This window comes from Macrotis lagotis, chromosome 2 (genome assembly GCF_037893015.1).
Source record: "Macrotis lagotis isolate mMagLag1 chromosome 2, bilby.v1.9.chrom.fasta, whole genome shotgun sequence".
In the NCBI taxonomy this organism is placed as follows: Eukaryota; Metazoa; Chordata; class Mammalia; order Peramelemorphia; family Peramelidae; genus Macrotis; species Macrotis lagotis.
Window position 1 is genome coordinate 263765337 of NC_133659.1, and position 144179 is coordinate 263909515.

At 37.7% G+C, this 144179-nt stretch overlaps 4 protein-coding genes and 1 pseudogene across 4 annotated transcripts; 3 read left to right on the forward strand and 2 right to left on the reverse strand.

Moving 5' to 3' along the window:
* The first annotated feature begins 5822 nt into the window (after nucleotides 1-5822).
* NUP107 (nucleoporin 107) lies at nucleotides 5823-72296 on the forward strand. The gene is made up of 28 exons (XM_074226098.1): nucleotides 5823-5933; nucleotides 12053-12144; nucleotides 16160-16246; nucleotides 17117-17232; nucleotides 29747-29891; nucleotides 33413-33516; nucleotides 42390-42517; nucleotides 43996-44044; nucleotides 49130-49201; nucleotides 49780-49868; nucleotides 55193-55271; nucleotides 57045-57158; nucleotides 57568-57658; nucleotides 57792-57868; nucleotides 59812-59871; nucleotides 60439-60584; nucleotides 60695-60743; nucleotides 61756-61825; nucleotides 62183-62301; nucleotides 64493-64531; nucleotides 64769-64919; nucleotides 65313-65425; nucleotides 66262-66364; nucleotides 67217-67377; nucleotides 68193-68318; nucleotides 68710-68823; nucleotides 71376-71543; nucleotides 71988-72296. Exons 1-28 carry the CDS (start codon nucleotides 5923-5925, stop codon nucleotides 72093-72095), a joined length of 2781 nt encoding a protein of 926 aa, XP_074082199.1. The 5' UTR covers nucleotides 5823-5922; the 3' UTR covers nucleotides 72096-72296.
* Nucleotides 8656-9683, forward strand: LOC141514926 (ribulose-phosphate 3-epimerase-like; annotated as a pseudogene).
* Nucleotides 72297-91160: 18864 nt separating the features above from the next.
* SLC35E3 (solute carrier family 35 member E3) lies at nucleotides 91161-113230 on the forward strand. Its single transcript, XM_074226099.1, has 5 exons — nucleotides 91161-91761; nucleotides 92432-92542; nucleotides 97815-97973; nucleotides 102432-102514; nucleotides 106106-113230. The coding sequence occupies exons 1-5, from the start codon at nucleotides 91360-91362 to the stop codon at nucleotides 106290-106292; spliced, it is 942 nt and encodes a 313-aa protein (XP_074082200.1). The 5' UTR covers nucleotides 91161-91359; the 3' UTR covers nucleotides 106293-113230.
* A 17053-nt stretch (nucleotides 113231-130283) lies between these two features.
* Nucleotides 130284-130931, reverse strand: LOC141512216 (E3 ubiquitin-protein ligase TRIM17-like). The gene has a single exon (XM_074221046.1). It carries the CDS (start codon nucleotides 130929-130931, stop codon nucleotides 130284-130286), a length of 648 nt encoding a protein of 215 aa, XP_074077147.1.
* Nucleotides 130932-135306: 4375 nt separating this feature from the next.
* Nucleotides 135307-136765, reverse strand: LOC141511675 (putative E3 ubiquitin-protein ligase TRIML1). Its single transcript, XM_074220774.1, has one exon. It carries the CDS (start codon nucleotides 136763-136765, stop codon nucleotides 135371-135373), a length of 1395 nt encoding a protein of 464 aa, XP_074076875.1. The 3' UTR covers nucleotides 135307-135370.
* Nucleotides 136766-144179: the final 7414 nt, after the last annotated feature.

The following is a 144179-nucleotide window of genomic DNA, read 5'->3' on the forward strand; positions in this document are numbered from 1 at the left end:
GCTCACTTCACTTTGCATCAATTCATAGAAGTCTTCCCAGGTTTTCTGAATCTTGCTAGTCATTTCTTATGGCACAGTAGTAAGGAATTGCCTCTCTAGCAGGGTTAGGATTCAGTCAGTTTCCATCTGTTTAGTAGAACTGATACCTAATTTTATGTCGAGTTTGGTAAAGCAGTGGTTAAAATGTCCCGTGTAATCAGGGTTCTTTCTTTTGCAAGGCAAATGGAGTAAAGTGGCTTGCCCAAGGCCACACAGCTAGTTAATTATTAAGTGTCTGAGACCGGATTTGAACTCAGGTACTCCTGACTCCAGGGCCGGTGCTCTATCCACTACACCACCTAGCCACCCCCATCAGGGTTCTTTTTAAGGAGGGTAGTTGTCCAATGTGGAAATCACAAATTTACATTCCTTTTTTTTTAATGTTCATATGCGCAACAATGTTTTCTAAGTGCCCATAGTAATGTTCATACTATCCTTGGGTGAAAAAAAAAATTGACAAACTATGCTTGTAATATTTATTTATTCATTTCTTATAACTCATTATGATGAAATACTACATTTTAATTCCCTTGTTTTTATTACTTCAGTAAACAAACATATAAAGAGGAAAAAAAAGCCAAACAACCAGGAGGTGATAAGGGTCATTTGTTTCTGCTTTGTGTTACACCCAAAATTCCCAGGAGATATTATGAGAGCTATGGTGTTCCCAGAACAGTGAAATCAGTAGGGGCTGACAATGAACTATAGATTTCAAGGGTTATCTTATCACCCATTTTGGAAGCCTTGGAAGTAGAAGGAAAAAAAAGAGAATAGGTAGAATGAGTTTTGGATCCACATATATTCCAACATTGGTTGTTGTAATCACAGGGCTGCTTTTGTTCCAGAAGGATAAGTTTGCTTACTGTGAGTAATATAACATAATCTAGTTTTTTGAGCACCTTTTATTGGTCTTGAGTGTTAAATGTATGAAATATTAAACCCCCTTTTAGTATAACTTTTGGTATATTTAAAATGGTCTTTAGGAGGGGTGGCTAGGTGGTGCAGGATAGAGCACCGGCCCTAGAGTCAGGAGTACCTGAGTTCAAATCCAGCCTCAGACACTTATTACCTAGCTGTGTGGCCTTGGGCAAGCCACTTAACCCCATTGCCTTACAAAAAAAATGAAAATAAAAAAAATAAAATGGTCTTTAGGACAGAGAAACAGTTAATTTATTTGAATCCCATCACTGCTCTTTAGTATACCCATACTGAACAATTAAAATTGTTATCATGGTTCATTTGTGTCATTCACTCATTTTTCAGTCACGTCTGAGCCAACACTTGGGAGTTTTCTTTGGCAAAGATACTGGAATGGTTTGCCATATCCTTCTCCAGCTCATTTTACAGAGGAGGAGACTGAGGCAAACAGGACTAAATGATTTGCCCAAGGCACACAACTAGTAGGTATCTGAGATTGGATTTGAACTCAGAAGACTCCAAGTCTGGCATTCAATCCACTGAGTCACCTAGCAGCTATCATGACTGGTAGGAAATAGTTAAGGAATAGCAAAGTATATTCTGAAATGGGTAGAGGAAAGGGTGATCCCTCCATGAATCCCCAAGGGAGCATTATAAATATATAGTTGAATTGGGGAGTACAAATCTTTTTCTCTCAGAGTAGGTGCCTAGGAAGTGGGATAGGTTATACTTCTCCATCCCCTTTCGTGGCTGTTGGGAAGCAGCCTATTGGTAATTTAATCACTCAGTCTGATTGTCCCAGAGAAAAAGAGAATTGAAAGGCAAGGGGGAGAAAATGTGAATGCCCCTTCTAAATTCCAAGGCTCAATGTGAAGTTCTGACAAGAATGGGAGACTATCCCATCATCCAAATAGTGCAAAAAAGATAATATTATTATCAATCTACAAAGGAACTTTTGCATGAGTGAGAATGAAGACTGTGGGATCTTCGGTGAACAAAAGATTTAAAAAGAATGGTGGTTCTCTGACCCAGATGTGTGTTTTGAAATGTAAACACTGAGACTGTAAAGTTGTCTTTCCACAGCCTCAACCTCAAGAAAGCTGGTCTTCTGAGAAAGTTGATGGAATCCATCTGCTGAAGAGTGACAGAACAAAGTTGAGTTAGAGGAAGTGGAGAGAACAGCAGGGATGCATGAGACCTTAGCTTCAGTTATTTCATTTATGGTTGGAAAGTATATTCACAAATGTTTTGCATGATTTCACATGTATAATTGATATTATATTGTTTGCCTTCTCAGTGGGTGGGGGAGAAGCTAGGAGGAAAGAATCTAGAATTCAAAATTTTAAAAGAATATTAAAAAGGGTAATTTTTCTTTTTTTAAGGTTTTTGCAAGGCAAACGGGGTTAAGTGGCTTGCCCAAGGCCACACAGCTAGGTAATTATTAAGTGTCTGAGACTGGATTTGAACCCAGGTACTCCTGACTCCAGGGCCGGTGCTTTATCCACTATGCCACCCAGCTGCCCCCTAAAAAGAGTAATTTTTAAAAAAGAATATTCATATACTTGTTTATAATGACTCACAATTATCCTATTTTGTAGATAAAATATCTGATTATGTTCATTTTTGACACATGGGAGGGTGTTACATGTTGTTTGCAGATGGCAAACCTTATTCTGATTTAAATTTGAAAAAAATGGCAAATGTTAGAGAGGTTGTAAGATACTGTGCCCATGCATTCTGTGGACATTTTGGTTGCTGAAAAAAGAACATTATTTGAAAGAACACTAAAAAAATCAGCTTGAGAAGCATAGTACCTCATATAAAGAGGCTTGAGAAATAGGGCAGAGAACCAGTTGTTTATTTATTTGAATCCCACCACTGCTCCATGGACCCAAAAGAAAAGTGGTCCTCAGATAAATGAGAGTCCTGTAATATTGTTTGTCCTTCATTCTCAGGGAGGACCATGACTTCAGGAAGGTGATGCCATGATTTGCAAGTGAACTGTCTGAGGCAGAGCTGAAGAGGGTTGAAGGGCTGTATGGTTCATTAGCTCATTTACTTGAGTATTCTGAGCATTTTGAAGTCTATAGCTGAGAGATTATATAAACAAATAACTATTTGGAGAACTACAGGAATATTATATAAGGTGCTTGGATCAAACATGATGAAAAGGTGCAGTTCTTTTTATTTCTTTAATTTTATTTTTTTTGCAGGACATAATATTTTATTTATTTATGTTTCCAATAACAAGCAATTGTAGTTTTCAACAAACATTTTTTTGCAGTTTTTTTGAGTTTTACATTTCCCCCCTCCCTTCCTCCACCCTTCCTGACAAAAAGGCAATCTAATATAGTCTATTCATGTATAACTATGCTAAACATAGATTCATATTAATCATGTTGTGAAAGAATCTAATCCAAACAGGAAAAAAAAACCCTTAGGGAAAAAAAGTGTACCTAAGTAAACTTTTCAAAATTGAAGATAGTAAGCATTGGTCTGCATTTAAACTCCACAGTTCCTTCTCTAGGTATGGTTAGTATTTTCCATTTTAAGTCTTTTAGAATTGTCTGATTATTGTGCTGCTGAAATAAACAAATCTATCATTGTTGATCATCACCCAACATTGTTGTTATTGGATATAATGTTCTTCTGGTTCTGCTTACTTCACTCAAAATCAGTTCATGATTTTTATAGAAAAGTCGTGTTCCATGACATTCATATACCACAATTTGCTCAGTCATTCCTTCAATTTCCAGTTCTTTGCAGATACAAAAAGCTGCTATAAAAATTTCTGTACATGTGGATTTTTTACCCTTTTTCATGATATCTTTGGGATACAGACCTAGTAGTGGTTTACTGAATCAAATGTACAGTTTTATTCCCTTTGGTTTAATTCCAAATTGCTCTCCAGAAAGGTTGGATCCACCAACATTGCTTCAGTGTCCCAGTTTTCCCAGCTCCCCTCCAACAATGACCAAAACTTTTTGGTCATATCTAATAAGTTTTGTTTTTAATTTGCATTTTGCTTATCAGAATAGGATTTTTTTTTAGGTTTTTGCAAGGCAAATGGGGTTAAGTGGCTTGCCCAAGGTCACACAGCTAGGTAATTATTAAGCGTCCGAGGCTGGATTTGAACTCAGGTACTCCTGACTCCCGGGCCAGTGCTCTATCCACCTAGCTGCCCCTACTTTATTTTTTTAAAGAAAGATTTTATTTACTTTGAATTTTACAATTCCCTCCCCCCCCAATCTTGCTTCCCTCCCTCCACTGCCCCACAGAAGGCAGTGTTCCCTTTATTCCTCTTTTTTTTTTTAAGTTTTTGCAAGGCAAATGGGGTTAAGTAGCTTGCCCAAGGCCACACAGCTAGGTAATTATTAAGTGTCTGAGACCAGATTTGAACTCAGGTACTCCTGACTCCAGGAATGGTGCTTTTATCCACTGCGCCACCTAGCCACCCCTTTCCCTTTACTTTAAAAGATCTTTGATTCCTATTGATTTCATTCCTATCTGGAAGGATAAAATATCTCCATAGACTGTGCATGGGAGTGAAGAGATCAGTAGGAGGAAAACTTTTGTTCTAATTGTAGAGGAAATTTTCATTTACCATCTAATTTAGGCCACAACAGACCTTCAACTTGGATTTCATTGTTATTCTGAGGCTGCCAGGGAGCACAGTCCCTGGAAGGCCACCCAAAAGAGACCCCTCCCCAAAAGACAAAATCTCCAGATGAGAGACCTGGGTCACTCCCAGGTCACCACCCCCTCCCATGAACTGTGGGAGAAACTTTAAGGAGGTCTGAGTGGCAAGGTGACCTCTTGGACCCTCCAGTCTCTGCTGAACCTGGCCTTCGGGCCTGGCCAAATTCAATCAGCAATCCATGTGGTTTTCTCTTAAAACTCTTACTAATTTTTCTATCCCATTCTTAACATGCTGCAACTTCCTTTAAATAAAGCTCTATTCTTTTTTTAGCTTTTTTTTGTTTTTTGTTTTAGTTTTTGCAAGGTTGGGGCGGCTAGGTGGGATAGTGGATAAAGCACCGGCCTTGGAGTCAGGAGTACCTGGGTTCAAATCTAGTCTCAGACACTTAATAATTCCCTAGCTGCGTGGCCTTGGGCAAGCCGCTTAACCCCATTTACCTTGCAAAAACCTAAAAAAAAAAATTATAGTTTTTGGAGGGAATGGGGTTGCATGGCTTTGCCCAAGGCCACGCAGCTAGGGAATTAAGTGTCTGATTTGAAGTCAGGTCCTCCTGACTGCGCCACCTAGCCGCCCCCCAACGCCCCTATTTTTCCATGTGTGTAAAAGGATTGGGGAGTTGGGTGACTTACCGGGGGGCGCCCACAGCGGGTGAAGTATCTGGGACAGAATTAACCCCAGACCTCCCAGTCTCCTTTCGGGGAATAATCACAACCTAATCTTTCTACTTTTACAAAACTTTGGACCATTATTCATAGTTACTATAAGAAATTCCAAGAACTCGGCCGCAACCCCCCAAAACTCTCGCCCCCCGCGAGGAAAACCCCTTAGTTAAATTAAGGTATTCTACCCCAGCCAGCGGAGAGGGTCTCTCTATCCCCATGTGGGCTCTTTCCGCACCGCTCGGCGTTTCTCTGACCCAGCGGGACTCTTTTTTCCCTCGCCAAGCTCGGTCACCTCATGCAGCATCACCTCCTCCAACCAATCGCGTCCCAGCGCTCCGGGCGGAGCGCAACCCTCATCCACGATTCCTCCGCGTCACTCCGCGCAAGCGCAGCTGAAATCCCAATAATTTGCGCACATCAAGTCGGAGGGCCCCCTGCATCTGCGCATGCGCATCCACTCCACTCGCTGACCTTCCTTCTCCTGCTTCCGGCATTGGCGGAGATGCCGTTCCGGGTCGGAGGTTGCACTTCCGGAAGGCGGGAGGCTTAGAACGCGGTTTTCGGATCCTAGAAACATCCTACCTTGAAGGCTCTGCAGTAACCATGGACAACGTGTGAGTGCGGGTGTTTGGGGCGGGGGACCGGGACCTTCCCTTCCTCGGTTAGTGACGTTAGTGACATCTCGGGGGAGGCCTCGTGAGGCGTCTGGACGCTCTGTGGTCAAAGGCTCGTAGATGGAGAGTTCTAGTTCTCCGCCCTCGTTTTACAAGGAAGGAAACTGAGGCCCGGGGAGTTTCCGAGCCATAAACCAGGCCGTGGGAAACCGAGGCCTTTGGCGCCAGATTCAACATTTTCTCTCTTCCTCGCCCCACACTGTCATTCATAATGGTATAAATAAAATTATTTAAATAATTGATTAAATGAGACTGTGCCAATAGAGTCCATGTAGCCAAGGATAGAAGGAAGACGAAGGGGGAGGGGAGGAGAGGGGATTTGGGTCAGTTAATGAGAGGGACGAACTCCATGTTAGTGTCAACTGTGAAAAAAATAATTATTGGTCATTAGAGAAAGGCGAATGAAAGCGCCTCTGAGACATCTCCCCCCATCTGATTGGCCAGAGTGAGAGACGGGGAAGGTGACACGTGTGGAAAGGGGTGGGAAAAAATTTGGGTCCGAATACACTGGATCCAGCAATAGGGAATTATGCCCAAGAGTTATAAAAGTGTGCCTGCCCTTTGACCCAGCGATACCGTTATTAGGTCTGTGATTCAAGATGATGAGAGAAAAAGGGAAAGCACCCGTATGTTCCAAATAGCTGCTCTTGGGCAGCTAGGTTGCGCAGTGGATAGAGCACCAGCCCTGGAGTCAGGAGTACCTGAGTTCAAATCCAATCTCAGACACTTAGTGGCCCTGGGCAAGCTACTTAACCCCATTACCTTGCAAAAACCTAAATACATACATATATAGATATAGATATAGATAGCTGCTCTCTTTGTGATGACAGAGAACTGGAAATTAAAGGTTCGCTCATCAATCGAGGACTAATTGGGTATATGACTGATGTAAGAAATAATGAACTGTTTGATTTCAGAAAAACATGGAAAGACTGGAATGAAACAATTAAGTGAAATGAGCAGAGTCATAATACAGTAACATCAATGTTGTCCAAAGAATAGCATGAACAACTAATTATAATATTACAAATATTCAGATCAACTACAAAAGACCTATGAAGGAAGATGCTATCCACCTCCAGAGAAAGAACCAATAAATAGAAGTACATAGTTTTTAGGTTTTGCTTGTATCAGTGTCACATGATAGCTTTCTCTAGTTCCTCCCTGAGGGCATAAGCAATTTGATATAGGTTATTTGCAATTATGTAAAACGTATTTCCATATTAAGTCATATTATGAAAGAAAACACAGATTCCCTTCCCTCAAAAAACCTGTGAATAAATCGATTGAAATAAAATAAGAAAGTGAAAAGTTGGTGTATTTCAATTACATTCAGATTCCATCAGTTCTTTTTCTAGACATGGATAGCATTTTTCTTCATGAATACTTTGGAACTGTCTTGGATCATTGTATTGCTGAGAAGAGCTAAATCATTCATAGTTGATCATCTTACAATATTGCTTTTACTGTGGACAGGTTTAGAGAAGGCCTCTTGATGGGAATATTAGTAGAAATGGGTAAGATTTCAACTACTTAGCAACTGATATTCTCAAAGCATAGTTATACTTGTTTTCCCTTAAAAAAAATGATTGAATAGGGGTGGCTAGGTGGCTCAGTAGATAGAGCACCAGCCCTGGAGTCAGGAGTACCTGAGTTCAAATCCATCCTCAAACACTTAATAATTACCTAGCTGTGTGGCCTTGGGCAAGCCACTTAGCCCCATTTGCTTTGCAAAAAAAAAAAAACAAACTAAAAAAAAGAATGATTGAATGAACCATTTATTAATCACTTGGACAACAATATAGAAAGTTTCAATGGCAGTTGGTTGTAAAAGTCTTATGTTCCTTTGGTGCAGTTTTTACCATCTTTCTACAGCTGAGATCACATAAGTTTCCATTGTATGACAGTTTGACAGTGCCAAGGATTTTGAGAGCAAGAACTTTTCTTCCTGGGTCTTCAATAGCTTTTTGCAGAAGCGGGCAGTTAGATGGCACAGTGGATAGAGCATTGGCCTTGGAATCAGGAGGACAGGAGTTTGAATCCAGCCTGACACTTCCCACCTGTGTGACCTTGGGGAAGTTACTTAACTCTGATTGCCTCACATCCAGTGCCCTCTCCATTCATACTGATTCCTATTTGGCCACTGGATCTAGATGATTGGAGGAGAAAGTGAGGCTGGTGACTTAGCACAGCACCTCAATCAAGTTCAATTCACGTGCTTGTCATGGCATCGCCTCCCTGATGTTGTGATCTTCTTCAGGAACAAAGGACAAACTTTACATGCAGAAGCAGTTGTACAGTAATATTTTTGCTCTAGGAGTAAAACAAGTGAATGTTCTCTTTTTGCTCTTTTTCTTTAATCTTCTGTTCTTGGAGATTCTACTTATTATCTCCCAGTTGTTGCATAAATCTTTGCACTAAACTGGGCGGAAAGACCTGATGTGAAGATAAATGAATGGTTATCACAGAGTCCTGGTTCCAAGCAAATTGAAGTGAAGAAAGACATATCAGAGCCCCGAATGTTAGGAGTAGAGGCCAGGGTTCCTATGGAAGTTGAGATGGAAATAAAAAAGTAACTTTGGAGAGAAGATCATTGGTGGTGCTTTGAGGATAAATCAAAAGATGCTAGAGGCCGGTCAGGAAGGAGAGGGAGGGAGGGAGCAGACGGGGCATTGTGGCTTTGACAGAATCCACCAGGACACGTGCACCCGCCATGGCATTGGGCTGCAAAATCCTCAACAGCTCCATCCTCAACAGTGACTTGGCCTGCCTGGGGGCCGAGTGCACCCGGATGCTGGATTCCGGGGCCGACTATCTGCATCTGGATGTAATGGATGGGCATTTTGTTCCCAATATCACCTTTGGGCACCCTGTGGTAGAAAGCCTTTGAAAGCGGCTAGGCCAAGACCCTTTCTTTGACATGCACATGATGGTTGCTAGACCAGAACAGTGGGTAAAACCAATGGCTGTAGCAGGAGCAAATCAATATACCTTTCATCTAGAAGCTACTGAGAACCCTGGAGCTCTGATTAAAGATATTTGAGAAAATGGAATGAAAGTTGGTCTTGCTATTAAACCTGGCACAACAGTTGAATATTTGGCACCATGGGCCAATCAGATAGACATGGCTTTAGTCATGACAGTGGAACCTGCGTTTGGAGGTCAGAAGTTCATGGAAGACATGATGCCAAAGGTTCATTGGTTGAGGACCCAGTTCCCTTCTCTGGATGTTGAGGTAGATGGTGGAGTAGGTCCTGACACAATTCACAAATGTGCAGAGGCAGGGGCTAATATGATTGTATGTGGTAGTGCCATCATGAGGAGTGAAGACCCCAGATCTGTCATTAATCTCTTGAGAAATGTTTGCTCAGAAGCTGCTCAGAAATGCTGCCTGGACAGAGGAACTTCCCAGGCAGCTCGACTCCTCATTCCCCTCCTCCTCCTCCACCAGCTGACTCAGCCTCATTTTCACCTGATGCACAAGATCACAAGCTCAAGAATCATGCTATTGCTGTTGCTGCTGTTTCTGCTGCTGCTGCTGCAGAAGTGGCACCACTCTCTTGAGCAGTTTGTCTTCATTTCATTGACTTTGACATGTGCAGATATGTTGAGAATGGAAATAGGTGAATGGAACAACTACTAGGTTTTTAAGAGTTGGGAATTAAATTTTCATGTGGCAAAAAAAAAAAATACACTGATTTTACTGGAAGACTTGATTTTTGTAAATGCCTTTGTCCTGAGTTAAAAAACCAATTTTAATTCAAAGGCAGAAGAAGGAAAAAAACAGCAGCTGCTAACTAAAAAGGACTAACTGGGTAATACTGCTACTCTTAGATGACTCTTTAATATTTGTGCATCATTATAAAAAATTTGCATTTTTTTGTAGCTTTAGAAAAAAGGACAATTGTCCTTTTGTGTCACCAGGTGCTTTTTTTACATCCACAATTTGCGACTGGGATTGGTTTTTTGGGAGAAAAATCCAAGCTCCATACATTTAGTGGAATGAGATGATTCCTTTTAAAGTTTCTTTATCCCTTCCAGTTCCCCCTCCCAGCCATTCCCTTTATGCTTATCTTGGCTATATTTTCATATGACTAAGCATCCTACTTGATGCTTTCCTACTTGACTAAATTACACAAATCATTCCCCTTTGTTTTCTTTCACTTTCTGCAGTAACCTACTTTGGAACTAAACCATAAGAAGACTGAGGAATATACTGTTTATAAGAGTTTATTTTTTATATATTAAAAAATAATTATTTTAGGCTATTTCCTGCCTGTAGCAAAATATGTTCAATACTTGTTGGACAGAAGCAGACTTGTCACTTTCTCCTTATCAGAGGTTCAGAAGTCTGACCTCAGAGGGGCCTTTAGGTGGCTGGGTCCAAAGATACAAGAGCAGGGTATATCATTCTTGAGGACCGTGCCCAGCTAGTCACAAGGAAAAGACTAGTGGGCACTATTCCAAATGACTTTAATCGACCACTTCTTTAGAGTATTTAAAATTTGATTATGCTAGCACCAACTTGAAATGATTTCATTTAGCTATGGACCTAGAGCATCCTTACATCTTACAGAGCACTCAGGTACTTCTTGCATCCTGCATCTGATTTAATTCATCTGACACTCTTAAAAGGAAGCAGAACACTTACTGTTCCCATTTTACAGCTGAGGAAAAGCAGAGAGTGCTAAATGAAGGCAACAGACAGTGGTACCTGTGCAGGGAATTGGGGTCAGCTTATATGACTTGTATGATGTTGACAGGACCTCCCAGGCCTCTTCCAAGGTCTTTCACAGCCCTGAACCAGAGGAGGCCTGAACATGGTTTTGTTCTTTTCTAAAGAAGGTGGTGGGAATGATCACAGGTTAATTTAAAACTACTGTGCTTAATCAAGTATTTAGATAACAGTAACTGTAATGACTACTTCCAGAAAGCAGTACTCGATCCTCAGATTGAGGCGAATTTTTATGTCTTTCATTAAGGTGTATTAACTGTAAACACTTGATTTTATTGATTGAATGAATGAATGAATGAATGATTGAATAGGGTATGGGGCAGGCTTGCAGCATATCACGTATGTAGGGTTTTTTTTTAAATAAGACTTGCTTGCTTTGTGTGTTTTGAGAAACAGGAAAAGGAAAATTATGAAATAATGAAAACAAAACTTCACAAAGCAATCTATTGAAAATTAAATTGTACTACCATGTTATGATCCTTTTTTGAAATTTCTTTCCTTGAACACTTTATATATCTTATGAAAGGGTTATATAGTATGGATTGTTTAGTATTTTAATCACATTCACACTACAAAAGACATATAGAAATAACTTTAATTAAAGAACTTACATAGAAGATCATGGTATCAGACATGACAGCAAGATTCAGGTTTAATTTTCTGGACAAACTTGTGTTTGTGAGGCTTTTGTTTTTGTTTCTCTTTAAAAATAAATGCACAATGAAACCACAAAAAAAAAAAAAGATGCTAGAGCTGAATCTTGAAGATGATTTGGGATTTCAAGGTGTATGGGAGTGCCAGACTGGGCCACAGACTATATAATGTGCCAAGTGTTGAATTATCTGACACCTGTCTTTCATGCAGTAGATACTCAACAAATGTTTGCCAGGAACATCAATGAGTATTGAAGTTGTCAAAGAAAGTTCCATGGAAAGGGGCAGCTAGGTGGTGCAGTGGATAGAGCACCGGCCTTGGAGTCAGGAGTACCTGAGTTCAAATCCGGCCTCAGACACTTAATAATTACCTAGCTGTGTGACCTTGGGCAAGCCATTTAACCCCATTTACCTTGCAAAAAATCTTTTAAAAAAGAAAAGAAAGTTCCATGGAGGAAAGAGTTTTGAATTGAGCTTTAAAGGCTAAATAAATAGACTCTGGATAGGGGAAAGTATTGAAGGGGACCAAAATGAGTTCTCTTTGAATGTTATAGATTTGGAAATGAATTCATATTCCTTGAATGATAAAAAAGAAGATTGGTTCAATTTGAAACAAAGTTTGATGAACACATTGTTTTAATATTCACATTCTCTTAATTATACTATTTCAGGAATGGCTTTTCGGAAATGCCTTCTCCTGTTGTCCGAGATGTGGAGGTAACACGGACTGCTCGAAGACAAAGTGCACACAGAAGAGTGTCTAGTATCCTTTCAATTTTAAATATTGTTATGAAAATGAAAATGAAAAATTGTATTTGTATTCAGGGCAATAAGGTCATCATTGATTTTTTTTTTTAGATTTTTCAAGGCAATGGGGTTAAGTCATTGACTTCTTAATCATCACTCCTAATGACATTCCCTGCCCCTCCAATCCTCTCATCTTTGATTGCTCTAAAGGTCTTGATACTATTTGCGGGGGTTCAGCCTCCAAGGGGTCCTTGGAACCTGACAGGAGGGTTAGAGTCAGTGAAATGAGTTGAGTCAACACAGGGGTTAAAGGCAGGAGCAGGTTGACTGTCAGCTGCTTAGATTTATTTTTATAGTCTCAGAATCATGTATGTATCAAGCAAGCAAGCTAAGATCATTTCCTTGGTTACAAAAGTGTACAATTTTCATCATCAATCATATAATTCATGTGGTTATAAGTTTAATCATGTGATTACAAGTTTAATTATCAATCACATAGTTAATTGATTTTTTTATCCCTACTCAGACCATGACCTCAACCTATCTGTTACCTAGTTTATTACTATATTGTATAATTGTTAATTCATTTAAAGTTATTAATTAAGCAATTCATTTAATGGAAAGTTTTTTGTATTTTCTGTGTAAGTAATTTTCTTTGATACACCCCCTTAATTTATAGTGAGGGTCGTTATGCTTGTCCACACATCTGTTAACTCTTACAATAACAAATTTTCCTTTCAGCCCTTGTTGGTAGAAACCACAGTTTCTGTGACTTTTTTATTCTTTCCCATTAAACTAAGGCTTCTGGAGTTCGCATATCGGTCACCTGTACTAACTATTTTCTCACCATCTTTTTCATATATTCCTAGGGGGCAAAACTATTAATTTCCCTGGAATTCTATCTGATCCATCTTGTATCTGTTTTCCCTGTATATATTGTGACATCTCCTTGGAGTTCCCAGTGTTGAGTTTTCCAGAGATTTCATAATGTCGAAGCCTTTTGTATGCCTCAGGGAGAGGCAGTCCTGTTAAATTTGGACAGAGTTTACAATCTGTTTTATTCAAAGAATTTTTCTGAAATCCTTCCCTTATAGTCATTCCAGTATTAGGATGAATAAATATTGTAATCAATAATAAACCTATAAATATTGGTATGCATGAAATCCCTATATATATTGAAGAAGGAAATGTTGTTCCATCAGGCAGTGTGACTGCCTTGAGTCTTCTTGCTGTAACTGTGTCAAACAGCTTAGAGACCCTGGCTCCCAACATCTATTGACTGTTCCCTTCTTCTTTATATTCTCTCCTTCCTTATTTTTAGAGACTTCATGGTTGGCTGGTTTTCCTATCTCGTCTGTTCCCTTTTAATTCTTCACCTTCTTCCTGACTCCTTAATGAGTCTTCTCAAAGGTTCTATCATTGGCTCTTTTGTCTTTCTCTATACCATCTTTCTTGGTAATCTTAAATCTCAAGACTTCCACTAAAACCTTTATGTGCAATATTGTTCATCAGTTTGTTCCTAACATTTTTATAGCTATTCAATATAATTGGTTTCCTTTGTAATCTGTATTTTTATCATTCTTTATATAATGCATTTGAAAAATTTTACAGAAAGGCTTTATCAGAGTATCAAAATGCTCTATGACACAAAAGTTTAAGAATTTCTGATGTAGGGAATTCTAATATCTGTTTCTCCAACCTTGATGTTTTGCTTTGCTCCAGGCTCATATTTCCAGGGGCTTTAAAGGTCTGTCTGATGTCCTACTAGCACTTCAAATCCAGCATGCCTAACATCACTTTGCGCTAGAAGCTATTGATTTGGTCTCTGACTTCTGGGAGTTTTCACTTTAGTATTTTTTTTTTTGCAAGGCAATGGGGTTAAGTGGCTTGCCCAAGGCCACACAGCTAGGTAATTATTAAGTGTCTGAGGCCACATTTGAACTCAGGTACTCCTGACTCCAGGGCCAGTGCTCTATCCACTGTGCCACCTAGCTGCCCCTATTTTTTTTTTTAAGAGGAGACTGGTATATTCCTCTTATTTTTGTTTTTCTCTCTGGTTCTAAGAGATCTGGGCAGTTTTCATTTATAATTTCTTGAAATTTACAATATTGTTTTGTTTTTAATTTCTTTGTGGGAGGGTATAGATTGTGATTTTCAGGTACTTCAATGATTCTTGTATTATCTTTTTTGACCTATTTTCCACTTCGTTGTTTCTAATATTTTATTCCTTCTGGTTTTTTTTTCAGTTTTTTTATTTTAATTTTTTTTGTGTCTTTGAGTGATTCTTTTCTGTTTGTTCCATTCTCATTTCCAGGACATTCAGTTCTTGGATAGGGTATTTACTTTCTTTGTCATTCTTTCCTCTGTAGCCTTTCCATTTTATTTCTTTTGTTTTATTTCTTCCAAGCACTCATTTAATCTTTATGACCCAAAGATTTTTTTTTTCCGAGATTCTACTTGGACATGTAAAATTATTCTCTTTTAAGTTAATATCTTTGATTTCTCTTGATCCAAAGTGTTCGTTGTGTTTGGCATTTTCTATTACTTACTCCTTTCTGCAGCCTCAGTTTCTCAGTTGGGGACTTGTGTTGGATCAGACTCTATTTGTATTGATCTAGATGCTATGAGCAAGACAGCTTGGTCCTGAGTGCAGTGTCTTAAGAGGAGGCTCTGTCTTTTGTGGGAAACGTCTGGCCCCTACTCCCCCTGTGATCCCGGCCTCGGCTTCCTCAGTGTGGGTTTGCTGCTGCCTTCATGTTACTTTAGACCTGTCTTCTCCTGGGCTAATTTTTTGAGCATTGCTCTGGATCCTTTTCTGCCTCCTCCTCCAGGATCACCCTGATCTTAGCTACTTACATTCTCACACCTGTTTTTCCTGACTTTTAGAACCCCCTTGTGCCTGAAACTGAGGTCCTGACTCTTTTTCTTCCTTACCTCATCTTAACCCTATTGATTCTGCTTCTGCAGTGTCTCCTCTCAATTCTTCCTTGCTTCCACCTTAGTAGAGACCTGATCTCCTGTCAAGACTTCTCCAGGAGCCTTGTTACCTGTCTTCCTGCTGCCATTCTTTCCCTTCCAAATCCTTCATCTCTATTGCTGCCAGAATCTTCATCGTGTCTAGAGGCAGTCTTGCTGCTTGACTACTGAAAGCAGTGAGTATCTATTACCTATTAAATAAAAGTTATGTTTCTTTGCATGATTTTCTAATCTTCTTATAATGCTGAACCCCTTTATTTTCCCAGTCTTGTTTATTATTACTCTCTAGTCACTTAACTACCCTGGGCCTCAATTTCTATATTTTGTAAAATGAGAGGATTGGATTAAATGGCCTTTGATGTCTTTTCTAGCTCCAAATCTCTGATTTTTTTCTTCACCTAAATTTAACTGCTTCTTGCCTCCTGAGCTCCCCACCTCTTGTGCATGCCTATATCTCTTTCCCACTGCATCTGTTGAATTATTCATTTCCCCAAACTCCAATGATAGATCATTTCCTTCATGAAATCTTTCCTGATTGTCTTACTGTCAATAATGAACTTTCTTCTGAGGCATTCAATTTAGGAAAGTGTTGTTACATTCTTTTCTTTGTTACAGTTATCTGCATTTGTGTCTTTTACCTCTGTTGGATTGCGAACTCAGTAAATATGCAGACTAACTTTTATTTTGGTTTATTGAGGGTCTAGGACAGTACTATGTATACAGTAGGTGTTTCAAATTTTTGTTCTTTTTTATTTCTTTTTTGGGGGGTTGTTTTTTTTTTTTTGGCAAGGCACATGGGGTTAAGTGACTTGCCCAAGGCCACACAACTAGGTAATTATTGTGTCTGAGGTCAGATTTGAACTCAGGTACTCCTGACTCCAAGGCCAGTGCTCTATCCACTGCGCCACCTAGCCACCCCTCTTTTTTATTTCTTAACTTAGAATAATCACTTGTCTTTTTTTTTTTCTTCTCTTTTATATAGTACAAACATGCTTAATTGTAACTTGGCTTCTTCCATCCAAAGGAATGGTTTTTCTTGACTAACATACCTACAGTCTTGACTCCTCAACAAGATGCTTTGGCTAACACCACACCTAGAAGCCAAATAATTCCTCGAACTCCTAGCTCATTTCGTCAAACCTGTAAGATTTTTGCTTGTAAAAGTAATTTTCTATTTATATAGGTGCAAAAGTAAAAACACATTACACCATTTTTACTTTTTTTATTCTATAAGCAAGCTTCTCTTTTTAGTAAGACTTCCTGGTGGAGTAATTAATATAGGAAATCAGCTTTCTCCTTTCGTGATAGGTTTAACAAAGGAGTAAACTGAGGCAGATCTCTGCACAAAATATCTAGGGCCGCATTACCTATCAAATAGGTCAGTGATTATCCTCTTTTTAATGTCAAACACCTTGAACAAAAGGATGGTTTCCCAGTGGGTTTGGGGAGTATAAAACAAAGGACAGAAACAGGATAGATGACATGAGATGGAGGGCAACCTGATTGGAAAGCTGGGGCACAAGGGAACAGCATAATTGATTGGGAGTTTGGTAATGTGGACTATCCACTACTCCTTCCTTCTTCTGTCCAGAGACTATAAAGTACTCATTATCTGAGTGCTAGTGTGAGATAGTGGCCCATTAGACCAGAAGTACTTGAAGGATAGCTTGGTGGCGTAAGACTCCACTCCCTTTTTGTTCATACATATTTCCCAAGGGTAGCAAATTCCTTGAGGCAAGGATATTTCAGTGATTAGTAGAAGACCTGGATTTCTAAAATTAATACATTATAGGACAGTAAAATTCTCAACTAAGTTCATAAACAAAGAACTATGACATAAGCAGTTACAGGAAAAAATCAAATATTTGTAAATAGTATCAATAAAAAAGGGACACAATATAATTTTCTCAGTTCTCAAATACTTGGAGGAAAAAAATCAAACTTTATATTCTAACCACAAAAAACTTAATAGAAACTTTAAGTTCTCTTACCACACTCTCTTTCCTCTTCAGTTCCTTCATTGAATCGAAGTTTACTAAGACAACCAGATGTTTCTTCCATTCTTGGAACAGGAATAAAGTTTCCTCGGACTGCTCATACATCAGCCTTGTTGGGAAATCTATCCACGGTATGTGAGAGGCTGGGGTTTGATTAATATTTACATCTCTATGAGTTTCAAATTCGAATGTTGAAGTCTTTAAGAATTATCATTTGCTGTTTCTAAGTTAACTCTATGGTATGTATGTTAGAACACCCATTTGTCCAGAATCAGACATTGAATATTTCAGAGAACTCAGAAATCACAGGTAGAAAGTTGGAGAGAGCCCTTAATTAGCCAGACACTAAGTCAAAGAGTCACTATTATCCAATATTTTGTTCACCACAAGAAAATAAATTGAGGGTGGCATTAAAATCTAACCTCTCAAATATAGAGCATGGAAGCCAAGAGTAAAATTATAGTATCATTGAAAAGAGGTAGCGGAGTACATCAGAGAGAGAAGCTAAATTGGTAAGGAAACTTGAGAAATCTGTGTACATATGGACAAAAGAGGGAGCAAGGTGCTCTGTCTACTCAGCTTGGTACAAGACAGAGTAAACCCACACTGTCTATCTTAAGCTTCTGAATTTCACGTACTGAAAGGAAAAACAATTTGAGACATTTTTGTTAATTTTTTAATGCTTTGAAGAAAGTGTAAGAATATTGAATCAAAAAAAAAGATCTGAGAGACAGCAAAATTGAGCACTTTTTGTGGTAGCAAAGAAAAGAATACAAAGTGAATACCCAAAGATTGGGAAACAACTAAATTATAGCATGTTCATATAATATAATATTACTATGTTGTAAGAAATGATAAATATGATGAATACAGAAAAGGATGAAAAGACTTATATGAACTGATACAAAGGGAAGTAAGCAGAGCCAGAAAAATAGTATGAACAGTGACTATATCAATGTAAATGGAAACATCAACCACGAAACAGTTGGAAATGTGCATTGCAAAATTACAAGAACAACTTCAATCTCAATTAAGAGATGGAGGAAGATATTTCCCCTTACTCTTGAGGAGAGGGGCATAGTCAGTTGCTGTGTGTGTGTGTGTGTGTGTGTGTGTGTGTGTGTGTGTGTATTGTCAGATTTTTCTGGAAATATAATTGGTTTTGCTGTTCCCCCCCCCCTTTTTTTCTTTAAAAATGATATGGGTTTGCTTTCAGTGGGGGAGGAGAAGGAATATTGAGAGAAATCAAAGCAATGAAAAAAAACCAGATATTAATAAAATTTTATTTAAAAAAAAGTTAAAGTTTTTATGGTGTAGTTCAATATCCTATCACATCCCAACCAGTAAAGGACAGTTACTGAGACCTTTTTAATAGTTCTAAGTACAATTGTTGAAAACCTTTATCTCTGTCCATAGATGAATTAAAGGACCTTGATTTTGTTGTATGCAAATTGTTCTCAAAGAAAAGATCTGAGGATACCTATTTCTGGCTTATTATTTGTGGAAGAGACGGAGGCTCTTTTGAACAAATTCAACTGACAGAGGTCTTCGTATTTCCTAAAGAATGGTTTTAATGTTTTTAAGCTAATAAAAAATAATGTTAACCATAGAACTACAAAACAAATTTATGGGTTTTTTTTTTAAACCTAATATCTTCATATGTTCAGGAAGCGCCATGGTGGCAAGAGTCCTTGATTTAGAGTCAGGAAAGACTTGGGTGTAAATCTTCTGATGTTGACTAGCTATATGACCTTGACTAGTCACTTAGTTGCCCATTGCTGAGCCCCAATTTCCTAGTCAGTAAAATAGAGATAATAATACTTGGATTAACTTGCTTGCAGGACTATTGCAGTTCAAAGGAAATAGTGTATGTGAAGTGATTTTACAAACCTTAACTACTGTATCATCCATTATTGTCATTTTTGTGAAATTGTTTTATTTTGGCAAGATCTGTCACATTCTGTTTCAAGAAGTATAGTGAGACAGCTGCTCTTTTGTTTTGCTCTTTTGGTTGAGTATGTGAAAAATTTATTCATGACATATTACTTGTTGATCATTCTTAATGATCATTCATTAACTAGGCAAAAACATTTTTCTTATTGATTCCATTATATTGTTTTACTTCCATTGAAAGTTTATTTTAGAAGAATATCCTTAAAACAGAAAAAATGATTATTCAATTGTTCATAGCTTGCCATGTAGACTCAGCTTCTTATAGTTAGCTGTTCCTTATAGTCAAACTATGCCTCCTTAGGCATAGCTAAACTGGTCCTCAGCACATTGAAGTATATGTGAATATCTTTACAATTTTTCTGCCTGATATAATTTGAAACATACCTGTTATTTCATTGCTTTAAAAAATAGATTTATGACATTGTTCAAATGATAAAATGTTCTTCTGAAATTTCAGAAATTCTGATGGAACTAATCACTGTTTAATATTTTGAATCTTACTATAATGTTAAATGTGGAATATTTTTTACTTAGTAGTATTTTTCCCAATTACATGTAACAATAATTTTCAACATTAATTTTTGTAAGAGTTTGATTTCCAGATTTTTCTCCTTCCCTTCCCAAGATAGCAAGTAATCTGATATAGATTATGCATATTAAATATGTTAAATGTATTTACAGAATATGGAATTTTTAATATTGCTTATGCCTATTACTTAAGTTAAAGCATTAATGAGAATTAAGAGGCATGATGCTCAAGTGACTGGATATCAAACACTGATTTTTAAAAATGTATTTTATTTTCACCTCACAGAAGAAAATAAGTATTTCCATAGCATAATACAATAAAAAATACACATGCACATGAAAATAAAAATCTTACATATATAACTTGCTATTCTTTCCAAATATACAACATACTATTATGTAAATTTTTTCTCTTTTTTGATTCCCTCTTCCCCACCATAGAAATGGTTACCATCTCCTGATTCTGCTCACTTCACTCTTTTCTTTTTTTTTCCCTTTTTTTTTTTTCTTTTTTTTTTTAAGGTTTTTTGCAAGGCAGTGGGATTAAGTGGCTTGCCCAAGGCCACACAGCTAGGTAATTATTGTCTGAGGTTTGATTTTTTGAACTCAGGTCCTCCTGACTCCAAGGCTGGTGCTCTATCTACTGCGCCACCTAGCTGCCCCCCACTTCACTCTTTTCTATTTTATACAAGACTTTCCTTGCCTTTCTAAGATCATTGAGGTCATCATTTTGTGTAGCACAATAGTATTCCATCACAACCATACACCACAACTTGTTTAGCCATTTCCCAGTTGATGGGGATCCCTGCAATTTCCAGTTCTTTGCTATTCAAAACAAACTTCTGTAAACTTCCTATTTACATTCAAAGTACTAATTACTATTTGTAATTTTCTCTCCATCTTATTTTTACTCATTATTTTCTTTCTCAGTCTCTCTTTTTACAGTTAGCTTATCTTCTACTCTTATCCTTCCAACCTCCTTCTTCACAATCCATCCAAGAGTCCCCAGTCTCAATTCACACACCCCTCCAAAATTCCTTCCTATCATCTCTCCTCAGCCTCCCAAATCCCAGTCCACCTACCCCTTTAAAAGTTCCTCCCCAACCTTGTTCCCCAGTTTTCTTTTTTTTAAATTAATTTTAATTAAAGATATTATTTGAGTTTTACAATTCCCCCCCCATCTTGCTTCCCTCCCCGCCGCCGCCAGAGAAAGCACTCTGTCAGTCTTTACTTTGTTTCTATGTTGTACCTTGATCCAAATTAGGTGTGATGAGAGAGAAATCATATCCTTAAAGAAGAGAAGTCTAAGAGGTGACAAGATCAGACAATAAGATATCTGGTTTTTTTTCCTAAATTAAAGGGAATAGTCCTTGAACTTTGTTCAAACTCCACAGCTCCTTATCTGGACATAGATAGCACTCTCCTTTCCAGACAGCCCAAAACTGTTCCACTGATGGAATGAGTGAGTCCTTCAAGGTTGAACATCACTCCCATGTTGCTGTTAGGGTGTACAGTGTTTTTCTGGTAATTGCTCATCTCACTCAACATCAGTTCATGCAAATTCCTCCAGGCTTCGCTGAAATCCCGTCCCTCCTGGTTTCTAATAGAACAATAGTGTTCCATGACATACATATACCACAGTTTGCTAAACCATTCCCCAATTGAAGGACATTTACTTGATTTCCAATTCTTTGCCACCACAAACAGGGCTGCTATAAATATTTTTGTACAAGTAATATTTTTACCCTTTTTCCTCATCTCTTCAGGGTATAGACCCAGTAGTGGTATTGCTGGGTCAAAGGGTATGCACATTTTTGTTGCCCTTTGGGCATAGTTCCAAATAGCTCTCCAGAAGGGTTGGATGAGGTCACAGCTCCATCAACAGTGTAGTACTGTCCCAGATTTCCCACAACCCTTCCAACAATGATCATTATCCTTCCTGGTCATATTGGCCAATCTGAGAGGTGTGAGGTGGTACCTCAGAGAAGCTTTAATTTGCATTTCTCTAATAATTAATGATTTAGAGCATTTTTTCATATGACTATGGATTGCTTTGATCTCCTCATCTGTAAATTGCCTTTGCATATCCTTTGACCATTTGTCAATTGGGGAATGGCTTTTTGTTTTAAAAATATGACTCAACTCTCTGTATATTTTAGAAATGAGTCCTTTGTCAGAATCATTAGTTGTAAAGATTGTTTCCCAATTTACTACATTTCTTTTGATCTTGGTTACATTGGTTTTGTCTGTGCAAAAGCTTTGTAATTTAATGTAATCGAAATCATCTAATTGGTTTTTGGTGATGTTCTCCAACTCTTCCTTAGTCATAAACTGCTCCCCTTGCCATAGATGTGACAGGTAAACTAATCCTTGATCTTCTGATTTGCTTATACTATTGTTTTTTATGTCTAAGTCCTGTAACCATTTGGATCTTATCTTGGTAAAGGGTGTGAGGTGTTGGTCTAATCTAAGTTTCTTCCATACTAACTTCCAATTATCCCCGCAGGTTTTTTTTTTAGTTTTTTGGGTTTTTTTGCAAGGCAGATGGGGTTAAGTGGCTTGCCCAAGGCCACACAGCTAGGTAATTATTAAGTGTCTGAGGCCGTATTTGAACCCAGGTACTCCTGATTCCAAGGCCCAGGTACTCCTGACTCCAAGGCCAGTGCTTTATCCACTATGCCACCTAGCTGCCCCCGCAGTTTTTTTCAAAGAGGGAGTTTTTATCCCAATGGCTGGACTCTTGGGGTTTATCAAACAGCAGATTACTGTAATCATCTCTTGCTTTTACACCTAGTCAATTCCACTGGTCCATCACTCTATTTCTTAGCCAACACCAAACAGTTTTGATGACTGATGCTTTATTTTTTTTTAATTTATTTTTTATTAAAGATATTATTTGAGTTTCACATTTTTCCCCCAATCTTGCTTCCCTCCCCCCCACAGAATGCACTCTGTCAGTCTTTACTTTGTTTCCATGTTGTACCTTGATCCAAATTGGGTGTGATGAAAGAGAAATCATATCCTTAAAGAGAATTCTAAGAGGTAATAAGATCAGACAATAAGCTATCTTTTTTTTTTTTCTAAATTAAAGCGAATAGTCCTTATACTTTGTTCAAATTCCACAGCTCCTTATCTGGATACAGATGGTACTCTTCTTTGCAGATAGCCCAATATTGTTCCCCATTGTTGCACTGATGGAATGAGTGAGTCCTTCAAGTTTGAACATCACTCCCATGTTGCTGTTAGGATGTACAGTGTTTTTCTGGTTCTGCTCATCTCACTCAGCATCAGTTCATGCAAATTCCTCCAGGCTTCGCTGAAATCCCGTCCCTCCTGGTTTCTAATAGAACAATAGTGTTCCATGACATACATATACCACAGTTTGCTAAGGCATTCCCCAATTGAAGGACATTTACTTGATTTCCAATTCTTTTGCCACCACAAACAGGGCTGCTATAAATATTTTTGTACAAGTAATGTTTTTATGCTTTTTCCTCATCTCTTCAGGGTATAGACCCAGTAGTGGTATTGCTGGGTCAAAGGGTATGCACATTTTTGTTGCCCTTTAGGCATAGTTCCAAATAGCTCTCCAGAAGGGTTGGATGAGTTCACAGCTCCACCAACAGTGTAGTAGTGTCCCAGATTTCCCACAACCTTTCCAACAATGATCATTATCCTTCCTAGTCAGATTGGCCAGTCTGAGAGGTGTGAGGTGGTACCTCAGAGAAGCTTTAATTTGCATTTCCCTAATAATTAATGATTTAGAGCATTTTTTCATATGGCTATGGATTGCTTTGATCTCCTCATCTGTAAATTGCCTTTGCATATCCTTTGACCATTTGTCAATTGGGGAATGGCTTTTTGTTTTAAAAATATGACTCAGTTCTCTGTATATTTTAGAAATGAGTCCTTTGTCAGAATCATTAGTTGTAAAGATTGTTTCCCAATTTACTACATTTCTTTTGATCTTGGTTACATTGGTTTTGTCTGTGCAAAAGCTTTTTAATTTAATGTAATCGAAATCATCTAATTGGTTTTTGGTGATGTTCTCCAACTCTTCCTTAGTCATGAACTGCTCCCCTTGCCATAGATGTGACAGGTAAACTAGTCCTTGATCTTCTAATTTGCTTATAGTATTGTTTTTTATGTCTAAGTTCTGTAACCATTTGGATCTTATCTTGGTAAAGGGTGTTAGGTGTTGGTCTAATCTAAGTTTCTTCCATACTAACTTCCAATTATCCCAGCAGTTTTTATCAAAGGAGTTTTTATCCCAATGGCTGGGTTCTTCGGGTTTATCAAACAGCAGCTTATTATAATCATCTCCTGCTTTTACATCTAGTCTATTCCACCGGTCCACCACTCTGTTTCTTAGCCAATACCAAACAGTTTTGATGACTGATGCTTTATAATATAATGTTAGATCAGGTAGGGCTAAGCCACCTTCTTTTGCATTTTTTTTTTCATTAGGTTCCTGGCAATTCTTGACTTTTTATTTCTCCATATGAATGTACTTACAATTTTTTCTAGCTCATTAAAGTAATTTTTTGGAATTTTGATTGGTAGGGCACTAAACAGATAGTTTAGTTTTGGTAGAATTGTCATTTTTATTATATTAGCTCTACCTATCCATGAGCAGTTGATATTTGCCCAGTTGTTTAAATCTGATTTAATTTGTGTGAGAAGTGTTTTATAATTGTTTTCAAAAAGATTGAGTCTGTCTTGGCCAATAGACTCCCAAGTATTTTACACTATCTGAGGTTACTTTGAATGGAATTTCTCTTTCTAACTCTTCCTGCTGTTTCTTGCTAGTCATATATAGGAAGGTTGAGGATTTATGGGGGTTCATTTTATAACCTGCAACTTTGCTAAAATTGCTAATTGTTTTCAGTAGTTTTTTAGATGATTTCTTGGGATTCTCTAGGTAGACCATCATGTCATCTGCAAATAGAGTTTTGTCTCTTCCTTCCCAATTCTAATTCCTTTAATTTCTTTTTCTTCTCTAATTGCTGATGCTAACATTGAGGGTTTATTTTATAACCTGCAACTTTGCTAAAATTGCCAATTGTTTCCAGTAGTTTTTTGGATAATTTCTTGGGATTCTCTAGATAGACCATCATGTCATCTGCAAAGAGTGAGAGTTTTGTCTCTTCCTTCCCAATTCAAATTCCTTCAATTTCTTTTTCCTTCTCTAATTGCTGATGCTAACATTTCTAATACATTATTGAATAGTAGTGGTGATAATAGGCACCCTTGTTTCACCCCTGATCTTATTGGGAATGCCTCTAGCCTCTCCCCATTGAATATAATTCTTGTTGATGGTTTCAGATAGCTACTGCTAATTATTTTAAGGGATAATCCATTTATTCCTTCACTCTCTAGTGTTTTTAATAGGAATGGATGCTGTATTTTGGCAAAAGCTTTTTCAGCATCTATTGATATGATCATATGATTTCTGATGGGTTTGTTGTTTTTATAATTGAGTATACTAACAGTTTTCCTAATATTGAACTAACCCTGCAATCCTGGAATAAATCCTACTTGATCATAATGTATTATCCTAGTGATTACTTGTTGTAATCGTTTTGCTAAGATTTTATTTAAGATTTTCGCATCTATATTCATCAGGGAAATAGGTCTATAATTTTCTTTCTGTTTTAACTCTTCCTGGTTTAGGTAACAACACTATTTTGGTTTCATAGAAAGAGTTAGGCAGAGTTCCATCTTTCCCTATTTTTCCAAAGAGTTTATATAGAATTGGAACCAATTGTCCTTTAAATGTTTGGTAGAATTCACTTGTGAATTCATCAGGCCCTGGAGATTTTTTGTTAGGGAGTTCAATGATGGCTTGTTGAATTTCTTTTTCTGAGATAGGGTTGTTTATGTATTTAATCTCTTCTTCATTTAACCTGGGCAACTTATATTTTTGTAAATATTCATCCATTTCACTTAGATTATCAAATTTATTAGCATAGAGTTGGGCAAAATAATTTCAAATTATTACTTTAATTTCCTCCTCAATGGTGGTGAGTTCACCTTTTTCATTTATGATACTAGCAATTTGGTTTTCTAATTTATTTTTTTAATCAAATTGACCAGAGGTTTATTAGTTTTATTGGTTTTTTCATAATACCAACTTTTGGTTTTATTTATTAATTCAATAGCTTTTTTGCTTTTGCTTTTATTAATTTCTCCTTTAATTTTTAGAATTTCTAATTTGGTGTTTAATTGGGGAGTTTTGATTTGTCCTTTCTCTAATTTTTTTAGTTGCATGTTTAATTCATTGATTTCCTCTTTCTCCAGTTTATTCGTGTAAGCATTTAGAGCTATAATATATCCCCTGAGAGTTGGTTTGAATGAATCCCATATGTTTTGGTATGTTGTTTCCTTATTATTATCTAGGATGAAATGGTTAATTCTTTCTATAATTTGTTTTTTGGTCCACTCATTTTTTAAAATGAGGTTATTCCAATTTGTTCTGGGTCTATATCTCCTCGGCCCTATATTGAATATGGCTTTTATTGCATTGTGATCTGAGAAAGATGTATTCACTATTTCTGCCTTTCTGCAGTTGGTCATTAGGTTTTATGTCCTAGTATATGTTCAGTTTTTGTATAAGTTCCATGTACTGCAGAGAAAAAGGTATATTCCTTTCTATCCCCATTCTGTTTCCTCCCTAAGTCCACCATATCTAATATTTCTAACAATCTATTTTCTTCCTTACCCTCTTTCTTGTTTATTTTATGATTTGATTTATCTAGATCTGAGAGTGGGATGTTGAGGTCTCCTACTAGTAGAGTTTTGCTGTCTATGTCTTCCTGTAGTTCTTTCAGCTTCTCCTCTAAGAATTTGGGTACTGTCCCACTGGGTGCATATATATATTCAATATTGAAATGACTTTATTATCTATGGTACCTTTTAGGAGGATAAAGTTTTCTTCCTTATCTCTTTTAACGCTATCTATTTTTGCTGCTGCTTTGAGATAAGGATTGCTACCCCTGCTTTTTTTACTTCAGATGAAGCAAAATATATTTTGCTCCAACCTTTTACCTTTACTCTATATGTATGTCTCTGCTTCAGATGAGTTTCTTGTAAGCAGCATATTGTAGGATTCTGGTTTTTAATCTACTCTGCTATTCACTTACGTTTTAAGGGAGAGTACATCCCATTCACATTCAAGGTTATGATTACTAATTCTTTATTGCCCTCTGTGCTATCTTCCCTCCATTTGTATTTTTCCCCCTTTCTCCCCCCTTTATCCATATTCCCCAGTATTTTGTTTCTGAATACCACCCCCTTCAGTGTGTTTGCCCTCCTATATCACACCCTCCCCTTTCTTTCCCTTTTCCCTTCCCTTCCTTTTGTTATTTCCCCTTCCCCCCCCACTCCCCTTCCCTTTCTCCATTCCCCCCCCCTCCCCTTTTCCCCTTTTAATACTTGAAAGGTTTGATGTTTTATAAGTTAACTGAGTATGTGTAGGTTGACTTTAAGCTAAGTCTGATGAGAAGAAGATTCAGGTGTTTCTCATCTGCTCCCTTCTTCCCCTCTATTACCATAGGTTTTTTCTTACCTCTTAGTGTAATGAGATTTACCCCATTCAATCCCCTCCCTCCTCCAGTCTCTTTCCTGTCCCCCCTTTTTAAGGAGGTAGTGTTTTTTAGATCATTCTATGTCATAGAAAATTCTGAGTGTCTGTCTCATCTAATTCAGTATATTCTATCAAATAGAGTCAAAATTCCTGAGAGTTATTAGGGTCTTTCTCCCAAGTGGGGTTAAAGCCAGTTACATCTCTTTAGGTAGCTGTCTCATGGATAGGTCATGAATGTCCATCATTTCTGGCTAGGTATATTCTCTCTGTTAGAGTTACAGTTCTCAAGATTTATGAGAATCTCCCCCCCCCCCCCCCACCCATGCTGGAATATAGCCAGTTTCAACTTACTGGATTCCATTTTTTTTTTCATTTTACCACCACCCTTTTTTTTTTTTTTTTTTTTTTTTTTACCTTTTCCTGTATCTCTTGAACCTCCTGTTTGATGTCCAGATTTTCTGTTTAGCTCTGGTCTTTTCATCAGAAATTTTTGGAATTCTTCCATTTCGTTAAATGTCCATCTTTTCCCCTGGAAGATAAGGCTCAGCTTTTGTGGGAAAGTAGATTCTTGGCTGCATTCCAAGCTCCCTTGCTCTTTGAAATATCTCATTCCAGGCCCTGTGATCCCTTAATGTTGATGCAGCCAGGTCCTGCATGATCCTTACTGTGGGTCCTTGATATGTAAATTGTTTCTTTCTGGCTGCTAGCAGGATTTTCTTTTTTATTTGATAGTTCTGGAGATTGGCCACAAAATTCCTTGTTGTTTCATTTTAGGATCTTTTTCTGGTGGGGATCGATGTACTCTTTCAATAACTACTTTGCCCTCTGATTCCATGATATTAGGGCAGTTTTCTATCACTAGATCCTGTAATATTACGTCCAGGCTGTTTTTCTCTTCAATATTTTCAGGACGTCGTATAATTTTCAGGTTGCCCCTCCTTGATCAAGGTCAGTGGTTTAGTTGATGAGGTATTTTACATTTTCTTCTATTTTTTCAATTTTTGATTTTGTTTAATTGACTCTTGCTGTGTCATGGAGTCATTAGTTTCTGTAGACTCCATTCTTTCTTGGGGGAAGGAGTTTTCTTCATTAACCTTTTGCAACTCCTTTTCCAATTGGTCAATTCTACTTCTGAAAGAGCTTTCCATTTGACAAATTGAAGTTCTGAGAGAATTAATTTATTTTGGCATTTGCCTGATTGAGGAGGTGAGAGAATTATTCTCATTTTGTATTTGTCCAATTGTACTTTCTAAGGTTTTGTTTTCTTGTTGCAAGGTATTAATTGTCTCTCCCAAATTTTTAAGCTCCTCCCTTATTTCTTCAAGGAAGTCTTTCTGTGCTGAAGACCAGATTGTATTCTCCTCAGAGGTTCTAGTTCTCTCTGAGTTGGGGTCTTTCCCTTCCAGGAATTTTTCTATGGATCCACCTTTCCGCTGACCCTTCGTCATTATGCTAAGACCTTGAGTGGGGGGGGGGGGGCTGGTTCACCTGGGCTTGGGATTGCTAAAGGCTTTACTGAGTGCAGTTTCTCTGGCTGGCCACTGGTTGCTTTCTCTGGAGTGTCTGTGACCTTGGTTGAGAGGCCTTCTCCCTTTGCTTGAGAGAAGGAATTGGAGCTATTGAATTCTTTTACCTTCAATCAATGGTGGGCTTTACCCTGGCCTGAGGTCATTCCTCAGCTGGGCTGGTTCTTTTGTTCACACACCTGGGCCTGAGGCAGAAGTAGTTTGCAATTGTTCGTTTTGGAGGAGGCCTCAGTGCAGTGTAGGCATGGATTCAGATTTTCTCAGACCTGAGGAGCCCAGCGAAGGTGTCCGCAGCTCTCCTGCACTAGACCTCTCCCCGCAGCCCCTTCCCCAAGCTCCAGGGGGACAGCACCAACAGCAGTGCCTCTGCTTCCCCGTGGACCCAAACCCCTTTCGTCCAGCCCCACCGCTGATCCAGCAGGTCCAGCTCTCAGGCCCTCAGACTCCCAGTTCCAATTCAGCTGTTAATCTGGCTGATCCGGGGCTGATACTCCCTCTGAGCCCAGACTCACCCGCTGGTACTCAGCCAAGGCTGCTGTGGGAGACAAATCCTGAGGTAGATGTTCTTTCTCCTGGCTTTTCTTTCTGGGTTTTGTGGTTTGGATTTCTTTAAGAGGTTTGTTTCATGTGATAGATGGGGAAGAGATCAAGAGACTTTAGAACTGTGCCTGTCTTCTCTCCGCCATCTTGGCCGACCAGTTCCTATAATTTTATAACTGCACATGCACAAGTCATGGAGAGTCTAACTAGATTCATTACCAAATATTTTTTGTGAATTAATCTCATTCACACTTTTTTTTGTTGACAAAGCTACACTATCATGTCATCAGTAAAGACTTTAGGCTCTTCATTTCCATTATTAATCCCTCTAATACTTCTTCCTTGTCTTTCCATTTCTAATTTGTGTTTCTAATATGGTGTCAAATAAAAGTTTTGAAAGTGGGAAATAAAATCCCCAAGTTTATTTTAAGTAATCTTTAGGTCTCAGTTTTAATTCTCTAATCTCTCAACTATGTTATCTTAAATTATTTTCTCTCTCTTTTTTTTTAAAAGGTTAGTAATCTCGATGAGAGTAACTGGACAGCAACATTGTCCCCACAACGCTCAGGCCTCTTCACAAACACAGATCCCTCCAGTATGACAGAAGATGTCACTTTAAGTGCTGTAATGCTACGGGAGGATGATCCTGGAGAAGCTGGTAAAGTGGCTTTGACTTTGATTTGTGATGATGTAGATTTGGTTTTCTTAGGAGTAATTAATGAAGCACACATTTCAGATTTCACAAATTTTATTCCTTCAACAAATTATTTTTTTTTAAGTTTCTACTTTGTGTAGAGCAATATGCTAAGTATTGAAAAAATACCGAGTTTAGATTAAGACAGGGTCCCTGTGCAGACATGGAGTTTAAGGTAGGAGTAGGGATCTTAAGACATAAACAAAACTTCATCATTATGTTTTGTTGATTAAATTAATGAGGATTTTGGAAATGGAGCTTATTCCTGGAAATGGACCATCTGAAGAGGATCACATATAAGCTTTATACTTTGATAGATTGGTGATCCCATCCTTATTCCTTCCAAAAATGCAGATTTGTGAGTCATCTGCACCTGCCCATCATGTCCAGTCATTGCCCTTATATTCTCTTAAATTTTCCACAGGGAGAATTCACTCAACATGCTGAAAGGTTACGCAGATCTTTTAATATTTTATGGATTCCCATGGAGCTCAGAGTCAGTCAGTTCCTTCTAGCTGCCTGGCCAGCACATTGTAGGCAGTTACTTGAGTATTTTCTACCTCTCATATTCAGACTTTTGAGTGTCCATGTGTTGATGTCTAAGGTGCCTGTGCTCATGGCCTGGCTCCATCTCATCACATATCCAGTCTGGCCAGCAGTCTTGTGCTTCAATTTTGTTTGCCTTCTGGGACTACTAGGCCATGTAACCTTTGAGCGGTTCAGCTCTGATTTAAGGTGGTTCTGCAGTGTTTCAGGAGCTTTAGGCCATCAGTACAGTGTCATCCTCAGACAGAACCACCTGGAAAGCCTCACCACTTAAAGCTAAGCTGTCTTCTGTTGTAATTCTGCCCTGGATTTTCTCTTCTTGTAGAATAAGAGGATGAAACATTGGGCACCATATCCTCAGAAAATATCGAGCAACAATAGAGAAAAACAAGGTAGTGGAAAGGAAGAAATTCCCTGAATTAAAGTCAGCCTAGGCTTATTAAATAAAGAAAGCTGGGAGGACAGGAAGCAGAAAGAATCTGGAGATGTATTTGGGAAGATTTTTATAACTTTTTTTTATTACCAATGCCATTGGAGTCACCATTTTTTTTACTTTTAAAAAATAGCACATTTATTAATAATAAAGAATAACAGTACTGTACTAATTACCATCGTGTATCAATTTTAACAAAAGTATTCACAAGAAAAATCTTTCACAACGCCCCCCCATATATTCTTTATGATATCAGTTCCTTTTGGTGGCAGTAGAAGACACCTTTAGTATTTGGTTTTTAGAAATTATGTCCCCAGTAGAATAATAGTCAGAAGATATGAACAGTTTTCAAAGCAATTCCAAATTACTAACAACCATATAAAGTCATTATAAAGTCATTATTTCAATCATAAGCTAATTAATAATAAAAAATGCAAATTGGGCATCTAGGTGGCACAGTGGATAGAGCACCAGCCCTGGAGTCAGGAGTACCTGAGTTCAAATCAGGCCTCAGACACATAATAATTACTTAGTTGTTTGGCTTTGGGCAAGCCACTTGACCCCATTTGCCTTGCAAAAACCTAAAAAAAAATGCAAATTGAAACAGCAAGCAAAGTTCAAAGATCAGTGTGAAAGAGGTGTTGGAAAAAGAGAGGCATATCAGTACATTGTTGAATCTTTCAAACAATCTAGTAAACAATTTGGGCTTAGAGAGAGATGTAGACATTCATGGTCACCGACCTTGAGATTTCATTGCTGAGTATATACATCTCTAGGGTCAGTAACAAAAAGGCCTTGCATACATTAGTAACAATATTTTGTGTTTGCAAATAAGTGCAAATAAAGTCAAAGCCCATTGATTAGGTAACAGTAAAACAGATTGTGGTACATGAATGTAATATTGTGGTGTAAGAAATGAATATAATAAATACAGAGAAGTATGAAAGTGCTTCTATTTGAACTGATACAAGATGAAGTAAACAGAACCAGGAAAACAGTATTTATAATGATTACAACAATGTAAATGAAAAGAACAATAGCAACAGAACAATGAAAAATAGATAACTTCAAAATTCCAGCCCCAAAGGAGAAAGACATTTCTTTTTAAGGGTATGCAATGATAGATGTGGAATAATGCATTTAATACTCTTTTCCCTTATACTTTGGTTAATTTTTATCCTTCCCTTTCATTCTGTAATTATAAAAGATGGCTTTCTGAGAAAGGGGTAGAGAGGGAGTACAGTGGAAATATAGGTGATGCATAATCAAAAAAATCAATGCAAATTTATTTTATAATAATGAGGCATCTTAGAAACTTTTGTTTAGTCATTCAGTTGTGTCAAACTCTTTTAAGTGACTTGCCCAAAGCTACCTAGCTAGTGAGTGTCTTAAGACCACATTTGAATTCAGGATGAATCTTCTGACTCCAAACCCGGCATGCTAACCACTGTGCCACCTAGCTGCCCACCATAGAAATGAATTTCTGTTAATTTTGAAAGTTACTCAGTTTCCCCGTTTATGTTCTATATTATATTATTATAAATATCTTCTTTGCATGAGAGGATGTCCTAGTAGTGACTTTCTTGTCCTTTTTTAGTTTATATTCAATGTTCTAAATTAATTTAGAATCTTTGTAATTAGATTAGGAAGAGATTTTGGAGATCATTTAGGCCTCATTTTATAACTGAGGAAACCAAGGACACAAAGCCATTTCACATCCAAGCCAGGGCTGGAATCTCTGTCTTCTTTGCACCCTGATTCATGGTCTATATAATTCTGCCTCTTCACTAACTTGCTTAGTCTTTATCCTTAAGGACTTAACATTTCATACTCTATAGACTCCAAGTTAACTGTCATTTTCCTTGGGAGGAAATAAATTTTTCTTTGCTCTTTATGTTTTAATGAATTATTGGTTTTTCTTCTTCACATACTTACTATCTAAAATCTTAATTTAAAAGTCTCATTTTTATGAGACATTAATGACCTGGTGACAGGTATGAAAATGCTATCTGAGGTTTTCATAATAACCATTTTCCCCCTCAGACAGCTGAACTTACCTATCTTATCTTTCACTGCCTATGTATTCTAAAAGGACATAGAGTTTTCTCAGATTTCTGATTTGAAAAGGTTGAAATAAAGTATAATTTATTTTTTAAAATTTGGCCCTACATTTTCTTGACAAGTCAAATAGAAAAGAAAAATGTCAGATTATTTAATGTTATACTAGGATAAGTAATTAATTGGTTTTTTAAAAATTTTTATTTATTTAAGGCAATGGGGTTAAGTGACCTGCTCAAGATCACACATCTAGGCAATTACTAAGTGTCTGAGGCTGGATTTGAATTCAGGTTCTCCCAACTCCAGGGCCAGTGCTCTATCCACTGTGCCACCTAGCTGCTCCTAAGTAATTAATTGTTACCAAAAAGTTTCCATGTTATTAAATCAAATTGCTGCAATGCATTCCACTCAGCACTATTTTCTTCCTTTTCTTTTTGATATATTTTAGCAACAATGAGTATGTATTCTGACTTCCTGCATACTTTTCTGAAGCATACTTCAACTACAGTTTTTGAGCTTGTAGAAGAATATGAAAATATTTGTGATAGTCAGGTAAGTGGTTCTATTCTTATGTTGCCTAAGTCATGTACTTTTGTTATTTAAAACATTGGAGTAATATTTCACTTAATCTTAGAAGCACATTATGAATAAAGTTATTGTGCAATTACCTTTCCATTAGATAAGGAAATCATTCTCCTTCCCCAGTCATCAGGATAAATCATAGAAAGAGTTAGAGATGAAGCTTAGAAAAGCCTTAAAAAATTGATGTAAGGTGATTTGATTCAGGTTGACTTGAAAATAGAGATTAATCAGTGACTTATAATAATTATCTATTAGTTGATTTTTTTAAAGCAAATTTCCAAAGTAGTTACTTTGAGGATTCCCTGGGATTCATATCTGAAACACCTAACAGTTTACCCTCACAATCTTTTTTATGACTGTATGAATAAAATAGATAAAATAGATAAAATTTTTATCAATGAACTTGCAAGATTAAGAATGTTATGGGGGTGGAGCCAAGATGGTAACAAGAACTGATTGTGTCTTAGGCACTCTCTCATAAAACTCATAAGCTAAGGACTCCAACTAAATTTTTGAGAGACAGAACCCACAGAGGGACCCAGTGCGGCAGTTCTCCTACTCAAGGTAACCTGGAAAAGAGCAGAAAATCTCTGCTCCCTGGGGTTGAAGGGGCAGCTTGTCAGAGCCAAAGAACTTCAGCCTCCCGGAGGCAGCCCCAGGGCACTGGGAGCCACGGCTCACAGCAGCAGGGGAGTTTCCTGAGCTACACCCCAGGGAGCACCAGGCACAAATTGGGGGAACAGCAGGGGACCCCTGCCAGAGCGAGCACATGAAGCCCAGCCCTCAGGGCACACAGAGCAGCATGTCCAGCATAGCCAAGTTCCAGGAACAGAAGCAGGCTGGGCATGAGCCGATTGAACATAGGGAAGGGAGGGAAGAGAGACTGCTGAGCTCTGTCCTCTGCCCCTGGAACAGTACTCTGGGGTTCTGACCACAATCAGATCCTGATTGTAGTCTAGGCCCCCCCCCAATAGAACAGCAGGGCCCACCCACCTCAGCCCCGTGGCAGAGGGGTGCGCATATGATCATTCACAGACCAGGAGAGAGGACAGAGCCTCACACACTGAGACCCTTGTAGGAGTGTCCCAAAAGCTCAGGAAGCACCCCAAAACCAGGTTTAGGCTGGGGGAAAATGAGCAAGCAAAGAAAAAAGAGAAACACCATTGAGAAATATTTTGTATATGAGCCCAAGAAGGATCAAAATAGTCTGAAGATGAGGTAGCACAAGTTCCTGCATCTAAAGACTCCAAGAAAAACAGAAATTGGGCTCAGACTATGATAGAGCTCAAAAAAGACTTTGAAAATCAAATGAGGGAGTTGGAAGAAAAACTGGGAAAAGAAATGAGAGAGATGCAGGAAAAACATGAAAATGAAGTCAGCAGCCTAGTCAAGGAAATCCAAAAAAATGCTGAAAAAAATAGCATGCTAAAAACCAGCTTAGGTCAAATGGATAAAACAGTTCAAAAAGTTATTGAGGAGAAGAATGCTTTACAAAGCAAAATTGGCCAGATGGAAAAAGAGATAAGAACACTCTTGAGGAGAACAAATCCTTCAAACAAAGAATAGAGTTCAGGGAGATTGATGAATTTACCAGAAATCAGGAATCAATACTTCAAAACCAAAAAAATGAAAAATTAGAAGAAAATGTGAAATATCTCATTGAAAAAACAACTGATATGGAAAACAGACTTAGGAAAAATAATTTAAAAATTATTGGAATACCTGAAAGTCATGATCAGGAAAAGAGCCTTGACATCATTTTCAAAAAATTACTACAGGAAAATTGCCCTGATATTCTAGAAGCAGAGGGCAAAATAGAAATGGAGAGGAATCTATTGATCTACCTGAGAAAGAGATCCCAAAAAACCAGCCCCTAGGAATATTATAGCCAAGTTCCAGAACTCCCAAGTCAAAGAGAAAATATTACAAGCAGCCAGAAGGACACAGTTCAAATATCGTGGAGCTGCAGTCAGGATCACACAGGACTTAGCAGCAACTACATTGGAAGCTCGTAGGGCTTGGAATATAATATACCGGAAGAGCTTAGAATGCAGCCAAGAATCAACTTCCCAGCAAGGCTGAATGTCCTCTTTCAGGGAAAAAGATGGACTTTCAATGAGCCAGGGGAATTTCAAATGTTCCTGTTGGAATGGCCAGAGCTGAACAGAAGGTTTGATCTTCAGATACAGGACTCAGGTGAAGCATGGAGATTGGAGGAGAGGGGGAAAATATGAGGGACTTAATGAGGATGAACTGCATGTATTCCTACATAGAAAAATGACACTGATAATACTCATATGAACCTTGTCAGTTAACAGAGCAGGTAGAGGGAGCTTTTATAGTTGAAGCACAGGAGAAAGCTGAATTTGAAAATAAAATATGGTATAATGGAGTCAATAGAAAAAAGGGAAATGTAATGGGTGAAAGAAAAAGGAGAGGGGGAATAGGCCAAGATATTTCATATAATAAAATTTTTCTTTATTACAATGAGCTATTGCAATGATATGGAAGGGGGGGGAAGACAAGGGGGAATGAGGGAATCTTTGCTCTCATCAGAGGTGGCTAGGAGAGGAAACAGCATATATACTCAATGGGGTATAGGCATCTGGAGTAATAAGGAGGTGGGGACAGGGGGAAGAGGGGGATGTGAGTGATGGAGGAGAGGATGGACCATGGGGGGAGAGTGGTCAAATATAACACATTTTCTTTTTTACTTCTTGCAAGGGGCTGGGATTGGATGGTCTGTCCAGGACCATAGGGCCAGGTGGATGCTGGGCCTAAGGGGTGGTAGTGGGGCTCAGGGCCTCTTGGCCCCAGAGCCAGGGATCTGTCTGCTGTGCCACTCAGCTACCCTACAGCAGAGTCAGAGTGAAAGGAGAGAGGAAATATAGTACATGGTAGTGGAGAAATACAAAAGAAGGGAGGTGCGATCAGCAATGGCAATGGTGGAAAAATATGGAAGTAACTTTTGTGATGGACTTACCATAAAGAATGTGATCCACCCGTGATAGAGTTGTTGGTGTTGGAACACAGACTGAAGCACATTTATTATTATTATTCTGGGGGGGAGGGTGCAAGGCAAATGGGGCTGGGTAGCCTGCCTGGGGCCGCATAGCAGGGTGATTGTTGGGTGTCTGAGGCCGGATTTGGACCCGGGTGCTCCTGGCTCAAGGGCCAATGCTTTGTCCACTACCCAGCCACCCCTACTATTATTACTATCTTATTTTATTTTGGGTCTTTTCCTTTTCCTTTTTTGGGGGGGGGGGTTTGCAGCGCAGTGGGGTTGGGGTGGCTTGCATGTCACATGGCTGGGTGATTGTTGTGTGTACGGGGCTGGATGTGGGCTTGGGTGCTCATGGCTCCAGGGCCGGTGCTCCGTCCATTGCACTACCTGGCCATACCTACAATTATTACTGTTATTTTTTTTTAATTTTTATTTTTTTCTCTCCCCTTTACTTTATCGCTCAAGCAAGTCTATATTTATGGGGGGAGGGGGTATTTCATTTACTCTTAAACAAGAATATTTTATTAATGTAAAAAAACATTTGTACAAAATGAGAATAAATATTAAATAAAAAAAAGAATGTTAGCAAATTAAGACTTGTAGAAGGAAAATTTACTTTCACCAACTGAGATGAACACATTCATTAATCTCTTTGTGAGAGACATTGTTTTCACAAAAAGTAATAAAACATAGTCTTTGCCCTTAACATTTTATAATGACATGAATACTTTCGAGTTGTGGAAAAAATCACTTCATAATTTATTAAGTAGGATGAAATTGTTCTTTATAATACAGTAAAACAAGGAATTTTAGCTAGTGAAATCAATCAGTTTGGATAAGAGAATTTTTCAGAACTAACTTTTGAGAATGTATAGAAAGGCAGCAAGCTATTGTGAATAGAGGGTCAACTTAACAGACAGGAAGATCTGGCCATTGCTCACTGGTTGGGTCAGCAAATCATTCAACCCAAATCTGACTTGTCTTGCTCTCTCTGCTTGTGCAGTGGTGGGCTGCTCACTTAATCTCCTTGGGTCTCAGTTTCCTAATTTTTTAAATGAGATTAGACTGGATGGCTTCTGTGTTTCCCTTCCAGCTCTAAATTGCTGATCATCAGACCTCTCAGTGCCTCTGGGTTCTTTGTAGGACTAAGTTGCAGAATCATTTCTGTCTGCAATTGGTTGGAGAGTTTCCTATATTGACGAAGTCACAGGTCTAGAAACTTTCTCCCCCTGCCTCTTGCCTCCCCCCCCCCCAAATAAAAAGGAAATGGAAAGGAAGGAAAAGCATTTATATTTTCAGGTTTTTAATGAATAATAAAAACCTCCAACCATTTGTTTAACTTGGTTTATATTCTTAAATATGCTTTGCATATCTAGTCTACACCCTTTCCAGAAAAGGCCACTATTCTATCTCACTTCTTTAGATTATTTTTTAAGTAGCACAGTCATATTTTTCCTTAAAATTTTTTCTTTCAAAAATGGGCTAAATTGGGGGCATCTAGGTGGTTCAGTGGATAGAGCACCAGCCCTAGAGTCAGGAGTACCAGAGTTCAAATCTGGCCTCTGACACTTAATAATTACCTAGCTGTGTGGCCTTAGGCAGGCCACTTAACCCCATTTGCCTTGCAAAAACCTAAAAAAAAAATTGGGCTGAATTTTCCATTTCATCTCAGTTGCTCAATAATTTTATATTCTTACAGTGATAGTTACCTCTCCTGAGAGAACCTTAAAAAGTAGTACTGGGTGTCTATTGATACCAGATAACATGTCCTAAGCATTTGCTATTTGCCATAAACTATGCTGAGATATTCAATTTATCAGGTCTTGTTTAGATATAGTTATGGAGGCGGAGCCAGCCTCCTCCCCCTCCCCCCCAAAAAGGTCCTAGTGACTTGTTGAGCTCAAGTTAACATAGGAAGAGAGAACTACAGAAACTGAGGACAGGGAGCACACAACATGCAGCACTGTACTGCTCAGTAGAAACTTGCATCAATGCAAGAGGAGGTCCCAAACTGCACCAAAAGGGTGCCAATTGGCCATGTCTTTGCTGATTATCCAATTGCTTGCATTAGATCCATGTAAGATTGAGGAGGGGACCTGTTAACTCTCACATCCAAACTAAAACCAGGGAGGGGCAGCAATCAGAGAACCTTTCCCTGGATTAGACTGGGAGCTTTGATAGTTTGCAGATCCCCACACTAAGGCATCCCTGGGGTGCTAGAAAAATAGAATATTCATTACCCTTCAAAAACAGTAGCAGAATCACCTCAGACCTTTTCTTCAGTCATGTACAAAACCTGATCCTGACATCAGGATTGAGGTCAAGAAGTTGATTGGAAGAACGAACAAACAAAAGAAAGAATTCCTACTATTATGATGACCGGGGCACTTTGAGACTCAGATGCAGAAGAGTGTCTTCAAAATAACTACAAATAAAACCTCAAAGAAAAGCACAACTTGTGCACAAATTCAACTAGAATTATTGTCTGCAGATGAAGCAAGAGCCTTTTTGTTGTTTTAAAAAAATTTTAATCAATGAGATGAGGTCATTTGAGGAAAAAGAAAAAAATGAGAGCTGTAGAAGAAAGAATTAGAAATGTAATTAATAGCCTGAATCAAGAGATACAAAACCTGGCCTAAGCAAGAAAATCCCTGATTATTATAAAGGACCAAATAGAAGACTTCATGCAACAAAAAGAAATATTAAAACAAAATAGATTAAAAAAATTAGTAGCAAATGTAAGATATCTCATAGCAAAAACAACTTCCTTGGAAAATACAGCAAGGAAAAAAAATTTAAGAATCAAGAACTACCTGAATACCATGATCAAAAAAGTCTTAAGTGGGCAGTTAGGCGGTGCAGTGGATAGAGCACTGGCCCTGGAGTCAGGAGTTGCCTTGCAAAAAAAAAAACTACTAAAAAAAAAGCCTTAAAAGAAAAAGGCCCAGATATCCTAGAACCAGAGGGTAAAATAGAATATACTTAACTCCTGAAAGAAACCCCAACATGAAAACTGCCAGGAATAATAGAACCAAAGTCTAAAGTTTCTAAGTCAAAGAAAAAATACTGCAAGCATCCAGAAAGAAAGAATTCAAATATGGGGAACCACAGTTAGAATCACACATGATTTAGAAGCCAGCTCTGTAAAGTAGTGGAGAGCTTGGACATGGACTTACAAATGATCAAACAGACCTCAGTTTTCTTAGAGGCCTATGACCTGTTTGGAATTGGGGTACCTTCCTGTGCCTCAGTTTCTTCAGCTGAAAAAGGACAACAATACTGGAACTGCCTACCCAATGGGGTGGTTGTGAGGAGTTATTGTTATTGCTATAGAATTATGTGATAATTCTATAATATATAAATAATGGAATATTTTATATTTTTATAAATAATAGAATTGTTGAAGAATACTTGTTAGCATGTATATAATGCTGAGCAATTTGGGATTACACTCAAAGGACAACAGTATGCATACCCTTTGATCCAGCAATACCACTGCTGGGTCTATACCCTGAAGAGATTATGAAAAAGGGTAAAAACATCACTTGTATAAAAAATATTCATAACAGCCTTGTTTGTGGTGGCAAAGAATTGGAAATTAAGTGAATGTCCTTCAAATGAGGAATTGTTTAACAAATTGTGGTGTATGCATGTGATGGAACACTATTGTTCTATTAGAAACCAGGAAGGATGGGAATTCATGGAATCCTGGAAGGATTTGCATAAACTGATGCTGAACAAGATGAGCAGAACCAGAAGAACATTGTATACCCTAACAGCAACATGGGGGTGATGATCAAACATGATGGACTTGCTCGTTCCATTCAGTGCAACAACCAGGGACAATTTTGTCTATCTGCGATAGAGAATACCATCTGTATCCAGAGAGAAAATTGTGGAGTTTGAATGAAGACCAAAGACTATTTATTACCTACCTTTAATTTAAAAAAAATTATCTTATGTAATTTTACTATCCCTTAAACTTTATGTTTCTTCCTTGAGGATATGATTTCTCTCTCATCACATTCAACTCAGATCAACATATACCATGGAAACAATGTAGACTAACAGACTGCCTTCTGTGGGGGGTGGGGGGAGGGAAGCAAGAATGGGGGGGAAATTGTAAAATTCTAAATAAATAATATCCTTTTTTTTTAAGGTTTTTGCAAGGCAAATGGGGTTAAGTGGCTTGCCAAAGGCCACACAGCTAGGTAATTATTAAGTGTCTGAGACTGGATTTGAACCCAGGTACTCCTGACTCCAGGGCCGGTGCTTTATCCACTGCATCACCTAGCTGCCCCAATAAATAATATCTTTAAAAAAATAATTGGAATCTGAGGAGTGCTCAACAATTGGAGAGTGGCTGAATAGATTGCAGTATATAGAAATCCTAGAATTCTGGTGTGCCAAAAGAAATAAAAAAGATATGGATGGTTTCTGAGAAATATGGAGAGACTTATATGAATTGATGTAGAGTGAGTAGAAACAATTTATGCAATGGCAGCAATATAGTAAAGATAGACATGAAAGACTTTAGGAACTCTCATCAGAGAAATGATCAACCATGAATCCAGAGGACTAAGAATGAAATAGGCTACTTCTGATTGAGCAGTGACACAACTGCAGATTGAGACGCATACTTAGACTACATTATAATACATTTCATACATGTATGTATGCATAATTACATACTTGTCTTTTAGACAATTCATGCAGGGATTTGTTGATTATAAATTTGTAACAATTTCATTTTTCTTTCATTCTTGATTAGGAGAGAGTGATGGTTGGGGCAGCTAGGTGGCACAGTGGATAAAGCACCGGCCCTGGAGTCAGGAGTACCTGGGTTCAAATCCAGTCTCAGACACTTAATAATTACCTAGCTGTGTGGCCTTTGGCAAGCCACTAAACCCCATTTGCCTTACAAAATCCTTTTAAAAAAGAGAGAGTGACAGAACATTTTTACTCATTAAAAGCAATATACAATTTTTTTAGAAAGTTTTTACTTATTTTGAGTTTTATAATTTTCTCCTTACTCTTACTTCCCTCCCCCACCCCCCCACAGAAGGCATTCTGTTTGTCTTTACATTGTTACCATAGAATACATTGATCTGAGCTGAATAAGAGATAACAAAATTACATAATAAGATACTTTTTTTTTTCTAAATTGAAGGTAATGATAGTCTTTGGTCTTTGTTCAAACTCCATAATTCTTTCTCTGGATACAGATGGTATTCTCCATCACAGATAGCCCAAAATTGTCCCTGGTTGTTGCATTAATGGAATGTTCTAGTCCATCAAGGTTTGCCATCACCCCCCCCCCATGTTGCTGTTATGTTTTTCTGGTTCTGCTCATCTCGCTCAGCATCAGTTCATGCAAATCCTTCCGGGCTTCCCTGAATTCCCATCCCTCCTGGTTTCTAATAGAACAATAGTGTTCCATGACATACATATACCACACTGTGTTAAGCCATTCCCCAATTGGAAGGACATTCACTTAATTTCCAATTCTTTGCCACCACAAACAGGGCTGCTATGAATATTTTAATATACACTTTTTTAATGAAAAAAATGGAATCTTTATGTATTTTGAACATATATTATTAGGCATATTTGGTAAAGAAAGCCTTTGTCCCAGACTGGTACTGTCTCATTCTAATTTATGCAATGCATTTAAGGGAAGTTCAATATAAGTTTAAGGTGAATGTTTATGAAACCTACACTTGTGTCATTAGGCCAATTAGTAATGTAATAATATTTGTGAGCTCATGGATTAATAGAAAATTCTTAGTCATTCTGGCAGAAGATGGTATAATCTTGGTATGCAACTGTTTCCTTTCAGGTGAATATATTAGGTAAAATAGTGAGCAGAGCAACACCTGGGCTACAGAAGTTTTCAAAAACAGCCAGTGTGCTTTGGCTTCTTCAGCAGGAGATGGTAACATGGAGACTGTTATCATCTCTTTACAGGTAAAGTTCCATGGATATAGATAGACAAGATTAGAATAAATAGCAAATCATATTTGGATTTAAAATGAGTAGGGATGGACAGAGCACCAGCCCTGGAGACAAGAGGAACTGAGTTCAAAGCAGATCCCAGGCACTAGACCTACTGGCTGTGTGACCCTGGCAAATTGCCTCACAAAAAACAAAAACCAAAACCAAAAAAGTCCAGAAATGGAGTTGGGAATGAAGAAGCTTTGCTATTAATTTTCATTTTGTTTATTTTTATTGCTAGCTTTTTTTACATCTGCTACATTTCCCACTTTAACCCTCCAGCTCACCCTTCCCACAAAGCTATCCCTTATAATAAAGTTTTTTGCTTTTTGTTTTTTCAGAGGAAGATAGAAAAAAAAATCAGGAAAATCAGTCAGTACATTAAAAAATTCTGGCATTTTATACAGTGTTCGACACTGGTGAAGCACCTCCCTTTCCCCTACCAAGGAGAAGTGTCATATCTCTTTTCTTTAGAGCCAACTCTTGTCATTATAATTTGACAACATCAAATGGTTTGGGGAGGCTAGGTGGCGCAGTGGATAAAGCACTGGCCCTGGAGTCAGGAGTACCTGGGTTCAAAGTCTCAGACACTTAATAATTACCTAGCCATGTGGCCTTGGGCAAGCCACTTAACCCCATTTGCCTTGCAAAAACCTAAAACAAAAAACCCCCCAAAAACAAAAACATCAAATGGTTTGTGGGGTTTTTTTTTTTGCATTGTTACAGTCATTGCATTTATTGTTATTTTGACTCTGACATTGCATGAATTCATGTAAGTCTTTCCAAATGGCTCCATATTTATTTAATTTTTCACTTCTTACTCTTACATACAACCATTACGCCATTGCTTTGCATCCAAAACCATATAAAATATACAACACATAAGTGTAGTTTTTAAATCTGAAAGTTTACGTTAGAGTACTAGTTCTCAATCTTTTTTTTTTTTGCTTGTAGTACAATACTCACCATGAAAAATCACAGCACACTAAATGTTTAAGTTGACAGCATAGAAGGGTTCTTGGCCTGTTGAGCCTCCAGATGTATAAACTAGGCCTCAGGATCTCTCTACCTCTTTCTCTACCAAGCAAAAGCTCAGGACTATGGAAGACTCAGATGTGGTTATAAATTTTTGGTAGCGCACTAATTGTGTTATGGCACCTGTTTCTTGAACATTGGAGGATAAAATAATATCAAATCAAGAATCTTATTAGCAGTAAAAACATACTAGTTTTAATTTTTAATAAAATATCAGTTGTCTTGTTCTTAGGCATCAGTATGTATTAGGTTAGACCAGATATTCACTATATTATTGCATAATGTATTTAACATATAGTTGAATCATTTGAACATCTAATGATCTGAACAAGTATTAGAGTTTCTCTTGTATGTTTTAAGAATTAGGTAAGTAAATATGAATTATAAACTTTCTTTTTTATGCATATTTTTTGTAGGGACAGAATACAATCTGTACTAGAGGAAGAAAATGCATTTGAAATTGCTGTAAGTCTTAAGATGTTGTGATTAGTGTTAAATAATGAATGATGCTAATTTTTTTTTGCTGAAGATTTCCTCAGAATGGGGGAAGTAGGGGCAGCTAGGTGGCGTAGTGGATAAAGCATCGGCCCTAGAGTCAGGACTTGGGTTCAAATCCAGTCTCAGACACTTAATAATTACCTAGCTGTGTGGCCTTGGGCAAGCCACTTAACCCTGTTTGCCTTGCAAAAAAAAAAAAAGAATTGGGGAAGTATTTCTCAGTGATGTTGGGATTTTAAATTCTTTTTTGGGGGGCGTGGAGGGGATTTAAATTCTGTTTTCTATATCTTGAAAGAAGCCCACAGGAACCCTGGAGTTTGAGGACCTGGGTTCCATTTTTACTTCTAATTATGAATACCCATTTAGCTTTGGGATCATAATTTAGCCTCCCTGGTTTTTAATTTTCTCATTTGTAAAATGAGGGGATTGGAATCTGAAGTCCTATCTGTCACTATGATCTTAAAAAATTCAATAAAGTCAGTTAAGAATATTTGATCTTTTCTGTCATAAAATGCCATCTGTTGCAAAGTTTAATATTTGGAAAGGGGAATGACAATAAAAGATCATCAGTGTAAAGATATTTGCTTTTAATTTTCTCATATGTATTAGAGCTGCATACAGTTCTGGTATAGAATTTTTTTCTTTAAACAAAAATTAATTCTGGGGGAAAGTCTTAAAAATAAGGACATAATTCAAGAAAAATCCAGTCTTTCTTTCCCTGTTGTCTTCCATTGGTTTAATTTTTATCTCTATAAATGACATTTTTATATGTATCTGTTATATCTATTCATTTTATTTTATTCTGTGTCTTTCACTCATAACTATGAGAGAACTCTAGGTTCCCTTCCTTAGCTCTAGTTGTACATCTCTGATTATTCAAATTGAATGTCATTTACCATGTCTGAAAGTTCATCTTTCTTCCCAAACTCATTCATTTTCTGAACTCTTGTTTTTTTACCAAAGGCACTGTCATTCTTTTCATTACTTGCATTCACAACTTGGTTTTATCTTCAACTCTTTCTCCCTCATTCCATGTATTCAATTAGTTGTGAAAACTTGTCATCAATCTTCTTTCTGCTCACACAGCCATTATTCTAGTTCAGCTCCCTGTCACCTCTCTCCTAGGCCTTTGCAATAACTTCCTGTTTGTTTCCTTCTCAAGTCTCTCCATTCTTTAATATAATTGCTAAACTAATTTTCTAAAAGATCAGGTCTGACCAGGTTACTTCCCTACTTAGTAACCAGTGACTCTCTGTGCCCGTTACAGATCAGTGAGCAAATTGGTTGGTGCCCTTCACAACATGGCCTCAATCTACGCAAACATCATTCCCCTTCCCATACTCTATGGTTCGGTCACAACCACATTAGCCTTTCACTCTTTTTCTTCAAGCACAGTACTCATCTCTTAGCACCATGTCTTTGTGTCTTATTTCCAGTCTCACTGACCTGATAGAATTTTGTGTTTCCTGCAGAAGTGGACTCAGGTGTCACCTTCTTCATGAAGGTGATTTCCAGCCTATTCCCCCAGCTTTTAGTACTCCCCTTCCCATTACCTTGTGGTTTAGGTATTCTGTTCATACATATCTGTCATATTTATCACCTTTGATAGAATGTAAGCTCCTTTAAGCAGGATCTATTTAATTTTTTAAACTTTTTATACCCAGTGCTTAGCCATACAAAGTAGGTAATTAATAAATATTTATAAATATTTATTGAGTAGGTACAAGTGAATTTAATAGTGAGATGTATTCCTAACATTTTTTTTTACTGTGCCCAGTATCTTTATTTTTTTTATTTTAAATTTTTTGCAATTTTTCCCCAATCTTGCTTCCCTCCCCCCACAGAAGGCAGTCTGTTAGTCTTTACATTGTTTTTATGGTATACAGTGATCTAAATTGAATGTGATGAGAGAGAAATCATATCCTTAAGGAAGAAAAATAAAATATTGTGTCTGATTGTTGTACTAATGGAATGAGCAAGTCCATCAAGGTTGGTCATCAGCCCCATGTTGCTGCTAGGGTGCACAATGTTCCTCTGGTTCTGCTCATCTTGCTCTCTCAGCATCCATACAAATCTTTCTGGGCTTCCCTGAATTCCCATCCCTCCTGGCTTCTAATAGAACAATAGTGTTCAATGACATACATATATCACATTTTGCTAAGATATTCCCCAATTGAAGGACCTTTACTTAATTTCCATTTCTTTGCCACCATGAACAGAGCTGCTATGGATATTTTTGTACAAGTGATTTTTTTATACATTACTAAAATATTCTTGTTTAAGAGTAAACATAATACCCCCTTCTGCCAAGAAATGTAGACCCTGATGAGAAATAAAGAGAAAAAATGTGTTTCAGTTTGTGTTCTGATACCATCAGCTCTGTCTCAGGTGTATCATATTCTTTATGATAAGTCCATCATGAAAGTTACTTCCATATTTTTCCACTGTTACTGATTGTAATTCCCTTTGTCCTTTCCTCCCCACTACTATATATTATATTTTCTCTCTCCTTTTACTCTCCCTCTTCTAAAATGTGCTGTAGGGTAACTGAGTAGCACAGCAGACTGATCACTGGTCCTGGGGCCAAGAGGCCCCAAGCTCACATACCACCCCTGAGACCTGGCAACCACCTGCCCCATGGTCCTAGACAGGCCACCCAATCCCAGCCCCTTGTAAGATATAAAAAAGAAAATGTGTTATATCTGACTATTCTTTCCTATGATCTACCCTTTCCTCTATCACCCATATCCCCTCCTTTTTACTTTAGATGTCTATACCCTATTGAGTGTGTATGCTGTTTCCTCTCTGAGCCATTTCTGATAAGCATGAAGGTTCCCTCATTCCCCCTCACCTTCCCCCCTTCCATATCGTTGCAAAAACTCATTGTAAACAAAAAATCTTTTATACAAAATATCTTAGCCTATTCCATTTCTCGTTCTCTTGCTCCCAATGCACTTCCCTTTTAACCATTGACTCCATCCTTACAATATATTATATCTTCAAATTCATCTCTCTCCTGTGCTTAATCTATAAAATCTCCTTCTACCTGCTTTATTAAATGAGAAGTTTCATATTATCAGTATCATTTTTCTATGCAGAAATACATGCAGTTCATTATCGTTAAGTCTCTCATATTTTACCCTTCTCCTCTGTTCTTTATGCTTCACCTGAGTCCTGTATTTGAAAGTTAGACTTTCTGTTCAGCTCTGGTTGTTTCAACAGGATTTGAAATTCCTCTGGTTCATTGAAAAGCCCATCTTTTCCCCTGGAAGAGGATGTTCAATTTTGCTAGGTAGTTGATTCTCAGTTGCATTCTAAGCTCTTCTGCCTTCTGGAATATTATATTCCAAGCCCTATGAGCCCTTAATGTATTTGCTGCTAAGTCCTGTGTGATCCTGACTGCAGCTCCACGATATTTGAATTGTGTCCTTCTGGCTGCTTGTAATATTTTCTCTTTGACTTGGGAGTTCTGTAACTTGGCTATAATATTCCTGGGGGTTGTTGTTTTTGGATCTCTTTCTGGGGGAGATCGGTGGATTCTCTCAATTTCTATTTTGCCCTCTGCTTCTAGGATATCAGGGCAATTTTCCTGGAGTAATTCTTTGAAAATGATGTCAAGGCTCTTTTCCTTATCATGACTTTTAGATATTCCTATAATTTTTAAATTTTCTTTCCTGAATCTTTTTTCCAGATCAGTTATTTTTTTCAATGAGATGTTTCACATTTTCTTCTAATTTTTCATTCTTTTGGTGTTGAAGTATTGTGTCTTAACTTTTTCTAAATTCATCAGCTTCCTTTAGCTCCATTCTACATCTGAAGGATTTGTTTTCCTCAGAGAGCTTGCTTATCTCCTTTTCCATCTGGCCAATTCTGCTTTAAAGCATTCTTCTCCTCAATAAATTTTCTGTTTTATCCATTTGACCTATGCTGGTTTTTAACATGTTATTTTCTTTAGCATTTTTTTGGATCTCCTTAACTAAGCTGCTGACTTCTTTTTCATGTTTTTCCTGCATTTCTCTCATTTCTTCTCCCAGTTTTTCTTCTATCTCCCTTACTTGATTTTCAAAATCTTTTTTGAGCTCTGTCGTAGCCTGAGCCTAACTTCTGTTTTCCTTGGAGTCTTTAGATGCAGGAGCTTGTTCTTCCTCATCTTCAGATTGATTATTTTGATCCTTCTTGGGATCGTAGACAAAGAATTTCTCATTGGTGTTCCTCCTCTTTCTCTGTTTACTCATTTCTCTAACCTGTGTCTGGTTTTGGGGTGCTTCCTGAGTTTTTGAGTATTATTGGGACACCCGCTTTGGGAGTTTTTTTGGGCCACCCCTCTGGGACCTTTATTCCTCCAAGGTCTTATGCTCTCTTGCCTGTGCTTTTGATATGTAGATGACCACAGCACTCCCCTCTGCCCTGTAGCTGTGGGGAGGGTCCCTGCTATCTTAGTGTGGCAGGCCAAATTGCAACCTGGATCTGAGTGTGGGCCAACAGCAGAGTCTTGCCCCAGGGAAAGCAGAGAGATTTCTGCAGTCTCCCCTGACCCCCTTATTGTCTGTGGGCTGTGCTCTGGAGGTGCAGGCTAGTTTCCCCCAGATTCCTGCAGCAGGTCCTTGCCGCAGGGCTGCTCTGAGGCAGGTGCTCCTCACTCCACACTCATTCTGGTGCAGTAGAGTAGAGTTCTCTCACCTGTCCTTATTCCTACCATTTTTCCTTTTTTTTTCCCAGGTATTTTTAGCAAGGCAAATGGGGTTAAGTGGCTTGCCCAAGGCCACACAGCTAGGTAATTAAGTGTCTGAGGACAGATTTGAACTCAGGTACTCCTGACTCCCGGGCCGGTGCTCTATCCACTGCACCACCTAGCCACCCCTTTCCTACCATTTTTACAAGAAGAAACTACAAACATGAATTTGTCATTTTATGAAATGTTTAGGTCTCCCTATAGAGGAAATTATTGAAGATGCTTCTTCCCTACTCACAAATTTTCTTTGTTGTTTATTCTTCTTTCTGGTTGTTTTTGTTTTTGTTTTTATTTTAATGTAAATGTTTGTTTTTAAATAGTCTCTAAATGCCAGTGAAAAGACTGTTGTGGATACACTATTTCAGCAAGATTCACTCATTCGACAAAGCCAGGTATGAGATGTGACTTTAATCTTTTAAAATATAGGAAAGAATTCTTTTAAAATAGTTTGCAAATAAATAACCTAGCAGTGTGGCCTTGGGCAAGCCACTTAACCCCATTTGCCTTGCAAAAAAAAATAAAATAAAGTAGTTTGCAGTTCCTTTACTTTCACAAACAACATGTATAAGGTTAAAGTTTTTACACTGTATTCTTCCTCTGGATACATTTAATTGATTTTATTGAAGTTATGAGAAATAACCTAGTTTGCTCCGTGTTTGTAATATGATCTCCCAGGTTTCTTAATGTGGTAGAGGCGAAAGGTCTTGTTTCTTCCAGAAGTCCTTCTAGAAATTAAATTAATTAAATTGAATTTAAGTCCTTTAAAAATCCATTATAATTTATATTATTGAAGAGTATACACTTTTCTGCTGGCATAGCCAAAGACAAATACTTGAGAAAACCACCCATGGTCATTTGACATGTCTAGATAAATTGGAAGGAAATTAAAATGTTTTTACCATATTTTTGTTAGAAAGCCTACTTCACAAAGCACAGAAATTGTGATTAATAGGATAATTTACTTTTCCAGTTGGTGGTAGATTGGTTAGAGAGTATTGCCAAGGATGACATTGGAGATTTCTCAGAAAACATCGAGTTTTATGCAAAATCAGTCTATTGGTAAGTCACTTAACATTTCATTCAATATTTACTAAGTACCTTCTACATGTGTAGTATTATGCAGGGTGCTGGAGGAAATACAGAGATTTGTCAGATCCCCCAGGGAGCTTTACAATCCAGTCTTGTGATAGTTTTCATTCATGTCTGACTCTGATTTTCTTGACAGAAATACCACAGTTGTTTGCCATTTCCTCTTCCATCTCTTTTATAGATGAGTAATTAAGGCCAGTAGGGATAAGTCCCAGGTTCACATAGCTCGTAAGTGTGTGGGGAAGTTGAGTCTTTCTGACTCTAAGTCTAGAACCCTATCCACTCAACCATTTATTTTTTCATCTTGAGCAGTGCTTGAAAACCTCCTACTGAGAGATGGAGGTCTGCTTTAGCAGATGGAGTACCTATATGGAAGAAACCAGAAATCCTTCATTTATTGAAGAAGGATACACAACTGCTTAGCTTAAGCAAATTACCTTCATATGTGGGCCCCCTTTTCCAGACTAACCCCAGCTGAGAGGGAGGGAGGGAGGGAGGGAGGGAGGGGGGAGAGAGAGAGAGAGAGAGAGAGAGAGAGAGAGAGAGAGAGAGAGAGAGAGAGAGCAAGAGCACACTTTTTAGTGAATCTCTCGAGATTTCACTGATTGGTCCTCCGGAGCTCTTAGTTGAAACCTGTCTATCTTTATAGTGTAGGACTTGCCAGAGCTTACAGTCAGCTGGTTTAGTTTCAAGGACCTTATTTCTTGGTAAGGCATCAGAATAAAACTGTTGTGGAAGGAGCAAGATATTTAACATTATTGTTATTAACTTAATAATAATTGCTATTTTGAGATTATTTAGCATGGCCATTGCCCAGGTGTCTAGAACCATGATATTTGTTAAATATTTTTGAAAAGACTATTTGTTAATATACCATAAAAAATTAAGTTCTGTATGGGATTCTATAAAAGTCCAATTAATAAAAATTGCTTAAGTTTTTTCTGACTGTTTTTCCCCCTTATAAACTTTGTAAGTGAAATAACCTCTTCGAATGAAGGCCACTTTTTTTAATTAAAAATTTTTTTCAATTGAGCATTTTCTCCTTTCCACTTCTTCTACAATGTATTGTATATGGGGAGAGAGGGGAACAACAGGGAGCAATCAAATATGCATAGTCAAGCAAGACAAATTCCTACATTGCCTATGTCAAGAAATATCTCATTCTGATTATTTAGTCTATCACCTTTCTGACAGTAGGTGGAGAACATTCTTTTATCATCTTCCTATTTTTAATATAATGGTAATAACCACTTTCCTAAGGATAGCAAGTACAATATACCATGTAGTGGTCTTCTTCCTTTGCTCTTCTTTCTCAATAGTTTATATTTTAGCTTTCTGGTAAAGTCCCTCCAGCACATCTCCAATGATTTGTCACATTTGACTACTTTTTCTCACATTCTTGAGCCCTAATACCTGTTAATATACCATAAGCCAAGGAGCTCTTGAATAAAAGATGACTTGATTTTTTAAAAAAAGACAAAAAGTTTAAAAATCAGGTTGCCTTTGATTTTTATAGAATTCAGAGGTTGCTTTGGTAGTTCATTTTCTGGGTTTTTAAGACTTCATTCATGAAAAATAAAGTCTGTAACTTTGCAGTTTTGTCTGACCTATTCCTAATTAGGACATTACTTCTATAAATTTGCATTCTTTAGTGACTTGTAGGACATTAATGAGCATCTCTTTAATAAATACTTGCTTATGTATTTTTATTTTATTGAAGTGGTCAAATTTATTATTATTCCGAGAAATCAGCTTTATTGACTGGAGGTTCTTTGCCTCAAGGTTCTGAGTAGTTGCCTCTCCTTGCATCAGTTTTTTTTTTAATGTTATCAACAAAGGAGTATCTCATAATTCTTTGTGCCTTTCAAAACATATAGGGCTGCTGAACTCAATCTTGTTCTTTATTTTTTATTTTTTTGCAAGACAGTGGGGTTAAGTTGCCCATGGTCAGTGGCTGAGGTCAGATTTGAACTCAGGTCCTCCTGACTCCAGGGCCTGTGCTCTATCCACTGCACCACCTAGCCACCCCTCAATCCTGTTTTTTAAACATTGCCATCAAATAGTAGGCCAGTTTCTCATTGGTACATTACTTGTGGTCCTCTTACTTCTCATCCCTGAATTATTCAGAAGTGGGCAAGATACCTACTTGAGACTAAAAGCAAAGCTGACTAATAGAATAAGACTTGGTGACATGAGGAGAAAGCTGTTTTCTGCCCCTTTTGTAAATCATAATTGAAAGACTAAAACATTTTTAATTATCCTGCATGGTTTTCTTTTGAAGATTGGTGTAAGGATTTTGACTTTAAAATAAAAAAATCAGAATTAAGATTAATTTAAAAAACAGGACTGAAGATTTGGATTGCAGTGGAATACTATTTGTGAAAGCCTACCTTTTCTCATTTTCATCACAGATATGCTAAATTGTTTTAGAGTAGTTATTGAGGTCTTAATCATCTTCCTTTTAGAGTAATGACATATGTAACTATTTTTCCATTTGTTGAATATCTTTTCCCCTTTCAGATAGCTTAAGAATGAATCCTTCTATAACCTCAAATTGTGTAATCTCTAGCACAGATCTCCTCTTCATCTGTTCATTTCAGGAGCCAATCGCTTTTTCTATCTTTACTTACCTTGCTATTTCTGCTTCCTTTTAAGTGCAATGGGGACTGATATTATACTTTATAAGGGATGGCTCCACTGCCATTGATAGAGAAAAACAGGTTTTTTTATATAATCTTGGCAAACTTTTCCTTTTTTTGTTTGTTTTCTTCCAATTTCAGTTTTAAATTCTTTTGAGATAAATTTAGGGTTAGTTGTTTGAAGGTTAGGATTAGAATTTCAGACAGAGGAGAAGGCTAGGATTAGAATCTTAAGACTCAGAGTTGGGGGACCAGGTTGGGGTCAGAAATGAATTTAGGTTTAGAATTAGAGGATCTGGCACATTTAGTAGATCTTATTTAAACCTTTCTGCAAACTTATTTTCTCCTGACCTATTTTTTTGCCTTTTTATGGGATGATTCTGTTTGTAATCTTTGTTTATCCTACTCCACAAGGCTCCATAAATTGAGTTTATTGGTTGCCATTTTTCTGCTTAGCAAAGAGATGAAGGTTTTGGGACTGAGGCAGTTTTAGGCTCTTTTGGTCTCCTTTTTTTTTTTTGACTTGCTTTGCATTAGATGCGTTTCTGTAGCAGTGTCCCTTCTTGCTTCTCAAAGCTTATCTTTATTTTTTCTGATGTCCTGGTTTTACTCTAATAAGTTAGTGGCTTGACTAAAGACAACCGAGATGGAAATCCAGTATGGTGTTTGTCCTTTTTTTTGTTTGTTTGTTTTGCAAGACAGTGGGGTTAAATGACTTGCTGAAGGTCATACAACTAGGTAATAATTTCAGATTTGAACTCAGGTCCTCAATTTTCCCCATTCACATCTTGACATTGATGGCACCAATTGTTAAAGTTTATATTAATTCTTACTAGAGGATTGTATCAGGTTCTTTTTAGAATTTCTCTACCTTGGGGTGGCTAGGTGGCAGTGGATAGAGCACCGGCCTTGGAGTCAGGAGTACCTGGGTTCAAATCCGGTCTCAGACACTTAATAATTACCTAGCTGTGTGGCCTTGGGCAAGCCACTTAACCCCATTTGCCTTGCAAAAACCTAAAAAAAAAAAGAATTTCTCTACCTCTTCATTCTTTGCAATTGACATTGATGCACAAAAGCTGTAGTTTGTGTTGTTTTTTGCTAGAAAGCAAATAAAGCTTATCATGCAAGGGAACAAAAACTGAAGTGTTCCATGAAATATTTTTTGTTGCTTTTAGGTACATAATGAAACAAATTTTGTTAACTTTATCACTCCAGGGAGACTCTGAGCCTTCCTTCTACTTAATTGCAATTTGTTTGTTTGTTTGTTTTAGGTTTTTGCAAGGCAAATGGTGTTAAGTGGCTTGCCGAAGGCCACATAGCTAGGTAATTATTAAGTGTCTGAAGTCAGATTTGAACTCAGGTACTCCTGACTCCAGGGTTGGTGCTCTATCCACTGCGCCACCTAGCCGCCCCTTAACTGCAATTTCTGAATAAATTTGTAGCAAGATTTTCAAGATTAATATGATTCCCTTGTCCTAATGGTTTGACCATTTGTTGGTAATTGCAAAGGGATCATTTGCCTATAGTGTCAGCTGCTCTAGATTGTCTAAAATCTGTGATTCTTAGCACTCCTGTGCTCCCTTTTCTACCATCTGCCACTATCTCTACAAACAATGGAAGTTTACTAGACAGTATGGAAACCCATTTTGTATTTTTTTATAAACTTATTTATTTTTTCCAACTGCATGCAAAGATACATTTCAACCTTCGTTTATTTTTTTTTGAAAGATTTTGAGTTCCACATTTTTCTCTTTCCTCTCCCCTCCCCTTGACAGAAAGTAATCTGATAATAGGTTAAATATATTTCCATATTGGTCATGTTGTGAAAGAAAAGCCAGAACAAAAAAGGAAAAAATCAAAACATAAAACAAATTTTAAAATGGAAACTAGTATACTTTTGGTCAGTATCCATACTCCACAATTCTTTCTCTGATGTGGATGGTGCTCTCCATCCTTGATCACTGTACTGCTGTGGAGAAATCAAGTTATCATGGTTGACCATCACACAGTGTTGATGTTAATGTTAAGTCCAAGGTTCTTCCTGGTTCTGCTCACTTCACTCTGCAGCAGTTTATAGTCTTTCCATACTTTTCTGAAGTTTGCTTGTTAATGATTTCCTATAGAACAATAGTATGTCACCACATTGATATACCTCAATTTGTTTAGCCATTTCTCAATCCATGGATATTCCCCCAATTTCCAATTCTTTGTCACTCTTTTTGTATTTTTTTTTCCTTTTGGATCCTGGGTTGGTCTGGCAAAAAAATTGATAAACTAGTGACTGTCCCTTTGGTGATCAGTTTTCCATATTCTGCTCGGCTGGCACGCAGGCAGCAGGCACAGTCCATTGCCAGGACTCTGTGTCAAGCCTGTCTTTCATGGCCTAAAACCCCTGAACCCGTGGTCATCTCCACAATATGATAGTCCCTTAGAGTGGAACTTTCATGGAGCACCTTTATGTATAAATGTGAAAGGTAAAGCACATGATTTACAGATGTTAAGAATTTAATTCACATTTTCAACAAAATATTGATAAAAGGTAAAATAACTTTTTAGTTCAAGGTTTTTGAAAGTTTATAGTGACATGGTACTTCAACATTACAAAAAATTAGATATCTAAAAAAGATTTAAAGTGTGACATGCTTTTACTTTCAGGGAAAACACTCTGCATATCTTAAAACAGCGGCAATCAATGGTATATATTGGAAGTGGTCGTCCTCTCGTTACTGAATTAGTAAGTGTTGCCTGAAAGAAAGACTGCTATAAAAATAAATTTGATAGATGTTTTGGGGATTGATAGTGTTTTTCCCAGCTCTGTAGATTCCTTGAATTTAGTTTGCTTTTTAATTTGAGCATAATAAAAAATGATAGCTTCTTAATTTGATTTTGTACTATACATTGCAAGAATTGTAAAACATTTCTTGTTTAAATAGAGTTTTAAACATTTCAGAGAGGAGTAAGTAGCAAGGTTAGTATTTGGGAAGAATAGGACCTTAATTATACTTTCTTCTTTTTTTTTGCAAGGCAATGGGGTTAAGTGGCTTGCCCAAGGCCACACAGCTAGGTAATTATCAAGTGTCTTGAGACTGGATTTGAACCCAGGTACTCCTGACTCCAGGGCCGGTGCTCTATCCACTGCGCCACCTAGCCACCCCTGACCTTAATTATAACAAAAGGAAAAAGAGCCATTGTTTATGGAGAAAAGAAGGCATCCCATGTTAATATATGTTCATTTTCGTCTTCTCTTGCTCATTTACTTCTTTTGTCTTATAGAACTAATTGAAAACCGTGCTTTCTCCTTTTCTGTTACTATCTTTTCTTTCCCTCATGACCATACTGTAGATTCTTTTATAGATAGCATTCTATTTCAACTCAGCCAACTCAGATTAAGATTGTACCCTTGGTGTTAGCTGACAAACTGAAAATTGTTCCCTTTCTTTTGTAATTTCTACTGTAATTTTTTCAGTTGTAAATTAGCACACAGATCGCATACTGTACTGTAGCTTCTCTAGCCTCAAAATCAGAAACATTTAAATATGTGGTCCTAGATCCAGGGAAGGATTCTGATGAAGAACAGTAATACAGTTTTAAAAATTTATTGGGTTGGTGACATCTTTCATTATGCAGTTTTTTAAAATAAATACTTAACAATGGGGAAATTATGTTCTGGCATGTAGCTAAATATCTTTGGAAGAAAAATTACTGAGAATTTGCCCATAACCGGGTCTGAGCTGTGTGACTGCCACATCAGAATAGGCCTTGCTCCCCTCACCTTTTCCAACCTACTCTTGTGGTCATTGACAGCTCAACCACTAGAGTCCCCTCCCTGCCCGAATTCTTGGCCTGCCCCTCAGGGAACCTCTTGGACAGTGACAGCTGTGTCACCATCACACCCTGATTAAGGAGGATTGTGTGTCTCCTCACTGGGATATAGCAGAAAGAGCACTGAACCTATATTTTGGTTCTAACTCTGCAGTTATAGTTGTAGACTAACTATTTAACCTTTTTGAACTTTTTTTTTATTGTTATTGTTCTGACATTCAGAAGAGTCTAACTTTTTGTGACCCCATGGACTTTCTCTTCTCTACTATCTTTCAAAGTCTGTCCAGTTTGACTTTCATTGTCTCCATGACTTTATCTATCTCATCCTCTGCTGTCCCCTTTCTTTCAATCTTTCCCATCATCAGTCTTTTCCAGTGAGTCCTGTCTTTTCATATGTGGCCAGAGTAGGTAAGTTTCAGCTTCAGTATTTGACCTTTCAGTGGTAAAAATAGAAATAGCAATTCCTTCATTATCTACCTCATTGGATTGTTGTGAGAAAAGTTCTTTATAAAGGACTTGGTCACTGTGGGCTATTGATTTACTTCCTCTCTTCCCTCACCCCTCTTTTCAAACAGTATTATGAAAAGTTGTTTTTATTTAGATGCTTCTAGAATAGCTTCTGCCACCATTGTTATAAAGATGAATTGACTGTGATGAATTTTCACTAGCTTAAATTTTGTTACAGGACCCTGATGCACCTATAAGACAGAAATTGCCACTTGATGATTTGGATCGGGAAGATGATAACAGATTACTCAAATACCTTTTCACTCTTATCCGTTCTGGGATGACAGAAGAGGTGAACCAGAGAAAACCCTTCACTTGTCCACTATTTCCTTCCTTTTTTTATGCTCTGCCTTGTGATTTTTAAGATTATTTAGATAGGATATTAATTATGTATTGGGTTAGGTGGCATATCTGATGACTGTTTAAATCTTGGACTGAGCCTCTGGTGACTGATTCCACTGATGGCTCTCCCAGGAAGAGGGAAAAAAGTCTAGTCTAGGAGCCTCAAATGTCACCCTGAAGCTTCACTATTGTTGTATGGTTTTTCCTTTTTTGTGTTCTTTGAATAGATACCTGTAATTGTGGCATGTTACATAACATATTGTATAATGATTATTGCTAACTTTTTTTTATACCTTTTTAAATACTTAAAAGAAAAAGAATCCTTTTCTTTTTACTGGCTATTTTTCTTGTTTTTAAAGGCACAGCGTCTTTGTAAACGTTGTGGTCAAGCATGGAGAGCTGCAACACTTGAAGGGTGGAAATTATATCACGACCCTAACATCAATGGAGGTATTGTCAAGGATTTCACAAGGGTCTATGTCTAAGAGATGTAGCTTTTGTGTAAGCTGCTGGTGGTGTCTGAGGGAAAGATTTAGTATTATAAATTATATTCCAGTTGTCTTGCCTTTCTGTTTTGTTCTAGGAACAGAAATAGAACCAGTGGAAGGGAATCCATATAGATGCATTTGGAAAATAAGCTGTTGGAGAATGGCAGAAGATGTAAGATATAATCAGACTACTTGTAATTATTGCAGCTTTTTAAATACTGTGCCCTGCTTCTCTTGTCATATTGTTAATAAGGTTTTTTTGGGAGATGTTAAAAATGTAATCAATGGATGTTCATGGAATACATACTGTGTGGAAGTGTTACACTTTCACTTTTTCCTGTTTTTTTCACCATTCATAGTTTCCCATGTTTTAGAACTAGAAGTATGTCTAATTCTTCATTTCTCGTAGTCGGTCAGTTGCCAAGCTCTATCAGTATTATCCTTTCTACTGCCTTCTTCATATTTGTCATTTCTCTGGTCCATTGCCATCATTGTAGAACAGGCCCTCACCACTTACATGAACTGTTCAACAGTCTTATCATTAAACTTTTTGCCTCCAATCTGCTTCCTTAATTATATCATTGCTAAAAGAGTATTTTTACTATGAATAGTTAATATTAAATATGAATGGTATTTTTTGCTATATAGTTCTACTCTTGTCATTCCTCTACTCACATATCTTAAGAGGTTCCTTATTGCCCATAGAGGCAAGTTCATTTCCTTTACCTGGTGTTCTTTGACCCTCATTAGCCAAGTAAACTTCCCCTTTTCAAGCCTTATTTCATATATTTCCCCTCCCCTCCTTGTATGCACTTGTGTTTCTGATGCCTTCTCTTCCTTTCTTCACCTATTGAATTCTTGTTCATTCAAATGCCACCAGCCACCAGCTCCATGGAGTTTTCCCTAATATCTGGGCAGGAAAAGGAGATGGAGACAAAGTATAAACTAGTTGGAGAGTTAAAACTCAATACAAAATTACCATGAAAAAGACTGATTTCATCCAAAAGATAAAATTTTGATACTTTAAAGGTTCTGTTATGTACAAGGTGTTGTGTTCAGTACAGTGGGAAATATAGAAAAAATAAAATGTTTCTTACCCTAATGGACTTTTTAATCTAGTAGATGAAACCAGGATAGTGCACAATGAATTTCTAAATGTGTTGTAAAAAATAAATCTGCCATGAGTTTAGAAGAAAGAGCAAATATTGCTAACTTGAGTATATGCCAAAGAAGGCCTTTTAAAGAACAACAGACTTGAACTGGGTCTTAATAGTATTTGGATAGGCCAGAGGAATGAAGGAAAGCATTCCAGGCAGGAAGAGCACCAGAAACATAGAAGGAGATTAGGAGCATGCAAAGCATTTTTACCTTAAGAAGAAACTTAAATGTGTAAGGGAAGAAGACTGGAAAGGTCAGGATGCCTGGAAATGAGCTGTGTAAACTATGTCGTAAGTTTGGGTTTCAGTGAGGAGGGTACTAAAATGCAAGGATTTTAAGATTAATCTAGAGAATTGAGGGAAAAAGATTAGAAGTAATTGGTAATTCAATAAGAGACTTTGGTAGGGAAGGATTGACAGGACTTAGTAATTGACTTGAGAGGCATATAGGACAGATTTCAAATCTGGATGTCTAGGAGAATGATGCTTCCCTTCTTAGAAATGGGAAAGTAGGGGCAGAGAATAAAGGCTGGGAATTGGGGAAAAGAATGTGTTAGTTTTATGACACATAAGATTAGATGCCAAGTAAGAAGTCTTTAATATGTCACTCTTGTTTCATGTTTCAAAAAAATATAGCCCAGTGTTGAGGTTATGTTTAATACATTTCTACAGAAATTCATATTTTATATTTAAATGTTAATAATTTTGTGTACAGAATTTTGAGTGATAATCTGAATAAATGATTCACAAATCACTACCTTGCTTTCAAATTTAGATTTTATGTTTACTCGAATTTCCAATGTTGGTTTTTCCACCAGACAATTACTCTGATAGAAATGCTATTTGGAAACTATTAAATAAAGATCAGTGTCAGAAAATATATAAAATTCTAGTTTGGTCCTAAGGAAACAAATTAGTAGAAATTGACTCATTTAAATTTGTGTTCATTATGTTTTAGGAGATGTTTAATAAATATGAGAGAGCAATCTATGCTGCCTTAAGTGGGAATCTCAAGCAAGTATGTAAGACTTTTTAGTTATTAATTTGCATTGTTTTTCCATTGATCAAATTTGTGTAAATAAGATTCTCTTGTAATCCATACATAATTCATCTTATAAATTTAGACTATATTATAAATGAGTGGAAAAATAAGGGATATAAGTAGACTACTCTGGTATCTTACTGGTTATCTTATCACAGTCATATAATAAGCAATTCCCCTGTTTGATTGTATTACTGAAGAGTAATACCAGATTGTTTACTATTACCAATAATTAATATTCAGAAACTAAATGCATGGTGCCTATTTAGATTTTATGTATTTTTTCCTATCTTAGGAGTTATTAAATTAGCTATTTGAAGTGATATATAAAGGATATTAAGTTATGAAATCAGTAAAGAAATTTCTTAGCATGGTAGACCCTTTTTAGAAGATGATTTTTATAATATGGAAAAACTAGGTTTTCCATGACATTGTATAAAAAATCATATTTTTGATGACAGAAATTTTGTTTTAGGCAAATTATATTCCAGATGACTTTTTGTGTATTTTTGTAATTATTTTCTTTTTGGGTTGGGGATAAAGCTTCTACCTGTCTGTGAAACCTGGGAAGATACAGTGTGGGCCTACTTTAGGGTGATGGTGGACAATTTGGTGGAACAGGAAGTTCGGACTTCAGTTGTATCATTGGATGAAACTGAAGAGCTGCCTCGAGAATATTTGGAAGCAAAGTAAGTTTTTTCAGTAGCTACAATAAATTTTGTTTCCTAAAGTATATTTTATGGTCTTCTTCAAGTTTATTATCATTTTCTCCCTGTCTCCATTTTTCTTTTTTTCAAAGTTGGACTTTAGAAAAAGTTTTTGAAGAACTCCAAGCTACAGATAAAAAGGTAAATATTTAAATTGACTTTTCTTAGACTATACCTTGGGATTAAAAAAAACAAAACAAATTAAAAACTAATGCTGATAGATACTCTGGGGAAGGGAAGAAATCAGAAATTCAGTTTTTCTCCCATCCTCATTTTCATGTCACTACTTTCAAAAACATGAATATTTAACAGCTCTCCAGGCTCCTTCACTTCTTGCTTTAAGCTCTCCTGACCCAATCTCCAGCCTAGATTTAGTGGAATTGTAATTAATCTTTATCCTGTTCCTTTACTTTATTCCCATTGAAATCTCAGAATAAATAATGGGAAGTCCTTCAAAAGAATCTTTGTTGTGTGTATACTGTACTCCAAAGTTTGCAGAATTCTTTTATAGAAATAGTTTCATTTGATTTCTTATTTTATAGATAAGGAAACTGAGATTGCAAGTGAAGCAGTTTGCCCAGGGCCATGCATTTAGAGTCACATATGAGGCATGATTTTTCTGACTCTCAAAGTAGTGCTCCATCAATTATATCACTACCTAGTTGCCAGAGAAAATTATCTAGTTTAATCCAAATGTCAGTTCTAGACATCTACTTTTAAGATTTGTGATGGATCAGTTGTGTCTATGTGTTTTTTTAACTGAATTTTTAACTTTGTGTATTCCCTGTTTTAATAGTCCTCTGATTTTCATTTTTAAGTTATCTGATGATCCTTGTCATTCAGCTTGCTTTTGATCTAGGTTGTTACAGAAATCAGTGGAGATAACCTTGAAAAAAATTCACATTCTGCATAAACCATTCACTCATCTAGAATATCTGTTCAGCAATGTAATTAATTCATTGATTGAGTACACATACATAAAACCTATATCAAATTGCTAGCCTTTCCAAGGGGTGGTGAGGGTGGGAGAAAGGAAGAAGGAGAATTTGAAATTTAGAAGTTTTTAAATGAATGTTAAAAAATTGTTTTTGCATGAATGAGTGTTTTAAAAAATAAATTTTTCAAAAAAAGGAAAATGTGAATTATTTTTCAGAGAGTTTTGGAAGAGAATCAAGAACACTATCATATCATTCAAAAATTCCTTATCTTGGGTGACATTGATGGTAAGCTTTTTATTGTATTTTTCATAATATTCTTTATTATGAGTAGAAAACTGTCTAGATGACTCAACAAATCATTTAAACTTTGTAAAATCAACCTAGTTGGTTCCCAGTGTTCTAGTCCTATGTGCAACTTCTATATCTAAAGGGTTCAGGAAAATATACAACTATGTGGAATTAAGATTTAAAGACTTAAGACATATCTTTAGCAATATATCAAAAGATGAATAAGGTGTTAATTGTATAAGTAAATTATTGGAGCAGTCAGGAATGAGACAGCATTTGACAGTTCTTGGTGATGACTATGACCTTTCTCTTAGTTTTACCACTAACGTTGAATATTTGGTTAATTTGTTGTAGGTTTGATGGATGAATTTAATAAATGGCTCTTCAAAGAAAGAAACATTCTCCCAGGACACCTTCTCCGCTTCATGACCCATCTCATTTTGTTTTTTCGAACTCTGGGAATTCAGAGTAAAGTAAACAGAAATGACTAGTCCCTCTTTCTTATTCATTCAGTAAAGATGCTCTGTGTCTCCTAAGTAGAGAAGGGGTGGTAGGGCACCAGAGGAGGGGCAAGTTCAGGAAGAAGCAGTCCTTGCCTTCATGAGGCTTTTAGGGTAGGAGGTTAGACTCAGACATAGATGAGATACCAAATACTCTATAAGAAGTTGCTTTAAAAAGGTGAAAAAACAAAGCTTTGTGTGTATAAGAATGCTAATAATAATAGTAGTGATGGGCAGTTTTAATACATTTCAAAGTACTTTACATTTAAAGTTCCATGAAAGAAACCTCAATTGAGGTAAGAATTTACTAGTCGAGGTGTGGAGGAGCCAACCTAAGCCAAGACACAGAACTGGGAGAATAAGAGGTGACAAGAGAGTAAACAATTCTATTGAACAAGAGTGGGGAAAGTAACAGGAAAAGAGGTGGAAATATATATGGCTCCAGAAGATTGAGGTCTGTCCATGCCAGGCAAGGAGTGTGTAGTGAACTCAGGAGGCAGAAGCTCTTGGGGACTGACCATGTCTGTGAATAAGAAATTATGGCAGCTGGGATGGGAGGATAGAGCTAGCAGAGATGATTGCAGTGCTCTAGGTTTGTGATAAGGGGAGCTTTACAAAAGTGGAAGCAGAAGAGAAGGAATGAGTGTTGGAGAACCAGGTGAGACTTGGAGGAAAGTCTGATGTGGAACTAAAGAAGATTGGGACCACAGGCAGAAATAATTAACTAAAAAGGAGTAGAAAAAATTTTAGGGAAATGAAGTCATAGGATCACAGATCTAGAGCTGGATGGAACCTTAAAGGTCACCTTATCTAATCCTCCCATTTTAAAAATGAGGGAAGTGAGGACCAGAATGGCCTATTGATATGCCTCCCTGGTAAGTGATTGAGCTGGATATCAAATTCAGGTCCTATACTCATGCTCATGTTCATGTTCAGGGCTCTTTGTACAACACCTGGTGAATTGAATGATGAACATGATGAGTGTGAGGTATAGGTGGATGAAAGAAGAGGGCAGGCTCAAAGAGAACTTGGAGCTTGTGAAAGTGGTTAGATATTTAAAATGAGAACTAGGAAAGAGTGATGTCTTCAAGAGAAGTGGAGAATTGAGGGAGACAGGTTGGTCAATGGCATCAAATGCTGAATATGGTTCAAGGGAGAGAAGATCTCATTTAGGATCTGTAGTGTCACTGACCTGTTTTACAGTAGGAGAGGAGGAAGGTGGGTAAAGTACAGGCGTGACGTGGGCAGTGGCAGGCATGGAAAATATATGTCAGTTGCCAGATGAAGTATTTTTTTTTAGATTTTTTTCAAGGCAGTTGTGTTAAGTGGCTTGCCCAAGGCCACACGGCTAAGTAATTGTTAAGTGTCTGAGGTCAGATTTGAAACCAGGTACTCCTGACTCCAAGGCCAGTGCTCTATTCACTGCACCACCTAGCCACCACCAGATAAAGTATTGAAGGGAAGGCCTGGGCTTATGTGTAGTTAGGTAGCAAAGAGCCATTGGAAAGAGAGATAGATGATCCATGGGGTCTTGTAGGAAATGAGAGTGAATGTATGAAGGAAAGAAATTAAGAGATTAAACCTGAGACTGTACTTTTGGGACCCAAGTGGGAAGAGTGATCTTGGGAATGGTAGAGAATGGGACTTAAAGGTGATCACAGCTGGCAGATGACCAGTGCTATTTCCATGAAGTCAGAAGGCTATGGTATCTGCCCTCAGGAGGCCTGGGAGACAAGGAGAAAAAAAAGTTTGAGATGTTACAGTGATGCATACTGTAGGTCATCAATGGTAGGGCATGCTTTGAGATTTATCTGTCAGTAATGACAAGTTACAAGGGACATCTGCACATTTTTGCAGCATCACTGGAGTTGAATGACCTCTAGCAAGAGAAGAAAATAAACTTCCAATTCCTGACCTTGAGCCTGACCAGAGTGAATTTGATTTTATGGCAGTGATTAGACTAGTAAAGCCCAGTGACTTAAATAACTAATGTATGGGACTTAAATTGTATTACATATTTGTTTTTAATTTATGTGTAGTATCCATGTAAGAATCTCAGGATCCTTGTTCACTATTAGAATTTCTGTTATGTTACTGGGGTCTATTAGCAGTTTTGTGTTTTTAATCACTGAATGTGCATTCTTATTTTTTTTTCCCCAAAAAGGAAGATGTGTCTGTGGAAGTTCTGAAGGCCTACATTCAGGTAAGTGGCAAGATTTGCACATTTGAAACTTGATGAATGAAAATAAAATTAAAAGCAATATTTAACTTATTTTAGATAAAAGTTACCAAAGTCATGCCTATGAACCAGGGAAGATCATTCAGTTGTCATTAAATGCATTTTAAAGTTCAAAGTCAGTGACTATTTAGCACTTTAATGTCAGTTTGGTTTATTCTGTTTATTTCTATGGTATTTGTTGACCATATTTCTATTTTGCAGCTTTTAATATGTGAGAAACATATCAGCCTCATAGCATTTTATACTTGCCATTTGCCTCAAGATCTAGCCGTTGCTCAATATGCAGCATTTTTGGAAGGTGTTACAGAATTTGAACCACGTCATCACTGTTTGGAGCTGGCTAAAGAAGCAGGTGAGAAAGGTGGCCCATTTTTCTTAGAAGTAGCCTATAGGTTGTTTGACTGTCCTGCTTGATTGTAACATCTATCTCACCAGTGACAAAAGTAATAAAATGTTTCTTTTGAGAGAAACACTTATCTCTCCTGTAGCTGTGTAGTTTAAGACTGGGATAAAGGTATATGACCCTGTTGTTGGTATCTGTCATTTACTTTCATCACCTCTAAGCCATTGAGTTGCCAACATCATGCTGTGACAGCTGCTCCTGGAGCCTGCCCAGGATAAGTGTCAATGGGGATTTTTATTCACCTCATTTTATCTAATTTTATAAGATGACAGTATACAGATTCCATAAACTCTTCCTCTGACCCTGAGTTGTTCATAAGTGTTTTTTTTCCCCATTCTCTAGGACTGGATGTTGCAACAATAACAAAAACTGTAGTTGAGAACATTCGAAAGAAAGATACCGGTGACTTTAGTCATCATGATATGGCACCTTCTCTAGATACCATCACTACAGAGGTAAGTATTGGCAGGAAAAAACCAGAAATACTCCACAGACAATTTTCCCAGATTTTAAGCATGAGAACCCCTTTATAAGATCGAAAACTTTCCTCCAGCAGGATTATATTGTTCTGGTTCCAGTATCCATAATATAATCAAAAGGTATTATGAATTCTGTAACACTTAAATGATTTTTTAAATTTAAATTAGCAACATTTGAGAAAACCTTTATTCTCACTGTATATTTTGTTGTTCAAATATATAAAGAATTGAGGACAATATTTGGTGCATATATGGATTTGCGAAAACCTTGGAATAACTTATATGACTCTTAGCTTGGGAACTTTCTGACACATAAGTCAGTGAATTAGCCAGAACCTTTTATATGTCAGATTGAGTTCACCAGTAGCATTGTCCTAATGGAGTTATTCTTAAATTCTGATGTTCTATTCTTCACAATCATTCCCTTCTTTTATCATGAAACTGGGAAACATTTAGATGTTAGAAAATATATAGTGAACAACCACCAAAGCTATGATAGCACCACCAAGCTATCTTAAAAAGGGTGGGGGGCAAGATGGAGATCAGGTGGCAGGACGGTAGAGAATCCATGTTTTCATATTTCTAGTTTAATAGAGAGCTGTTGAATCTAGAAGGAACAAAAAAGAAACCTGGCCACCTTTTAGAGTCTGGGAGCAATCATTGAGGTTGAAGACAGAAATAATAACAATCTGAGGCTAATTTCCAAATTTTCAAAATATTTTGAGTCCATGACCCGAGTCATGGAATATATTATCTTTTTGAGAAGTACTTGAACTTTAAAATGAATCTCTCCCTTTTTCTTTCTTTTTAAGGAGGACCGTTTAAAGATTGATGTGATCGACTGGTTGGTATTTGATCCTGCACAAAGGGCTGAGGCACTAAAGCAAGGCAATGCTATCATGAGAAAGTTCTTGGGTACAGTATATTCTCTTTTAAGGTTTTGTTGTTTTTTTTGTACTTCATACTGATGGATCATCTATCTCTAAGCTTCTTTTCAAGATAATGTTCCCTGAACTAAAAAGAAAATTTTAAATTGAGTATATCTCTTTATTTGCTAAGCCATCTCAATAGAATTTTTTGAATTTTCTATGGAGGTCAATAGGCAGATCTGGTGCTCAGTTTTTTTGTTTTTTGCAAAGCAAATGGGGTTAAGTGACTTAGCCAAGGTCACACAACCAAGTAATTATTAGGTGTCTGAGGCCAAATTTGAACCCAGGTCCTTCCGTCTCCAGGGCCAGTGTTCTATCCACTGCATCCCTAGCTGCTCAGTTGATGTTAACTAGACTTAATCATTTGAGGGTATTTAATGTTTCCTCTCTTAAGAAAAATAAAAGTTATCGGCAGTGATTTCAATTAATAAGTAGCCTCCCTCATCTCAGCAGGAAGTAGAGATCTGTAGTTGAAGAAACTAGACATTTGTTTGCAGACATGACAGCTATGAGTTTGAGTTCTGTTTTTTTTTGTATGACTGCTTATTTATTCATGACAAGGAGGCACTGTATGAGGACACAAGGAACATTGGGATGTGATAGTCACGTTTGGAAAAAAAAAGAAAATTTGAGAAGAAAGGAAAATGAGTCTCCTCAAGAGTTCAGCAGGGACTTAACTCTAGGTTTTCTGGGACCTAAAACAAAATCAGGTTTCTTATTTTCCGATAAAAAAAAATACCTAATGAACAGATTCTTACAGCCTTAACTTATTAGTGAACTTTATGCTGAAAAGACTAGCTAAATATTGAAATGCTCTGCACCTTTGTTCTGTACATAGCATCAAAAAAACATGAAGCTGCGAAAGAAGTATTTGTGAAAATTCCCCAAGATTCAATAGCAGAAATTTACAATCAGTGGGAAGAACAAGGGATGGAAAGCCCACTTCTGGCTGAAGATGACAACGCTATCAGAGAACACTTATGCATTAGAGCTTATTTGGTGAGAATTTGAAAGGAGACTAAAGCCACAAATGTCCTGTGCTTCTTAGATGTGACACTACTGATTCACTCTTAAACTTTTTCCAGGAACAATGGCAAATTCATGTTTTCTTACCGATTTTCTCTTCTGCTTTTGTAACTAGAATTAGGAATGTTGCCTCTGGCTGTGGACCCAACCCACCCAGGGACTGACTCCATGACTGTGGCCTTATCAACATGATGCCATCTTAGACTGGGTGGTCAAAGCCAGAACTTGGTGTCCAGTGCAACTCAGAAAAACATTTATTAAGTGACTGCTGTGTGCAGAGCACCGTGCTTGGGTTCTGGGAGACTGACAGGTTAAATGAAGCACAGTCCTCATTCGCATGGAGTTGTAATCTAGTTAGGAATATGACACTCAATTCATATAGCATAGAATGTAATGGATGCATAAAAGATACAAAGGGCCCAGTCACAACCAAGGAAGACATAATCAAGGTTCATTTCTCTGAAGTAAGAAGTAAGAAGGAGCTGAGAGTGTTAGAAATGCTCATGATTTTGCATTAATCTTAGCTTGATATTTGTGCTTTTGATCTGATAAGTAGAACACTTTTGGATTTCAGGTTTTCAGTGTTTGGTATGCCTTGAAAAATAATAGCACCTGGAAAACACTCCATATTTTTTTTGATGATAATCATCACTAACACATTTGTCAAAGTAATTCCTTAATAATAGAAATACTGAGCTTTTTTTTTATTTGGGCCCTACAAGAATGTGTCAAAATTGCTAATTCTTAAAACCAATAAAAGTCTCTGAAAGCCTTTTCTTGACTTTTAGGAAGCTCATGAAACCTTTAATGAGTGGTTCAAGCATATGAATTCAGCTCCACAAAAGCCTACTTTGATTCCTCAAGCTTCTTTCACTGAGAAAGTAGCTCATGAGCACAAAGAAAAGAAATATGAAGTAAGTTAAATGTGGGTTTGTATTTTAATGAGATACAACTTTCTGATTAAATTTATGTATTTTTTAAAAGGTTATATATTGATAGGTGTGCTACCATTAGAACAAGTTAATAGAAGTACCCTGATCTTTTTGTTAATTATGCTATCATCTGTTTAACTCCCCCCCCCAAAAAAAATTAAACAGAATAGAAAAATCTTCAGTGGGTAAAAAACATTGATTAATAAAGTTAGGAGTCTAAAAACTTATTTAATCTGCAAATTTTTGATATTGATGTCACCAGATGATTTAGTTAGATGTTTTTTAGGATTATTGTCTCCCACACCATATCTTGCTCTGTCCTCTAGAAATTTTTTATGCTTGATTTTAATCATTTGCCATGTTTCTTCTGCAGATGGACTATGGCATATGGAAAGGTCATTTGGATGCCCTAACTGCTGAAGTAAAAGAGAAAATGTACAATGTCTTACTGTTTGTTGATGGAGGGTGGATGGTAGATGTCAGAGAGGTAAGTTGTGTAACTTGTCCATAAATAAAACAAAAACATTTCTATTTCTTAACAGAAAGATTAATAATCTTTCACAACCTTTATAATGTCAAGTAAATCTCATTGTTTGACCTTAAACTGAAAATACTAGCTAGTTAACTGACAGAATTAGAACAGGACTTTGGTCATCCAAGGAAATTGAATGGGAGTCATGGTAGTTCAGTCCAGCCTACTTTTCTCAAGTATCTACTATATGCAGCATCTTTTGATATTCCCTGCGGATTACAAAGTTGAAAAAAGATAATATTTGCTTCATGGAGCTTAAATTTTATTGGGGCACACAAAAGAATAAGGAAAGAGTGCTACAGGAAAATTTGAGAAAGGAGAGAATATTTTCAGCTGGAAAGGGTCAGAATGAGGTGGCACCTGAACTGAGACCTAAAGAAGTTTAATGAATAATAAAGAGAGGATGACTATATTCTAGACCCAGGGCATACACAGCTCAAATTATAGGGAACTAGGAGATAGAAGATTGAGTTAAGGTAATGTCTAGTAGTGTTGGAGTGTAGAGTACATGGAAAGTAATGGGAAATGGACTAGAAAAATAGATTGAAGTCAGATTTTCAGGAGCCTAAAATGCTAAGTACAAGTAATTTAGCTTATAAGTTAATAAGACCTACTGAATTTTTTGAGCAAGAGTTGAAAATTATTAAAACTCTGTAAAGGATGAACCAAAGGAAAACCATTTATTATAGTTTTTAGAGAAATACCTAAACCAGACTCATAATGAATGAAGAAAAGGTGGTACTTGCAAAGAATGTTGTAGAAATAAAATGAGTAGACCTTGCTAATTCTTGAATGCAAGGGCAAGGAAATGGTGAAAATAGATTCCAAAGTTTTGAGCCAGGATGCTTGGATGGATACTAATGGTATCAATGGCTGTAGGGGAGTTGGGAGGGATGGTAATGAGTTTCATTTTGGACAGGTTGACTCTGAGGTTCCAGAAGGACATCCAAGTGGAACCATTAGAGGTTTGTGGACAGTTGGAGATGCTGACTAGAGAGATTAGTTCCTGAGTCATCTGCCTTGAGATGATGGAATGTTTGGCTGAGATCACTAACAGAGTGTTTTCAAGAGAAAGGTGCCCACAACATGCTCAATGAATAGGATTTAGTTAAAAATCCAACAAAGAAACCTGAGAAAGAACAGTCAGACAGGTAGGAGAACCAGGAAGAAACTCATAGAAGTGGAGAGACACAAGAATGTTCAGGAGGAAGGAGTGAGTGGCACTGTCAGAAGTCCCAAAAATGTCAAGCAGAAAGACCAAAGAAAGACCATTAGATTGAGCAGTTTAGAGCTCATTGTATTATAACTGTGGGGAGAGAAGTTTCAGTGGAGTGGTGGGAGTGGGAATCTAGATTTAAAGAGATGGAGAAGAGGCAGTTGAAGAAATGGAGGTGACAAAACTGCTAGGGGTTTGACCCTGTCCAAAAAATAGATTTCAAGTACCTTCCATTTTTGCTCAGGTATTAATTCTGTAGTAGATACAAAGGTAAGATGACTCAATCTTCATGGATTATAGTTCAAAGTACTATAGTAGTTGATAGGAAGGGAGCTTACTTCTTATTTGAGGTATCAGGGAAAGCATGGAAGAAAAGGACCTTTTTTGTTTTTTCAGGGTTTGTTGCCTTTATTTTTTTATACTCTGGTGATATCACCCCCTCAGTTTCCTCTTCACTACTCTAACCACTAAATCCATCCTATTATTAAACACATTTAAACAAAACCAGCCTTTACATCCAACTGCAGTGTCTTCCCCCCCCCACACACACACACACACACTATATAGAGAGAGAAACTAGGTTTCTTTATCAAGAGATAACATTTGAGCTGCCCCTTATTGCAGGGTGGGAGTGGAGCAAGGTAGAAGACAAGGAGGGCATTCCTTTTTATGGCAGAGAGGACAGACAGAATTTAGAAGATCCAAGGAGCAGCAGGTATTCAATGTGGCCCAGGTATAGGCTGTTTAGAGAAGGTCATAGGAAGGTCAAAGTTAGAAAGAAGGAGGGAATCAAATTATGAAGAGCTGTGATTCTCAGACCAGAGTATGGACTATTCATTTTCAAAAGGAAAAGTTCACTATTTCTATTTTCTGAGCCAAGGGGTGACATGATCAAAACTGTCCTTGAAGAATAGTAACATCAGTGTGTGGGATAAAGCAGAAGAGAAAGGAACTGAAGACTGGAAGACCAGGTTATCATGATCCAGACTAGGGTAGTCAGAAGTGGAAATTTGAAGATAGGGTAAAACTTAGGAACCTGCCAAACTTGGCTACTGCTTGGATATTGGCATATGAGAGATGGTTCAGCTAGTGGGAACCATTGGGATTGTCTCACATTTTGGTAGACTTGGAAATTAGACCTGACTCATTTTACAGATGAGGAGACAAAGTTGTCCAAAGACTTAAGTGGTTTATTTGAGGTCATATGGGAAGCAGAGGCAGGGTCCAGGCTGAGCCCCCCTACCAGGGGCCAATCTTTAAGTTGATCTCTGCTTTCCTTCTGTGTGTGGAGGATGCTGAAGAAGACCATGAAAGAGCCCATCAGATGGTTTTGCTGAGGAGGCTCTGCCTGCCAATGATGTGCTTCCTGCTTCACACCATTTTGCATAGCACCGGCCAGTACCAGGAGTGCCTACAGCTTGCTGACATGGTTTCTTCAGAGCGCCACAAGCTTTATACGGTGAGTTGGAGAACAACCAGAAGGGAAACCTCTGAACCAGTCATTGGATAGTTTTCTACTTTGTTAGTCAGGAGTCCATATGAAATATGGTATCACTTTGTGATTGTTAAAACAAATTCCTTTAAAAAAAATTTTTTCTGTTTCATAATGACCTTGAGGACTTTAACAAAATATTCTAACTTTGGAACTAAGAACACTTCCCCCCCAATTTAGAAAATCTGTGTTATAGCAATGATCTGGTTAGACATTTACAGAAAGAGCTATCTTGAATTCTGTAAAATAGTTTTTTTTTTCCTTTATAGTTTAAATCCAGGAAAACCTAAGCTGGTCAGATTTATTAGCTAAACTATGAGTTTGCAGTTTGTGGTGACTTTGGGGTATTTTTGTTTTGGTTTGGGTTTTTTTAAGGCAAATTTTCTAATTTATATATCTGTTTCTCATCAGGTATTTTCTAAGGAAGAACTAAGGAAGTTGTTACAGAAACTGAGAGAAACATCATTAATGCTTTTAGACCAGGGACTTGATCCATTGGGATATGAGAGTCAATCTTAATTTTCTATTTTGTATAATTCCATTAATTTCCTAATGGCACTGTGATACAAATTTCACTAAATATGCACAACTGTGGTTTTTGTTGTCATTGTTGTTATTTTTAGGAAAACATGTTGTAAAATTTAACACTTGAATTTTTTTGTACTTTTAATAAAAATTATGGCAAGAGTCTTGCTAGTAATCATAGACAGTATTTCTTGAATTGTGTTTATTAATAAAGTTCTGTCTAAATTTAGAATTTTTTTCTTCATATTCCTACAGTGAAAATCTGGGACAGCTAGCTGGCACAGTTTTTGGAGTGATAGACCTGGAGTCAGGAAGACTCATCTTCTTAAATTCAAATTTGACCTCAGATATTTCCTAGTTGTATGACCCTGGACAAATTACTTAACCACTCCAGTATCTCTGCCAAAAAAAACCCAAAATGGGATCACAGAAAGATGGACATGACCGAACCATCAACTGTCAAATTAAAGTCGAAGAACCTGTTCTTTTTTGTATATTGAAGACAGGAGCTTCATGTTAATTTGTCCTCTCCCTCCCCTATTTTATAGCTATAAAAATATTAGTATTTCTGTAGTTAGTTCAAAAGACTTGGAAAAGAGGATCGCCATGTTTAGGACCAAAAACTCTCAATCATGTTAAGCTATCCATAGTCATAAGGAAAAATTGCTCTAAATCATTACTGATTGGAGAAATGCAAATTAAAGCATGTCTGAGGTACCACCTCATACCTCTGAGATTGGCTAATATGACCAGAAAGAACAATGAGCAATGTTGGAAGGAATGTGGGAAATCTGGGACACTAATATATTGTGGGTGGAGCTGTGAACTAATCCAACTTTCTGGAGAACAATCTGGAATTATGACTCCCAAAGAGCAATTAAAAATATGCATACCCTTTGATCCAGCAATACCACTTCTGGGTCTATACCCTGAAGAGATCATGAAAAAGGGTAAAAACATCGCTTGTGTAAAAATATTCAGAGCAGACCTGTTTGTGGAGGCAAAAAAATTGGAAATTGAGTGCATGTCCATCAATTAGGAAATGGTTGAACAAATTGTGGTATATGTATGACATGGAACACTATTGTTCTATTAGAAACCAGGAAGGATGGGAATTCAGAGAAGCCTGGAAAGATTTGCATGAACTGAAGCTGAGTGAGATGAGCAGAACCAGAAGAACATTGTACACCCTAATAGCAACATGGGAGTGATGGATCAATTTTAATGGACATGCTCACTCCATCAGTGCAATGATCAGGGACAATTTTAGGGTACCTGTGATGGAGAATACCATCTGTATCCAGGGAAAGAATTGTGGAGTTTGAATAAAGACCAAGGACTATTACCTTCCATTTTCTAAAAAAAAAAAAAAAGTTGTCTTATGCACTTCATAATTTTGCTATCTCTAATATTTTTGCCTCAAGGACATGATTTTTCTCTCAACACATTCAATTTCGATCAGTGTATAGCATGGAAACAATGTAAAGATTATCAAGCTGCCTTGGGAGGGGAGGGGGAAGGAGAGGGGAAATGTGTAAAATTCAAAACCTTACTAAAAAAAATGATAGGTAGAAACTACTATAATTGGAAAACAAAATATAATTAAAAAAACTATCATGTTTTTCCCATTTCCATTAATGCTTAGGACAATTATTGTAAAGTGGATATGGAATGATTTTTCTCCAGTAGTACCCATAGCTTCTATATTCTTATCCTAAATGTGATCAAAAATGAGACCTAGGGACGGCTAGGTGGAGCAGTGGATAGAGCACCGGCCCTGGAGTCAGAAGTACCTGAATTCAAATCCACCTCAGACACTTAATAATTACCTAGCTGTGTGGTCTTGGGCAAGCCACTTAACCCCATTTGCCCTTCAAAAACCTTAAAAAAAATGAATGTTAAAAATGAGGCCTAAAACTGGAAAACTGTTCTGAAAGAGGAAGCTCTGCCATGTTCAACCAAACCGAGCATTGCCATGCCAAAGGACTGAGGCTGCTTCCAGAGACAAGTCAAGTATTCAAAGGCTCATCATTAATAGGATAGCCACTTGGTCATGCAGTGTTTGACCATGGAAACCCATGAACTGAAAAAAATGCAAAGGTGTTCAGTGCTGTCTCATCCCTTCTACTTGAGTGACAGAGTGGAGATGATAAAGAGATAGTAAATGCCAAGAAGCCCATGGTTAGACAATCTACAAGCTTGCATATATGTTCCCTAGCTGTTGCCAACTACCAGTATCCTGCTGGAGGAGCTTAATTGATATCAATCATAATTTTTCTTTCCACTATAAATAAAACCAAAAGAAAGGAAGTTGTGGCTAAGTGAAAGGATGGATGGCTTCTTATTCCTTGGAGAACTAAAGTTGTTGTCTGACTCATGGGTTGATTTTATCATGTACTCAAAAAGCAATAAGTACCTCAGGATATTTCATTATTTCATATTGCAAACATTTTCAAATAGGCCACTGTGAAAGTGATTGTAGCTTATATATCAACATTGGCTAAAAAAGTTGGAGAAATCCTATGAAGAATTTGACAAAACTTGCCAAGAAGCCAATATACATTTTGCTACTTGGTGACTTCAATGAAAGGTAGAAATGTTTTGCAAAGAAGGACTAGGACCAAAAACTTATAAACCGCAAAAAAAAGTCTCACTTTTATGTCATACTTTGAGAAATTAATTGGATAGCTCAAGGTAAGCACTATATAACTTCACCTTCACTACCACTGCTAAAGAAATTCTATTTTGACAGGAAAAAAATTAATTATTAATTGGAGAATCTATGAATCAGTTCTGGGTATGGTGAAGCCATTGATTTGTTAAAGCAAAGATCAGAATCTATTTTTCAATCATGTCTGACTCTTCATGACCCCATTTGGGTTTGTTTTGTGCAAGGAAATGGGGTGAAGTGACTTGCCCAAGGTAACACACCTAAGTAATTATTAAGTATTGGAGGCCAGATTTGGACTCAGGTCCTCCTGACTCCAGGGCCGGTGCTCTAGGTGCACCACCTAGCTGCCCCCCAATTAAATATTAAAACCAGTTTCAATATCACCTAGGAAAACATTAGATTTGCTTCAGTGGCAACCCATTAGTTTATAGGACTCATGGCCAGCATGGAGGTCAGGGAACTGCACTCAATTAAATCTATGATTCTATTCTAGCTGAATATCCTTTCTCTGCTACAGCTAAACAAACTTCCTTTTATTAAATGTTAGATCATTTCAAAATGTCTCTTCATTCTAGTTCTAAACTTGCTGTAGTAGACCGGTCTGAGTCAGGACTGGCCTAAAGTATCAGCTCCAGAGTTTGGCACCCAGGATAGGAAACTGGCTAGATCTGTGGTTTCTGGTTTCTGCAGTTTAGTAGCTTCTAGGTAACAGACTTGAGAGCTACCGGGAGCCCTGAGGTCACAGTCTTAACTACCTCTATCCCTTGCCAAATCCCAGCCCTGGATTATTCTCAGTCCATCTCCTGGGCTCCTATTTATGTGCTAATGCATAGATCTGGAAGAAGCTTCAATATTGTCTATGGGTTCCATTACAGATTTAAGCTATTAATCTGCCACCATTATCTCATTATAGTAGGGAATTCCTCTATTACCTCCTGATGTCTTCCCTCTCTCATTCCTCACAAAACCTTGTTTGACCCCTCTCAAGTCTCACACCACCTCCTTCAACTAAGGTGAGGACCTCACTGCCTACTTTACAGAAAAAATTTGAGGCTATTGTCCTAAGCTCTCTCCCTCTCAAGACCCCTTGAACCTTATTCATTCTCGTGCCTCCTTTCCTCCAATTTCTGATTAAACAGGATCTTTCTCTTTGACCTTCTACATATGTTCTTGACCACCCCCTTCTGCCTTCTCAATCATTCTTGGTCTTTGTTCAAACTCCACAATTTTTCTCTGGATACAAATGGTATTCTCCATCACAGGTACCCTAAAATTGTCCCTGATTATTGCACTGATGGAATGAGCAAGTCCATCAAGGTTGAACATCACCCCCATGCTGCTGTTAGGGCGTACAATGTTCTTCTGATTCTGCTCATCTCACTCAGCATCAGTTCATGCAAATCTTTACAGGCTTCTCTGAATTTCCCTCCCTCCTGGTTTCTTTTTTTTTTCTTTTTTTCTTTTAGGTTTTTGCAAGGCAATGGGGTTAAGTGGCTTGCCCAAGGCCACACAGCTAGATAATTATTAAGTGTCTGAGGCCGGATTTGAACTCAGGTATTCCTGACTCCAGGGCCGGTGCTCTAACCACTGCACCACCTAGCTGCCCCTCCCTCCTGGTTTCTAATAGAACAATAGTGTTCCATGACATACATATACCACAATTTGTTCAATAATGTCCCAAGAGGTATTCAACCTCTTCCTATTTACTGATTCTTTCTCTACTGCCTTCAAACATTGTTGAAAAATCTTCACTCATCGCCATCATCCCTCTCCCCCCTTTCTCAGCCAAACTGCTAGACATAACAATTGATGCAGTCTGACTTCTAGTCTCATTATTCAACCAAAACCTCAACTGGCTAGTTACCAGTAACTCTATTAATTGACAAATTTGCTTTCTTTTCCAATCCCATCTTTATTGATCTTTTTGTTCCATTTGTCACAGTTGACTTCCTTTTCCTCCTGGATAAATATAGATATAGCTGTAGATATATCTATATAGAAATCTACAGCTATATCTAAAGATAGACAAACACTATTCTCTCCAGATCTTCTTTGCTGGGTCATCACCTGCATTTTATTTCCCTATGGCTGTTTCCCAAGGCTGTGCTGGGCTTTCTTTTCTATGTACTCTAAGTGACCTCATCAACTGAGATATTGGATTTAATTATCTCTATGCAGAATATGATGATGGCATTGCTTAGTTGGATTTCTTAGCAGATGTTCTGAAAATTGGTTTCACCCTTCACTGATTCTAATCAACCATTATCTTTCCTCAAAAGATTTTACAAGTGAATTTATATCTACTGGTTTAGTATTCCCTTTGGCTATCCATAAATCAATTACTTGTTTTAATAGTTTGATTAATATTGTAATAGTAGTATCTTTTTCTCATAATATTTTAGTTAATTCTTTAGGAAGACAGCTAGGAAGCAAAGTGGATAGGGTTCTGGACCTGGAGTCAGGAAGACTTATCTCCTTAAATTCAAACTTAGCTATGTGACCCTGGGCAAATCCCTTCACCCTGTTTGACTCAGCTTCTCATCTGTAAAATGAGCTGGAGAAGGAAATGGCAAACTACTCCAGTATCTTTACTAAGAAAAATCCAAGTGTGGGCAGCTAGGTGGTACAGTGGCTAGAGCACTGGCCCTGGAGTCAGGAGTACCTGTGTTCAAATCCGGCCTCAGACACTTAATAATTACTTAACTGTACAACCTTGGGCAAGTCACTTAACCCCATTTCCTGCAAAAAAAGGGGGGGGGGATTTTATTGGTCTAAGAGACTAACAGATCAAACTTTTTCTTTGAAGGAAAAAACTAGCCTTGCCTGTATGGGGTAGGGTCTTAGATATTGTTCCTTGTAATACAATTTTAAAAGTGACATAGTCCCTGCTCTCAAAGATCTCACATTCTAACACACAAGAGATTTCAGCTTCAGGGTTAATTCATGGAAAGGTTCTGTGGTCCTTGTTTAGGGGCAAAGCTTGGGGGTCCTTGAGGTGAAGTAGCATATGTTGATGCCCAATCACCCTTAGGTCCTTAGGGGCAAGGCAAATGATAATAATATACAGGAAAAGCCTGGAAATGTGAATCTCTGATTTGAAGAAAGGAAAAAAGCTAAAAATACAGATATTAGAATAATCTTAGTTCATGGGGACATTTAGTATACAAATGTTTGTATTTAAATTATAAGGAAAGAATAAGACTACTCCCTCAAATTACTTTACAAAATTATCCACACGTTTACTAATCTTTTATTATTTTGCAAGCCATCAGAGAGTTGTCCAAAAAAAAGTATGACATCATTCCTGCCCTGCAGGACTGATAATTAAGAAACAAATTCATGTTGTTGTTCACTTGTTTCAGTCACATCTAACTTTCAGTGACCCCATTTGGCATTTTCTTGGAAAAGATATTGAAGTGGTTTCTCCTTTTATTCCCTAACTCATTTTTCAAATGAAGAAATTAAAACAAACAGGATTAAAGTGACTTGCCCAGGGTCACTAATAATAAGTATCTGAGATTATATTTGAACCTGGGTCTTCCTGACTTTGGATAGACAGTGATAATCAAAAGTGCTAATAGGGTGAAGGGTGTTCCATTTGAAGTCATAGTTCCTTGGTTAAAATTATCAACTTTGCCACTTCTAGATGTATTTCCCTGAACAAGACATGTAACTTTTCTCGGTCTCAATTTCATCTTTACAATATGGATAAACACTTGTATTTCCTCAGATTCACAGGGCTGTTATGAGAATCAAATTGGATAATGTCTGTAAAATACTTTGTAAACTTTGTGACAGTCTACAGATAGCAATTATTATTTTATTACTAGATCCTAGAGAAGATTCAGAGATAATTTATTGAACTGTCTTCATGGAACTTAGAATCTGAAAGACATAAGTGTGCATGGTTTGTTGTTTTGTTGGGTTTTTTTATTCTGCTTTAAAGGCTCATTCTCAAATTCTGCCTCCTCCAAGAAGGCTTCTCTATTCTGGCTCAAGGGAGCCTTTTTCTCTCAAGACTACTTATTTTTTTTTTAAGATTTTTCAAGGTAATGGGGTTAAGTGGCTTGCCCAAGGCCACACAGCTAGGTAATTATGAAGTGTCTGAGGCTGTATTTGAACTCAGGTACTCCTGACTCCAGGGCCAGTGCTCTATCCACTGTGCCACTTAGCTGCTCCTTCTCAAGATGCCTTATAACATTTAACTGTACATTCGGTCACTGGATTTTATATAGGCAAATCCTAAAATATGATGATTTACCCTTTTGGAGAAGAGGTGCAAGTAGGTGTCATAGTGGATAGTGCATACTCAGGAAGACCTGAGTTCAAGTCCAAACTCAGACGTTTAACTACCTATGTGATCTTGGTAAAGTCACTTAATTTCTGCTTCAGTTTTCTCATTTGTAAATAAAGATAATAGCACTTAATTCCCAGGGGAGGGTTCAAATGAGATAATGATTTTTAGGCACTTATTTTAGTCCCTAATATATAAATGTTAGCTATTACTAGGGGAGGGGGAGCAGAGAGGCAGCTAGGTATTAGAGTGGATAGATTATCAGGACCCAGAGCAGGTAGGCTCATCTTTCTTCATTTGAATCTGACCTCAGATACTTACTAGCTGTAAGACCCTCGGCAACCTGTTTGCTTCAGTTTCCTCTACTGTAAAATGACCTGGAGAAGGAATGGCAAACTATTCCAGTATCGTAGCCAAGAAAATACTAAATGGATGACTGAAATGACTCAACAAGAATAACACCATTATTGGGTGGGGGCCTATGGGTAAGGAATGGCCTATATCACAAATGTTCTGTATCTCCAGAAGGATAATTTTCTTCCCCATTGCCAGAGCCCTTCCTTCACGCGATCCTGATCTTTTGTTGCCACAGCAACAGTCTTGTTCAGCTCCCTCAGATCATTATCAGAATTGCTAAATTCAGAATTTCCTTTCCCAGACCCTGATTCTAGAGACTTCTTGCCACAATGATGTGACTCTGAGCAAACCACTTCATATCCCTGGGTCTCAGTTTCTTCATCAAGAAAATGAGGGGGCATTGAATTAAATGAATTTTAAACTCTAGCTCTAAATCTTAGACCTATAATTGCTCCCTCCTGTATTCCCACCCCTCACCAGCCTCTGCCCAGTTGAAAGCTTTCTTTCCTCTCTTCCAAGCCCAATGGGATTTAGGATGCAAAAAGATTCGGGGGGTGAGGAGGACTGGAGACTCAAGACTACTATTTTAATTTCAGTTATGTTACAACTAAAGGGGCTTTTGTGGAAAATCAAATTTTTTGTTTGTTTCAATGAGAAAATGATCCTAAGTCCAATCAAAAGAATTACAAATAGATTTGAGGGCTGATTTCTAGCTCCTATACTACTCTCTCCTCAGACATATTTAAAAAAATTTTGGAACACAACACAACCACTTGTTCAGACTGCCTTTGAAGGTTGCTTCAGTAATGATCTCTAAATTTGTCAATGCCATTATCTTATTTCATGTTTGGTGAAACTAGGTACATCTTCCAGGACTCGGTTATCTATCTCTATGCCATAATGAAATATGAGATAGGAATTTGTTAGGAGATTCAAAGTTTATATCTGTAGTACTGTGTTGTAGGCTGAGAGATTTGGTACAGAAGATAATACAATTACTCCCTTCTTTGCAGAGATGAAGGATGATAGGTGATACTGTGAGACATTGTTGGTTAGTTGTTTTTTTTTTTTTTGCTCTTTGTTACAACATTTACTCTCTGGGTGGTACCATCACCAATTGCCTTTTTTTTTTAAGTTTTTGCAAGGCAATGGGGTTAAGTGGCTTGCCCAAGGCCACACAGCTAGGTAATTATTAAGTGTCTGAGGTCAGATTTGAACTCAGGTACTCCTGACTCCAAGGCCTGTGCTTTATCCACTATGCCACCTAGCCGCCCCCATTCTTTTTTTTAAAGAAAGGTGTTACTTATTTTGAATTTTACAATTTTTCCCTCAATCTTGCTTCCCCCCCACACCCCACCCCCACAGAAGGCAGTCTATTAGTCTTTACATTTTTTCATGGTATGCATTGATCTAAGTTGAATATGATGAGAGAGAAATCATATCCTTAAAGGAAGAAACATAAAGTATAAGAGATAGCAAAATTACATAAGATAACGGTTTTGTTTTTTTTTTATTAAAGGTAATAGTTTTTGGTCTTTGTTCAAACTCCACAATTCTTTCTCTGGATACAGATAGTATTCTCCATTGCAGATAGCCCAGAATTGTGCCCAATTGTTGTACTGATGGAATGATCTAGTCCATTAAGTCCTCATCTACATGTTGCTTTTAGGGTGTACAATGTTCTGGTTCTGCTCATCTCTAAGCATCAGTTCATGCAAATCCCTTCAGGCTTCCCTGAATTCCCATCCCTCCTGGTTTCTAATAGAACAATAGTGTTCCATGACATACATATACCACAGTTTGCTAAGCCATTTCCCAATTGAAGGACATTTACTTAATTTCCAATTTGTTGCCACCACAAACAGGGGCTGCTATGAATATTTTTGTACAAGTGATTTTTACCCTTTTTCATAATCTCTTCAGGGTAGAGACCAGTAGTGGTATTACTGGATCAAAGTGTATGCACATTTTTATTGCCCTTTGGGGGCAATTCCAAATTGCTCTCCAGAAAGTTTGGAACAGTTCACAGCTCCACCAACAATACATTAGTGTCCCAAATTCCCACATCCCTTCCAATATTGATCATTGTCCTTTCTGGTCATATTGGCCAGTCTGAGAAGTGTGAGGTACCTCAGAGATGCTTTAATTTGCATTTCTCTAATAATTAGTGATTTAGAGTAATTTTTCATATGACTATGGATCACTTTGATTTCCTCATCTGTAAATTGCCTTTGCATATATATCCTTTGACCATTTGTCAGTTGGGGAATGGCTTGTCCTTTTTTTTAATTTATTTTTTTTATTCTCATTTTGTACAAATGTTTTTTTTTACATTAATAAAATATTCTTGTTTACTAGTAAACTAGTAAACAAAATACCCCTCCTCCCCCATGAATATAGATAGACTTGCTTGGGCAAAAAAAGTAAAGGGGAGAGAAAAAAATTAAAATAAAAAAATAATAGTAATAATTGTAGGTATGGCCAGGTGGCGCAATGGATGAAGCACCAGCCCTGGAGCTATGAGCACCTGAGTCCATATCCAGCCTCATAAACCCAACAATCACCCAGCCGTGTGACATGCAAGCCACCCGATCCCCACTGCCCTGCAAAAACCAAAAAAAGAAAAAAAGAAAAAAAGACCCAAAATAAAATAAAATAGTAATAATAGTAGGGGTGGCTGGGTGGCAGACAGAGCATTGGCCCTTGAGCCAGGAGCACCTGGGTCCAAATCCAGCCCCAGACACCCAAAGATCACCTTGCCATGTGGCCCCAGGCAGGCCACCCAGCCCCACTTGCCCTGCACCCTCCCCCCAAATAATAACAAAAAAATGTGTTTCAGTCTTTGTTCCAACACCATCAACTCTGTCGTGAGTGGATCACATTCTTTATGATAAGTCCATCACAAAAGTTACTTTCATATTTTTCCAACGTTGCCATTGCTGACTCTGCTGTAGGGTTGCTGAGTGGCGCAGCAGACAGTTCCCTGGTCCTGGGGCCAAGAAGCCCTGAGCCCCCATACCACCCCTTAGGCCCAGAATCCACCTGGCCCTATGGTCCTGGGCAGGCCATCCAATCCCAGCCCTTTGCAAGAAGTAAAAAAAGAAAATGTGTTATATCTGACCACTGTCCCCCCGTGGTCCATCCTCTCCTCCTTTATTCACATCCCCACCCCTTCCCCCTGCTCCCCCCTCCTTCTTACTCCAGTTGTCTATACCCCATTGAGTATATTTGCTGTTTCCTCTCCTAGCCATCTCTGATGAGAGCAAAGGTTCCCTCATTCCCCCTTGCCTCCCCCCCTTCCATATCATTGCAATAGCTCACTGTAATAAAAAAAAATCTTATTATGTGAAATAGCTTGGACTATTCCCCCTCTCCTTTTTCTTTCTCCCATTCCATTTCCCTTTTTTTCTTATTGACTCCATTTTTACACCATATTTTATCTTCGAATTCAGCTTTCTCCTGTGCTTCAACTATAAAAGCTCTCTCTACCTGCTCTATTAACTGAGATGGTTCATATGAATATTATCAGTATCATTTTTCTATACATGCAGTTCATCCTCATTAAGTCCCTCATATTTCCCCCCTCTCCTCCAATCTCCATGCTTCACCTGAGTCCTGTATCTGAAAATCAAACCTTCTGTTCAGCTCTGGCCATTCAAAAAGGAACATTTGGAATTCCCCTGGTTCATTGAAAGTTCATCTTTTTCCCTGGAAGAGGACATTCAGCCTTGCTGGGTAGTTCATTCTTGGCTGTATTCTAAGCTCTTTTGCCTTCCGGTATATTGTATTCCAAGCCCTACGAGCTTCCAATGTAGTTGCTGCTAAATCCTGTGTGATCCTGACTGCAGCTCCACGATATTTGAACTGTGTCCTTCTGGCTGCTTGTAACATTTTCTCTTTGACTTGGGAGTTCTGGAACTTGGCTATAATATTCCTAGGGGTTGGATTTTTGGGATCTCTTTCTCTGGGGGATCGCTGGATTCTCTCCATTTCTATTTTGCCCTCTGCTTCTAGAATATCAGTGCAATTTTCCTGTAGTAATTCTTTGAAAATGATGTCAAGGCTCTTTTCCTGACCATGACTTACAGGTATTCCAATAATTTTTAAATTATCTTTCCTAAGTCTGTTTTCCATATCAGTTGTTTTTTCTTTTTTTTTTTTAGGTTTTTTTTTGCAAGGCAAATGGGGTTAAGTGGCTTGCCCAAGGCCACACAGCTAGGTAATTATTAAGTGTCTGAGACCAGATTTGAACCCAGGTACTCCTGACTCCAAGGCCAGTGCTTTATCCACTACGCTACCTAGCTGCCCCAATCAGTTGTTTTTTCAATGAGATATTTCACATTTTCTTCTAATTTTTCATTTTTTTTTGTTTTGAAGTATTGATTCCTGATTCATCAATCTCCCTGAATTCTATTCTTTGTCTGAAGGATTTGTTCTCCTCAGAGAGTTTTCTTATCTCTTTTTCCATCTGGCCAATTTTGCTTTTTAAAGCATTCTTCTCCTCAATAACTTTTTTGAACTGTTTTGTCCATTTGACCTAAGCTGGTTTTTAGCATGCTATTTTCTTCAGCATTTTTTTGGATTTCCTTGACTAAGCTGCTGACTTCATTTTCATGTTTTTCCTGCATCTCTCTCCTTTCTTTTCCCAGTTTTTCTTCCAACTCCCTCATTTGATTTTCAAAGTCTTTTTTGAGCTCTATCATAGCCTGAGCCCAATTTCTGTTTTTCTTGGAGTCTTTAGATGCAGGAGCTTGTGCCTCCTCATCTTCAGACTGAGTATTTTGATCCTTCTTGGGCTCATTTGCAAAATATTTCTCAATAGTCTTCTTTTTGTTTCTCTGCTTGCTCATTTTCCCAGCCTGGGCCTGGTTTGGGGTGCTTCCTGAGCTTTTGGGGCACTCCCACAAGGGTCTCAGTGTGTGAGGCTCTGTCCTCCCTCCTGCTCTGTGAATGACCATAAGCACCCCTCTCTGCCACGGGGCTGAGGTGGGGGGGCCCTGCTGTTCTATGGGAGGGCCTAGACTGCAATCAGATTCTGAATGTGGTCACAGCCCCAGAGTCCTGTTCCAGGGGCAGAGGACTGAGCAGTTTCTCTTCACTCCCCTCCCTAGTTTCAATGGGCTCATGCCCTGGTGGCTCCTGCTTCCGGGCTGCCTGCTTCTGTTTCCTGGTCTGGGCTGCAGAAAGACCAAGCTGCTCCCTGTGTGCCCCAAGGGCTGGGTTCCAGGTGCTTGCTCTGGCAGAGGTCCCCCCCCCCCCGCTGTTCCCCCACTTTGTGCCCGGTGCTCCTCGGGGTGCAACTCAGGAGACTCCCCCACTGCTGTGAGCCACGGCTCCCAGCACCCTGGGACTGCCTCAGGGAGGCTGAAGTTCTTTCACTCTGTTGGGCCACCCCTCTGGCAGGCCGCCCCTCCGACCCCGTGGAGCAGAGCCTTTCTGCTCTTTTCCAGGTTACCTTGAGTAGGAGAACTGCCTCACTGGGTCCCTTTGTGGGTTCTGTCTCTCAAAAGTTTAGTTAGAGTCCTTAGCTGATGAGTTTTATCAGAGAGCTAAGACTAGATCCCTTCTTGTCGCCATCTTGGCTCCGCCCCCCCCCCCCCCCCCCCCCGCTTGTCTTTTTAAATATTTGACTCAGTTCTCTGTATATTTTAGAAATGAGTCCTTTGTCAGAAACACTAATTGTAAAAATTGAAGAATTGTTAATCTAAAGAGACTATTTAGCCCTTGGGGAAAAAAATCAGTTTAGGGAGGATATGATAGATGTCCCAAGAATTTGAAGAGTTGATATTTGGAAGACAAATTAGTCTCAGAAGGCAAAACAAGGAACAATCAATGGACATTTCAAAATGGCAGATTTAGGTTTGAGGTCCGGGAGACTTCCAAACATCTAACTAGAGCTGTTCAAAAGTAGCATAGGCTACCTTGAGGTGGGGGAACCCCTCTTCCTTAGAGGGGTTATTAGAAGGTATTCCTTTTTTTTTTTTTGGTAAGAATTAGACTAGATGGCCACTAAGGCTCCTTCAAGATATGAAATGCAAGTCTTTGACCTTCAGATATGTATGATTTTCTAATTTTTAAAATGATGGGGTTGATTACTATATCTATATCCCAAAGAGATCATAAAAAAGGGAAAACCTCCATGTACAACAATATTTTTAGCAGCTCATTTTGTGGTGGTAAAGAATTGAAATTGAGAGGATGTCAATCAGTTGGGGATGAACAAATAGTGTTATATGAATGTAGTAGTGCTGTACTATAAGAAATGAAAATGTGGATTTTAGAAAAACCTGGAAAGATTTATATGTACTAATGTAAAGTGAAATGAACAGAACCAGGATACCATTGAAAAAAATAACAATAACATTATGTGCTGATCAACTATAATTTACTTAGCTCTTCTCAGCAATACATGATCCAAGACATGTCCACAAAAAGTCATAATGGAAAATGTTATCTACACCCAGAGAAAGAACTAATGGAGTCTGAGTGCATATTAAAGCATACTATTTTCACTTTCTTTAGCTGCTTTCTCCCCCCCCACCACTTTCCTTTTATTGTATTCCTTCTTTTACAATATGACTAATCTGGAAATATGTTTTACTTGAGTGCACAAAAAAAATAACCTTTTATCAAATTGCATGTAAACTTAGAGAAGGAAAGAAAGGAGAAAATTCAGAACTCAAAATTTTATATAAAAATGATTGTTTTGTAAATATAAAACAGATTGCCTTCTGATGGGGGAAGGTGGGAAGGAAGGAAGGAAGGGAGGGAAAAGGTAAAACTCAACCAAAAAACTCTTAGTAGAAACTACCATTATATTTAATTGGAAAACAAATAAAATATTTATATAATAAAAATAAAAAAGAACTTGAAAAAATGAATGTTAAAAATTTTTTTGACATGTAATTGGAAGCAAAATACTATTTAAAGACAAAATAAAATGATGAGGTTGCTAATGTTTCTTCTAATAACCTATGAAAAATGCTTTATATGAGGTAACAGGAAATATAGACATGAAACTGCTAAATGCCATTACAAAGCAGTATATTGAGTTCCAAGATAGGTAGAAAGGCTAGGAGTTCAGAAAACAAGAGATCAAATGTGAGCTGAGACCAGCTGCTAAATTTTCAGAAATTGGCAAATACTACAGATCAGGGCTTAATTTATTATTTTATTCATTTGCTAGAGTTAAGAAGGTGACAGAGAAAATGCAGATTAAACTTTTAAATGTATTGTACAAATGATCTTTCCTTTCATTGAGATGGTTATTCAAAATTTATCAGCACACTCCTGGTTGAGGAACTTAGAGAAGGACCCCTGGGTTGTGGAGGAAGGAGGAGATTTGGACAGATAGATAAAATAGGGAAAGAAATTCTTGACCACAGAGAAGTCTTGAAGGCAGAGTTATAAGTCTGATATTTGAAGAGGAAGAAGAAAAGGAGGAAGGCTTTAACTGGCTAGAGCAGATGGCTCACACAACACATTAATGGGAAAGGATTAGCCATCAATCAGCAAATATTGAAAAGAATGAGTTAAATTTATGTAGTCCAAATGAATTAGAAAAGGTAGAAATTCCTTTTCATTCAACAAAACAGTCCACTGTAAAACATTCTGGACAAGCTTATAAAACACACAGAATTAAAGTTAGGTAATTTCAAGACTAATGATGAAAAGCCTTAAATATAAGACTGAGAATGAATTTTCACATTTTATATTTAGACAAGGCAGAATAGTGAGTCCTGTATTGCCCTTTGAGGCGTTGGTGGGTGAGACAGATTGAGATTACTAGCTGAATGATGTTAGCCAAGTCATTTCCCTCTCTTGGTCTGTTTTCTCATCAGGAAAATGACTAGATGGTCTCTTCCATTTCTTCTGGCTCCTTTATTCCAATTATTCCTATCCACTGGCAAGAAAGCATTCCCATTGAGAAGCAGTGTGTTGTATTCAGAGGCAGAGGAAATGAGTCAAATTCTGACTCTGCTGCATAATCCCTTGAAGAAATCCCTTCCCTTCCCTTCCCTTCCCTTTGGGCTTCGGACTCCTTATCTATAAAATCAGAGTCTAACTAACCAGTTTCCAAGTTCCTTGCCAGCTCTCAACCCTTCTAGGCCTAATTTTTCTTGACCTGGTCCTCCCAGAGCACATTGTCCTACCAGGCTCTTGAAACCGTTCCTTGTCCAGCCTTGTGGCTCTCTGGGTCTGACTCTAGGTCACCCAAAGTCCTATTCAGAAGATGGAGGCAGATGAAATCTGAGCATAAATCATATTCTTCCTTCAATTCAGTCCTCTTCAGTCTGTCTTCCACACAGTAAACTGTCAAACTATTCAGTAAAGTCCAATAGCTCCCTATTACCTCTATGATCAAATTCTTCTATTTGGCATTTACTGCTTTTTACAACCTGACTCCTTCCTGCCTTTTTTTATCTTTTATAGAAACTAGCTTTCTTTCTGTTCCTTACATGACAGCATCTCCCAGATTTTCATAGACTATTCCCTCATACCTAGAATTCACTCCTTGGAATCCCTGGTTTCTTTCAAGATGATAGAGAACTGTGAACTGATCTGACTTCTCTGGAAAGAAATTTGGAATTATGTCCAAAGGGCAATCAAACTGTGCCTGCCCTTTGATCCAGCAAGACCACTACTAGGTTTGAATCCCAAAGAGATCATGAAAAAGGTAAAAAACTCACATGTACAAAAATATTCATAGTAGTTCTTTTTGTAGGGGCAAAGAATGGGAAATTGAGGGGATGCCCAATAATTAGGGAATGGCTGAAGAAATTGTGGTATATGAATTTGATGGAACACTATTGTTCTAATGGAAACCAGGAGGGTGGAAATTCAGGGAAGCTTGGAGGGATTTGCACGAACTGATGCTGAGTGAGATGAGCAGAGCCAGAGAAAGACTGTACACCCTAACAGCAACATGGGGGCAATGATCAACCTTGATGGACTCACTCATTCCATCAGTGTCCATCAGGGACAATTTGGGGCTCTCTGCAATGGAGAATACCATCTGCATCCAGATAAAGAGCCGTGGAATTTGAACAGAGTTTAAGGACTATTCCCTTTAATTTAGAAAAAAAAATTGATATCTTATTGTCTGATCTTGCTATCTCTTATACTTTATATTTCTTCCTTAAGGATATGATTTCTCTCTCATCACATTCAATTTGGATCAATGTATACCATGGAAACAATGTAAAGACTGGCAAATTGCCTTCTGTGAGGGGTGGGGGGAGGGAAGTAAGATTAGGGGAAAAATTGTAAAACTCAAAATAAAGAAAATCTTTAATTAAAAAAAAAAGTCATGAGGGACCTGACTTCAGAATAGTCTGGAAAGAATTGCATGAACTGATGCTGAGTGAAGTGAGCAGAACCAGAAGAACACTGTACACATTAACAGTAACATTGTGCAAAGAAAAACTAAGATTGGCCTCACTTTTCTCAGCAATGCCGTGATCAAAGATAATTCTAAAAGACTTGTGATGGAAAATGCCAACCATATCCAGAGAAGGAACTGTGGAGTTTAAATGCAGATCAAGGTTTACTATCTTCAATTTTTAAAAGTTGTCTTATGTATTGTCTTTTTTCTATTTTCTTTTTTTCCATTTTGATTTGATTCTTCTTTCACAATAGAATTACTATGGATCTTTGATTGATGGATGCAACTCCTCTCAGCAGTTCAGAAAGCTAGGACAACCCTGGGAGATGTATATAATATTCTGCCTCAGATACCTACTGGCTCCATATTTTATGTGTCGACAATGCTATCCCCATCCAGAGCAAATAAAACCAAACCAAACCAAAAAAAACCAAAACAAACAAAACCCTAGAGAGTGAGCACTACATTCACTTTTTAAAAATTTCACTTGTTTTTCCTTCCTATCTCATGATTTTCTTTCTTTTTCCTTTAGTCTTAATTCCTCATACAGAAAATGACTAATCTGCAAAATATTAAACTCAAAATGTATGGGCATAATGTTCACCAAACTGTTCTCTGCTGAGGGGAGGAGGAGTGGGAAGGGAAGGTGGAAGGAAATTATGTAACTTGTAAATATGTATATGCATGTGGATGAATGTTGAAAAACATATATAACATGTAACTAGAAATATAAAATATCAATTAGAAAAAATTAATGTGGATATATGTTTTAGCTTGGTTATACAGGTAGTACTTTCTTTTACATTTTTTACTGTAGGGGAGGTGGGAAAGAAAAAAATGTAAAACTCAAAACTTTGGCAAAAAAGTGATTTTTCCCCCTGTAGTTGAAAAAATAAATATTTACTTTTTAAAAAAATGGTAGGAAACCAACTTTTGCTCCAGGCTCTTCCTGATCCCCTATTGCTAGCACCTTTCTTCCTACCAGGGTTAATTTATATCTGTTTTGTCTCTACCTAATATGTATATATATATATAAAATTTGTATGTGTTTTGTCCCTACATATATATATATATATATATATATATATTTGGTATCTATTTTATGTATATATATAAAATTTGTGTGTGTTTTGTCCCTACCTATATATAGTTTATATCTATTATATATATAATTTGTATCTGTTTTGTCTCTACACATATATATATAGTTTGTCTCTATTTCTTATATATATATATATATATATATATATATATAATTTGTATGTTTTGTCCCTACCTATATATAGTTTGTATTTATTATACATATAATTTGTATCTGTTTGGTCCCTACATATATATATATATATAGTTTATATTATATATATATATATATATAATTTGTATGTTTTGTCCCTACCTATATATAGTTTGTATCTGTTATATATATATAATTTGTATCTGTTTTGTCCCTATATATATAGTTTGTATCTATTATATATATGTAATTTGTATCTGTTTTGTCCCTACCTATATATAGTTTGTATCTATTATATATATATATGTAATTTGTATCTGTTTTGTCCCTACCTATATATAGTTTGTATCTATTATATATATATATATAATTTGTATCTGTTTTGTCCCTATATATATAGTTTGTATCTATTATATATATGTAATTTGTATCTGTTTTGTCCCTACCTATATATAGTTTGTATCTATTATATATATATATATAATTTGTATCTGTTTTGTCCCTACATATATAGTTTCTATTTTATATATTATGTTTAATTTGTATCTGTTTTGTCACTGCCTATATATGTACATGTTGCCTTTCCCCCCTTAAAATAGAAGTTCCTTGAGGACAGGGACAGCTTTGATTTTATTTGTCTCCCAGCACCTAGCACAATGCTTGTAATGTAGTATATGGTAGTAAGGGCTTAATAATTGCTTGTTTGGTTAATGGATTGGACTTTGTAACATAAAAGTTTGGCAGCAGAGACACAGCAGGTGCCTAATAAGTGCTTCTTTTGTCTTGATTTCTCGAAGGAATTTTTTAAATTCATAAATAAAGCGCATAGGTAATTATCCCGAGGGAATCCAAAGACCTGGGGCTGTAACTAACTTCCGATTGCCGAGGGCGCGCAGGTTGGGAGCTTTGCAGGAATGGCCGGTCGGGGCTGTGATCCCTCCCAGGACACGACGGCCACGCAACGACGCCGTCCGTCCCGGCAGAAGGAGCGGCGTGCAACTTAGTAAGCGGAAGCGGCGGCGCCCGAGTCACGTGGGGGCAGGAGCAGGAACGTGGCAGAGGGCGGGCCGGAGGCCGCACGCGCGGCGTCTCGGGCTCTGCTGAATGGGCGGCCGCGGCGGCGGCGGCGGCGGTAGGAGTACGCCGCGGCGCTTCACCAGTGCTTGCATCTCCCGGGTAGTACGCGGGGCTGCTGGGCGGTGAGGAAGGCGGCTGCAAGGAGCAGCAGCGGCGGCGGCAGCAGCAGAAGGAAAGCGGCCAAGAGGTGGCCAGCGCCGCGCTGCCCTTGGGCCAGACACTCCTGAGACCGGGGGAATCATGGCATCTCTGGTCCAAACAGTCCGGAAGAATGGGCGCATAGCTGCTGGGCTCCTGCTCAACCTGCTGGTCTCCATCTGCATTGTTTTCCTTAACAAATGGATCTATGTGCACTACGGCTTCCCCAATATGAGTCTGACCCTGGTGCACTTCGTGGTGACTGGGCTGGGCTTGTACATCTGTCAGAAATTGGACATTTTTGCCCCTAAAAGTCTGCAGCCTTCCAAGCTGCTGCTCCTGGCCCTCAGCTTCTGTGGGTTTGTGGTCTTCACCAACCTCTCTCTCCAAAACAACACGATAGGCACCTATCAGTTGGCCAAGGCCATGACCACCCCCGTGATCATAGTCATCCAGACCCTGTTCTACAAGAAAACCTTCTCTGCCAAAATACAACTCACTCTGGTGAGTAGCTCCAGCTCCAGCTCATGGTGGCTGGAGTGACTCTCCCAGCCACACTTTATTATCTTCCTTAAAATTGGCTCCCTTGGAAACTGAAAAATTCATATTTTTAAACTTACGTCAGTTTATGTGTCTTCCCTTTGCCAGGACTCCCGAGGCAGTGGCAGGGACCTGAGCTGCTCATTAGGGAAGAACCTATTTGGGCTTCCCAGAGCTTTCGATAACAGAAATATTCCCTACAAGAATCAACGTATATCATTATGATGGGTGGGACCTTTCCTTGATGACATACTATTAGAGTCCCTGAACCTTGGAAACCATTGAGACTAAATGAAATACCTCAGACTTTGGAAATTTGCAGAATTATCTGTGTGTGTCTTCTATTGGCCACTCTCTTTGGCCATTCAAAATGTGCTTTTTTTTTTTGTAAAGCGTTTTTCACAATGCCTTGTCTATCTAATTTATGTTAAATAAATGATGGTAGCATATTTTACTCTGAAGTGGGATGATCAATATGGCTGTTTTAAAAAGTCTGAATTATTTAAAGAGGTTCTAAATTTTTGGTATATGAATATTAATATACATGCCTTTAAAATCTCATTAGGCTTTAAAAAAACTAAACTTGAATCTCTTTGCTTTTGTCTAATTAATATTTATATCTTTTCCTTTGCAGATTCCCATAACTTTAGGTGTCATCCTAAATTCTTATTATGATGTGAAGTTTAATTTTCTTGGAATGGTGTTTGCTGCCCTCGGGGTGGTAGTTACATCCCTTTATCAAGTGGTTGGTAATTTTTTTTATCTTTTTTACTCTTTTAACAAACTACTTTTTGAAGCTATAAGCTTCAAGGATAAGACACAGATTAGACTATTGGAAAGAAAATGTAATTGTAAATTTTGTTAGATACAAAATGAAAAACAGAAAAGAGAGAAACATGAGCAGGAAGTTTTCATAGCTAGAAATGCTGCTTCAATTCTAACATTATTAAGAAGGAGCATGCTTTTGCATGTATCATGAAGTGTAGAGAAATTTCAACTTATAGACTAACTTTGCATAATAATTAACATATATTAATAAAAATTCTATAAGTAAAAATTTACTTTTTATTTGCCTGACATACTGTATAGTAATGGTAGACATACAGTAAATATTGTCTCTTGATACATTTTGGACAGGTGAGTATCCTGTGAAATAGAAGTCTTTTTGTACTAAAAACTCAGAATTTCTGAGAGTGAGGCAGCTACCTGGCTCAGTAGATAGAGTACTTGTCCTGGAGTCAGGAGAACCTGAGTTCAAATCTGGTCTCGGACACTCAGACACCCATGTGTGTGACCTTGGGCAAGTTACTTAGCCCCATTGTCTTGTAAAAACAACAAAAAAAGAAATTTCTTATTGCAGACCTATGAGATCAGATTTAAAATGTATAACATGTAAATTAATGTTTCAAGCCTTATTTCTGAAAAAAGACTTACAAATTTAAAATGAATGCATTATCTATTTTGTGAGAGGCAGACAGCATGTAGTAGTGTATAGTGAACTGCCCGCACAGGTAGAAAACCTTGGGCTCAAGTGTTCTAGTCAACTTTAAAATTCCATGGCAGAGAAGATATAAACCAACATGGTTTTGGGAGTTTCTTTGCAAGTGAAATTATCTGCTTAGCACTCTGCCTATCATTTTGTATGGTTGAGATTTCATTGTTATCATCCTGAAATGATGCACTTTTTGATGAATATAATTTCTGAGGCATTGCTAATACTGTGTAACACCTATATCATTAAAAGTCTGGTACATTTTAAAAATAGGGGACAGAGTGAACAGTACAATTCAGAAATCTTTGTATTAATTGATCCACACTTTTACTAATTGACTCCCTATAAGCTTTACATATGAACATCAATTATACCCCAATATCTTTTCCTAAAGAGAATGGCCAGAGATGCTTAGTTTTGTCATTTAAAAACAGTAATATTTTGAGTGGTGCTAAGACATTGTGTTCTTTAAGTAAAGTGAATTAAATTAGGGATTCAATTCTCTTGTATTTTTAAAAAGTTAAATGTTTCCTACTGTCTGCTAAAAACATTGAATTATTGATTAATTTTTTCATTGTTCTTCAACAGAAAATGCAGTCCAACTTCCAAGCATTCTCTTCCAAGTCAGTCTCATAATGATCATTCTGCTCATGACATTTAGAATTACCATGGGTCACAATTAAATTCTATAAAAGGGAGTCTGTGGAGGGAAGTCTGCTTATCAAGGCCCCAGGGGCTAAAACACTAGTTAGAAATTTTGAGATAAGATTGAGAAAGGGCTAATCCTTAGACAGTTTACTGGGGAAAAGTTAATTTCTCCCAGTGAAATTGTTTTCTTTACAAAATAATTGTGATCCTGCAAAGCTTACTGTAAATCAGATCACACAGTCTAATTGGATCTCACTGTGATTTCTGAGATGTGTTCCTACTTGTGTTGATGAAAATGAAAGGAGGGTAGACTGGGAGATTTGGGTATCAGCATTAAACTGCAGTGAGAGACTGCTGACCTGAGCAGCAAACTATAGACTTCGAAATAGGAGCTGGAGATTGATTATGACATAATCTTATGTGGTATTTGGCAAACAACTGAGAAATTAATCTTTATATTGTACTGTTCATTACTTTAGGTCTTCTGAGATCATATTTCAGATTTGTTTCCTACCTTTCTATTTTTCATATTTTATATTTCTGTAACTAAACAATTCCTTTAATGGAGGCACACCTCAATTAAAAAAAAAATTCACTGGAGGACTCCCAGCATTTGCTAGAATTTATTTAAGAGTCATTAAACATTAAAACTTGATGAGCTATAGGTGATTAGCTTATTTATATAATTACAGTAGTTTTTTCCCTCTACTCAGATTCTCCTCTCATGCCTAATTGTGACATGAATGGAATTGGTTTCACTAGAGTCAGTACCAATGATGCACAAACTCAAGTTGGGCCTATCTAACTGGATATGCTTTGTGTCTGAGGCAGCCAGGTGGCTCAGTGGATAGGACCTGGAGTCAGGAAACCTTAGTTTAAATTCTGCCTCAGATACCTACTGGCTCTAAGACCTTGAATATTTAATTTATCATCATCTGATGTCTTAGGAAGTTACATACTGAAAGGACAGGGTAGTAGCTATCACTAGTAAAGGAAATTGTTTCCATAATATACTGATTTCCTTTAACTAATCAGTGCATTGAGAAGTTCGTCATTGCCTACACTAAGAGATCCAAGAGAAGTGAATTCACTGTCATACCCTCTCTAGCCTGCCTTCTGTCCAATGCCATTTTTAGACAGAAATGAAGAGTCACAATTCTGCCATCTTCTGAGTATCTCTTTTCATGAATTCCAATGTTCATTGGTCCCAACATTGTTCCTTCAGGTATTTTTGGCATTTGAGGGAGCTCAATCAACCTTTTTTTTTAAAGATTTATTTTGAGTTTTACAATTTTCCCCCCTAATCTTACTTCCCTCCCCCCACCCAGAAGGCAATTTGCCGGTCTTTATTACATTGTTTCCATGGTATCCATTGATCCAAATTAAGTATCATGAGAGAGAAATCATATCCTTAAGGAAGAAACATAAAGTTTAAGAGATAGTAGGACCAGACAATAAGATATCATTTCTTTCTTTGTTTGTTTGTTTTAGGTTTTTGCAAGGTAGTGGGTTAAGTGGCTTGCTCAGGGCTACACAGCTAGGTAATAAGTGCCTGAGACCAGATTTGAACCCAGGTACTCCTGACTCCAGGGCTGGTGCTTTATCCACTGCACCACCTAGCTGCCCCCATAAGATACCATTTCTTTTTCTAAATTAAAGTTAATAGTCCTTGGTCTTTGTTCAAATTCTACAGTTGTTTCTCTGGGTACAGATGATATTCTCCATTACAGAGAGCCCCAAATTGTCCCTGAATGTTACACCGATGGAATGAGCGAATCCATCAAGGTTGATCATTGCCTCCATGTTGCTGTTAGGGTGTACAGTGTTTTTCTGGTTCTGCTCATCTCGCTCAGCATCAGGTCATGCAAATCCCTCCAGGCTTGCCTGAATTCCCATTCTTCCTGGTTTCTGATAGAACAATAGTGTTCCATGACATACATATACCACAGTTTGCTACCCATTCCCCAATTGAAAGACATTTACTTAATTTCCAATTCTTTGCCACCACAAACAGGGATGCTCTGAATATTTTTGTACAAGTGATGTTTTTACCCTTTTTCATCATCTCTTCAGGGTATAGACCCAGTAGTGGTATTGCTGTATCAAAGGGAATGCACATTTTTGTTGCCCTTTGGGCATAGTTCCAAATTGCTCTCCAGAAAGGTCAGATGAGTTCACAGCTCCACCAACAGTGTAATAGTGTCCCAGATTTCCCACAACCCTTCTAACAATGATCATTATCCTTTCTGGTCATATTGGCCAGTCTAAGAGGTGTGAGGTGGTACCTCAGAGAAGCTTTAATTTGCATTTCTCTAATAATTAATGTTTTAAAGCGATTTTTGATATGACTATGGATTGCTTTGATCTCCTCATCTATAAATTGCCTTTGTATATCCTTTGACCATTTGTCAATTGGGGAATGGCTTTTTTTTAAAAAAAATTTGACTCATTTCTCTGTATATTTTAGAAATGAGTTCTTTGTCAGAAACATTAGTTGTAAAGATTGCTTCCCAATTTCCTCTATTTCTTTTTATCTTGGTTACAGTGGTTTTGTCTGTGCAAAAGCTTTTTAATTTAATGTAATTGAAATCACCTAGTTTGTTTTTAGTGATGTTCTCCATCTCTTCCTTAGTCATAAACTCCTTCCCTTTCCATAGATCTGACAGGTAAACTAGTCCTTGATCTTCTAATTTGCTTATAGTATTGTTTTTTATGTCTATATCCTGTAACTATTTGGATCTTATCTTGGTAAAGGGTGTGAGGTGTTGGTCTAATCTAAGTTTCTTCCATACTAACTTCCAATTATCCCAGCAGTTTTTATCAAAGAGGGAGTTTTTATCCCAATAGCTGGAATCTTTGGGTTTATCAAACAGCAGATTACTATAATTGTTTCCTGCTATTGCACCTAGTCTATTTCACTGATCCACTACTCTGTTTCTTAACCAATACCAGATAGTTTTAATTTTTTTAATTTTTAGATTTTTCAAGGCAATGGGGCTAAGTGGCTTGCCCAAGGCCACATGGCTAGGTAATTTGTGTCTGAGGTCAGATTTGAACCCAGGTACTCCTGACTCCAAGGCCAGTGCTCTATCACTGTAGCTAGCCGCCCCCAATACCAGATAGTTTTGATGACTGATGCTTTATAATATAATCTTAGATCAGGTAGGGCTAAGCTACCTTCTTTTGCACTTTTTTCCATTAAATCCCTGGAAATTCTTGACTTTTTATTTCTCCACATGAATTTACTTACAACTTTTTCTAACCCATTAAAGTAAGTTTTTGATTGGAATTTTGATTGGTAGTTTAGTAGGTAGGTAGTTTAGTTTTGGTAGAATTGTCATTTTTATTATATTAGCTCATGAGCAGTTGATGTTTTTCTAGTTATTTAAATCTGATTTAATTTGTGTGTGTTGTAATTGTTTTCAAAAAGTTTCTGAGTCTGCCATGGCAAATAGACTCCTAGGTATTTTATTTTGTCTGAGGTTACTTTGAATAGGATTTCTCTAATTCTTCCTGCTGTATCTTGCTAGTCATATATAGAAAAGTTGAGGATTTGTGAGGATTTTCTATCAACTTTTGAATCAGATGCATATATTTTTTTAAAAGTATTTTTTTTTATCCCTTGCCTACTAAAAACAATTAATTGGATGAGTCTTAGATGGCTTCCTTTCTCCAAAAGACTTATTGTACTTTCATATATTTTATGAATCTTCATTATTTTATGAGATAACTAGGTATAATGTGTATATGTAGATATAATGGTGTATATAAAGTTATAATGGTAGCCTGCTTCCATCTTTGTAGTCCATTTTGCATTGTTGAGTAGTGAGAGATGTCTTATTTTCAAGTTAAAACTATTTTATCTGTTGATTTTTAGTGGGTAGGAGCCAAACAGCATGAACTGCAGGTGAATTCTATGCAGTTGCTATACTACCAAGCACCAATGTCCTCTGCCATGTTATTAATGGTTGTACCCTTCTTTGAACCTGTATTTGGGAAAGGAGGAATCTTTGGACCCTGGTCATTCTCTGCCCTGGTAAGTCATTTGTTTATTTTTGAGAAGCATTTATATTTCCCAAGAAAATATGCAACTTATAAACATTTTAAAATGTTTTTCTTACTGAAGATACATCTCTAAATTAGAAAATGCCATTTCCTTGTCTTCATCATCCCTTTCAACTCCAAAATTGTACTAGTCTGTATCAAGAGTCCAAATATAGGTATGATTATTTTGGAAAACCAGTATCCATAAATATTCATTTTGGAGATGACCAGAATAGTAATTCGTTTTGGATGTATATACATATTTAGTGGTTTTAAAATTGATTTTATTTTTAATTTTGAAATAAAATATGAATTTTCATGACATAATAAAATAGATGATTATACATGAAGCTACAGATCTATTATATATATATATAATATATAAAACTTGCTATTTCTTTTAAATATATAATAAAGATCACACAAATTAAAAAGAAAGAAAATGATGGTAGCCTTAATCACCTAAAGTAGACTACAAGTAAAAACCAGAAGGATCATCACTGAGGTTGTATACCTAGTCTATGGGAGAAGCCTTCAAGGCCTCATTCAGAATCTACTTGTTCATCTTTAGCAGATAGTTCTAATGGTATAATAGTGCCAGATTTCTCAGCGTCCAGTGTAGTTAAAGTAGAAAGTTATAGGGAAACGAATGGATTTAAGATTATTATTATAGATACAGCTTAGTGTTGAAGTGAATAGAGTGCTGGGTTTGAAGTTAGGGGAACTGAGTTGAAATTCTGTCTCAGATGCTTAATAAACTGGATGACTCTTGGCACACCACTGCTGTCTTCCTCAGTTTCCTCATCTGTACTAGGAGGATAATAATAGTACCTACCTCCCAGGGTTATGTAAAGATCAAATGAAATAATATACATACAGAGCTTTGCAAACTTCAAAGTGTTGCAAGACTCTATATATTATTGTAGGGACAGGCAACCATATAGTCATCAATACTCCTAGAAGGTATCCTTCCATTATAGAAAGTAGTTCTTTTATTTTATCTTTTTTTAAAAATTTTTTTTTCTAGCAAGGCAACAGGGTTAAATGGCTTGCCCAAAGCCACACAGCTAGGTAATTATTAAGTGTCTGAGGCCAGATTTGAACTCAGGTACTCCTGACTCCAGGGCCCATGCCCTATCACTGTACCACCTAACCACCCCTCAAATTATCTTAATAGTTTTTTTCAGTTACATGTAAAAATAAGTTTTCAGCATTTATTTTTGTAAAATTTTGAGTTCCTAAATTTTCTCCCCTCCCTCTCTTCCCTTCCCCCCTTCCAAGAAAGCAAGTTTTGTGGTAAAAGAAGAATCAGAACAAAAGGGAAAAACCAAAAAAAAAATAATTAAAAAATGAAAATAGTATGCTTGGAGCTGCAGTCAGATTCCATAGTTCTTTCTCTGGATGTGGCTGGCATTTTCCTTTTTTTTTTTTTAGATTTTTTTTTCAAGGCAATGGGGTTAAGTGGCTTGCCCAAGGCCACACAGCTAGGTAATTATTAAGTGTCTGAGGTCGGATTTGAACCCAGGTACTCCTGACTCCAAGTTCGGTGCTCTATTCACTGTCCCACCTAGCCACCCTCACTGTGCCACCCAGCCACCCAGTTGGCATTTTCCATCACAGATCTATTAGAATTAGAATTTAGAATCTGATCACTGTATTGCTGAGAAAAGTTAAGACTCTCATAGGTGATCATCATATAGTGTTGCTGTTACTGTGTATAATGTTCTTCTTGTTCTGCTCACTTCACTCAGCATCAGTTTATATAAGTCCAGGTTTTTCTGAAATTCACCTCATCATTTTTTTATTAATATTTTATTTGTTTTCCAATTATATACGATAGTAGTTTCCACCTATCTTTTTCTGTAATGTTTTGAATTTTACAATTTTTCCCCCAGCTTCCCTTCCCTCCCCCACCTCCCCCCACAGAAGGCAGTCTGATAATCTTTACATTGTTTCCATGCTATACATTGGTTGAAATTGAATGTGTTGGACTTCTCACCATTTCATATAGAACATGTATTCCATTACATTCATATACAACAACTTGTTCAGCCAATCCCCAATTAATTATAGGGCTATTATATGCCAAGGATCAGTCAGCTACTAAGTGTCTGAGATGAAACTTGAATTCAAAAATAGTCAAGTCTAATGAATCAAGATGGGTGCTTGAAGCTTCTGTCAGACAGGATACAGTTTTGATTTTGATTCTTAAGAGCATGGGTAGTATTTGTGGACTCCACTAGGTAGGATAACATACTCATCCTATGTTTTCTCCTCATCCAATTGTGACTTTGAAGATGATAAGCAGATTAACTGAGTAAACCTATATGAAATAGAAATGATAAGCATTTGGGGCTATGTCACTTGGAATTTAATTTCTCAGTGGTTTAAACAATAGCTAATATTTTCATTCCAGCACTGTCATTTCCCCTGTTGAAGAATTTGCCCTTCTTAGGTTACCTTCCATCTACTCTTCTACTGAGTTTTTTCTATGTTATTTCTCTCACTAGAGGGAAAATGTCTTGAGGACAGGGAATATTTTTGAGTTCAAGTCCATCTTACATACTTAATAGCTAGCTGACCCTTAGCATATTACTTTTTTTTTTAGGTTTTTGCAAGGCAGATGGGGTTAAGTGGCTTGCCCAAGGCCACACAGATAGGTAATTATTAAGTGTCTGAGACTGGATTTGAACCCAGGTACTCCTGACTCCAGGGCCGGTGCTTTATCCACTGTGCCACCTAGCCGCCCCTTGGCATATTACTTTTATCACTCTGCCTTAGTTTCCTTATCTGTAAAATGGGAATAATAATACTATAATTAATTAAATTAAATAATTAATAAAATCATTTTTGCACCCCTACACAGTGTCTAGCACATAATATGTAATAAATGTTAACTGACTAATCTCAAAAATCTGAAACAATTATACCAAACTTGTATGATAAGAAATTAGACTAATTTGTTTTTTTGATTAGGGGAGCCTGGTTAATTTACTTTTCTAAGCTGCATCTCCTATATTTCCTTCGGAAGCTTCCAGCCCTACTCATTTTTTATTGCCTTCCAAATACCATTTGTACTTTCTCAATTTTGTCCTTTTATTCTTTTTTTTTTTTGCAAGGCAATGGGGTTAAGTGGCTTGCCCAAGGCCACACAGCTAGGTAATTATTAAGTGTCTGAGGCTGGATTTGAACTCAGGTACTCCTGACTCCAGGGCCGGTGCTGTATCCACTGCGCCACCTAGCCACCCCTTGTCTTTTTATTCTTATAGATTTCATTACCTGGAATGTTATTTCCTTTCTCTTTGCCAATCTAATTTTTATCCATTCTTCAAAATCCAGATCAAAGCCCACCTCCTTCAAAAAACTTTCCCTATCTCCATTAGTCTGAAATGAGCTCTCCCTATCATGAACACTTAGAGCATTTATTGTTTATACTGTTCACTTATCTATAGTGCTCCTGTGTGACAGCTCTTTTGTCATTTATTTAACTGTTATTTAAATTTCATTTTGATTTTAAAGTTTTATGTCTATCCTACTAAATTATAACTTTTTTGAGGGTAGGAATAATGTCATATTTTCTTGTTCCCCATATCACCTTGCTTGATTTAGTTGGTATTCAATGAATATTTTGTTGATTTAATTTAAAGAGAGAGATGAGATTCTGTGATCAGGATTTTCATTTAATAAATATTTTGATTTGAACTTTCTAAGTAATGCAGAGGAAATCATTTATTGGAAAATATATTTTCCAATTGGATATTTTCCAATAAATAATTTTCACTCTGTTGCTTCATTAAGGCTTGTTGGGAGATCATGGATTCTCAGATGCTGTTACAGTAAAGTTGATGGCACCCAGGTTCTTCCAACTGGAAAGACTTTGACCTTGGGTTCAATAAATGGACTATGAGTGTGTTATCCAAGGATTGCCTAGCCAAGTCAGGGCAGGCAAGGGGGTGGAATTATGAGGATTATCAACCAGAAAGGTTGGCACAGTATCTTTTAAAGATGTTTCCCAAGGTGTGCTGAGAATGTGATCTTGACTGTTGGAGGGAGAACCAATGAGAGAGATCACAGATCTCTGAGAGTATTGGAGTATTTTATAATAGACATTGTTCATTTTTCCTTTTTATCCCTTAGTGATCATTCAACTATACCTGGACCAAACTCAATTTCTTTTTTTATCTTGGGGTTATATTTGAAAATAATCAAGAAGGGGTGGCTAGGTGGCACAGTGGATAAAGCACCAGCCTTGGAGTCAGGAGTACCTGGGTTCAAATCTGGTCTCAGACACTTAATAATTACCTAGCTGTGTGGCCTAGGGCAAGCCATTTAACCTCATCTACCTTGCAAAAAAAAAATCTAAAAAAAATAAAATAAAAAGATGAGTCAAATATGTTTGTAGTAGCATTATGGCTGTACTATATTAATAATGGTCTCTTTGTTTTCCCAGCTTATGGTGCTGCTGTCTGGTATAATAGCCTTTATGGTAAATTTATCTATATACTGGATCATTGGAAATACTTCACCAGTCACGTATCCTTTTCAGTAATGATAATAGCAATTTTTCAACTTTGTATAGCAGATTGGGATTTTTTAAAGCATGTTTCATATTTATTATCTTATTTGCTCTTCATTATTATCCTGAAAACTAGGAAAAGTAGTACTATTGCCCCTTTTTCACAGATGGAAAAACCACTGAGAGGTTAAGCAGTATGAAGTCACATAGCAAATTGTTGATGTTGATGGCATTCCTGATTCATAGTAACAATAATAATAAAATTAAAATACATAATCAAGTGATTATTATAATAACATTAGTTATGTCCTTTTAAGGCATTTGATCCTCACACCAACCTTATGAGGTTGGGTTATTATAGAAGAGGAAACTGAGGCATATGGAAGTTCATTGTCTTGCCCAGAGTCACAGAGATAGTAAAGATCAGAAGTATATTTTGAACTCAAGTCTCACTGAGTTCTAATCTAGCTCTTATCTATTCTATGAAATAGCTGCTTCATACAGATTTCCAAGTACATGTCTTTAGATATATTTATGTTTTCATTAGAAAAGAGTCAAAAAGTCTCCCTAGAAAAATGGACCAATAAGTGTCAATTATATGGTGAATGATAATCAAAAAATGCTACTTGGTAGGTATTTCATATTTTTCAAACTTATTCAATTACCCTAAATGGTCCACCAATTTTTCAGTGTGTGAATATATTGAATATGAATATATAAGTATAGTTCTGAATTCTCCACACTAAAAGAGTGAGGTGTGGTTGATCCAAGCAAATGGCTTCTAAACCATTTCTCTTCCACTTTGGAATGAGGTTTTATGCTTGTGTTTTAAAGATATGAGTGTGATGTTTTCACTTCAAACCAAATAATGCAGTCGTGGGATATTGGGGAGCTATCTAGGAATTCACCCAATTTCTCCATCTTATTCTTTGTTCATCTCCTTACAACATCCTACAAGAGACAGCCTAATGTCTCACAGTGATTCACAGTGTAAACTTAAACCAAACTACTGACTATTCCCTGAGGAAGGAATTTGGTAATTAGTTGTCAAAAGTTTATTCTCATACAAATTAAATAAAAGTGAATCCTGAAGTATTAAAGCAAGTTAGGGCCAGTATCTTACTTTTTATGACCCAGCATTTAAACTTAATCCTTTACTTAAAGGAAGTTGCTTAATAAATGTTTGTTGAATGGAATAGTAAATAATGATAATATAGCTAACATTTATATTGTTCTTTAAAGTTTGCAATGCTTTTTGCATGTATTATGCTATTTGATTCTCTCAACCCTGGAAATAGGTGCTATTATTATTTCCATTTAGTAAGAGACTGAGAGGTCTAGTTGACTTGCCCAGAATCACATATCTACTAAATGTCTGAGGTGGAATTCAAATTCAAGTCTTCCTGTCTCCAAATCCAATGCTCTTTCCAATCTATGATTTACTTTTAAAAATAATAAGAAAAGAATTCAGTTAATTAGTAGTATAATATCTAATCACTATTATCTGTTGATAGGTAACAATGAGAATCTAAATAAGTACAGTGCTGGAAAAAGTAGACAGAGCACCACAGCTCACCAAAGTTTCTATTGGTGAACTCATGGTTACTGTCCATAAATTATGGTTTTTCTGGTCCTAAAGACTCTATACTATTCTTGTTAGCATCAGGGCTAGAAAAGGAGCAATAAATATGTCTGTTTGGGTCACATCCCAAATTCAACATATCCAAGACAGAACTCATCATTTCCCCCATTATCTAAGAGTCACCCTGAAATTACCACTTTTGCTCATCCTTCATATCCAATCAGTTGTCAAGATTTAATGAATCTGTTGCCAAAATATCTCTCACACCCATTCCCTTTTCTCTCCTCTCATGAGCACTGCCCTTGTTGAAAGCCCTCATTTCCTTTTATTTGGTTTGGTGCAGTTGTCTCATAATTTGTCTTCCTGCTTTCAGTTCCCTTTCTCTTCAATCCATCCTCCACCCAGTTGCCAAATTCATATTCCTGAAGCATAAATTTAACCATATCACTTCTCTGCTCAAAAAACTCTATTGGTTCCCTCTTGCCTTTAAGGATAAAATACTACTCTATTTGGCTTTTGAAACATTTCAAAGTCATACTCTAACCTGTTTTCCAAGACTTAGTATACATTATTCTCCTTCACACCCTCTGTGTTCTGTTCCAGAGGTGTGCTTATTTTTATTTTTATTTTTATGTTATCTTTCTTCAAAAAACAGAAGTTTATATTCTGACCTTCCCATCTCTTCACAGATTGGGGGAGGCAGAATAGAAGAAAAAAATCCTTATAACCAATATTTATAACCAAGCAAAACTAATTCCTAGATTAGCCATGTCCAGAAAAAGCCTCAGTCTACATCCTCTGTCATCATCTCTTGATCAAGAGATAGATTCCTTTGGAATCATAGTTGATCAGAATTCTTAATTTTTTAAAGTTATTTTTCTTTATTATATTATCAAATAAGTTGGTTCTACTCACTTCTCTTTGCATCATTTCACTCAAGTCTTTTCAGATTTCTCTGAAACTATCTTCTCCATGATTTCTTATAGCACAATAGTATTCCTTTACATCCAGATACTATAATAGCCATATTCCAATTGATAGGCATCCTCTTAGTGTCTAGTTCCTTGGCACCACAAAAAGAGCTGCTATAAATATTCTTGAACATATGGGTACTTTTCCTATTTCTTTGAAAACAGAGAAATTGAAACCTATCAACCTTTTCTTAGAATGTCTTAAAATAAAAGTTATAAAGAAAGCTAATTATATTGAAATAAAGATATAATTTTTTTCCCATCCAAGTTCACAGAACTTCTGTTCTAACTAACCTGACTTTCTAGTCCCCATTTAGGACATTCCATCTTGAATATGCAGAAACTATCCTTGTATCTGAAATTCATTCGCTCACTTCCACTTAGAATTTTTTAATTTCCTTCATAGCTCAGATCAGCCATCTTTGATAAAAAGGCTGCCTTGATTTTGTCACTTGTTAGTACATACTCCTTTTCACTTGTTAGTACATACCTTCTTCTTTTTTTTTTTGCAAGGCAAACGGGGTTAAGTGGCTTGCCCAAGGCCACACAGCTAGGTAATTATTAAGTGTCTGAGACCGGATTTGAACCCAGGTACTCCTGACTCCAAGTCCATTGCTTTATCCACTATGCCACCTAGCCGCCCCAGTACATACCTTCTTGACCCCTAACTCCCCCCCCCCAAAAAAAAAATTGTCTCCATTTTGTATTTTTTGTGGTTACTTCTCTGGGGATGTGTTGTTTGTCCAGAATAGAAAGACATCCATAAGGCACTGCTTTTGTCTTTGTATCACTAATGCCTGCTGATGGGTGCTTCATTAATAATGCTTGTTAGATGAACTTGTTAAATCATCAAGGAGAATTCACCTTTCCCCTGTCAATGTAGATGGATAACAACTTTACTCAGAAGTCCTTCTGGCTTCATAAACATTGGGAAATGATGTGCTGTATAGATTTCTGTAATTGTTGTAATATCAATTTGAGTACTTCTTTTTGGTATAAATGAATTCATTTAAATGTGTCAGAAATTTTCATGTCATCCTTAACCAAAATTACAGCTATAACATGTTTGGACACTTCAAATTCTGTATTACCTTATTTGGAGGATATGTTTTATTTAAGGATCCACTGTCAATTAATCAGGGTCTTGGCATTTTATGCACATTATTTGGTATTCTAGCCTATACTCATTTTAAACTTAGTGAGCAGGAAGGCAACAGGAGCAAATTGGTTCAGCGTCCTTAAGTGAGTTTTCACAGAGAAACTTATAATTGCCTCAGGCAGTTGAAAAATATTGCCACATGTGCACTGATTTTTTTTAATAATAAGCAAAAAATTAATTTCAAAATCCACCACAATAAATTCTATTACTAGGATATAAAAATAAAGCATATTTTTACATGTTAAAACTGATTTAGAATTTTTAAATGATAGTTTTCTCAAAACAAAGGTGACCCACATTATATTTTAGAAATCATCTTTTTGACTATAAAAGAGAATGACTTCATCCAAATAAGTACATCAATATTAAAACTGCTATAGTAATGCTGAAGGTATTCTTGCCAGTACCATATCCCAATTATGATTGGGGTTTTTTGTGTTTATATGCACACACTAAGAAACATTGATGGCATAGGACTGTTTTCTAGAATGTAAGTTTTTATTTAATATAGAATATGTATTATCACTGATAATTTCTTATATACATAGTCATATATATATATATGTATATGAAATAACTCTAGACAAAATCTTAAAATCCAATAGAATTTAAAATTCCACTGGATTTGGTTAAACTTCAAAATGTTTCATTTGGAGAATTCAAATTAAGAATGGAATAGAAAATATGGCTAAGACAAAGTTCAGTTCCAATTAATTATTTTTTTTGGGGGGAAAGTTATTGCAGAAGGAGGTAAATTGTTAAGAAATTGAAGCTTTAATATATCAAGTCTTTGTACCTTATTAATCGTACATTTGGTCCAGTGAAACAAACATACTTTTTAGACTCACAGAAAAGTGCCACCCAGGCTCTAAATGGAAATGAGCCAAGTGAATAATGGAAATAACTATAATAATGATGATGACTATAATGATAGCAGACAGATTTTATAGTATTTTCCAATCCTCTTTGGCGAGCTAAATAGCAAGCATTTCAGAGCTGTAACTTTTGAAGCAACAGATAGGAATTGCCTAGGCTGTAATAATGCCCCCTGCGCCCTTTGGCATGAAAGATCAGTGTGAACTATGTCCAGCCCATCAAAAGTGACAGAAAGAATTCAAAGCAGTGGATTGAGACAGCAACTGTTCAAAATCTCAGGAATATCTAGGGAGAAATTAGAACAAAAAATTAAAAAGAGATTAAGTTGATTGGGAGAATCATTTGCATTATAATTCTTTTCCATGTCAGCTTGTGATGGATTTCTTTTTAAGCTTAAACACAAAATTGTATCTTCTGAGAGGAAAAAATGGTCAGTAGAAAGAATTATTGTTATATAATAAGGGAGCAAATATTGTGCCATATACTAAGAATACTTATTATCGATCTTGCTTGAAGTCAGAGCTTATATAGGGTGTTTTAAGCTATTTAAGCTATTTAAGCTTAAAACATCACCAAGACTTTTAAGACACCTTCTATAAGGTGAATGAATGACAATAACTGTCTCATGATCAAGGGAACTGGATAGTTACTTTTTTTTCCTGTAAGAATTATTTTCCTAAGCATTGTTACTTTTTTCTATTTTTTTAATTACATGTAAAAATAATTTTTAACATTTATTTTTTTAAAGTTTTGAGCTCCAAATTCTCTCCTTCCCCTCTCCCTTCCCTAATACACCAAGTAATGTGTTGGAGATTCTCCATATTAAACAGTGTTATTTGTGAAAGGCATTGTGCCATTGTGGATGGAGGACATTGCCTTGGAGGCAGAAAAGACTTGGTCAGATAACCTACTTCTGTGTCTTGCCAGCTGAGGGCAGGTCACACAACCTGTTGGTGCCCAAGGCAACACTTGGATTCTGGATCTACTTCTGAAGAAGGAAACTGTGCCAGATATTCTCTGCACTGATGAAATTGAAAAAAAAATTTGTTTATATTTTGAGCAGCAGCAGCTTTGTAGGACTATAGGTTAACTGAAGTTATAGTCTGTGTTGGACCAATTTAATTGTGCGACCTCTCTTCAGATGTATTTGGATAGTATTTTAGTTTTTTTTTTTCTGCAAGGCAAATGGGGTTAAGTGGCTTGCCCAAGGCCACACAGCTAGGTAATTATTAAGTGTCTGAGAACAGATTTGAACCCAGGTACTCCTGACTCCAAGGCCAGTGCTTTATCTACTACTAGCCGCCCCTTGGATAGTATTTTAGCTGCAAGTCCATTATGGTGTTTATTTTTTAAAACATTCTTTGGTTTTCCCCAATTTATAGATTATTTAAATGTATTAAGAATTATAAAGCAATTTATACAGATCTTTATTCTGCATAAATTTTATTTTTTAACCTACAGCAGGTTAAAATAAAGATAAGCTACTGGTGAACATTTTCAGAGCAATGATGATGAACCATAAAGTCTACATTAAAATATGCACTGATTTGTGCTTTGCACAAACTCTTTATTATAAATAAGACAGGGGAGCATTTTTAGGATTAAGAAATATGACTGATGCCAAAGCAGAATGGGTTGGGGGGGACATGCTATCTGTAAATATACACATGAGATGCAGATAATGTAATCTCTAAGAACCACAGTAAAATGTTTTCTGCACAGAAGATAATCTAAGTGGCATGAAGATGGGAAAAAAAATGCCCTTGAAATCCAAGATTGAAATCAAGCTAGAAGGGCAGTATGTTTGAAGACACAATGGATAGAATTCTTAACTTACAGACAAGAAGATCTGCATTCAAATCCTGCCTCAAAAATCAGTTGAGTGAAACTAAACAAATCTCAGGAATATCTAGAGAGAAAGTAGAAAGAAAATAAGGTTGATTGGGAGAAATTAACCTTTCTGAACCTGTTTTCTCACCTGGAAAATGAATATGACTATATCAATCTTACAAGATTGTTGTGAGGGTCAGATGAGATAATGTAGGCAAAAGGCTCTGCAAACCTCAAAGATTTATACCAATGTGAACTATTTTTTGAAGAAAACAAATTAGGCTTTTGGTTACTAAAATGACTAGAGCTGTCTTTAGTCTCAAGATAAGCAGGCATTTACTTTAATTTATAGAAATTAAATGATCCTCAAGACCTCTTGCAATTTGAAAATCTGCTGTAATGCTCAAAGGAAATGCATGTGTGTAATTGTTGCCTGGTTTCCAAATATGTCTACAGTCAAAAACAATTATTGTCTTCCTATATAAATAGTATTTCAGGGAAAGAAAATATATTCATATGTCAAAAAAAGTATATTCTTCGTTTTCATTGAAATTTTTGTTAAGAGTTGCCTAAGTTTGATACCTTGATGTCATCAAATTTCAGTCACTTTTTTGGAAGCCCAATCTTCCTCACAAATAGGTCCTGGCTGACAGTCCTGCATTATGGTTATCAGACTCACTATGTCTCTCTTTAAACCCATATTCCCAAAATTACAGCAGTTTGTATTCATGGCATCATTTTGAGCAATGACACTGTTATTTTAACTGCTTAAATAAAAAGAGAACCCCCTTTTCAAAGAAAAGTCTTTGTTTTTGTGATTTTTCTTTTTAACTGTAGTCAGCTAAAAATTAGTTGAAACCATGAGAGAATCTGAGTTTTAAAACTGATATGATCAAGAACACCAATTCTGGTTATAAGTGGCAAAGTGGATAGAGAGTGTGGGTCCAGTTAGGAAAACTCCTTTTCCTGAGTTCAAATCCACCCTCGGATATTTTACTAGATGGGTGACCCTGGGCAAATCACTTAATCCTGTTTGCCTCAGTTTCCTTATCTACAAAATGATCTGGAGAAGGAAATGGCAAACCACTCCAGTATCTTTGCCAAAATTGTTTGTCTAATTGGTATTCACTCATTTTTCAGGTGAAACTATGACCCATTTGAGATTTTTCTTGTCAAAATACCAGTGATTTGCTTCTTTTTTCAGTTCAAATTACAGATGGAGAAACTGAGGCAAACAGGGTTAAGTAATTTGTCCAAGGTCACACGACTAGTGTCTGTGTTCATAAAGATGAGTTTTCTGATTCCAGGCCCAGCACTCTTTTATCTATTGTGCCACCTGGATGCCAATTTGAGGGTAGACAGAGTGCCATCTTGTGGCCATGCTTCAGTATATGTTTTTAGCTGCCTATAAAAGGCATAGAATTAATTTAGTCTGATAATTTTAATGATAGACCCTCTGAACTTTCAGTTAGCATTTCCATGTACTCTTCAAATGTCTCAAAACCACCCTCCTTTCCCCCCATATTCTTTTTTTTGGATATCATCACTTGTCACTCTTTTCCTCCCTAGACAATATTTCCCCCCAATATTTTATTTTATTTTTTTGTTTTTGCTAGGCAATGGGGTTAAGTGACTTGCCCAGGGTCATACAGCTAGGTAATTATTAAGTGTCTGAGGCCAGATTTGAACTCAGGTTCTCTTGATTTTAGGACCAGTGCTCTATCCACTGTGTCACCTAGCTGTCCCCTTCCCCCAGTATTTGAAACCTTGTGACAATAAGAATAACAGACAAATAATTCTTAAAAAGAAAAGGCAGCTGGTGGCTCTGGGACAGATCTCTGGACCTGAAGTCAAAAAGAATAAGTTCAGATTTGGCCTCAGAGTCTTGTGACCCTGGGCTAGTCACTAAATGGTTCCCTCAGTTTTTTCAACTGTAAAATGAAGATAATAAAATGACTTATCTAGAAGGGTTATTGTGAGATATTTTTAAAACGCATGACACATAGATACTTTAGAAATTCTTCTCTCTCCTCACTTCTTTCTTTGAAACATTTGGGAGAAGAAAATGGGTTTCTGAAAATATTATAAAAAGCTTTGAGGTATAAAAGGGAACTGGTAAAATAATCTGATTTTTTTTGTTTGTTTTAGGTTTTTGCAAGGCAAATAGGGTTAAGTGGCTTGCCCAAGGCCACACAGCTAGGTGATTATTAAGTGTTTAAGACTGGATTTGAACCCAGGTACTCCTGACTCCAGGGCCGGTGCTTTATCCACTGTGCCACCTAGCCGCCCCCTAATTTTTTTTATTTATTAAAATTTTATTTAATTTTTCCAGTTACTTGTAAAGTTAACTTACAACATTCATTTTCAAGTTTATGAGTTCCACATTTTTCTACACCCTTTCTACTCTCCCCTCTTCTCAAGCTGGTAAAAGTTATATATGTATACATGTTTAACATATTTCCATATTAGTCATATTATGAAAAATGAATTAGAACTAAAGGGAGGAAAAAGCCATGAGAGAAAAAGGAAAATCACAAAAGAAATTTTAAAAAGTGAGCATAATATGCTTTGTCCTGCATTCAGACTCCAGTTTTTTATCTGAATGTTTAATGGCATTTTCCATAATCTCTCAGGATTGTCTTTGATCACTGAACTGCCAAGAGGATCATCTCACAATGTTGTTTGTTAATGTGTATTGTTCTCTTGGTTTTGCTCCCTTTACTCAGTGCATTCAAGTCTTTCTAGGCTTCTCTAAAGTCCAGTTGCTCATGATTTTTTTTGTAAATTTTTTAAATTTTATATTATAACAATAATCTTGTGAGAGTAATCATAAACCCCTTTCCCCCCAAAAGTATGGGAAACCTCAAAAATAGTGAGAGAGAAAAATAATGTATTTCAGGTCTGTGTTCAGATTCCAACAGCTCTGTCTCTGGGATGAGTTGCTTTCTTTGTCATAAGTCCACCGAAGAAGTTGCTTCAATATTTTTCCCACAGTTGCTATCACTAGCTGTATTTCCCTCCACTCTATTCCTCCTACTCTCATCTATTTCATTCTCTCTCCCCTTTCACCCTGTCCCTGCTCAGAAGTGTGTTGTATCTGAGTACCCTCTCCTATGATCTTCCCTCTCTTCTATCACCTCTTCCCCCTTCCCTCCCTTCTTCCCCCTTATCCCATCCCTTTCCTGTCAATTTTCTCTAGAGTAAGATAGATTTCTATACCCTATTAAGTATGTATGTTATTTCCTCTCTGAGCCATTTCTGATGAGAATGAAGGCTCACTCATTCCCCTTTGCCTTCCCCTTTTCTACTCCATTGAAAAAGCTTCCTCTTGACTCCTATGTGAAATATCTTAGCCCCTTCTTCCTCTCCTTTCCCTTCCTCCCAGTACTTTACTTTATCATCATTGACTATCTTTTTACTTTATTATACCATCATATTCAACTCCTTCTTGTGCCTTGTCTATGTATGCTCCTTCTAACTGCTCTTATGAATGAGAAATTCCATGAATTATCAGTATCTTCTTCCCATGCAGGAATACAAACAGTTCAGCATCATTAAGTTCCTCATAGTTAGTCCTTCTCATACACCAACTCCGTAATTCACCAGAGTCCTGTACTTGGACATCAAATTTTCTGTTTAGCTCTGTTTGTTTCAATAGGAAAGTCTGAAAGTCCACTGTTTCATTGAAAGTCCATTCCCCCCACCCCCGAAAGAGGATGTTCAGTTTTGCTGGATAGTTAATTCTCAGTTGTAAACCATGGGCTTTTGTCTTCTGGAATATCATATCCTAAGCCTCTTGAGCCCTCAATGTAGATACTGCCAGATCCTGTGTAATCCTGACTATAGAGCCACAGTAGTTGAATTGCTTGTTTCTGGCAACTTTTAGTATTTTTTTCTTTGACTTGGGAGTTCTGGAATTTGACTATAATATTCCTGGAAGTTTTTCTTTTGGGATCTCTTTCAGGAGGTGACTGGTGAATTCCCTCAATTTCTATTTTACCCTCTGCTTCTAGGATCTCAGGGCAATTTTGCTGTATTATTTCTTGAAAAATGAAGTCTAGGCTCTTTTTCTAGTCATGACTTTCAGGTAACCCAATGAGTTTTAAATAATCTTTTCTGGATCTGTTTTTAAAGGTCAGTTGTTTTTCCAATGAGATATTTCACATTTTCTTATAATTTTTGGCTTTTTTTTGGAAGAGTTTTATTTCTTCCTGATTTCTTCTAAAGTCATCAGCTTCCTTTAGTTCCACTCTGCATTTGAAGGAGTTATTTTCTTCAGAGAGCTTTTTATCTCCTTTTCCAGCTGGCCAATTCTGCTTTTTAAGGCATTCTTTTTCCTCATTTGCCTTTTGTGTTGCTTTTTCCATTTGGTCTAAACTGTTTTTTAACATACTTTTTCTTCAGTATTTTTTTTGTATTTTTTTCACCAAGCTGCTGACTTAGTTTTCATGATTTATCAGCATTGCTCTCAATTTTTTTCCAATGTTTTTTTCTACTTCCCCTAATTGCTTTTCAAAGTTTTTTTTTTTTTTTGAGCTCATCCATAGCCTGAGCTCAGTTTCTATTTCTCTTAGAGGTTTTGGATACAGAAGCTTAGATTTTGTCATCTTCTGAGTATGTATTTTGGTCTTCCGTTGGACCAAAGTAATTTTCTATGGTCCAATTCTTCTTGTTCTGTTGCTTGCCTATTTCCTCAGCCTATGACTGATTTGCCACACTTCCAAGGCTTTGGGTATTTTTGGGGACAATCCACAGGGATCTTAATTCCTCCAAGGTCTTATGAGAAGCTTCAGGTACTCCCCTCTGTCTTTGGAGCTGTGAGGATGGGCCCTGCTCAGTTATGGTAGTGTGGAAGCCCAAACTGCAATCTGGATCTTAGTGTGGGCAAACAGCTGAGTCCTGCTCCAGGGAGAGCAGAAAGACTTCTGCAGTCTCCTTCAACCCCCTTACCATCTATGGGCTGAGAGCTCTGGATGTACTGGGTGGCTATGCTGATTCCTGCTCTAAGTTTTCACTGCAAGGCAACTCTGAGGCTGGAGCTCTGCTCTGCACTGACTCTGGTGAGCAGAGTTCTCTTACCACCCCTTCCAGCTGTTCTCAATGATTAAACTGCCCTCTCTACCATGACCCAGGCATCTAGCCTGGCTGTGCTGCGCTGCAGCTGTGGCTGTGTTGTGGTTTTTTCCAACCCCCGGTCCTGGTGGAACAGACCTGTCCTGGAGATCTCCTAAGTTGTCTTAGACTGGGAAATTGTATTACTAAGTCTTTCTGTGGGTTCTGCCCCTCTAGAGTTTATTGGGAACTGAGTTTCTGGGAATTTTTGCCTTCATGCTGCCATCTTGGCTTCTTACAGAACAATAGTATTTCATGCTATTCAGATACCATAACTTGTTCAATCATTCCCCAATTTATGGACATGCCCTCAATTTCCCATACTTTGCTATTACAAAAAGAGCAGCTATGAATATTTTTGAACATGTGGAACTTTTCCTGATTTTTATGACCCCTATGGGATACAGATCTAGCAGTGGTATTGTTGGATCAAAGGATGTACACATGGAATGACTTTTGGGATCTGATGCTATGCAAAGGGAGTAGAACCAAGAGAACTATGTACACATCAACAACAATATTATGTGATGAACAATCTTGATTAAGCTCCTCTTGGCAGTCCAGAGAGCTAGGACAACTGTATTAGACTGGCTATGGACTAAATTATTCCCATCAAAAGGAAGAAAAATAAAACAAAACAAAACACACACACAAACAACCCTTCAGAATCTGATGAACACTATAAAAATTATCTCTTATGTTTCTCTTTCCCTTAATCCTAATTCCTCATCCCAAAAATTACTAATCTGTATAAACATGTTTATTAAAATATGTATGTATAATGCTAACTTGACTATTTGCCACTGGGAGGAGGCGGGGTGGGAAGGGGATGGAAGGAAATTTTGTAACTTAAAAATATACATGTGCATATGGATGAAAATAAATTAATTTAAAAAAAGAAAAGGACTAGCCTCTCCTTGGGCTCTCTCTCTCTCTCCTAGTCTCTACCTCTGCATTGTAAAGATGGATATGTATCTTTCTCTTTCTTAGACCATATTTCTCCTGGTTTAGGCCCTGCTGGAGCACCATAGGCTCTGATGCTATGTGGCCGTACTAAGTCAGCCTTATAGCTGTCTGTCCTTTCTCTCTCTCTCTCTCTCTCTCTCTCTCCCTCTCTCTCTCTCTCTCTCTCTTTCACCTTGTCTTGCCTATCCTCAAAGTTCTTCCTGTTTTTCTAGGAGGAGAAAAGTTTTTAATCTATGCACTTTGTAAGCCTTCTATAATAAATCTTGAGCAGTTTAAGGGGGATAAAAGGGTATGCACAGTTTTATTGCCCTTTGGATAAAGTTCCAAATTTCTTTCCAAAATGACTGGATCAGTTCACAACTCCACCAATAATGCATTAGTGTCCCAATTTTCCCACATCCTCTCCAATACTGATGATCTGATATTTTCAATGAAGTAGGTTATGGGCTGTGAAAAGGATTTGAGAAAGAAAAAGTAAAGAAATAGATAATCACTGAGCAATGGTTGACAGGACTACTTAGCTTGTATGTTAGGACAAAAAGACCTCCAGGCTTCCAAAGCTTAGTTAAGATTTCAAGAGTTTTAAGACTTAGGCTATGAGCATAGCTGAAAAGATTATTCCCCTGAAGCAAAGCAAGAAAAAAAAATGTCATATTCCTTAAAAACTTTACCTAATCTGTCATTATCAAAGAATCAGATTCAGAGATGAAAAGTACCTTGGAGGTCACTCAATCCATGCCTCTCATTTAACAGAGGAAGAAACAAAGATGCTAAGTGGCAGGACCCTGGGTTTTTTTTATCTTTTTGTATTTGTGAGGTTAAGTGACTTGCCCAAGGTCACACAGCTAATAAGTATCAAGTATCTGAGACTGAATTTGAACTCAGGCCCTCCCGATTCTAGGGGTGCTGCTCTATCCACTGCACCACCTAGCTGTCCTTGAGCGTACTATGTCCTCTGATGGTAAACTTGGTAGCCTCTACTGGGCCATGCTGCTTCCTTAAAGTGATCTATCAATCCAAGATCTTATAAGTAAATAAGTGCTAAAGTCTAACCCTCTTGTAGAGGTTGAATCTCAATTTTCTTCACAAGAGTCCTCAACACTAAGTAACTGATGTTTCTGTAATATTTATGGAATGTGGCATGTCTGTTATGGTCAATTCATCTGACAGGAGGCTCCTCCAGGGGCATTGAGAGCATGTCTTGATTCCCTGGTCTGCAGCCCCTTGGGTCCCTTCCACTTACTTGAATTTCTAAAATTGACCAGACTGAGCTGATCACTCTGTTACTTTCTTATGAATCTGCTGTGTTCAGCAGTGAAGATCCCCGTTTAATCACAATTAAGATACCATGAATTGAACTGGTGAGAGGGGAAGGAAAGTCCTTCCTCTTACCCTGCTCCTCCTCTTTCCCTGCCTCTGAGAAGTAGGTCTAGGGATATTTGTTTCTTTTCTGCATGGTTGCTTTCCTTGGTTTTAGTAACTGAAGGGGATCCCCACTGCCTGGCAACTCAAGCCATGGTGCTAGGGTTATAGAGCTAGCCAACCCAGCATGTCAGCCCTGAGAAGCCAGGGTGCCTGTGATTCAAGGCTGAGGAGGATTTGAGACTTGGAACTGGGATTGTGCTTTTATGGAAACTGACCTAAGCCATGGACCTAATCTCCGTCCCCTACCCAGGGAACTGAAGTGGTTCAGGAGGGGAGGAGATCATGTCTCCCATTGGCTGGATGGCGGTTGTAGGGGCATTAAGTTTGTATATTTGTGATTATACCTAACAGAGAATGACCTGTTACATTTATTTGACCTTGAACCTTTTTTTTTAGGTTTTTGCAAGGCAATGGGGTTAATGGCTTGTCCAAGGCCACACAGCTAGGTAATTATTAAGTGTCTGAGGTCAAATTTGAACTCAGATCCTCCTGACTCCAGGGCCGGTGCTCTATCCACTGAGCCACCTAGCTGCCCCGACCTTGAACCTTCTTGATAGGGACCAACTAGAGCAGTGATCCACAGAATTTGTGAACATCAGGTTGAATCTAGCTTAACATATCCAGAATAGCTCCATTCCCTGATGATGATTGCATAGTTATTATATCTCCCCATTCATAGCTTGACATTTATGGAGACTATACTATGGTCACAGAAACTATACCAAGTACATTGAAGAAGACTGAAAAGAAATAGAAGATGTGATTTTGGAACTTAGATGATGAGGGCATGAGGAGGCAGAGATTGTCACAACAAAACCCATGTGAACAGATTCATGAATGATTACACAACATAAACAAGGACAAATTAATATCATTCAAGCTACAGAGTAAAATGGAAGAGAAATTGAGAGGAATAGAAGGACTTAATTAAATTTCTTGGGCAAGATGACGTAGTAGAATGTGCTCTGCACTTGGAATAGAGAAGACTTGGATTTGAATCCTACCTCTGAGATTTATTTCCAATATGATCATGGGTAACATACAAGTCCACTAAGACTCAATTTCTTCACCTGTAAAATAAGGACCATTATACTTATGATTCCCACCTGTCATAAGGAGCACTCTTGATATAAGGACTCTATCTTGAATTCAGGACAAAGGGCGGCTAGGTGGCGCAGTGGATAGAACACCGGCCCTGGAGTCAGGAGTACCTGAGTTCAAATCTGGTCTCAGACACTTAATAATCACTTAGCTGTGTGGCCTTGAGCAAGCCACTTAACCCCATTTGCCTTGCAAAAACCTAAATAAATAAATAAAAGAATTAAGAACAGGCAATCTAATAAGTAGAAAAAATATTTGTGTAATTTGTGTGTCACTATAACTATATGTTATTTATAATAGGATGATCATCAACTTCTATGCTAAGGGATGTTTATCAGATATGTGGTAACCAGAAATGTTTGTCGCAAGTTGTTGCCTTGGGGTGATAGCATCAATAAATTAGCAAATTGCCACAATTAATCTTGGTCATTGATCATATATTGATTATGTCAGCTGATGTAAAGGTCTTTATGTTAAAGCCTGATGTAAAAAACATGTTATTTTGAGCCCAGTTTGACATCCCTGAATGAGATGGACAAGCCAGGAAGCCTATATTGAGGACGTAGTTCCTGCAAAAGAATCAGGAAAGCCCCGGAGAAAGAAACATAAGAGGAAGCTTACTGTGGTTTTCCAAGGGCCACAAGGTATCACTTCTGGAGACTAAAGAGAAGAAACCATTACCTCACAGAATAGACCAGGTGCTTTCCACAGCTATTGCTACCCATAGACTGGGCTTTACAGCTAAGATAAGTGATCTTGTTCCTAAAAATTCAAGATTTCTGCTCCTCAATCATTATCTTCTCCATTCTGGGGTGGGGGGCAAAATTGTATTTTAGCTGATATAAATTGTGTTTGACTAATGATTCCCACAAAAGTATTAGGAAATAAAGGGTATTTTGTGTATTGTGAAGATGTGCATACTAATCATGTATATTTGAATATAAATGTATGTAAATAAGTGATAAAGTGAAATAATTCAACAGTAAATAACTTGTAAATGGATATTCACTAGAAGTATAGTGAATAAATCATGTTAAAATCAAATTATAGGTGGTTTTATGTTTCCTTGGATCCATGTAATTTTTTAAGGTAGGCCTCATTTTAAAAATATATATGTATAAATATATATTAAAAATTCCAAACCTTTCAAAAGTATTTTGTTTGTCTGTGCTTCCTTCTGAATTTCCTTCTGTTCTCTTCTGTGTATCAAAAAAAAAAAGTGTTTCCCAGGCCCTCTTCATTTTAACATCACTATTGCTAAGCCTCCATTCTCCTTGAAAACTCCTCTCCCCAATTAAGTTAGAAACAAAAAAGGAGAAAAATTCTTTGTAACAAATGAGCATAAACAAGCACAATAAATCCAAACAGTGGTTATGTCAAGAAAATGTGTGTCCCTGTAACTTTGTGTCTATTATCTCTGTCAGGACATGCTGAAGATATGGTTGGTCTTTGCTTTGATCAGTTGTTATATTTTTCAAAATTATTTTTCTTTACAGTGCTAGCCTTGTCTAAATTGTTCTACTTTTATTTGCTTCACTCCATATTATCTAGATTCTCTGAAATCATCTTCATTATTTCTCATGGAGCAATAAATTATATTTGTATAAAAAATTTGTTCTGCCATTTTTCCAGTTATTTAGATACAATCTATGCCTTATATTCTACTTTTCCTTTTCTTCCCCCCCACCTTCAATCCCCTTTTTAAGAAGCAATTTTGCTTCCTGCTATTCTCTCCCCAGGATCACCCTCCCCCCCTAACTGAGGCTTCCTTTTCAATTATTTCCATGTTGAGTTTAATGTACTTTTACATCAAATTGTGTGTGTGTCAATTTTCCTTTGTCTTTTTGATAAAAATGAGGTTCATAATGATCATTGTTGGAAGGGATGTGGGAAATCTGGGACACTATTACACTGTTGGTGGAGCTGTGAACTCATCCAACCCTTCTGGAGAGCTATTTGGAACTATGCCTACCTAAAGGGCAACAAAAATGTGCATATCCTTTGACCCAGCAATACCACTACTGGGTCTATACCCTGAAGAGATGAGGAAAAAGGGTAAAAACATTACTTGTACAAAAATATTTATAGCAGCCCTGTTTGTGGTGGCAAAGAATTGGAAATCCAGTAAATGTCCTTCAATTGGGGAATGGTTTAGCAAACTGGTATATGTATGTCATGGAACACTATTGTTCTATTAGAAACCAGGAAGGACAGGATTTCAGGGAAACCTGGAGGGATTTGCATGAACTGATGCTGAGTGAGATGAGCAGAACCAGAAAAACACTGTACACCATAAGAGCAACATGGGAGTGATGTTCAACCTTGAAGGACTTGCTCATTCCATCAGCGCAACAATTGGGAACAATTTTAGGCTGTTTACAAAGGAGAGTACCATCTGTATCCAGATAAGGAGCTGTGGAGTTTGAACAAAGCACAAGGACTATTCCCTTTAATTCGGAAACCCAGATGTCTTATTGTTTGATCTGGTTACCTCTGAGAATTCTGTTCTCTTTAAGGATATGATTTCTCTCTCATCACACCCAATTTGGATCAAGGTACAACATGGAAACAAAGTAAAGACTGACGGAGTGCTATCTGTGGGGTGGGGGTGGGGGGAGGGAAGCAAGATTGGGGGAAAATTGTGAAACTCAAATAATATCTTTAATAAAAATGAAAAAAAAGGAAAAAAATGAGGTTCATCTGATGCCCACTCCCCAGACCCTCTCCTTCATATTCAGAGATTTTTTACAACTTTGAGACAGTACTTTAACAACTGAGTTTCTAACCCCACAGAATCCAAATTATAAGTGGTCATTTTTTTCTATGTTGGTATTACCAGGTTTCACAATATAAGCATGTAATTAATTTTATATTAATAATGCTAGGAAATATATATACACTCTATTAGTTAGATTTACAACTGTTATTTTTTTTTGTTTTGGAGGCAGCTAGGTTGCACAGTGAATAGAGAACCAAGCCTGGAGTCAGAAAGATCTGAGTTCCCATTCAGACAGTTATTAGTTGTGTGACCCTATGCAAATCTCTCTAGGATCTTTGCCAAGAAAAATCCTAAATGGAGTAATAAAGAGTTTGTTATGACTTAAAAATGACTGTAACATAATAGTCATAATTAAAACAGAATGGAAGACTGAAGAAAATCACAATATCCAACATTTACATAGAGTTTGATGTATAATAAGGACAAGACCAGATGCTGAGTCTCTTACATGTTTGTATACTCTTCTTACATGACACAGTTATGAGAAATAGTAAGTTCCTCTTCCTCTTTTTCCTTTCTCTGTTAACATATTCCTCTTTTTAAAAATTGTTTATATACTTTATTTTTCCTAGGTTACATGTAAAAACAAGTTTTAACACTCATTTTTAAAACTTTGAGTTTCAAATTCTCTCCCTTCTTCCTACCTTACTTCTCATTAAGAAAGGAAATTATTTGATATAGGTTAAAAAAAGGGAGTCATGCAAAACATTACCATAATAGTCATGTTGTGAAAGTAAACATAGACCTACCCCCCCAAAAAAAGAGAAATCTCAAGAAAAATAAAGTTTAAAAAAAAGTATGTGTTGGGAGCCAGGGTCTCTAAGCTGTTTGACACAGTCACAGCAAGAAGACTCAAGGCAATCACATTGCCTGATGGAACAACATTTCCTTCTTCAATATATATATATATATATAGGGATTTCATGCATACCAATATTTATAGGTTTAGTATTGATTGCAGTATTTACTCATCCTAATACTGGAATGACTATAAAGGAAAGGTTTCAGAAAAATTCCTTGAATAAAACAGATTGTAAACTCTGTCCAAATTTAACAGGACTGCCTCTCCCTGAGGTGTACAAAAAGCTTCAACATTATGAAATCTCTGGAAAACCCAGCACTGGGAATTCCAAGTAGATACCAGAATATATACAGGGAAAACAGATACAAGATGGGTCAGATAGAATTCCAGGGAAATTAATAGTTTTGCCCCTCTTACCATACACAGGAATATATGAAAAAGATGGTGAGAAAATAGTTAGTACAGGTGACCGATATGCGAACTCCAGCAGCCTTAGTTTCATGGGAAAGAATAAAAAAGTCACAGAAACTGTGGTTTCTACCAACAAGGCCTGAAAGAAAAATTGGTTATTGTAAGAGTTAACGGATGGGTGGACAAGCATAAAGACCCTCACTATAGATTGTTAAGGGAATGTATCGAAAAACATTACACAAAAATTATAAAAAAAACTTTCCATTAAAAGAACTGCTTAATTAATAACTTTAAATGAATTAACAATTATACAATGTAGTAATAAATAAGGTAACAGACAGGGTAAGGTCATCATGGTCTGAGTAGGAATAAGAAATCAATTAACTATTTGATTATTACTTAAACTTGTAATCACATGATTAAAACTTGTAACCATATGAACTATATGATTGATGAGGAAAATTGTACACTCTTGTAACCAAGGAAATGATCTCAGCTTGCTTGCTTGCTTGAAACATACATGATTCTGAGACTATAAAAATAAATCCAAGTAGCTGACAGTCAGTCAACCTGCTCCTGACTCAACTCATTTAGCCAGCTCTTTCCCTCCTGTCAGGTTCCAAGGACCCGGCAGAGGCTGGACCCCGGCAAGTATGATTCAATTTGTATTCAGCTCTGTTGCTGGGGATGGATAGTATTCTGTTTCATAAGTTCTTCAAACTTATCATTGGTTACAACATTGCTGAGAAAAGATAAGTCATTCACAGCTGCTCATCCTATAATATTGCTGTTACTTTGTATATAATACAAATGTGTTTCAGTCTGTTTTCTGATACCATCAACTCTGTCTCAGGTGGATCACATTCTTTATGATAAATCCATCATAAAAGTTACTTTCATATATTTCCACTGTTGCTGTTGTTGATTGTAATTCCCTCCATCCATACCTCCCTACTACCATATATTATATTTTCTCTCTCCTTTCACTCTGTCCCTCTTTTAAAATGTGCTGTAGGGTAGCTGAGTGGCACAGTGGACTGATCGCCAGCCCTGGGGCCAAGAGGCCCTGAGCCCACATACCATCCTTGAGACCCAGCAACCACCCAGCCCCATGGTCCTGGACAGGCCACCTAATCCCAGCCCCTTGCTAGAAGTAAAAAAGAAAATGTGTTATATCTGACTATTCTCTCCTATGATCTACCCTTTCCTCTATCACCCACATCCCCCCCCTTCCCTCTCCCCTCTGTTTTTTTAATTTATTTTTTATTCTCATTTTGTACAAATGTTTTTCTTTACATTAATAAAATATACTTGTTTACAAGTAAACAAAATACCCCTCCCCCCCATGAATATAGATAGACTTCCTTGGGCAAAAAAGTAAAGGGGGGAGAAAAAAAATTAAAATTAAAAAAATAATAGTAATAATTGTAGCTATGGCCAGGTGGCGCAATGGACGAAGCACCAGCCCTGGAGCCACCAGCACCCGAGTCCATATCCAGCCTCGTAAACCCAATAATCACCCAGCCATGTGACATGCAAGCCACCCGGTCCCCACTGCCCTGCAAAAACCAAAAAGAAGAAAAAAAAAGACCCAAAATAAAATAAAATAGTAATAATAGTAGAGGTGGCTGGGTGGTAGACAGAGCATTGGCCCTTGAGCCAGGAGCACCTGGGTCCAAATCTGGCCCCAGACACCCAATGATCACCCTGCTATGTGGCCCCAGGCAGGCCACCCAGTCCCACTTGCCCTGCACCCTCCCCCAAATAATAATAACAAAAAATGTGTTTCAGTCTTTGTTCCAACACCATCAACTCTGTCGTGAGTGGATCACATTCTTTATGATAAGTCCATCACAAAAGTTACTTCCATATTTTTCCAACGTTGCCATTGCTGATCGCAACTCCCTCCTTTCTTATTTCTCCACTACCATTTACTCTATTTTCTCTCTCCTTTCACTCTGACTCTGCTGTAGGGTCACTGAGTGGCGCAGCAGACAGATCCCCAGTCCTGGGGCCAAGAAGCCCTGAGCCCCCATACCACTCATTAGGCCCAGAATCCACCCAGGCCCTTGCAAGAAGTAAAAAAAGAAAATGTGTTATATCTGACCACTGTCCCCCCATGGTCCATCCTCTCCTCCTTTATTCACATCCCTACCCCTTCCCCCTGTTCCCCCCTCCTTCTTACTCCAGTTGTCTATACCCCATTGAGTATATTTGCTGTTTCCTCTCCTAGCCATCTCTGATGAGAGCAAAGGTTCCCTCATTCCCCCTTGCCTCCCCCTTCCATATCATTGCAATAGCTCATTGTAATAAAAAAAAAATCCTATTCTTTGTCTGAAGGATTTGTTCTCCTCAGAGAGTTTTCTTATCTCTTTTTCCATCTGGCCAATTTTGCTTTTTAAAGCATTCTTCTCCTCAATAACTTTTTGAACTGTTTTATGCATTTGACTTAAGCTGGTTTTTAGCATGCTATTTTCTTCAGCATTTTTTTGGATTTCCTTGACTAAGCTGCTGACTTCATTTTCATGTTTTTTCCTGCATCTCTCTCCTTTCTTTTCTCCGTTTTTCTTCTAACTCCCTCATTTGATTTTCAAAGTCTTTTTTGAGCCCAATTTCTGTTTTTCTTGGAGTCTTTAGATGCAGGAGCTTGTTCTTCCTCATCTTCAGACTGAGTCTTTTGAACCTTCTTGGGCTCATTTGCAAAATATTTCTCAATGGTGTTCCTCTTATTTCTCTGCTTGATCATTTTCCCAGCCTGAGCCTGGTTTTGGGGTGCTTCCTGAGCTTTTGGGACACTCTCGCAAGGGTCTCAGTGTGTGAGGCTCTGTCCTCCCTCCTGGTCTGTGAATGACCATATGTGCCCCACTCTTCCACGGGGCTGAGGTGGAGGGGGGCCCTGCTGTTCTATGGGGGGCCTAGACTACAATCAGGTTCTGAATGTGGTCGGAACCCCAGCATCCTGTTCCAGAGGCAAAGGACAGAGCTCTGCAGTCTCTCTTCACTCCCCTCCCTCAGCTCAATGGTATCATTCCCTGGGGGCTCCTGCTCTGCATGCTTCTGTTTCCTGGTCTGGCCTGCGGAAAGACCAGCTGCTTGCTGTGTGCCCTGAGGGCTGGGCTCCAAGTGCTCACTCTGGCAGAGGTCCCCTGCTGTTCCCCCAGTTTGTGTCCGGTGCTCCCCGGGGTGTAGCTCTGGAGACTCCCCCGCTGCTGTGAGCTGGGTCTCCCAGTGCCCTGGGGCTGCCTCCGGGAGGCTGAAGTTCTTTTGCTCTGGTGGGCCACCCCTCTGGTGGGCTCTGGGTGGCTGCCCCTCTGACCCTGGGGAGCAGAACCTTTCTGCTCTTTTCCAGGTTACCTTGAGTAGGAGAACTGCCTCGCTGGGTCCCTTTGTGGGTTCTGTCTCTCAAAACTTTAGTTAGAGTCCTTAGCTTAAGACTAGATCCTTTCTTGTCGCCATCTTGACTCCGCCCCCAAAGCTGGTTTTTAACATGTTATTTTCTTCAGCATTTTTTTGGATCTCCTTTACTAAGCTACTGACTTCTTTTTCATGTTTTTCCTGCATCTCTCTCATTTCTTTTCCCAATTTTTCTTCTATCTCCCTTACTTGATTTTTAAAATCTTTTTTAAGCTCTGCCAGAACCTGAGCCCAACTTCTGTTTTTCTTGGAGATGCAGGAGCTTGTACTTCCTCATCTTTAGATTGAGTATTTTGATCCTTCTTGTGATCATAGACAAAGTATTTCTCAATGGTTTTCCTATTTTTCCTCTGTTATGCATTTCTCCACCCTGTGCCTTGTTTTGGGGTGCTTCCCGAGCTTCTGAGTATTATTGGGACACCCCCCCCCCCCAAAGGATCTCAGTGTGTGAAGCTCTGACTGCTCTCCTGGTCTGTGAATGACCACAAACCCACCTCTCTGCCAAGGAGCTGAGGTGGGGGGGGGGGGGGGCTAGACTGCAATCAGGATCTGAATGTGGTCAGAGCCCCAGAGTCCTGTTCCAGGTACAGAGGACAGACCTCGGAAGTCTCCCTCCCCTACCTTTGGTGGAGTGAGCACTCAGGGCTCAGTTGTTTGGAGGCTTCTGCTTGCTGGCTGCTTCCTTTTCCTGGATCTGGGCTTCCCTGGCCACAGCTGCTGCAATGACTGTCCTGAGGGTCTGGGCTTTGCACTCACTCTGGTAGAGGTCCCACTGCTGATCCTCCAAGTTGTGCCTGGTGATCCCCAGGGTGCAGGTCAGGAAACTGCTTCTGTTGTGGGAACTGGCTCCCAGGCACCCTGGGGCTCTTTCCAGGAGGCTGAAGTTTCTTCACTCTGGTGGGGCTGCTACTCTAACCCCATGGAGTAGAGTTTTTCCACTATTTCCCAGGGTTACTTTGGTCTGGAGAATTGCCTTACTGGATCTTTCTAAGTGTTCTGTCTCTAGAAAATTTAGTTAGAGTCATAATTTTAAGATGTTTGAAATATTATGGAGAGAACACCTAGGAGAGACTCTTCTCCTGTCACCATCTTCATGAATTATATTTCTAATGGGGTAGTTGAGGGGATTGTGTTTGAACAGAGGCTGTAGGTATAAAGTGACTACAAGGTAATATTGCTCATGAATCAGTCAATCTATCAATCAGCCTTTGAGAACTCTACTTCTATCAGATCAGATAAAAGGAATATATCTTGATAGCTGTTGTGGATTCAAGACAGTTTTAAAACAATCAAGACATGAAAAGAAAGAGAAGGAGAAGGTCAGGCATTAGAAGATAAATAACACCACATGAAGAGGCACAAAGACCTATAAAAGTAGAAAGAAGAGATGGTGAGCACTGAGTAAATCTTACTTTCAATAGAGTTGCCCCAAAGAGGGAATAACATACATTCGAATTGGGTTTAAAAATTTATCCCCCTGTACAGGGAAATGGAGAAAGAAAGTGGAATTAAGGATTAATGAAAGAGAGGGTAAAAGCAAAGTAAAGGTAAAATAAAAGTTAAAAAAAAGTAAAAGGGGAAAGGGAGAAGAAAGGGGAAAAGGCTACTAGAAAGAAGGGTTAATTGAGAGGTAGAAATCAAAAGCAAAATATTGGTGAGGAGGGATAAGGGGAAAGGAAAAAGAAAAGTACAAATTGGTGATGTCAGTGTGGAAGAAAATATAGAGTTAATGATCTTCACTAAACTGGATGAAACAGAGTGGGCTAGAGACAGAGTGTTAGCAATCAAGTAACGTTTTAATTAATTACTTTAATTGCAAGAAACAGATTTGCAAATGGGGATTGCTCCAAGATGCTGTAGTAGAAGGCAGAAAATATATAGATTCTACCCCAACTCTCACTGTATCTGGAAGAGACAAAAACTGAAGAATTAGCTTTCAAACAGTCATTCCTGTATCCATATATGTTAGCTATGTATATACAACCCACGAGTACCTCAGAAATTCCTAGTCTGGGTTATGAATAATCTGTGAAATAGGATAAACAGAGCATTGGAAATATTTGCCAACCAATTTTATTATCCCTTTGAAATGAATATATTATCTTTCTGATTTGCATAAGGGGGACTAGTTCTACTAAATAGATAAAATATCCTGCCTGGACTCAAGAAGCCTTATTTTCCTAACTTCAAATTCAACTTTAGACATTTAGTAGCTGTGACCCTGGACTAGGCATTTAACCTTGTTTGCCATAGTTTGCTACTCCATGAAATGAAGGTGAAAAGGCAATGGCAAACTACTCCATCATCTTTGCCAAGAAAACCCCAAATGGGGTTATAGAAAATTGGATGGAACTGAAAGAAATGGAAAATAAAACAAATAGGCATAAGCACACAAAAAAAGAGCAAATTCATTTCATTTTATATCAAATAGGACCCTAAGTAGGATTTACTAAAATTGCAAGAACCATAAAAAGTTCAAATCAGCTTAGAGAGTGGAAGACAAGTGTCCCAGTGGTGATCATGTCACCTGTTGTTCAATATGAAGTAGATGATGCTCATGTTCTTGTGAGAGCAGGCTGAAAGAACACAGGCTTGGAACCTGGTTGTGGGTTGAGAATTCCTCCTTGGAGAAATGCTCAGGGAATTGAGTAGCAGCAACCACAAAGGTGAGAGTCAACTAGACAGAATCATGGCACCAGACTTTGTTCCTGGAAGTAGAGGGTCAGAACAAAAGAAGAGGATGATGGAGTCAGTAAAGAGTATAGGGTAGAACATAAAAATGAGGGAGTGCAGTAACACATCGAAAAAGATAATAGTGCCAGAGTAATTTTTCAGATACACCTGACCCTGGGCATGGGGCCTTTCACTTGATGGTTCAGAGATCTGGATAGCTTTGGAAATAGTCATCCTCTTCCTTCTTGATACAGTAAAGCAGGAACAGAGCAGCACAGGAGTCCTCCTCATTCCTGTCTATCAAGTTTGTAGTATGGATCCCCAGTGTCCACTGAAGCTCAGTCACATTCACCTTCCAGTTCCTATAGCTGTCTGAACACAGACATGATGGCCAATCCTCTGCAGTCTTCACACTCTTCAGATCCTCAGAAACAGTCACTAGGCACTAGCTGATGTGGGATCCATTCTGATGTTCACTCTGAATAGCTGGAGGATCTCTAGCAGGCCAGGGATGGGACAACATCTCAACTCTGAGCTGATGGGTTTGATCCTTTGGGACAACACAAAATCTGAGTTAATCTGATGCTGAATGAGAAGAGCAGAACCAGAAAAACACTGTATACCCTAACTACAACATGGGGGCAATGATCAACCTTGATGGACTCGCTCATTCCATCAGTGCAACAATCACGGACAATTTGGGGTTGTCTGCAATGGAGAATACCATCTGTATCCAGAGAAAGAACTGTGGAGTTTGAACAAAGACCAAGGACTATCACCTTTAATTTAGAAAAAAATGATAGCTTATTGTTTGATCTTGCCATCCCTTATATATAGTTTCTATTTTAAGGATATTATTTCTCTCTAATCACATTCAATTTGAATCAATGTATACCATGGAAACAATGCAAAGACTGGCAAATTGCCTTCTGTGGTGGGGGGAGGGAAGTAAAATTAGGGGGGAAAAATTATAAAACTCAAAATAAATAAAACCTTTAAAAAAATTTGAGTTCCTTCTTAACCAGGATTTACAATTTTGAGGAGCAGATCATGTCTAACTTTTTCATTCACTTCTGTTGGGAATAGTTTCACTCAAAAATCACCAGGGAAAGAAAAAACACTCTAGGGATCCTTGTGACCCAAGGAACGAAACATTCTACTTAGATCTGTGCTCCTCTCCTCTCAGCAGCCTTTGTCAGCTTGAAGGTGGCAGCTGTCAACAAAATACCACCACTTTTCACCAGTGAATGACATTGCCTTGTTTTCTTTCCTCCCAAATATTCATTCTTCTGACTTTATTCTTCAGCATATAGTAGATACTAAAGTTATTGACTAACATATCTCTAAACCTAGTTTCGTTTTCAGATTAAAAAATAATGGGAAAAGAGTTGAATTTGAAAAAAAGCAAGATTTACAGGAATTCTATAATTATCTTATGGGTAAGAAAAATAAGAAGCTAAAAAAATAAGCATTGGTTTCCTTTCATCATTTTGACTAAAGCATGACTACTTAGCAATATCTTCCATGTTGGTTTCACAATAAGATTCTAGGTGTTGTGTAAAAGTTGTATATTAATTCAAGATTCATTCTCAGAAAGGATCACCAAACATCTCTGCTAAAATTTCTCCCTATCTTAATTCACTGAGAGTCTCCTTCCTATTAAGGCTACCCTCCTGGATTCTGCATGTCTCTCCTTCAGGCTTCAGAGCCACAGACTCAGGATTTAGCAAAATAATTTTTCTTTAACTGAGAATATTGCTGAGAAACACCTCAACTCATCCTATTGACCCTATACTTCAATGCTCATGCTTCCCTTTGACCGGGGTTCTATTGATGGCAGGACAGTCCAAAGAAGAAAAGCACAAGAGAGCAAGGAAGGGATTGGTTAATGAACACCTCTCATCAGCCTCCCCAAGAAAAGACAATTTTTTTTTATGTTTTTATTTTTTGTTTTTTTTTCCCTCTTTCTCTCCAGTTCCAATAAATTTCTGGATCATTGTGTTCCCAAGGCAGCAGTGTCAATGTTCTCCCACAGTTCTCCCACACTTTGTCAGGGCCTTCTGTCAGGGATATAGAGCAAAGATGGGGGTTGAAGATGCAAAGGGTGAATCATAAGCCCTGGCCAGAACTTGCAGACCATTGAGACAGAACTGGGATCCTTTGGTGATCACTTTCCCATGTTCTTGCCATACTTCTGGAGCTTCTCCTGATATTTCTTTTGGGGCTTTTCTCCATTTGGCTGCTCTTTTAGAACTGGCAATTCTCTGGGAGCAAGGGAAAATGAGTTTTGTTTTTGTTTTTAGGTTTTTTCCAAGGCAATGGGGTTAAGTGGTTTGCCCAAGGCCACATAGCTAGGTAATTAGTTTTTGAGCTGGATTTGAACTCAGGGACTCCTGACTCCAGGGCTGGTGCTCTATCCACTGTACCACCTAGTCACCCCGAAAATGATTTTTCCTTAGAGAGGAGAGTCTCCTCTCCTTGGGTCTCATCCTGGGGGGTCTGAAGTCTGCAGCTGCTCTTCTTACCCTTCAGTCTCCTCTTCTCCCTCCTCTTCTTCCTCCAATTGTAGGTGCTGAAGGAAATAATCCTCCTCCCCCTCCTCTTGCTTCTGCCATCCCTCTTCCCTAGGGGCCTGGTCCTCATGGTTATTCTGCCCCTGGGAGTGCTGGACTGGCCAACTGGTTTCTAGCTCCCTGGTCTATGGAGGGAGAATCTGTCTTGGCTTGTCCTCTGCTCTAGCTCCAGCCTTTCAAGACATTGTGATTTCTCATCCTCCAGCAGGAATTTCCATCTCTCACTGAATTCTCTTGTGATCTTGGATTCCCAATCCCTAACAGGGGACTGATTAAGAGGTTTCTCAACTTCTTCAAAATGCTTCCCCAGGGAACTCTGAATGTGGTGGAACTTCTCTTTGTAACTGGGAACAACCTGGTCTATGGAAGACAGCAGGTGAGCCCCATGTGCTGGGGTCTGTTGACATCTCACACAGAGCAGGGTCTGGTCCTCTTCACAAAAGAACTTGAGCACTTCCTTGTGAATGGCACATTGGTGTTGACCTTCAGTGCTCTGCAAAAGTTGGCAGCTGAGATGTCTGTCTAGGTCAGCCAGCTGTGTTGGATGGTCATTAACTGTGGGGAATTCTCTGACCTGAGCCACCTGCCCACATTGAGAACAAGAGAAAGCTGTGGCTTCAACTCTCCAGCTCTGGGAGAGACATACTTGGCAAAAGCTGAGTCCACACCCCATGGTGACTGGCTGAGAGAAGTAGCTCCTACAGATGTCACAGGTGATTTCCTTCTGCATTTCTTGCAGAGTCTCCCTAGCAGCAGCCATTCTTTTCTCCAACTGGAACTGAGATGAAGAGACCTGAATTCCTCTCAGGGCTGTACCTCTGAATAGGAGGATGCTCTGCTTTTATTGGAAGTAGCCCTTCCCTTTTGGTTTGAATTCCCCAGATCTGGAATCCTGCTCTTCAACCTGTTAAACATTGCAACAGCCCAGCCCCAGAGTTCACAAGTCCGGTGACTCCTCGTTGGGATGAACAGTTTTCCCCAAGCTGTATTTCCTGGGTCTGTAAGGGGCATTGTTATGAAAACATGGAGGTTTAGCTCAATGGATGTGCTCATAGACCCTCAGTAGAAAGAAGAGTCATACCTGCACTGATCTATATTCTTTTTCTCCTTTTTTCATATGAAAGATGATATTCTTAAACATGAGGCCTTTGTCCAAAGGAATATAAAAGCCTCACAAGAGAGTTTGGGATTTGGGTGCTAGATTGTCTAGTCTGTCTTCTTTATTCTATCTTTTTAAAAATTTGGACAATAGTTTTCTTTTATAATTTTTTGTATTGAGTTCTGAAAAATCAGACTTTGATAAAGCCCTTTAAATTCAAAGACTAATTTGAATAATATCTTTCAACCCAAATCATTCTGGCATTCACTGACTGGCCAAGAAGAAATCCCAGCCCAAGCCTCCCTTGCTCATTTGTTTGTGTTTTGAGTGAGTATTAACAGCAATTATTTGTGTTTTAGCCCAAAATCCTAAAGGTCTTTCTTCCTAGATTTACTGTTTTGAATAGGCAAAGTAGACCACCTTTTGTCTCAGTTTTTACCCACTATGAAACCACTGAATGGGTGCTGCCTCTGAGAAAGTGAGACCTGGGAAAGACCTTAGCTTCAACAATCCAATGTGTCTCACTACATCCAGTGGCATTTCCATTCACCCATAGGAGGACCTATGCATTGCTATTGGACCCCAGATGGTTCTGGAGAAGAGAGTGAAACTGGTCAGTTTACATAGTTTTGCCTTACTTAAATCTAATTAATTTGCCAGTCAAAATATCATTTTTCTGATGCCATTTTTTAATTTATTTTTGGTTTATTTGTTTTTGTTTTGTTTTTCTCTTTCTCTCCAGTTCCAATAAGTTTCTGGATCACTGTGTTCCCAAGGCAGTAGTGTCAATGTTCTCCCATAGGACACTGTGTCAGGGCCTTTTTTTTTTTTTTTAAGGATTTTTGCAAGGCAATGGAGTTAAGTGGCTTGCCCAAGGCCACACGGCTAGGTAATTATTAAGTGTCTGAGACCGGATTTGAACCTAGGTACTTCTGACTCCAAGGCTGGTGCTTTATCCACTATGCCACCTAGCCACCCCCTGTCAGGGCCTTCTGTCAGGGATATACAGCAAAGATGGAGGTTGAACATACAAAGGGTTAATCATAAGCCCTGGCCAGAACTTGTAGACCATTGAGACAGAGCTGGGATCCTTTGGTGATCACTTTCCCCATGTTTTTGCCATACTTCTGGACCTTCTCTTTGGAAATGAAGGATAAACAACACCCTGTGACTTTTCAGGAACCTGATTTGGACAGAAATGAAAGAAAAAAGGATGGACCACAAAAATGGTAATTAATTATTAATAGAATAATGTAACATATTTTTCTCACCCTGAAATTCTGTGATTTTACTATTTGTTGCATTTATTTTTTTAGGTTTTTTTTGCAAGGCAAATGGGGTTAAGTGGCTTGCCCAAGGCCACACAGCTAGGTAATTATTAGGTGTCTGAGACTGGATTTGAACCCAGGTATTCCTGACTCCAGGGCCAGTGCTTTATCCACTGTGCCACTTAGCTGCCCCCTATTTATTAAGTCATTGACTTATTTACTCTGATTGTTTTGAAGACCTATAAAGCAAGATTTCCAAAGGACTTCATATATATATATATATATATATTTTTTTTCTTTAATATGTTATGAGGTCAATGGCATGAAAAGGTCTCAGTCCAATTTAACAGAAGAAGAAGAAACTAAGCTTTGGTTAGATAAACTGCTGACATCAACAAGAAGTTTGAGAATTTTGATTCTCAGAAACCTATCAACCTTACCCTTAATCCATTCAATGTCTTCTCTGAAATAAATATACCTGGAAAATAAGTGGAAAAAAATGCTGCTCCATTTCTCATGTCAACACTTCTTTGATTGCATCTGAAAGTGCTAGGGGGCACCTCTATTTCTCAACCCACAAAATGTCAAAATTTCACAGAGGAAGTGACCTCAGGGAGCATCCAGTCCAGTTGTAATAGATCACAGATGTTATAATGATTCATTTTCATCTGGTGCAGAGAATGGAGTGATGACCTTGAAGTTGGAGAGATTGCCCCAAGTATTTGCTATCTGAGTGATCCTGGGTCAAATCATTTATTCTCTATGCTCCTTCTCTTCTTCCTTTTCCTTGAATTGGGAATTGAAATAATATCTTTCTCACTGGGTTGTGGTCCAGATCCTATGAGGTAAGAAATGAAAAGTACTTGGCAAACCTTTAAAGCCCTAAGCAAATGTTAGCTAGGATTACAATGCTGAGAAGACAAGACTCTTGCTTGGTGTCTCTGAGTTTTCTGTGGCACTGAAATGTGAAATGACTTTCCTAAATTAGAATACCCAGATGCGATCCAAGAAGGGATTTGAACCTAATGCCTCTCTAACTTTGAGCCCAAGTTCCTGTGTGCTTCATCTCTCTGGAGAGGCAATATAGCCTAAATGTGAGAATGTTGGATCTGGAATCCTGAAGAAGAGATCAAATTTCTGCCTATGTGACTATGGTCAAGTCATCTAACCTCTCTGATCCCCCAGGAGCTTAACGGAAAATCCTTAGTTTAGATCAAAGGCATCTGAAGAGACTTGATTCACCCATCTAGGTTCAGTACAAGCGTTCTGAAATATTCCATGGTTATTTCTAATCCCAACAAATATGAGAAAGACATCCAAATACAATTCCAATGGAAAACTGGGAAATATTGACCCTCCTATCCTATCAGCTATTTTGATCAGCAAATAGCTAATAATGCCCATATTATCATCAACATCTTCATACTCATCCTCATATGATAACTGAAGCATCAGAGGCAGCATGGAAAGTAGAGATTGATACCTGAATCATAGTGGGAAGGGAGAAGGAAGGTGGATCACATGACAACCATTTTGGGGACTTGAGTGATTTCCTCAGGATAAATTCACCTGTGTAGGGTAATACTAGTGTCTTCCAACCCTGTGACAATGGTTAGGTTGATTGTTTAGTTTTGGGGGTATTTTATTATTTATCTTGGAATCAGAATAGGTTCTACAGTTTTCTGATTCACTTCACTTAACAAATAAGGATCAGAAAAGAAAGAAGGCTAGTTCAGGGTTAAGGAATTACTTCAGGCTGCTTTGTTCTCTCTGACTCAAGCCAGAGTTTCTTGGGGAAAGGCTCTCTAGAAACTAAATTATTACTACTTTCACTATCCGTATAATTCTGATCAATATGAAAATCATAATTCCCTTTTAACAAGATTCATCCTAGGAAGAAATGAAAAGTGAGATCAGTTAATGGTGTAGTGGATAGAACACTAATCCTTTAGTCAGGAGGACCTAAGTCAAGTCCATCCTTAGATACTTGATATTTATACTATGCGACCTTGGACATGTCATTTAATCCCTCTTCCCCACAAAAGAAAAAAGACAAAAAAAAGAGAATAAATCAAATTAATGAAGATGAAAGAGAGTCTTTCTTCTGATATTTGGTGAAAACCATCCTACCCAGACTCTCACTCTCTGGAAGAGACAAAAACACTCAAGAGTTAACTGCCCTTAAATGGCTATTGGCATACCCATCCATGTTGGCCATGTATATTCAGTTCATGAACCACCTGAGATTTCCCAGTTTGGGTTGTGAATACTTCCAGAGAGTAAGACAAATTTAACATCATATAGCATTGGGAATATTTGCCAACTAATTTATTATCCCTTTGAAATGAATATATTTTCTTTCTGATTTGCATAAGGGAGCAATTAGTTGTATGAAATAGATAAAATATTCTGCCTGGAGTCAAGAAGCTTTATTTTCCTGACTTCACATCTAGCCTCAGACATTTAATAACTGTGGCTCTGGACAGGTCATTTAACACTATTTGCCTCAGTTTCCACATCTAAGGCAATGGCAATTGCCTCCATCATCTTTATTAACAAAACCTCAAATAGGGGTCATAGAAAGCTGAACAGGACTGAAAGAAATGGAAAGCAAAACAAAATGTGTACAATAAAAGATAAAATTTATTTTATTTTGTTTCAAAGAGGTTTTACTGAAATTGCAGAGGGATAAGAACAAAAAGTTTAAATTAGCTTGGAAGGTAGAAGGTAAGTATTTAGTTGATGACTATGTCATCTGTTGTTCATCATGAATGTAGGTGATGCTCATGCAGCTGTGGGATCAGGTCGGAGAATCCTTCCCTAGAGAAATGCTCAGGGAGCTGAGTAGCAGCACGCACAAAGGTGAGAGTCGACTGGACAGAGAGTCATGGCACCAGGCTCTGTTCCTGGAAGTGGGGGGCTGGGACAAAAGATGGGGGTTATGGGGTCAGTGAAGAGTATAGGGTAGAACATATAAATGAGGGAACGCTGGAGCACATTGTAAAAGATAACAGTGCCAGGGCAATATTCCACAAACACACCGATCCTGGGCACAGGGTCTTTCACTCTGTGGTTCAGGGATTCTGGATAGCTTTGTAAATAATAATCTTCATGCTTTTTGACACAGCTCAGCAGGAACAGAACAGCAGAAGAGTCCTCCTCGTTCCTGTCCATCAAGCCTGTGGTATGGATCCCCAGGGTCCACTGAGGGAGCTGAGTCACATCCACCTCCCAGTACCAGTGGTTGCCTGAAGTGCCAAAGGACTGATCAGCAAAGACAAAGTGACCACCCCCAGGATGGTTGGTGTGCCCCTGCCAGCCCTCTGCAGCCTTCACACTCTTCAGATCCTCAGAAACAGTCGCCCAGGCACCAGCTGATGTGGGATCCAATCTGATGTCCACTCGGAATCTGTGGAGGATCTCTAGCATGCCAGGGATGGGATAAGATCTCAGCTCTGAGCTGATAGTCCCGGGCCTTTGTGACAACACCGACTCACTCCTTGCCAGCAGCTGCTTGGTATCCTGCAGCAGCTCCACATCAGGTTGGCTGCCTGCTTCCTGCAGGTCTAGCATGAGGAGCTGAAGGCTTTGCATCTGCCTAGAGAGTCTGTCCTGGCTTGCCCTCCTCTCCTGGTTCATTCTGTCAAGACATCTGGATTCTTCCTCCAGTAGAAAGTTGTGCAGTGTTAAGTATTCTCCTTGGATCATGGATTCCCAATCCACACCAGGGTTCTCCTCAGCAAGGAGTTTCTCAGCTTCATCAAGCAGCTTCTCCAAGTGACTCTGAATGTGCTGGAACTTCTCCTTGTAACTGGGAGCAACCTGGTCTATGGGAGACAGCTGGTGAGCCTCATGCTCTGGGGTCTGTTGACATCTCACACAGAGCAGGGTCTGGTCCTCTTCACAAAAGAACTTGAGCACTTCCTTGTGAGTGGCACACTGGTGCTGACCTTCAGTGCTCTGCAAAAGTTGGCAGCTGAGCTGTTTGCCCAGGTCAGCCAGCTGGGCTAGGCACTCATTAACTGTGGTGAATTCTCTGACCTGGGCCACCTGCCTACATTGAGGACAAGAGAAAGCTGTGGCTTCAACTCTCCAGCTCTGGGAGAGGCATGCTTGGCAAAAGCTGTGCCCACACCCCATGGTGACTGGCTGAGAGAAGTAGCTCTGACAGATGCCACAGGTGATTTCCTTCTGCATTTCTTGCAGGATCTCCCTAGCAGCAGCCATTCTTCTCTCTGATTCTTTCTTTTCTGTAGCAACTGACATGAAGAGACTTGAGTTCTACTCAAGATAATGCTTCTGAACAGTAGGATGCTCTGCTTTTATAGGAGGTAGCCCCGCCCCTTTGGTACCTCCCCCTGTAGGTGTGAATTCCCCTGGACTGGAATTCTGAACTTCAACCTGTTAATCTACAATCCAGCCCCAGAGTTCACAAGTGGTGAACTGGTTGGGGTGGACAGGTTTCATCAGAGTGTTCCTATGTTTGGAAATGCTATGAAAATAGAATGTTTTAGCTCAATGGATTTTCATAACTGATATGTGCACAGACCTTATTTAGAGAGAAAAGTCTGTAAGGCTGTTTCTTTCCTTTCTCCTTTCATATTCATTTTCCTCCATCTTCCTTTATCCATATGAGGAATGATACACTTTTTTGTTTTTTAATTATATAAATATTTTATTTGTATTCCAATTATATACAATAATAGTTTCTACCAATCACTGAAGAATGATACTTTTATATGTAGGTGCTCTGTCCAAAGGAATATAAATTTTGAGGTTTTCATAAGAAGGGCTAGATTTTTTTTTCTGTCCTAATTATTTATCCTATCATTTTTTTTTAACTTGGATAATCAACTCTTGTCTCATCTAGTTTTCAAACATCATAGAGCTCTGGAAAACAAGATTTTGATAAGGCCCTCTGAATCCAAATGGACCTACTAGACTATACCTTTAAACCTAAATCCCTCTGGCTCTTATCTGATTGCCCAGTAATGAATCCCAGCCCAAGCCTCCCTTGCTCATTGTTTGGGTTTTGATGACTCTGAGTGAGTGTAAATAGCAATTATTTGTGTTTTGACCAGAAATCCGGTAAGTCTTTCCTTCCCAGATTCATTTTTTTGAGTATGAAAAATGGATCATCTTTTGCCTCAATTTTTTTCTAGCCTGAAATCACTGAGTATGTGTTGTCTCAGAGAAACTAAGACCTGGGAAAGACCTTAGTCTTAAAGTGACCAGGGTCTCCCAATGCATTCAAATCATCTCCATTTTTTGTTTTTGGTAAACTTTGTTTTATTTTTCCCCATTTACATGTTCAAATTTTAAAATTCATTTTAAAACTTTGATTTCTGAATTCTCTCCCTTCTTTCCACCCTATTCCCCCCCCATCACTGAGATAGCAAGTTATTTGTTATAGGTTAAAAATGTGTAGTCCTGTAAAACCTTACCATAATAGTCTTGTTGTGAAAGTAAAGACAATGTTCCTACCTCACAAAAAAAGAGAAATTTCAAGAAAAATAAAGTTAAAAAAAAAGTATGCTTCAATCTGTATTGAGACATCCTCAACTCTGACTCTGGGATGGATAATATTCTTTATCAAAAGTCCTTCAGAGTTGTCTTGGGTCACAGCATTGCTAAGAAAAAGGTAAGTTATTAAAGCTGATTATTCTTTTTTTTCTGATTATCCTACAAAAGTGTTGTTACCATTGCATCTTCTTTTGTAAGCTTTTTTTATTAAGAGCATCATGTTCATCATATTTTTTTTAGGTTTTTGCAAGGCAATGGGATTAAGTGGCTTGCCCAAGGCCACACAGGTAGATAATTATTAAGGCCAGATTTGAACTCAGTTATTCCTGACTCCAGGACCGGTACTCCATTCACTGCATCACCTAAATGCAAGTGTTCATCATTTCTTACATCAAAATAGCTTTTCATCATATTCACATATCACAATTTGTTCAGCCATTCCCAAGCTGATGAGCATCCCCTTAATTTCTTGTTTCTTTCCATTAGAAAAGAGCTGCTATGAAAATCCTTATACATAGGTCCTTTTCCTTCCTGTTTTTCATTTCTTTTGGAATATAGAACAGGGAGTGGCACTGCTAGGTCAAAGGGTAGGCATGGTTTTATAGCTCTTTGGGTATAGTTACAAATTGTTCTACAGAATTGTTTATTTCACAACTCCTCTAACAATGAATTAATGTCTCACTTTCCCAACATCCTATCCAACATTTGTCATTTTCTCTTTGTGTCCTGTTAGCCAATCCAATAACTATTAAATAGTACCTCAGAACTTGTTATAACTTTCATTTCTTTTATCAATAATGAAATAAGACATTTTAAAAAATATGACCATAGATAGCATTGAAAGCCTCATCTGAAACTGTTCATTTCTTTCTTTCTTTTTTTTTTTTAGGTTTTTGCAAGGCAAATGGGGTTAAGTGGCTTGCCCAAGGCCACACAGCTAGGTAATTATTAAGTGTCTGAGACTGGTTTTGAACCCAGGTACTCCTGACTCCAGGGCTGGTGCTTTATCCACTGTGCCACCTAGCCACCCCAAGTGTTCATTTCTTGAGCATTTATCATTTGGGGAATGGGTCTTATAAATTTGACTTAGGTCTCTATGCTTGAGAAATAAGGTCTTTATCATAGAAACTTATTTCAATATGTTTTCCCACAATTGTTATTGCTAACTATATTTCCCTCCATCCTATTCCCCACTGCAATTTATTCTATTTTCTTTCTCCTTTCATTCTGTCCCTCCTCAATACTGTTTCACACCTGAGTATTACCTGACACATTTTTCCTTCCTTTCTATCAACCTCCCCTTGTTTCTTCCATCTCTTTGTTCTCCTACTTTTCTCTGGAGTAAGGTAGATTTCTATAGTCAATTGAATCTGTATGTTATTCCCTCTCTGAGTCAATTCTGATGAAAATAAATCTCACTCAGTTCCCCTCAACTCTCCCTTCTTCCACTACACTGCAATAGCCTTTTCTCGTCTGTTTTATGTGAAATAACTAATCCTAACCTACCTTTTCCTTTCCCTTTCTCCCTGTGCATTCCTTTGTCACTCATTAACTCCATCTTTTTTTTTAGGTTTTTGCAAGGCAATGGAATTAAGTGACTTGCCCAAGGCCACACAGCTAGGTAATTATTAAGTGTCTGAGACCGTATTTGAACCCAGGTACTCCTGACTCCAGGGCCAGTGCTTTATCCACTATGCCACCTAGCTACTCTCTTGTGTTATCTTAAAAAAAAATCTTGTGTTATCTTGACTGTGGTTCCATGTAGTATTTTCTCCTTGATCTGGGGGTCTGAAATTTGACTATAAAATTCTTGTCAGTTTTCATTTTGAGATCTCTCTCAGGAGGTGACTGATGAATTCTTTTAATTTCTATTTTACCCTCTACTTCTAAACTATCTAGCCAATTTTCTTTGATAATTTCTTAAAAAATGATATCTAAACTCTTTGTTTTTGATCCTGGCTTTCAGGTTCAATAATTTTAAAATTATCTCTCCTGGATCTATTTGGTAGCTGAATTGTTTTTCCAATGAGATATTTCACATTTCATTCCTTTGGTTTTGTGTGTTGTTTCTTGATTTTCCCCAAAGTCATCAGTTTTCCTTTGCTCAATTTTATATTTTAAGGAATTATTTTCTTCAGAGATCTTTTGTATCTCCTTTTCCATTTGATTGGTTTTAAGGCATCTTCTCCATTGGCCTTTTGAACCTCTTTTTCCATTTGACCCAATCTGATTTTAAAAATGATATTTTCTTCAGTATTCAGTCTCTTTCACTCACTTTCCATGATTTTCCCTACATTGCTCTCATTTCTCTTCTCAATCGTTCCTCTACCTCCCTTACTTCATTTTCAAAACCCTTTTGAGCTCTTCTATGACCTGAGTTTATATTTTTCTTGGAGGCTTTGCATGTAGAAACTTTGATTTTGTTATCTTCTTCTGAGTGTGTATTTTGATCTTTGCTATGACCAGATTTATTTTTACTTGTTATTTACTCATTTCTCCAGACCATGACTTGATTTTAACTCCTTGTTAAGGAGGGGTTCTGCTTCCAGGGTAGATGGTGCAGTGTCCTAAGTTTTTAAGCTTTTTGGAACTATTTTCAGTGATACTTCTAGGAATCTGAAGTTTCAATTCTTCCAATTCTTATGATCTTAAGGGGAGGTTTTGACTACTCACCTGTTCTGTGCTCTGGTCTGTGGGTGACCACAAGCACTCTTTTTTTGTCCTGCAACTGTTAGGAGGGTCCTCTGCTCTACTGTGGCAGTAAGTTTTGTTTCTGCTCCTATTCCTGAGACTAGGACCCAAGTTCTGAGTATGGGCAAAGCAACAGAGTCCTGTCTCAGTGATAGCAAAGAGACCTCTAACATCTCTGTTTGACCCCCTTACTGTTTGTGGACTGAGAGCTCCGGAAGCAGCTGCCTCTGATGATTCAGTGGTTTGCAAAGACTCCTTCTGATCCACTGGGAACAAATCTGCTTTGCTGAGATCTTTGTTGGACTGTGCTTCACTCTTTTTTTTTTTTAGGTTTTTTTTTTGCAAGGCAATGGGGTTAAGTGGCTTGCCCAAGGCCACACGCCTAGGTAATTATTAAGTGTCTGAGACCAGATTTGAATCCAGGTACTCCTGACTCCAGGGCCAGTTCTCTATCCACTGTGCCACCTAGCCGCCCCTTGTGCTTTACTCTTAACTGTGTGCAGTATGGTAGACTTTTCTGCTCATCTTGCAAATTGTCCTTTGCTGAGAGGTCTGAAAACTGCCATGGCAGTCACTGACCCAGTCACTCCACTATCTATTCCTGGATTGCTGGGGCTGTTTAGCTCTCATTTGGCCCAGGCTGTAATAAACCCTGATCTTCCAAGCTGTCTTGGACTGGAAAATTGTTTCACTTAGACTTTTTGTGGATTCTGCCACTCCAGAATTTGTTTAGAGTCATTATTTAAAGTATTTGGAGGGGTTGGGGGAGAACTTGCAAGAGTCCTTGCCTTTATTCCCCCATTCCCCCATCTTGTCTCTGCCTTCCATCTTCTCCAGGTTCTCGGAACAGAGCCAATTTGTACTCAAGATCTCTGGCTTTTTTTTTTTTAGTTTTTGCAAGTTAAGTGACTTGCCCATAGGTGACTTGCCCAAGGTCACACAGCTAGATAATTATTAAGTGTCTGAAGTCACACTGGAACTTAAGTCCTCTTGATTCCAGGGACAATGCTCTATTCATTGAGCCACCTAGCTGCCCCCAAGACCTTTGTTTTTCTTATTTCACTCTCTCATTACACTTTGAAGTAATTAAGGTTTGAAGCAACATTGTTTCTTCTTCTACTAGGATATTAGTTATATGTCACAGTGTTTGTCACATAAGTGTTTAATAAATGTTTAATTGATTGATAAATGTCCTTCCAATTGTTCAAATAAATTTATTAATATTTTGCCCTTAGATGAAGTCATTGAGAGAACTCAACTCTGAAATCTCATTCTCCAAGGAAAGTTTAAAATTAGATGTTAAGTCAGTGAAATCCTTTATAGCTGGATAATAGATCAGATTTGCTCTTACAGGAAAAAAACGAACCTAAAATTCAATCAGTCTATTAACAATATTTAGGATGAAAAGATTTCTTAATGCATTTTTAGGGTACATTGAAATTTTAATTTAATATTTTAGAAGGAATTTCTATCTTCATTATCAGTTCAGCTATAAGCAACCAAGAAACTTGATAGAGCTAATTTAGGAATGCATGTCAAACTTGAAAATCAAATAGAAAACATTTTATCTAAACAAAAAATCCTAACATTTGGGTTTCACCTTTAAAAACAACATTTTATATCTTTCTGTAGAGAAAGAACTGATGAACTCTAAATGCAAATAAGAACATATTTTTTTTCACTTTTCTTATTTTGTTGTTTTTTTAATCTCTGTTTTCTTTTGTCACATGGTTAATATGGAAATATGTTTTGCATGACGGCACACTCTGTAATCTATATAAAAGTGCTTTCCTTGGGGTGGCTAGGTGGCTCAGTAGATAGAGCACTGGCCCTGGAGTCAGGAGTACTTGAGTTCAAATCCGGCCTCAGACACTTAATAATTACCTAGCTATGTGGTCTTGGGCAAGTCACTTAACCCCGCTGCCTTGCAAAAAGCCCCAACAAAACCTAAAAAAAAAAAAAGTGCTTTCCTCCTCAGGGTGGGGTGAGTAAATGGAGGAATGAAAATTGAAACTCAAAAATTATAAGGGGCAACTAGGTGGTATAGTGTAGGATACCAGCCTTGAGTCAGGAGGAACCTGAGTTCAAATGTATTCTCAAATACTTGACATTAGCTATTATTAGCTTAACCCCAATTATCTCACAAAAAAAGAAAAAAGAAAAAATGAATGTTAAAAATTGTTTTTTCATGTAATTGAGAAGAAAATAAAATGGAAAATATTCTTTATAAAAGATTACATGTAATTGGGAAAAATAATAAAAAAGTAATAATGATAATAATAAAATGTCAACTTATCTTCCTGGGCTCAGGAAAATATACAACCTATAATTTTGTTAATTCTTTCATTTATAGTCCTGTTGAGGGAGAAGCTGGAGCTACTAAAATGTTTGAACCAAAACATTGGACTATATATAATAGACAACCAAGACTCCTGAGGCAATTCTTCTCTGAAGTCTTTCATTCCCTACTTTTATTTCTAATTTAGTCTCCCCCCACTCCACTTTTCTTTGACTTTTGTTCTCTCTCCCCTCCCCTTTTCCCTTCTGTGATTCTTTAGGTCTTCAGTTACTATACCTGGATCCACGTTTTTTGATTAAAAATTTTTGAACATAATAAACATCAAATAAACTATAAATTTCCTCTATGGACAGCTTGCTTTTCCTTTCAAGGATACTATAAACTTAATATAATATGTCTTGCCTAGTTGAGTTTCCTTCTGGCCTTCCTCCTATCTTCTTTCATGCATTTAATAAAATGAATTAGTGACTTTTTTTCTTGATGATCTTATTGTTAGTGTCTCTGTCCCATTCAGTTACATCACCTACTCCACTGGGGGTGAGGGGAGGGGGAATAGAAATTTCCACATAGGCCAAGTTCAAATATATATGACTTATAATATACATTTAGTCCATCACCTGTACCAGGTTGTGGAGGTTTCATCATTATTCAGATGTCCTCTTAAAATAACAATAAATCAAGTCCTGATTTGTTGTATGAATTTCAGAGGTATAGATTTTCGCAGGGAAAATGTAATAATCATATCTAGAGAGCCCAGCATGCCCCTGCTGTTATTGTATAATTTATTTTTGTAATTTGGCTTACTTCTCGTTCTATCATTTCATATAATTCTTCTGTGAATTTGTCATTTTATCATTTCTTTTAGGGCAATAATCATATTCCTGTCTCACAACTATTTTATCCATGATCTAATTGAAGGATACCCTATTAGTTTTTAATTCTTTGCCATAAAAGAAACTGGTATAAATGTTGTTGTATATATGGATCCTTTTCTTCTCTCCTTTATCTCTTTAGAATATGAGTCTAGTAGTGTTATTAATGGATCAAAGAATATACACAGTTTAATGACTTTCTGAGTCATGGAGCTTTCCAGCATGTACAGAGCAACAAACAGTTCATTCAATGGTG

What these genes read in the sequence shown, in the direction of transcription:
- LOC141511675 (XM_074220774.1), bottom strand. Translation starts at nt 136,765, where the DNA reads ATGGCTGCTGCTAGGGAGATCCTGCAAGAAATGCAGAAGGAAATCACC.
- SLC35E3 (XM_074226099.1), top strand. Translation starts at nt 91,360, where the DNA reads ATGGCATCTCTGGTCCAAACAGTCCGGAAGAATGGGCGCATAGCTGCT. An exon ending in CCTGGTCATTCTCTGCCCTG is followed by an intron (nt 97,974 to 102,431) that starts GTAAGTCATTTG and finishes TTGTTTTCCCAG; the next exon opens with CTTATGGTGCTGCTGTCTGG. An exon ending in GGAAATACTTCACCAGTCAC is followed by an intron (nt 102,515 to 106,105) that starts GTATCCTTTTCA and finishes CCAAAATTACAG; the next exon opens with CTATAACATGTTTGGACACT.
- NUP107 (XM_074226098.1), top strand. An exon ending in TTCTGAAGGCCTACATTCAG is followed by an intron (nt 64,532 to 64,768) that starts GTAAGTGGCAAG and finishes TCTATTTTGCAG; the next exon opens with CTTTTAATATGTGAGAAACA. An exon ending in GGAGCTGGCTAAAGAAGCAG is followed by an intron (nt 64,920 to 65,312) that starts GTGAGAAAGGTG and finishes CCCATTCTCTAG; the next exon opens with GACTGGATGTTGCAACAATA.
- LOC141512216 (XM_074221046.1), bottom strand. Translation starts at nt 130,931, where the DNA reads ATGGCTGCTGCTAGGGAGACTCTGCAAGAAATGCAGAAGGAAATCACC.